This window comes from Oncorhynchus keta, unplaced genomic scaffold (assembly GCF_023373465.1).
Source record: "Oncorhynchus keta strain PuntledgeMale-10-30-2019 unplaced genomic scaffold, Oket_V2 Un_contig_6655_pilon_pilon, whole genome shotgun sequence".
In the NCBI taxonomy this organism is placed as follows: domain Eukaryota; kingdom Metazoa; phylum Chordata; class Actinopteri; order Salmoniformes; family Salmonidae; genus Oncorhynchus; species Oncorhynchus keta.
Genome location: NW_026288982.1, coordinates 5630 through 149808, shown reverse-complemented (window position 1 = coordinate 149808; position 144179 = coordinate 5630). Strand labels below are relative to the sequence as shown.

General features: G+C 45.1%; 3 protein-coding genes across 12 annotated transcripts; 2 read left to right on the top strand and 1 right to left on the bottom strand.

Moving 5' to 3' along the window:
• Nucleotides 1-45405: 45405 nt before the first annotated feature.
• LOC127926053 (tumor protein p53-inducible protein 11-like) lies at nt 45406-97265 on the top strand. Its single transcript, XM_052511326.1, has 6 exons — nt 45406-45514; nt 62529-62587; nt 71198-71246; nt 78164-78254; nt 92520-92621; nt 96982-97265. The coding sequence occupies exons 1-6, from the start codon at nt 45413-45415 to the stop codon at nt 97137-97139; spliced, it is 561 nt and encodes a 186-aa protein (XP_052367286.1). The 5' UTR covers nt 45406-45412; the 3' UTR covers nt 97140-97265.
• A 1763-nt stretch (nt 97266-99028) lies between these two features.
• LOC127926052 (perilipin-4-like) lies at nt 99029-101154 on the bottom strand. Of its 2 annotated transcripts, none has more exons than XM_052511325.1 (2): nt 101046-101154; nt 99029-99986 (listed from the first exon to the last, which is right to left on the bottom strand). In XM_052511325.1, exons 1-2 carry the CDS (start codon nt 101099-101101, stop codon nt 99137-99139), a joined length of 906 nt encoding a protein of 301 aa, XP_052367285.1. In that variant the 5' UTR covers nt 101102-101154; the 3' UTR covers nt 99029-99136. The 2 variants fall into 2 exon arrangements, 1 of the variants encoding a protein (XP_052367285.1); XR_008123177.1 differs by lacking the exon at nt 99029-99986 and adding an exon at nt 100817-100925.
• A 4834-nt stretch (nt 101155-105988) lies between these two features.
• Nucleotides 105989-113554, top strand: LOC127926051 (uncharacterized). 9 transcript variants are annotated; one of them, XR_008123174.1, is made up of 5 exons: nt 105990-106358; nt 106408-107981; nt 111834-111886; nt 113147-113224; nt 113331-113438. XR_008123174.1 is itself a non-coding variant. In XM_052511318.1 (4 exons), exons 1-4 carry the CDS (start codon nt 106341-106343, stop codon nt 112340-112342), a joined length of 1620 nt encoding a protein of 539 aa, XP_052367278.1. In that variant the 5' UTR covers nt 105989-106340; the 3' UTR covers nt 112343-112465. The 9 variants fall into 9 exon arrangements, 7 of the variants coding, with proteins under 7 accessions (XP_052367278.1, XP_052367283.1, XP_052367284.1 ...); XR_008123176.1 differs by adding an exon at nt 113517-113554 and having other exon boundaries at nt 106001-107981; XM_052511318.1 differs by lacking the exons at nt 113147-113224; nt 113331-113438 and adding an exon at nt 112339-112465 and having other exon boundaries at nt 105989-106358; nt 111834-111857.
• Nucleotides 113555-144179: the final 30625 nt, after the last annotated feature.

Sequence of the window (144179 nt, the reverse complement as noted above, 5' to 3'; positions counted from 1 at the left end):
AGGATGTGACCGGGCTGACCAGAACTCAAACAGCATGGTCTCATCATGGTTAAAGAGGATGTGACCGGGCCGACCAGAACTCAAACAGCATGGTCTCATCATGGTTAAAGAGGATGTGACCGGGCTGACCAGAACTCAAACAGCATGGTCTCATCATGGTTAAAGAGGATGTGACCGGGCCGACCAGAACTCAAACAGCATGGTCTCATGGTTAAAGAGGATGTGACCGGGCTGACCAGAACTCAAACAGCATGGTCTCATCATGGTTAAAGAGGATGTGACCGGGCCGAACAGAACTCAAACAGCATGGTCTCATCATGGTTAAAGAGGATGTGACCGGGCTGACCAGAACTCAAACAGCCTGGTCTCATCATGGTTAAAGAGGATGTGACCGGGTTGACCAGAACTCAAACAGCATGGTCTCATCATGGTTAAAGAGGATGTGACCGGGCTGACCAGAACTCAAACAGCATGGTCTCATCATGGTTAAAGAGGATGTGACCGGGCTGACCAGAACTCAAACAGCCTGGTCTCATCATGGTTAAAGAGGATGTGACCGGGCTGACCAGAACTCAAACAGCATGGTCTCATCATGGTTAAAGTGGATGTGACCGGGCCGACCAGAACTCAAACAGCATGGTCTCATCATGGTTAAAGAGGATGTGACCGGTTGACCAGAACTCAAACAGCATGGTCTCATCATGGTTAAAGAGGATGTAACCGGGCTGACCAGAACTCAAACAGCATGGTCTCATCATGGTTAAAGTGGATGTGACCGCCACCAGAATTCAAACAGCATGGTCTCATGGTTAAAGAGGATGTGACCGGGCTGACTGGAACTCAAACAGCATTGTCTCATCATGGTTAAAGAGGATGTGGGACGGGCTGACCAGAACTCAAACAGCATGGTCTCATCATGGTTAAAGAGGATGTGACCGGGTTGACCAGAACTCAAACAGCATGGTCTCATCGTGGTTAAAGAGGATGTGGACCGGGTTGACCAGAACTCAAACAGCCTGGTCTCATCATGGTTAAAGAGGATGTGACCGGGCCGACCAGAACTCAAACAGCATGGTCTCATCATGGTTAAAGAGGATGTGGACCGGGCTGACCAGAACTCAAACAGCCTGGTCTCATCATGGTTAAAGAGGATGTGACCCGGGTTGACTAGAACTCAAAACAGCATGGTCTCATCATGGTTAAAGAGGATGTGACCGGGCCGACCAGAACTCAAACAGCATGGTCTCATCATGGTTAAAGAGGATGTGACCGGGTTGACCAGAACTCAAACAGCCTGGTCTCATCATGGTTAAAGAGGATGTGACCGGGTTGACCAGAACTCAAACAGCATGGTCTCATCATGGTTAAAGAGGATGTGACCGGGCCGACCAGAACTCAAACAGCATGGTCTCATCATGGTTAAAGAGGATGTAACCTGGCTGACCAGAACTCAAACAGCATGGTCTCATCATGGTTAAAGAGGATGTAACCGGGTTGACCAGAAGTCAAACAGCATGGTCTCATCATGGTTAAAGAGGATGTGACCGGGCTGACCAGAACTCAAACAGCATGGTCTCATCATGGTTAAAGAGGATGTGACCGGGCCGACTAGAACTCAAACAGCATGGTCTCATCATGGTTAAAGAGGATGTGACCGGGCTGACCAGAACTCAAACAGAGTGGTCTCATCATGGTTAAAGAGGATGTGACCGGGCTGACCAGAACTCAAACAGCATGGTCTCATCATGGTTAAAGAGGATGTGACCGGGTTGACCAGAACTCAAACAGCATGGTCTCATCATGGTTAAAGTGGATGGTGACCGGGTTGAGAACTCAAACAGCCTGGTCTCATCATGGTTAAAGAGGATGTGACCGGGTTGACCAGAACTTAAACAGCATGGTCTCATCATGGTTAAAGAGGATGTGACCGGGTTGACCAGAACTCAAACAGCATGGTCTCATCATGGTTAAAGAGGATGTGACCGGGCTGACCAGAACTCAAACAGCATGGTCTCATCATGGTTAAAGAGGATGTGACCGGCTGACCAGAACTCAAACAGCATGGTCTCATCATGGTTAAAGAGGATGTGACCGGGCTGACCAGAACTCAAACAGCATGGTCTCATCATGGTTAAAGAGGATGTGACCGGGCTGACCAGAACTCAAACAGCCTGGTCTCATCATGGTTAAAGAGGATGTGACCGGGCTGACCAGAACTCAAACAGCATGGTCTCATCATGGTTAAAGAGGATGTGACCGGGTTGACCAGAACTCAAACAGCATGGTCTCATCATGGTTAAAGAGGATGTGACCGGGTTGACCAGAACTCAAACAGCATGGTCTCATCATGGTTAAAGAGGATGTGACCGGGCTGACCAGAACTCAAACAGCATGGTCTCATCATGGTTAAAGAGGATGTGACCGGGCTGACCAGAACTCAAACAGCATGGTCTCATCATGGTTAAAGAGGATGTGACCGGGCTGACCAGAACTCAAACAGCATGGTCTCATCATGGTTAAAGAGGATGTGACCGGGCCGACCAGAACTCAAACAGCATGGTCTCATCATGGTTAAAGAGGATGTGACCGGGCCGACCAGAACTCCATCCCAGGCTCAAACAGCATGGTCTCATCATGGTTAAAGAGGATGTAACCGGGCCGACCAGAACTCAAACAGCATGTTCTCATCATGGTTAAAGAGGATGTGACCGGGCCGACCAGAACTCAAACAGCATGGTCTCATCATGGTTAAAGAGGATGTGACCGGGCTGACCAGAACTCAAACAGCATGGTCTCATCATGGTTAAAGAGGATGTGACCGGGCCGACCAGAACTCAAACAGCATGTTCTCATCATGGTTAAAGAGGATGTGACCGGGCCGACCAGAACTCCATCAGCATGGTCTCATCGTGGTTAAAGAGGATGTTACCGGGCCGACCAGAACTCCATCCCAGGCTCAAACAGCATGGTCTCATCATGCTTAAAGAGGATGTAACCGGGCCGACCAGAACTCAAACAGCCTGGTCTCATCATGGTTAAAGAGGATGTGACCGGGCCGACCAGAACTCAAACAGCCTGGTCTCATCATGGTTAAAGAGGATGTGACCGGGTTGACCAGAACTCAAACAGCATGGTCTCATCATGGTTAAAGAGGATGTGACCGGGTTGACCAGAACTCAAACAGCATGGTCTCATAATGGTTAAAGAGGTTGTGACCGGGCTGACCAGAACTCCATCCCAGGCTCAAACAGCATGGTCTCATCATGGTTAAAGAGGATGTGACCGGGCCGACCAGAACTCCATCAGCATGGTCTCATCGTGGTTAAAGAGGATGTTACCGGGCCGACCAGAACTCCATCCCAGGCTCAAACAGCATGGTCTCATCATGGTTAAAGAGGATGTGACCGGGCTGACCAGAACTCAAACAGCCTGGTCTCATCATGGTTAAAGAGGATGTGACCGGGTTGACCAGAACTCAAACAGCCTGGTCTCATCATGGTTAAAGAGGATGTGACCGGGCCGACTAGAACTCAAACAGCCTGGTCTCATCATGGTTAAAGAGGATGTGACCGGGCTGACCAGAACTCAAACAGCATGGTCTCATCATGGTTAAAGAGGATGTGACCGGGTTGACCAGAACTCAAGCAGCATGGTCTCATCATGGTTAAAGAGGATGTGACCGGGCTGACCAGAACTCAAACAGCCTGGTCTCATCATGGTTAAAGAGGATGTGACCGGGCTGACCAGAACTCAAACAGCCTGGTCTCATCATGGTTAAAGAGGATGTGACCGGGCTGACCAGAACTCAAACAGCATGGTCTCATCATGGTTAAAGTGGATGTGACCGGGCCGACCAGAACTCAAACAGCATGGTCTCATCATGGTTAAAGAGGATGTGACCGGGTTGACCAGAACTCAAACAGCATGGTCTCATCATGGTTAAAGAGGATGTAACCGGGCTGACCAGAACTCAAACAGCATGGTCTCATCATGGTTAAAGTGGATGTGACCGGGCTGACCAGAACTCAAACAGCCTGGTCTCATCATGGTTAAAGAGGATGTGACCGGGCTGACCAGAACTCAAACAGCATGGTCTCATCATGGTTAAAGTGGATGTGACCGGGCCGACCAGAACTCAAACAGCATGGTCTCATCATGGTTAAAGAGGATGTGACCGGGTTGACCAGAACTCAAACAGCATGGTCTCATCATGGTTAAAGAGGATGTAACCGGGCTGACCAGAACTCAAACAGCATGGTCTCATCATGGTTAAAGTGGATGTGACCGGGCCGACCAGAATTCAAACAGCATGGTCTCATGGTTAAAGAGGATGTGACCGGGCTGACCAGAACTCAAACAGCATTGTCTCATCATGGTTAAAGAGGATGTGACCGGGCTGACCAGAACTCAAACAGCATGGTCTCATCATGGTTAAAGAGGATGTGACCGGGTTGACCAGAACTCAAACAGCATGGTCTCATCGTGGTTAAAGAGGATGTGACCGGGTTGATCAGAACTCAAACAGCCTGGTCTCATCATGGTTAAAGAGGATGTGACCGGGCCGACCAGAACTCAAACAGCATGGTCTCATCATGGTTAAAGAGGATGTGACCGGGCTGACCAGAACTCAAACAGCCTGGTCTCATCATGGTTAAAGAGGATGTGACCGGGTTGACCAGAACTCAAACAGCATGGTCTCATCATGGTTAAAGAGGATGTGACCGGGCCGACCAGAACTCAAACAGCATGGTCTCATCATGGTTAAAGAGGATGTGACCGGATTGACCAGAACTCAAACAGCCTGGTCTCATCATGGTTAAAGAGGATGTGACCGGGCTGACCAGAAATCAAACAGCATGGTTAAAGAGGATGTGACCGGGCTGACCAGAACTCAAACAGCCTGGTCTCATCATGGTTAAAGAGGATGTGACCGGGCTGACCAGAAATCAAACAGCATGGTTAAAGAGGATGTGACCGGGCTGACCAGAACTCAAACTGCCTGGTCTCATCATGGTTAAAGAGGATGTGACCGGGCTGACCAGAAATCAAACAGCATGGTTAAAGAGGATGTGACCGGGCTGACCAGAACTCAAACAGCCTGGTCTCATCATGGTTAAAGAGGATGTGACCGGGCTGACCAGAAATCAAACAGCATGGTTAAAGAGGATGTGACCGGGCCGACCAGAACTCAAACAGCCTGGTCTCATCATGGTTAAAGAGGATGTGACCGGGCCGACTAGAACTCAAACAGCATGGTCTCATCATGGTTAATGAGGATGTGACCGGGCTGACCAGAACTCAAACAGCCTGGTCTCATCATGGTTAAAGAGGATGTAACCTGGCCGACCAGAACTCAAACAGCATGGTCTCATCATGGTTAATGAGGATGTGACCGGGCTGACCAGAACTCAAACAGCCTGGTCTCATCATGGTTAAAGAGGATGTAACCTGGCCGACCAGAACTCAAACAGCATTGTCTCATCATAGTTAAAGAGGATGTGACCGGGCTGACCAGAACTCAAACAGCATTGTCTCATCATGGTTAAAGAGGATGTGACCGGGCTGACCAGAACTCAAACAGCATTGTCTCATCATGGTTAAAGAGGATGTGACCGGGTTGACCAGAACTCAAACAGCATGGTCTCATCATGGTTAAAGAGGATGTGACCGGGTTGACCAGAACTCAAACAGCCTGGTCTCATCATGGTTAAAGAGGATGTGACCGGGTTGACCAGAACTCAAACAGCCTGGTCTCATCATGGTTAAAGAGGATGTGACCGGGCTGACCAGAACTCAAACAGCATTGTCTCATCATGGTTAAAGAGGATGTGACCGGGCTGACCAGAACTCAAACAGCATTGTCTCATCATGGTTAAAGAGGATGTGACCGGGCTGACCAGAACTCAAACAGCCTGGTCTCATCATGGTTAAAGAGGATGTGACCGGGCTGACCAGAACTCAAACAGCATGGTCTCATCATGGTTAAAGAGGATGTGACCGGGCTGACCAGAACTCAAACAGCATTGTCTCATCATGGTTAAAGAGGATGTGACCGGGCTGACCAGAACTCAAACAGCATTGTCTCATCATGGTTAAAGAGGATGTGACCGGGCTGACCAGAACTCAAACAGCCTGGTCTCATCATGGTTAAAGAGGATGTGACCGGGTTGACCAGAACTCAAACAGCCTGGTCTCATCATGGTTAAAGAGGATGTGACCGGGCCGACTAGAACTCAAACAGCCTGGTCTCATCATGGTTAAAGAGGATGTGACCGGGCTGACCAGAACTCAAACAGCATGGTCTCATCATGGTTAAAGAGGATGTGACCGGGCGACCAGAACTCAAGCAGCATGGTCTCATCATGGTTAAAGAGGATGTGACCGGGCTGACCAGAACTCAAACAGCCTGGTCTCATCATGGTTAAAGAGGATGTGACCGGGCTGACCAGAACTCAAACAGCCCTGGTCTCATCATGGTTAAAGAGGATGTGACCGGGCTGACCAGAACTCAAACAGCCTGGTCTCATCATGGTTAAAGGATGTGACCGGGCTGACCAGAACTCAAACAGCATGGTCTCATCATGGTTAAAGAGGATGTGACCGTTGACCAGAACTCAAACAGCATGGTCTCATCATGGTTAAAGAGGATGTAACCGGGCTGACCAGAACTCAAACAGCATGGTCTCATCATGGTTAAAGAGGATGTGACCGGGCTGACCAGAACTCAAACAGCCTGGTCTCATCATGGTTAAAGAGGATGTAACCGGGCCGACCAGAACTCAAACAGCATGGTCTCATCATGGTTAAAGTGGATGTGTGACCGCCACCAGAACTCAAACAGAGCATGGTCTCATCATGGTTAAAGAGGATGTGACCGCTGACGAACTCAAACAGCATGGTCTCTATGAAAGAAAGAGGATGTGACCGGGCTGAGAACTCAAACAGCATGGTCCTGGTTAAAGTCATCAAACAGCATGGTCTCAAAAGAGGATGTGACCGGGCTGGGACCAGAACTCAAACAGCCTGGTCTCATCATGGTTAAAGAGGATGTGACCGGGCTGACCAGAATTCAAACAGCATGGTCTCATCATGGTTAAAGAGGATGTGACGGGCTGACCAGAACTCAAACAGCATTGTCTCATCATGGTTAAAGAGGATGTGACCGGGCTGACCAGAACTCAAACAGCATGGTCTCATCATGGTTAAAGAGGATGTGACCGGGTTGACCAGAACTCAAAAGTCAGCCTAGTCTCATCATGGATTAAAGTGGATGTGACGGGTTGACCAGAACTCAAACAGCCTGGTCTCTCATCATGGTTAAAGAGGATGTGACCGGGTTGACCAGAACTCAAACAGCATGGTCTCATCATGGTTAAAGAGGATGTGACCGGGCCGACAGAACTCAAACAGCCTGGTCTCATCATGGTTAAAGAGGATGTGACCGGGCTGACCAGAACTCAAACAGCCTGGTCTCATCATGGTTAAAGAGGATGTGACCGGTTGACCAGAACTCAAATGATGGTCTCATCATGGTTAAAGAGGATGTGTGACCGACCAGAACTCAAACAGCATGGTCTCATCATGGTTAAGAGGATGTAACCTGGTTGACCAGAACTCAAACAGCATGGTCTCATCATGGTTAAGAGGATGTGACCGGGCTGACCAGAACTCAAACAGCATGGTCTCATCATGGTTAAAGAGGATGTGACCCGGGCCGACTAGAACTCAAACAGCATGGTCTCATCATGGTTAAAGAGGATGTGATCACCAGAACTCAAACAGAGTGGTCTCATCATGGTTAAAGAGGATGTGACCGGGCTGACCAGAACTCAAACAGCATGGTCTCATCATGGTTAAAGAGGATGTGACCGGGTGACCAGAACTTAAACAGCATGGTCTCATCATGGTTAAAGAGGATGTGACCGGGCCGACCAGAACTCAAACAGCATGGTCTCATCATGGTTAAAGAGGATGTGACCGGGCTGACCAGAACTCAAACAGCATGGTCTCATCATGGTTAAAGAGGATGTGACCGGGCTGACCAGAACTCAAACAGCATGGTCTCATCATGGTTAAAGAGGATGTGACCGGGCTGACCAGAACTCAAACAGCATGGTCTCATCATGGTTAAAGAGGATGTGACCGGGCTGACCAGAACTCAAACAGCCTGGTCTCATCATGGTTAAAGAGGATGTGACCGGGCTGACCAGGAACTCAAACAGCATGGTCTCATCATGGTTAAAGAGGATGTGACCGGGTTGACCAGAACTCAAACAGCCTTGTCTCATCATGGTTAAAGAGGATGTGACCAAGGACTAGAACTCAAACAGCATGGTCTCATCATGGTTAAAGAGGATGTGACCGGCTGACCAGAACTCAAACAGCATGAATCTCATCATGGTTAAAGAGGATGTGACCGGGCTGACCAGAAACTCAAACAGCATGGTCTCATCATGGTTAAAGAGGATGTGACCGGGCTGACCAGAACTCAAACAGCATGGTCTCATCATGGTTAAAGAGGATGTGACCGGGTTGACCAGAACCTCAAACAGCATGGTCTCATCATGGTTAAAGAGGATGTGACCGGGTTGACCAGAACTCCATCCCAGGCTCAAACAGCATGGTCTCATCATGGTTAAAGAGGATGTGACCGGGTGACCAGAACTCAAACAGCATGGTCTCATCATGGTTAAAGAGGATGTGACCGGGCCCGACCAGAACTCAAACAGCATGGTCTCATCATGGTTAAAGAGGATGTGACCGGGCTGACAGAACTCAAACAGCATGGTCTCATCATGGTTAAAGAGGATGTGACACCAGAACTCAAACAGCATGTTCTCATCATGGTTAAAGAGGATGTGACCGCCGACCAGAACTCAAACAGCATGGTCTCATCATGGTTAAAGAGGATGTTACCGGGCCGACCAGAACTCCATCCCAGGCTCAAACAGCATGGTCTCATCATGCTTAAAGAGGATGTAACCGGGCCGACCAGAACTCAAACAGCCTGGTCTCATCATGGTTAAAGAGGATGTGACGGCCGACCAGAACTCAAACAGCATGGTCTCATCATGGTTAAAGAGGATGTGACCGGGTTGACCAGAACTCAAACAGCATGGTCTCATCATGGTTAAAGAGGATGTGACCGGGTTGACCAGAACTCAAACAGCATGGTCTCATCATGGTTAAAGAGGTTGTGACCGGGCTGACCAGAACTCCATCCTCAGGCTCAACAGCATGGTCTCATCATGGTTAAAGAGGATGTGACCGGGCCGACCAGAACTCAGCATGGTCTCATCATGGTTAAAGAGGATGTAACCGGGCAAAACTCAAACAGCATGGTCTCATCATGGTTAAAGAGGATGTGACCGGGCTGAGAACTCAAACAGCCTGGTCTCATCATGGTCAAAGAGGATGTGACCGGGCTGACCAGAACTCAAACAGCCTGGTCTCATCATGGTTAAAGAGGATGTGACCGGGCCGACTAGAACTCAAACAGCCTGGTCTCATCATGGAAAGAGGATGTGACCGGCTGACCAGAACTCAAACAGCATGGTCTCATCATGGTTAAAGAGGATGTGACCGGGTTGACCAGAACTCAAACAGCATGGTCTCATCATGGTTAAAGAGGATGTGACCGGGCTGACCAGAACTCAAACAGCCTGGTCTCATCATGGTTAAAGAGGATGTGACCGGGCTGACCAGAACTCAAACAGCATGGTCTCATCATGGTTAAAGAGGATGTGACCGGGCTGACCAGAACTCAAACAGCATGGTCTCATCATGGTTAAAGAGGATGTGACCGGGCTGACCAGAACTCAAACAGCATGGTCTCATCATGGTTAAAGAGGATGTGACCGGGTTGACCAGAACTCAAACAGCATGGTCTCATCATGGTTAAAGAGGATGTAACCGGGTGACCAGAACTCAAACAGCATGGTCTCATCATGGTTAAAGTGGATGTGACCGGGCTGACCAGAACTCAAACAGCCTGGTCTCATCATGGTTAAAGAGGATGGGCTGACGCATGGTCTCATCATGGTTAAAGTGGATGTGTCCGGGCCGACCAGAACTCAAACAGCATGGTCTCATCATGGTTAAAGAGGATGTGACCGGGTTGACCAGAACTCAAACAGCATGGTCTCATCATGGTTAAAGAGGATGTAACCGGCTGACCAGAACTCAAACAGCATGGTCTCATCATGGTTAAAGTGGATGTGACCGCCGACCAGAATTCAAACAGCATGGTCTCATGGTTAAAGAGGATGTGACCGACCAGAACTCAAACAGCATTGTCTCATCATGGTTAAAGAGGATGTGACCGGCTGACCAGAACTCAAACAGCATGGTCTCATCATGGTTAAAGAGGATGTGACCGGGCTTGACCAGAACTCAAACAGCATGGTCTCATCGTGGTTAAAGAGGATGTGACCGGGTTGATCAGAACTCAAACAGCCTGGTCTCATCATGGTTAAAGAGGATGTGACCGGGCCGACCAGAACTCAAACAGCATGGTCTCATCATGGTTAAAGAGGATGTGACCGGGCTGACCAGAACCAAACAGCCTGGTCTCATCATGGCTCAAACAAAAACAGCATGGTCTCATCATGGTTAAAGAGGATGTGACCGGGCCGACCAGAACTCAAACAGCATGGTCTCATCATGGTTAAAGAGGATGTGACCGGATTGACCAGAACTCAGCAGCCTGGTCTCATCATGGTTAAAGAGGATGTGACCGGGCTGACCAGAAATCAAACAGCATGGTTAAAGAGGATCCACCAGAACTCAAACAGCCTGGTCTCATCATGGTTAAAGAGGATGTTACCGGGCTGACCAGAAATCAAACAGCATGGTTAAAGAGGATGTGACCCGCTGACAGAACTCAAAACAGCCTGGTCTCATCATGGTTAAAGAGGATGTGACCGGCTGACCAGAACTCAAACAGCATGGTTAAAGCATGGTGGTCTCATCATGGTTAAAGAGGATGTGACCGGGTGACCAGAACTCAAACAGCATGGTCTCATCATGGTTAAAGAGATGTGACCGGACTAGAACTCAAACAGCATGGTCTCATCATGGTTAAAGAGGATAACCTGGCCGACCAGAACTCAAACAGCATGGTCTCATCATGGTTAAAGAGGATGTGACCGGGCTGACCAGAACTCAAACAGCATGGTCTCATCATGGTTAAAGAGGATGTAACCTGGCCGACCAGAACTCAAACAGCATTGTCTCATCATAGTTAAAGAGGATGACCGGGCTGACAGAACTCAAAACAGCATTGTCTCATCATAGTTAAAGAGGATGTGACCGGGCTGACCAGAACTCAAACAGCATTGTCTCATCATGGTTAAAGAGGATGTGACCGGGCTGACCAGAACTCAAACAGCATGTCTCATCATGGTTAAAAGAGGATGTGACCGGTGACCAGAACTCAAACAGCATGGTCTCATCATGGTTAAAGAGGATGTGACCGGGTTGACCAGAACTCAAACAGCCTGGTCTCATCATGGTTAAAGAGGATGACGGGAAACCAGAACTCAAACAGCCTGGTCTCATCATGGTTAAAGAGGATGTAACCGGCTGGCCAGAACTCAAACAGCATTGTCTCATCATGGTTAAAGAGGATGTGACCGGGCTGACCAGAACTCAAACAGCATTGTCTCACCATGGTTAAAGAGGATGTGACCGGGCGACCAGAACTCAAACAGCCTGGTCTCATCATGGTTAAAGAGGATGTGACCGGTGACTCAGAACTCAAACAGCATGGTCTCATCATGGTTAAAGAGGATGTGACCGGGCTGACCAGAACTCAAACAGCATTGTCTCATCATGGTTAAAGAGGATGTGACCGGGGTGACCAGAACTCAAACAGCATTGTCTCATCATGGTTAAAGAGGATGTGACCGGGCTGACCAGAACTCAAACAGCCTGGTCTCATCATGGTTAAAGAGGATGTGACCGGGTTGACCAGAACTCAAACAGCCTGGTCTCATCATGGTTAAAGAGGATGTGACCCGGCCGACTAGAACTCAAACAGCCTGGTCTCATCATGGTTAAAGAGGATGTGACCGGCTGACCAGAACTCAAACAGCATGGTCTCATCATGGTTAAAGAGGATGTGACCGGGTTGACCAGAACTCAAGCAGCATGGTCTCATCATGGTTAAAGAGGATGTGACCGGGCTGACCAGAACTCAAACAGCCTGGTCTCATCATGGTTAAAGAGGATGTGACCGGGCTGACCAGAACTCAAACAGCCTGGTCTCATCATGGTTAAAGAGGATGACCGGCTGACCAGAACTCAAACAGCATGGTCTCATCATGGTTAAAGAGGATGTGACCGTCGACCAGAACTCAAACAGCATGGTCTCATCATGGTTAAAGAGGATGTGACCGGGTTGACCAGAACTCAAACAGCATGGTCTCATCATGGTTAAAGAGGATGTAACTGGGCTGACCAGAACTCAAACAGCCTGGTCTCATCATGGTTAAAGTGGATGGCCGGGCTGACCAGAACTCAAACAGCCTGGTCTCATCATGGTTAAAGAGGATGTGACCGGGCTGACCAGAACTCAAACAGCATGGTCTCATCATGGTTAAAGTGGATGTGACCGGGCCGACCAGAACTCAAACAGCATGGTCTCATCATGGTTAAAGAGGATGTGACCGGGTTGACCAGAACTCAAACAGCATGGTCTCATCATGGTTAAAGAGGATGTGACCGGCTGACCAGAACTCAAACAGCATGGTCTCATCATGGTTAAAGTGGATGTGGGATCAGCATGGTCTCATGGTTGAGGATGTGACAGAACTCAAACAGCATGGTCTCATCATGGTTAAAGAGGATGTGACCGGGCTGCATGGTCTCAGAGGATGTGACCGGGCATCCAGAACTCAAACAGCATTGTCTCATCATGGTTAAAGAGGATGTGACCGGGCTGACCAGAACTCAAACAGCATGGTCTCATCATGGTTAAAGAGGATGTTACCGGGGTTGACCAGAACTCAAACAGCATGGTCTCCAAAGAGGATGTGACCGGGTTGATCAGAACTCAAACAGCCTGGTCTCATCATGGTTAAAGAGGATGTGACCGGGGCCGACCAGAACTCAAACAGCATGGTCTCATCATGGTTAAAGAGGATGTGACCGGGTTGACCAGAACTCAAACAGCCTGGTCTCATCATGGTTAAGAGGATGTGACCGGGTTGACCAGAACTCAAACAGCCTGGTCTCATCATGGTTAAAGAGGATGTGACCGGCTGACCAGAACTCAAACAGCATGGTCTCATCATGGTTAAAGAGGGGGATGTGACCGGGTCCGACCAGAACTCAAACAGCATGGTCTCATCATGGTTAAAGAGGATGTAACCTGGCTGACCAGAACTCAAACAGCATGGTCTCATCATGGCTAAAGAGGATGTGACCGGGCTGACCAGAACTCAAACAGCATGGTCTCATCATGGTTAAAGAGGATGTGACCGGGTCGACTAGAACTCAAACAGCATGGTCTCATCATGGTTAAAGAGGATGTGACCGGGCTGGACTAGAACTCAAACAGAGTGGTCTCATCATGGTTGGGGATGTGACCGGGCTGACCAGAACTCAAACAGCATGGTCTCATCATGGTTAAAGAGGATGACCGGGGTTGACCAGAACTCAAACAGCATGGTCTCATCATGGTTAAAGTGGATGTGGACCGGGTGACCAGAACTCAAACAGCCTGGTCTCATCATGGTTAAAGAGGATGTACCGGGTTGACCAGAACAAACAACTATTCTCTGTCATGGTTAAAGAGGATGTGACCGGGTTGACCAGAACTCAAACAGCATGGTCTCATCATGGTTAAAGAGGATGTGACCGGGCTGACCAGAACTCAAACAGCATGGTCTCATCATGGTTAAAGAGGATGTGACCGGGCTGACCAGAACTCAAACAGCATGGTCTCATCATGGTTAAAGAGGATGTGACCGGGCTGACCAGAACTCAAACAGCATGGTCTCATCATGGTTAAAGAGGATGTGACCGGGCTGACCAGAACTCAAACAGCCTGGTCTCATCATGGTTAAAGAGGATGTGACCGGGCTGACCAGAACTCAAACAGCATGGTCTCATCATGTATTAAAGAGGATGTGACCGGGGCTGACCAGAACTCAAACAGCATGGTCTCATCATGGTTAAAGAGGATGTGACCGGGCTGACCAGAACTCAAACAGCATGGTCTCATCATGGTTAAAGAGGATGTGACCCAGACTGACAGAACTCAAACAGCATGGTCTCATCATGGTTAAAGAGGATGTGACCGGGCTGACCAGAAACTCAAACAGCATGGTCTCATCATGGTTAAAGAGGATGTGACCGCTGACCAGAACTCAAACAGCATGGTCTCATCATGGTTAAAGAGGATGTGACCGGCTGACCAGAACTCAAACAGCATGGTCTCATCTTGGTTAAAGAGGATGTGATTGGCTGACCAGAACTCAAACAGCATGGTCTCATCATGGTTAAAGAGGATGTGACCGGGCCGGGAACTCCATCCCAGGCTCAAACAGCATGGTCTCATCATGGTTAAAGAGGATGTAACCGGGCCGACCAGAACTCAAACAGCATGGTCTCATCATGGTTAAAGAGGATGTGACCGGCCGACCAGAACTCAAACAGCATGGTCTCATCATGGTTAAAGAGTATGTGACCGGGCTGACCAGAACTCAAACAGCATGGTCTCATCATGGTTAAAGAGGATGTGGACCGGGTCATCAGAACTCAAACAGCATGTTCTCATCATGGTTAAAGAGGATGTGACCGCTCTACCAGAACTCCATCAGCATGGTCTCATCGTGGTTAAAGAGGATGTTACCGGGCCGACCAGAACTCCATCCCAGGCTCAAACAGCATGGTCTCATCATGCTTAAAGAGGATGTAACCGGGCCGACCAGAACTCAAACAGCCTGGTCTCATCATGGTTAAAGAGGATGTGACCGGGTCGACCAGAACTCAAACCTGGTCTCATCATGGTTAAAGAGATGTGGTGGGTTACCAGAACTCAAACAGCATGGTCTCATAATGGTTAAAGAGGTTGTGACCGGGGCTGACCAGAACTCCATCCCAGGCTCAAACAGCATGGTCTCATCATGGTTAAAGAGGATGGCCGATGGCCGTAGAACTCCATCAGCATGGTCTCATCGTGGTTAAAGAGGATGTTACCGGGCCGACCAGAACTCCATCCCAGGCTCAAACAGCATGGTCTCATCATGGTTAAAGAGGATGTGACCGGGCCGACCAGAACTCCATCAGCATGGTCTCATCGTGGTTAAAGGGATGTGACCGGGCCGACCAGAACTCCCATCAGCATGGTCTCATCGTGGTTAAAAGAGGATGTAACCGGCCGACCAGAACTCAAACAGCATGGTCTCATCATGGTTAAAGAGGATGTAACCGGGCCGACCAGAACTCAAAACAGCATGGTCTCATCATGGTTAAAGAGGATGTGACCGGGCCGACCAGAACTCAAACAGCATGGTCTCATCATGGTTAAAGAGGATGTGACCGGGCTGACCAGAACTCAAACAGCATGGTCTCATCATGGTTAAAGAGGATGTGACCGGGCTGGGACTAGAACTCAAACAGCCTGGTCTCATCATGGTTAAAGAGGATGTGACCGGGCCGACCAGAACTCAAACAGCCTGGTCTCATCATGGTTAAAGAGGATGTGACCGGGCTGACCAGAACTCAAACAGCATGGTCTCATCATGGTTAAAGAGGATGTGACCGGGCTGACCAGAACTCAAACAGCATGGTCCCTATCATGGTTAAAGAGGATGTGACCGGGCTGACCAGAACTCAAACAGCATGGTCTCATCATGGCTAAAGAGGATGTGACCGGGCAAAGGACCAGAACTCAAACAGCATGGTCTCATCATGGTTAAAGAGGATGTGACCGGGCTGACCAGAACTCAAACAGAGTGGTCTCATCATGGTTAAAGAGGATGTGACCGGGCTGACCAGAACTCAAACAGCATGGTCTCATCATGGTTAAAGAGGATGTGACCGGGTTGACCAGAACTCAAACAGCATGGTCTCATCATGGTTAAAGAGGATGTGACCGGGCTGACCAGAACTCAAACAGCATGGTCTCATCATGGTTAAAGAGGATGTGAACGGGCTGACCAGAACTCAAACAGCATGGTCTCATCATGGTTAAAGAGGATGTGACCGGCTGACCTGAACTCAAACAGCATGGTCTCATCATGGTTAAAGAGGATGTGACCGGGCTGACCAGAACTCAAACAGCATGGTCTCATCATGGTTAAAGAGGATGTGACCGGGCTGACCAGAACTCAAACAGCATGGTCTCATCATGGTTAAAAGAGGATGTGACCGGGCCACCAGAACTCAAACAGCATGGTCTCATCATGGTTAAAGAGGATGTGACCGGGCCGACCAGAACTCCATCCCAGGCTCAAACAGCATGGTCTCATCATGGTTAAAGAGGATGTAACCGGGCCGACCAGAACTCAAACAGCATGGTCTCATCATGGTTAAAGAGGATGTGACCGGGCCGAAATTAGAACTCAAACAGCATGGTCTCATCTTGGTTAAAGAGTATGTGACCGGGCTGACCAAATCAAACAGCATGGTCTCATCATGGTTAAAGAGGATGTGACCGGCCGACCAGAACTCAAACAGCATGTTCTCATCATGGTTAAAGAGGATGTGACCGGGCCGACCAGAACTCCATCAGCATGGTCTCATCGTGGTTAAAGAGGATGTTACCGCCGACCAGAACTCCATCCCAGGCTCAAACAGCATGGTCTCATCATGCTTAAAGAGGATGTAACCGGGCCGACCAGAACTCAAACAGCCTGGTCTCATCATGGTTAAAGAGGATGTGACCGGGCCGACCAGAACTCAAACAGCCTGGTCTCATCATGGTTAAAGAGGATGTGACCTGGGTTGACCAGAACTCAAACAGCATGGTCTCATAATGGTTAAAGAGGTTGTGGACCGGGGCTGACCAGAACTCCATCCCAGGCTCAAACAGCATGGTCTCATCATGGTTAAAGAGGATGTGACCGGGTCAACCAGAACTCCATCAGCATGGTCTCATCGTGGTTAAAGAGGATGTTACCGGGCCGACCAGAACTCCATCCCAGGCTCAAACAGCATGGTCTCATCATGGTTAAAGAGGATGTGACCCGGCCGACCAGAACTCCATCAGCATGGTCTCATCGTGGCTAAAGAGGATGTGGACCGGCCACCAGAACTCCATCAGCATGGTCTCATCGTGGGTAAAGAGGATGTAACCGGCCGACCAGAACTCAAACAGCATGGTCTCATCATGGTTAAAGAGGATGTGACCGGGGCCGACCAGAACTCAAACAGCATGGTCTCATCATGGTTAAAGAGGATGTGACCGGGCTGACCAGAACTCAAACAGCATGGTCTCATCATGGTTAAAGAGGATGTGACCGGCTGACCAGAACTCAAACAGCCTGGTCTCATCATGGTTAAAGAGGATGTGACCGGCCGACCAGAACTCAAACAGCCTGGTCTCATCATGGAGTTAAAGAGGATGTGGACCGGGCTGACCAGAACTCAAACAGCATGGTCTCATCATGGCTAAAGAGGATGTGACCGGCTGACCAGAACTCAAACAGTAACATGGTCTCATCATGGTTAAAGAGGATGTGACCGGGCCGACCAGAACTCAAACAGCATGGTCTCATCATGGTTAAAGAGGATGTGACCGGGTTGGACCAGAACTCAAACAGCATGGTCTCATCATGGTTAAAGAGGATGGACCGGGTGACCAGAACTCAAACAGCATGGTCTCATCATGGTTAAAGAGGGATGTGACTGGGCCGACCAGAACTCAAACAGCATGGTCTCATCATGGTTAAAGAGGATGACCGGATTGACCAGAAACTCAAACAGCCTGGTCTCATCATGGTTAAAGAGGATGTGGACCGGGCTGACCAGAAATCAAAACAGCATGGTTAAAGAGGATGTGACCGGGGCTGACCAGAACTCAAACAGCCTGGTCTCTATCTCATGGTTAAAGAGGATGTGACCGGGCTGACCAGAAATCAAACAGCATGGCTAAAGAGGATGGACCGGGCTGACCAGAACTCAAACAGCCTGGTCTCATGGTTAAAGAGGATGTTACCGGGCTGACCGTGAACTCTCAACAGCATGGTCTCATCATGGTTAAAGAGGATGTGACCGGGCCACCAGAACTCAAACAGCATGGTCTCATCATGGTTAAAGAGGATGTGACCGGCTGACCAGAACTCAAAACAGCATGGTCTCATCATGGTTAAAGAGGATGTGACCGCCGGCTGACCAGAAATCAAACAGCATGCTATTCAAGAGGATGTGACCGGGCTGACCAGAATCCCAAACAGCCTGGTCTCATCATGGTTAAAGAGGATGTGACCGGGCTGACCAGAAATCAAACAGCATGGTTAAAGAGGATGTGACCGGGCTGACCAGAACTCAAACAGCCTGGTCTCATCATGGTTAAAGAGGATGTGACCGGGCTGACCAGAAATCAAACAGCATGGTTAAAGAGGATGTGACCGGGCTGACCAGAACTCAAACAGCCTGGTCTCATGGTTAAAGAGGATGTTACCGGGCTGACCAGAACTCAAACAGCATTGTCTCATCATGCTTAAAGAGGATGTAACCGGGCCGACCAGAACTCAAACAGCCTGGTCTCATCATGGTTAAAGAGGATGTGACCGGGCCGACCAGAACTCAAACAGCCTGGTCTCATCATGGTTAAAGAGGATGTGACCGGGTTGACCAGAACTCAAACAGCATGGTCTCATCATGGTTAAAGAGGATGTGACCGGGTGACCAGAACTCAAACAGCATGTCCACAATGGTTCAAAGAGGTTGTGACCGGGCTGACCAGAACTCCATCCCAGGCTCAAACAGCATGGTCTCATCATGGTTAAAGAGGATGTGACCGGGCCGACCAGAACTCCATCAGCATGGCTCATCATAAAGAGGATGTTACCGTACGACCAGAACTCCATCCCAGGCTCAAACAGCATGGTCTCATCATGGGCGGTTAAAGAGGATGTGACCGCCGCCCAGAACTCCATCAGCATGGTCTCATCGTGGTTCAAAGAGGATGACCCAGAGGCCGACCAGAACTCATCAGCATGGTCTCATCGTGGTTTAAGAGGATGTAACCGGGCCGGCAGAACTCAAACAGCATGGTCTCATCGTGGTTAAAGAGGATGTGTGACCGGGCCGACCAGAACTCAAACAGCATGGTCTCATCATGGTTAAAGAGGATGTGACCGGGCTGACCAGGAACTCAAACAGCATGGTCTCATTATGGATTGCAAGAGGATGTGACCCGGGCTGACCAGAATCCCAAACAGCCTGGTCTCATCGCGCTAAAGAGGATGTGGACCGGGCCGACCAGAACTCAAACAGCCTGGTCTCATCATGGTTAAAGAGGATGTGACCGGGCTGACCAGAACTCAAACAGCATGGTCTCATCATGGTTAAAGAGGATGTGACCGGGCTGACCAGAACTCCAAACAGCATGGTCTCATCATGGTTAAAGAGATGTGACCGGGCCGACCAGAACTCAAACAGCATGGTCTCATCATGGTTAAAGAGGATGTGACCGGGTTGACCAGAACTCAAACAGCATGGTCTCATCATGGTTAAAGAGGATGTGACCGGCTTGACCAGAACTCAAACAGCATGGTCTCATCATGGTTAAAGAGGATGTTGGCCTGGCCGACCAAACTCAAACAGCATGGTCTCATCATGGTTAAAGAGGATGTGACCGGGATTGACCAGAACTCAAACAGCCTGGTCTCATCATGGTTCAAGATGATGTGCCGGGCTGACCAGAAATCAAACAGCATGGTTAAAGAGGATGTGACCGGCTGACCAGGAACTAAACAGCCTGGTCTCATCATGGTTAAAGAGGATGTGACCGGGCTGGACCAGAAATCAAACAGCATGGTTAAAGAGGATGTGACGCTGACCAGAACTCAAACAGCCTGGTCTCACACCGGCTTAAAAGAGGATGTGACCGGGGCTGACCAGAAATCAAACAGCATGGTTAAAGAGGGATGTGACCGGGCTGACCAGAACTCAAACAGCCTGGTCTCATGGTTAAAGAGGATGTGACCGGGCTGACCAGAACCTCAAACAGCCTGGTCTCACTCATGGTTAAAGAGGATGCTGACCGGGTTGACCAGAAATCAAACAGAGCATGGTTAAAGAGGATGTGACCGGGCTGACCAGAACTCAAACAGCCTGGTCTCATGGTTAAAGAGGATGTTACCGGGCTGACCAGAACTCAAACAGCATGGTCTCATCATGTGGTTAAAGAGGATGTGACCGGGCCGACCAGAACTCAAACAGCATGGTCTCATCATGGTTAAAGAGGATGGGACTGGGTTGACCAGGAACCTCAAAAACAGCATGGTCTCATCATGGTTAAAGAGTATGTGACCGGGCTGACCAGAACTCAAACAGCATGGTCTCATCATGGTTAAAGAGATGTGACCGGGCCGACCAGAACTCAAACAGCATGTTCTCATCATGGTTAAAGAGGATGTGACCGGGCCGACCAGAACTCCATCAGCATGGTCTCGCCGTGGTTAAAGAGGATGTTACCGGGCCGGCCAGAACTCCATCCCAGGCTCAAACAGCATGGTCTCATCATGCTTAAAGAGGATGTAACCGGGCCGACCAGAACTCAAACAGCCTGGTCTCCCCATGGTTAAAGAGATGTGACCCGGGCCGCCAGAACTCAAAACAGCCTGGTCTCATCATGGTTAAAGAGATGTGACCGGGGTTGGACCAGAACTCAAACAGCATGGTCTCATAATGGTTCAAAGAGGTTGTGACCCGGGCTGACCAGAACTCCATCCCAGGCTCAAAACAGCATGGTCTCATCATGGTTAAAGAGGATGTGACGGGCCGACAGAACTCCATCAGCATGGTCTCATCGTGGTTAAAGAGGATGTTACCGTCGACCAGAACTCCATCCCAGGCTCAAACAGCATGGTCTCATCATGGTTAAGAGGAGATGACCGGCCGACCAGAACTCCATCAGCATGGTCTCGCCGTGGTTAAAGAGGATGTGACCGGGGCCGACCTGAACTCCATCAGCATGGTCTCATCGTGGTTAAAGAGGATGTAACCGGGCCGACCAGAACTCAAACAGCATGGTCTCATCATGGTTAAAGAGGATGTAACCGGGCCGACCAGAACTCAAACAGCATGGTCTGTCATGGTTAAAGAGGATGTGACCGGGGCCGACAGAACTCAAACAGCATGGTCTCATCATGTGGTTAAAGAGGATGTGACCGGGCTGACCAGAACTCAAACAGCATGGTCTCATCATGGTTAAAGAGGATGTGACCCGGGCTGGACTAGAACTCAAACAGCCTGGTCTCATCATGGTTAAAGAGATGTGACCGGGCCGACCAGAACCTCAAACAGCCTGGTCTCATCATGGTTAAAGAGGATGTGACCGGGCTGACCAGAACTCAAACAGCATGGTCTCATCATGGTTAAAGAGGATGTGACCGGGGCTGACCAGAACTCAAACAGCATGGTCTCATCATGGCTAAAGAGGATGTGACCGGGCTGGGACCAGAACCTCAAACAGCATGGTCTCATCATGGTTAAAGAGGATGTGACCCGGCTGACCAGAACTCAAACAGCATGGTCTCATCATGGTTAAAGAGGATGTGACCGGGCTGGACCAGAACTCAAACAGCCTGGTCTCATCATGGTTAAAAGAGGATGTGACCGGGCTGACCAGAACTCAAACAGCATGGTCTCATCATGGACTAAAGAGATGTGACCGGGTTGACCAGAACTCAAACAGCATGGTCTCATCATGGTTAAAGAGGATGTGACCGGGCTGACCAGAACTCAAACAGCATGGTCTCATCATGGCTAAAGAGGATGTGACCGGGCTGACCAGAACTCAAACAGCATGGTCTCATCCTGGTTAAGAGGATGTGACCGGGCTGACCAGAACTCAAACAGCATGGTCTCATCATGGGTTAAAGAGGATGTGACCGCTGACCAGAACTCAAACAGCATGGTCTCATCATGGTTAAAGAGGATGTGACCGGCTGACAGAACTCAAACAGCATGGTCTCATCATGGCTAAAGAGGATGTGACCGGGCCGACTCCAGAACTCAAACAGCATGGTCTCATCATGGTTAAAGAGGATGTGACCCGGGCCGACCAGAACTCCATCCCAGGCTCAAACAGCATGGTCTCATCATGGTTAAAGAGGTAGTAACCGGGTGACCAGAACTCAAACAGCATGGTCTCATCATAGTTTAAAGAGGATGTGACCGGGCCGACCAGAACTCAAACAGCATGGTCTCATCATGGTTAAAGAGCAGACCGGGCTGACCAGAACTCAAACAGCATGGTCTCATCATGGTTAAAGAGGATATGACCGGGCTGACCAGAACTCCTCAAAACAGCATGTTCTCATCATGGTTAAAGAGGATGTGACCGGGCCGACCAGAACTCCATCAGCATGGTCTCATCGTGGTTAAAGAGGATGTTACCGGGGCCGACCAGAACTCCATCCCAGGCTCAAACAGCATGGTCTCATCATGCTTAAAGAGGATGTAACCGGGCCGACCAGAACTCAAACAGCCTGGTCTCATCATGGTTAAAGAGGATGTGACCGCCGACCAGAACCTCAAACAGCCTGGTCTCATCATGGTTTCAAAGAGGATGTGACCGGGTTGACCAGAACTCAACAGCATGGTCTCATAATGGTTAAGAGGTTGTGACCGGCTGACCAGAACTCCATCCCAGGCTCAAACAGCATGGTCTCATCATGGTTAAAGAGGATGTGACCGGGCCGACCAGAACTCCATCAGCATGGTCTCATCGTGGTTAAAGAGGATGTTACCGGGCCGACCAGAACTCCATCCCAGGCTCAAACAGCATGGTCTCATCATGGTTAAAGAGGATGTGACCCGCCGACCAGAACTCCACTCAGCATGGTCTCATCGTGGTTAAAGAGGATGTGACCCGGGCCGACCAGAACTCCATCAGCATGGTCTCATCGTGGTTAAAGAGGATGTAACCGCCGACAGAACTCAAAACAGCATGGTCTCATCATGGTTAAAGAGGATGTGACCGCCCGACCAGAACTCAAACAGCATGGTCTCATCATGGTTAAAGAGGATGTGACCGGGCTGACCAGAACTCAAACAGCATGGTCTCATCATGGTTAAAGAGGATGCACCGGGCTGACCAGAACTCAAACAGCCTGGTCTCATCATGGTTAAAGAGGATGTGACCCGGGCGACCAGAACTCAAACAGCCTGGTCTCCCCATGGCGTTAAAGAGGATGTGACCGGGCTGACCAGAACTCAAACAGCATGGTCTCATCATGGTTAAAGAGGATGTGACCGGGCTGACCAGAACTCAAACAGCATGGTCTCATCATGGTTAAAGAGGATGTGACCGGGCGACTCAGAACTCAAACAGTATGGTCTCATCATGGTTAAAGAGGATGTGGACCGGGTTGACCAGAACTCAAACAGCATGGTCTCATCATGGTTAAAGAGGATGACTCAAGTTGACTAGAACTCAAACAGCATGGTCTCATCATGGTTAAAGAGGATGTGACTGGGCTGACCAGAACTCAACAGCATGGTCTCATCATGGTTAAAGAGGATGTGTGACCGGATTGACCAGAACTCAACAGCCTGGTCTCATCATGGTTAAAGAGGATGTGACCGGGCTGACCAGAAATCAAACAGCATGGTTAAAGAGGATGTGACCGGAGCTGACCAGAACTCAAACAGCCTGGTCTCATCATGGTTAAAGAGGATGTGACCGGGCTGACCAGAAATCAAACAGCATGGTTAAAGAGGATGTGAACGGGCTGACCAGAACTCAAACAGCCTACTCTCATGGTTAAAGAGGATGTTACCGGGCTGACCAGAACTCAAAAACAGCATGGTCTCATCATGGTTAAAGAGGATGTGACCGGGCCGACCAGAACTCAAACAGCATGGTCTCATCATGGTTAAAGAGGATGTGACCGCTGACCAGAACTCAAACAGCATGGTCTCATCATGGTTAAAGAGGATGTGACCGGGCTGGACCAGAAAATCAAACAGCATGGTTAAAGAGGATGTGACCCGGGCTGACCAGAACTCAAACAGCCTGGTCTCATCATGGTTAAAGAGGATGTGACCGGCTGACCAGAAATCAAAACAGCATGGTTAAAGAGGATGTGACCGGGCTGACCAGAACTCAAACAGCCTGGTCTCATCATGGTTAAAGAGGGATGTGACCGGGCTGACCAGAAATCAAACAGCATGGTTAAAGAGGATGTGACCGGGCCGGGACTGGAACTCAAAACAGCCTGGTCTCATGGTTAAAGAGGATGTTACGGGCTGACCAGAACTCAAACAGCATTGTCTCATCATGCTTAAAGAGGATGTAACCGGGCCGATCAGAAAACTCCAAACAGCCTGGTCTCATCATGGTTAAAGAGGATGACCGGGCCGACCAGAACTCAAACAGCCTGGTCTCATCATGGTTAAAGGATGTGACCGGGTTGACCAGAACTCAAACAGCATGGTCTCATCATGGTTAAAGAGGATGTGACCGGGTTGACCAGAACTCAAACAGCATGGTCTCATAATGGTTAAAGAGGTTGTGACCGGGCTGACCAGAACTCCATCCCAGGCTCAAACAGCATGGTCTCATCATGGTTAAAGAGGATGTGACCGGGCCGACCAGAACTCCATCAGCATGGTCTCATCGTGGTTAAAGAGGATGTTACCGGGCCGACCAGAACTCCATCCCAGGCTCAAACAGCATGGTCTCATCATGGTTAAAGAGGATGTGACCGGGCCGACCAGAACTCCATCAGCATGGTCTCATCGTGGTTAAAGAGGATGTGACCGGGCCGACCAGAACTCCATCAGCATGGTCTCATCGTGGTTAAAGAGGATGTAACCGGGCCGACCAGAACTCAAACAGCATGGTCTCATCGTGGTTAAAGAGGATGTGACCGGGCCGACCAGAACTCAAACAGCATGGTCTCATCATGGTTAAAGAGGATGTGACCGGGCTGACCAGAACTCAAACAGCATGGTCTCATCATGGTTAAAGAGGATGTGACCGGGCTGACCAGAACTCAAACAGCCTGGTCTCATCATGGTTAAAGAGGATGTGACCGGGCCGACCAGAACTCAAACAGCCTGGTCTCATCATGGTTAAAGAGGATGTGACCGGGCTGACCAGAACTCAAACAGCATGGTCTCATCATGGTTAAAGAGGATGTGACCGGGCTGACCAGAACTCAAACAGCATGGTCTCATCATGGTTAAAGAGGATGTGACCGGGCCGACCAGAACTCAAACAGCATGGTCTCATCATGGTTAAAGAGGATGTGACCGGGTTGACCAGAACTCAAACAGCATGGTCTCATCATGGTTAAAGAGGATGTGACCGGGTTGACCAGAACTCAAACAGCATGGTCTCATCATGGTTAAAGAGGATGTGACCGGGCCGACCAGAACTCAAACAGCATGGTCTCATCATGGTTAAAGAGGATGTGACCGGATTGACCAGAACTCAAACAGCCTGGTCTCATCATGGTTAAAGAGGATGTGACCGGGCTGACCAGAAATCAAACAGCATGGTTAAAGAGGATGTGACCGGGCTGACCAGAACTCAAACAGCCTGGTCTCATCATGGTTAAAGAGGATGTGACCGGGCTGACCAGAAATCAAACAGCATGGTTAAAGAGGATGTGACCGGGCTGACCAGAACTCAAACAGCCTGGTCTCATCATGGTTAAAGAGGATGTGACCGGGCTGACCAGAAATCAAACAGCATGGTTAAAGAGGATGTGACCGGGCTGACCAGAACTCAAACAGCCTGGTCTCATGGTTAAAGAGGATGTGACCGGGCTGACCAGAACTCAAACAGCCTGGTCTCATCATGGTTAAAGAGGATGTGACCGGGCTGACCAGAAATCAAACAGCATGGTTAAAGAGGATGTGACCGGGCTGACCAGAACTCAAACAGCCTGGTCTCATGGTTAAAGAGGATGTTACCGGGCTGACCAGAACTCAAACAGCATGGTCTCATCATGGTTAAAGAGGATGTGACCGGGCCGACCAGAACTCAAACAGCATGGTCTCATCATGGTTAAAGAGGATGTGACCGGGCTGACCAGAACTCAAACAGCATGGTCTCATCATGGTTAAAGAGGATGTGACCGGGCTGACCAGAAATCAAACAGCATGGTTAAAGAGGATGTGACCGGGCTGACCAGAACTCAAACAGCCTGGTCTCATCATGGTTAAAGAGGCTGTGACCGGGCTGACCAGAAATCAAACAGCATGGTTAAAGAGGATGTGACCGGGCTGACCAGAACTCAAACAGCCTGGTCTCATCATGGTTAAAGAGGATGTGACCGGGCTGACCAGAAATCAAACAGCATGGTTAAAGAGGATGTGACCGGGCTGACCAGAACTCAAACAGCCTGGTCTCATGGTTAAAGAGGATGTTACCGGGCTGACCAGAACTCAAACAGCATTGTCTCATCATGGTTAAAGAGGATGTGACCGGGTTGACCAGAACTCAAACAGCATGGTCTCATCATGGTTAAAGAGGATGTGACCGGGCCGACCAGAACTCAAACAGCATGGTCTCATCATGGTTAAAGAGGATGTGACCGGGCTGACCAGAACTCAAACAGCATGGTCTCATCATGGTTAAAGAGGATGTGACCGGGCTGAACTCAAACAGCATTGTCTCATCATGGTTAAAGAGGATGTGACCGGGCTGACCAGAACTCAAACAGCATGGTCTCATCATGGTTAAAGAGGATGTGACCGGGTTGACCAGAACTCAAACAGCCTGGTCTCATCATGGTTAAAGAGGATGTGACCGGGCTGACCAGAACTCAAACAGCCTGGTCTCATCATGGTTAAAGAGGATGTGACCGGGTTGACCAGAACTCAAACAGCATGGTCTCATCATGGTTAAAGAGGATGATGTCAAACAGCCTGGTCTCATCATGGTTAAAGAGGATGTGACCGGGTGACCAGAACTCAAACAGCCTGGTCTCATCATGGTTAAAGAGGATGTGACCGGGCTGACCAGAACTCAAACAGCATGGTCTCATCATGGTTAAAGAGGATGTGACCGGGATGACCAGAACTCAAACAGCATGGTCTCATCATGGTTAAAGAGGATGTGACCGGGCTGACCAGAAATCAAACACCAGAACTCAAACAGCCTGGTCTCATCATGGTTAAAGAGGATGTGACCGGGCTGACCAAACAGCATGGTTAAAGAGGATGTGACCGGGCTGAAACTCAAACAGCCTGGTCTCATCATGGTTAAAGAGGATGTTACCGGCTGACCAGAACTCAAACAGCATTGTCTCATCATGGTTAAAGAGGATGTGACCGGGCTGACCAGAACTCAAACAGCATGGTCTCATCATGGTTAAAGAGGATGTGACCGGGCCGACCAGAACTCAAACAGCATGGTCTCATCATGGTTAAAGAGGATGTGACCGGGCTGACCAGAACTCAAACAGCATGGTCTCATCATGGTTAAAGAGGATGTGACCGGGCCGACCAGAACTCAAACAGCATGGTCTCATCATGGTTAAAGAGGATGTGACCGGGCTGACCAGAACTCAAACAGCCTGGTCTCATCATGGTTAAAGAGGATGTGACCGGGTTGACCAGAACTCAAACAGCATGGTCTCATCATGGTTAAAGAGGATGTGACCGGGTTGACCAGAACTCAAACAGCCTGGTCTCATCATGGTTAAAGAGGATGTGACCGGGCCGACCAGAACTCAAACAGCCTGGTCTCATCATGGTTAAAGAGGATGTGACCGGGTTGACCAGAACTCAAACAGCATGGTCTCATCATGGTTAAAGAGGATGTGACCGGGCTGACCAGAACTCAAACAGCATGGTCTCATCATGGTTAAAGAGGATGTGACCGGGCTGACCAGAACTCAAACAGCATGGTCTCATCATGGTTAAAGAGGATGTGACCGGGTTGATCAAACAGCCTGGTCTCATCATGGTTAAAGAGGATGTGACCGGGCCGACCAGAACTCAAACAGCATGGTCTCATCATGGTTAAAGAGGATGTGACCGGGCCGACCAGAACTCAAACAGCCTGGTCTCATCATGGTTAAAGAGGATGTGACCGGGCTGACCAGAACTCAAACAGCATGGTCTCATCATGGTTAAAGAGGATGTGACCGGGCCGACCAGAACTCAAACAGCCTGGTCTCATCATGGTTAAAGAGGATGTGACCGGGCTGACCAGAACTCAAACAGCATGGTCTCATCATGGTTAAAGAGGATGTAACCTGGCTTACCAGAAGTCAAACAGCATGGTCTCATCATGGTTAAAGAGGATGTGACCGGGCCGACCAGAACTCAAACAGCATGGTCTCATCATGGTTAAAGAGGATGTGACCGGGCTGACCAGAACTCAAACAGCCTGGTCTCATCATGGTTAAAGAGGATGTGACCGGGTTGACCAGAACTCAAACAGCATGGTCTCATCATGGTTAAAGAGGATGTGACCGGGCCGACCAGAACTCAAACAGCCTGGTCTCATCATGGTTAAAGAGGATGTGACCGGGTTGACCAGAACTCAAACAGCATGGTCTCATCATGGTTAAAGAGGATGTGACCGGGCTGACCAGAACTCAAACAGCCTGGTCTCATCATGGTTAAAGAGGATGTGACCGGGCTGACCAGAACTCAAACAGCATGGTCTCATCATGGTTAAAGAGGATGTGACCGGGCCGACCAGAACTCAAACAGCCTGGTCTCATCATGGTTAAAGAGGATGTGACCGGGCTGACCAGAACTCAAACAGCATGGTCTCATCATGGTTAAAGAGGATGTAACCTGGCTTACCAGAAGTCAAACAGAATGGTCTCAAACAGCATGGTCTCATCATGGTTAAAGAGGATGTGACCGGGCCGACCAGAACTCAAACAGCATGGTCTCATCATGGTTAAAGAGGATGTGACCGGGCCGACCAGAACTCAAACAGCATGGTCTCATCATGGTTAAAGAGGATGTGACCGGGCCGACCAGAACTCAAACAGCATGGTCTCATCATGGTTAAAGAGGATGTAACCGGGCTGACCAGAACTCAAACAGCATGGTCTCATCATGGTTAAAGAGGATGTGACCGGGCTGACCAGAACTCAAACAGCATGGTCTCATCATGGTTAAAGAGGATGTGACCGGGCCGACCAGAACTCCATCCCAGACTCAAACAGCACTTAAACTAAAAGGGCATTTTCATCATTTTTATAATTCACGATATTATTCCAACCTTATAGTGTGGACATCAACACTGAGCGTACGAAACATTAGGAACACCTTCCTCCCTTTTGCCCTCAGAACAGCCTCACTTTGTCGGGGTAGGGACTCTACAAAGTGTCAAGCGTTCCACAGGGACTCTGGCCCATGTTGACTCCAATGCTTCCCACAGTTGTGTCAAGTTGACTGTTGTCCTTTTGGGTGGTTGACCTTTCTTAATACACACAGGAAACTGTTGAGCGTGAAAAACCCAGCAGCGTTGCAGTTCTTGACACAAACCAGTGCACCTGGCACCTACTACCGTACACCGATGTTGGCCAGGTTTGTAAATGAGAACTTGTTCTCAGCCTACCTGTTAAATGAGAAAATAAAGGTGTTCTTAGTTCTCAACTAGCCTACCTGGTTAAATAAAGGTGAAATAAAAAGGCACTTAAATATTTTTGTCTTGTCCGTTCACCCTCTGAATAACACACATACAACAATCCACGTCTCAATTGTCTCAAGACTTACAAATCCTTCTTTAACCCGACTCCTCTCCTTCATCTTTAACCTGACTCCTCTCCTTCATCTACACTGATTTGAAGTGGATTTAACAAGAGACATCAATAAGGGATCATAGCCTGGTCAGTCTATGTCATGGAAAGAGCAGGTGTTCCTAATATTTTGTCCACTCTGTGTACATTACTACCATTTAGAGACCTATCAGTAGTGAATGTACGTATGGGTGGTCCCGGGAATCGAACCCACTATCCTGGCGTTACAAGCGCCATGCTCTACCAACTGAGCTACAGAAGGACCAGTATGAATGTGGGTTCGAATTGGACCAACTAAAACACTTCTGATCTCTGCTGAGGCCTAGTCGTTGTGTCGTCACTGCCCTTTACAAAGGTCTTTATCATTCACAGACAGTAGGACTTATCAAGTGCTGCTAGTTCTGCCACTTGACAACCCTATTGAGAGTAATTTAGTGACTGTGTAGTGCTGTGGCACCTCTCTCCGTTGCTCTCTCTTTCACTTTCTGTCTCTCTCTCTCTCTCTCTCTCTCTTGATCTTGTTCTCTCTCTCCTCTCTCTCTCGCTCTCTTTATTACTCTTTTTTTCATGTCTCTCTTCTTATCTCTCTCTCTCTCTGGTAAAGTCTCTCTTTGACACCCTCTCTCTCTCTGTCTCTGTTTCTGTCTCCTTCTCTCTGTTTCTGTCTCCTTCTCCCTCTCTCTGTCTCTGTCTCCTCCCTCTCTCTGCTTCTCTTTGACACCCTCTGTCTCTGTCTCCCTCTCTCTGTCTCTGTCTGTCTCCTTCTCTCTGTTTCTGTCTCCCTCTCCCTCTCTCTGTCTCTCTCTGTCTCCCTCTCCCTCTCTCTGTCTCTGTTTCTGTCTCCTTCTCCCTCTCCCTCTCTCTGTCTCTGTTTCTGTCTCCTTCTCCCTCTCCCTCTCTCTGTCTCTGTTTCTGTCTCCTTCTCCCTCTCCCTCTCTCTGTCTCTGTTTCTGTCTCCTCCCTCTCCCTCTCTCTGTCTCTGTCTCCTTCTCCCTCTCTCTGTCTCTGTTTCTGTCTCCTTCTCCCTCTCTCTGTCTCTGTTTCTGTCTCCTTCTCCCTCGCTCTGTCTCTGTCTCCTTCTCCCTCTCCCTCTCTCTGTCTCTGTTTCTGTCTCCTTCTCCCTCTCCCTCTCTCTGTCTCCTTCTCTCTGTCTCCTTCTCCCTCTCCCTCTCTCTGTCTCCCTCTCTCTGTCTCTGTCTCCTTCTCCCTTTCTCTGTCTCTATTTCTCTGAGGTGTTGGTAATGTTGTCAGGTGAATCACAAGGTGTCTGCCAGGATAGTGGTGCTTGGCAGACCTGTTATTCTGACCGGTTTTGAAGGCTCTCTGAGGAGAGTGAAGTGTGACGGTGTTAGTGAGAAAGAAAATGTGCTGATACTGTGTGTGGATTAACCCTGTCCACTGGTGTGAGACAGAGAATAGGTAACTGAATGCCCAGCAGAGCGGACTGACCGATTGGCCAGCAGAGCGGACTGACCGATTGGCCAGCAGAACGGACGGACCGATTGGTCAAATGATTCTACTTCTTGCATCAGTTACCTGATGTGGAATAAGGTTCCATGTAGTAATATAATAATAATAATAATAATATAATAATATATGCCATTTAGCAGATGCTTTTATCCAAAGCGACTTACAGTCATGTGTGCATACATTCTACGTATGGGTGGTCCCGGGGATCGAACCCACTACCCTGGCGTTACAAGCGCCATGCTCTACCAACTGAGCTACAGGACCACATGTAGTCATGGCGATGTAGTACTGTGCCAATTGTAATTTTCCGAGGTCCCTCTTTGAAGCAGCTGACTGAACAGCAGTCCAGGTGTGACAAAACTAGAGCCTGTAGGACCTGCCTTGTTGATAGTGTTGTTAAGAAGGTAGAAACTAGGGCCTGTAGGACCTGCCTTGTTGATAGTGTTGTTAAGAAGGTAGAAACTAGGGCCTGTAGGACCTGCCTTGTTGATAGTGTTGTTAAGAAGGTAGAAACTAGGGCCTGTAGGACCTGCCTTGTTGATAGTGTTGTTAAGAAGGTAGAAACTAGAGCCTGTAGGACCTGCCTTGTTGATAGTGTTGTTAAGAAGGTAGAAACTAGAGCCTGTAGGACCTGCCTTGTTGATAGTGTTGTTAAGAAGGTAGAAACTAGAGCCTGTAGGACCTGCCTTGTTGATAGTAGTGTTAAGAAGGTAGAAACTAGAGCCTGTAGGACCTGCCTTGTTGATAGTGTTGTTAAGAAGGTAGAAACTAGAGCCTGTAGGACCTGCCTTGTTGATAGTAGTGTTAAGAAGGTAGAAACTAGAGCCTGTAGGACCTGCCTTGTTGATAGTGTTGTTAAGAAGGTAGAAACTAGAGCCTGTACGACCTGCCTTGTTGATAGTGTTGTTAAGAAGGTAGAAACTAGAGCCTGTAGGACCTGCCTTGTTGATAGTGTTGTTAAGAAGGTAGAAACTAGAGCCTGTAGGACCTGCCTTGTTGATAGTGTTGTTAAGAAGGTAGAAACTAGAGCCTGTAGGACCTGCCTTGTTGATAGTAGTGTTAAGAAGGTAGAAACTAGAGCCTGTAGGACCTGCCTTATTGATAGTGTTGTTAAGAAGGTAGAAACTAGAGCCCGTAGGACCTGCCTTGTTGATAGTGTTTTTAAGAAGGTAGAAACTAGGGCCTGTAGGACCTGCCTTGTTGATAGTAATATATAATAATATAATAATATATAATAATATAATATAAATAATAATATATGCCATTTAGCAGACCTGCCTTGTCATGATGTGTTTTCTAAGAAGGTAGAAACTAGGCCTGTAGGACCATGCCTTGAGCCACAGAAGGACCATAGAGCCTGTAGTAGTGTTAAGAAGGTAGAAACTAGAGTCTGTAGGACCTGCCTTGTTGATAGTGTTGTTAAGAAGGTAGAAACTAGGGCCTGTAGGACCTGCCTTGTTGATAGTAGTGTTAAGAAGGTAGAAACTAGAGCCTGTAGGACCTGCCTTGTTGATAGTGTTGTTAAGAAGGTAGAAACTAGAGCCTGTAGGACCTGCCTTGTTGATAGTGTTTTTAAGAAGGTAGAAACTAGGGCCTGTAGGACCTGCCTTGTTGATAGTGTTTTTAAGAAGGTAGAAACTAGGGCCTGTAGGACCTGCCTTGTTGATAGTGTTTTTAAGAAGGTAGAAACTAGGGCCTGTAGGACCTGCCTTGTTGATAGTGTTTTTAAGAAGGTAGAAACTAGGGCCTGTAGGACCTGCCTTGTTGATAGTGTTGTTAAGAAGGTAGAAACTAGAGCCGTAGGACCTGCCTTGTTGATAGTGTTTTTAAGAAGGTAGAAACTAGGGCCTGTAGGACCTGCCTTGTTGATAGTAGTGTTAAGAAGGTAGAAACTAGAGCCTGTAGGACCTGCCTTGTTGATAGTGTTGTTAAGAAGGTAGAAACTAGGGCCTGTAGGACCTGCCTTGTTGATAGTAGTGTTAAGAAGGTAGAAACTAGAGCCTGTAGGACCTGCCTTGTTGATAGTGTTGTTAAGAAGGTAGAAACTAGGGCCTGTAGGACCTGCCTTGTTGATAGTAGTGTTAAGAAGGTAGAAACTAGAGCCTGTAGGACCTGCCTTGTTGATAGTAGTGTTAAGAAGGTAGAAACTAGAGCCTGTAGGACCTGCCTTGTTGATAGTGTTTTTAAGAAGGTAGAAACTAGGGCCTGTAGACCTGCCTTGTTGATAGTGTTTTTAAGAAGGTAGAAACTAGGGCCTGTAGGACCTGCCTTGTTGATAGTGTTGTTTAAAAAGGCAGAGCAGCGCTTTATTATGGACAGACTTCACCCCATTTTAGTTACTGTTGTGTCAGTATGTTTTGACCAAGACTGTTTACAATCCAGGGTTACTCCAAGCAGTTTATAGTCACCCCAACTTGCTCAATTTCCACATGATTTATTACAAGAGTTAGTTGAGGTTTAGGGTTTAGTGAAATATTTGTCCCAAATACAATGCTTTTAGCTTTTGAAATATTTAGGACTAACTTATTCCTTGCCACCAATTCGCATGCATAGACACACTGGCTTTACCTAAGGCCAGCGGAATGTCATTAGTAAAGATTTTAAAAACTAAGGGGCCTAGACAGCTGCCCTGGGGAATTCCTGATTCTAACTGGATTATATTGGATAGGCTTCCATTAACGAACACCCTCTGTGTTCTGTTAGACCGGTAACTCTTTATCCACAATATAGCCGGGGGTGTAAAGCCGTGACACTTACGTTTTTCCATCAGAAGACTATGATCGATAATGCCATAAGCCACACTAAAATGTCTAACAAGACAGCCCCCACAATCTTCTTATCATCAATTTCTCTCAGCCAATCAGTGATTTGTGTAAGTGCTGTGCTTGTTGAATGTCCTTCCCTTTAAGCTGAAAGTCTGTGGTCAATTTGTTTACAGTAAAATAGCATTGTATCTGGTCAAGCACCATGTTTTTTTCCCTAATGTTTACTACGGGTTGGTAACTGGCTGATTTGTTGGCTATTTGAGCCAGTAAAAGGACTTTACTATTCTTAGGTAGGGGAATAAGTTTAGCTTCCCTCCAGGCCTGAGGGCACACACTTTGAAGAAGCTATATGGCAAATAGGACTGGCGACATCGTCATGCAGCATACAGGAGACCTACTGAGATGAAAAATGACATGCTGAGATGTGATACAAGGTGGTATATCTGGAGCCCTGGCTAGCCTCTCCATCTAAAAACCGATTGATTTTAAGTTAGGTTGAGGGTGCAGGAGACTTTCTAAGCAAGACATTCAGAGTGAAAATGCATTAGTTTTGTTAAAAAATAAATTCACAGTGAAAATGCATTGTTAATGGACCCTATTAATGGACCAAATATTCATATGCCAAACCCATTAGGCCGAAGTGTGGAACTGTGTGGCAACTCTTCTATCACACTCACTGTAGTCAATCCCTGGATTCAGTAGTGCTCCTGTGTAGCTTTGTTGGTAAGCGTGAGGCGTCAGCCAGGTCAGGGTCGTGGGTTTGATTCCGTCTGGGGTCACGTGGACTAAATGGATAAAGGCGTCTGCTACAATGACACGTTCACTTCAGCCAGAAAGATGCCTCTTCAGTCAGTCATACGTTTATGGTCCCAGATTTCACTCTGTTTCAAGAGGAGATTCACCTGCATGCCTCTTCAGTACCTCTTTCCCTCCTCTTCCTCACCCCCCCTCCCCTCCCTTTCTGCCTCCCTCCCCTCCCTTTCTGCCTCCCTCCCCTCCTTGCCTCCCTCCTCTCCCTCTCTGCCTCCCTCCTCTCCCTCTCTGCCTCCTACCCATCCCTCTGCCTCCCTCCCCTCTGCCTCCCTCCTCCCCTCCCTACCCCTCCTTCCCCCCTCCCTACCTCCTTCCCCTCCCTCTCTGCCTCCCTTCCCTCCTTCCCTTCTCTCCCTACCTCCCTTCCTCTCTGCCTTCCAACCTCCCTACCTGCAGCTAGTGTTTATTATCAGGTGTGGGTGTGTGGGGTGGTATCCAGATGTTCCTGCTCTCATACCCGAAAATAAAAACACAACGACAATTGGGCGTCTATTAGCAGAATGCTAACAACATTAGCATAAGTAATATAGTATTTCAATGGAGGCTGCTAACTAAATATGCTAATGAGCAGAAACAAAAATAAACACATGACAAAGACAGGCAATATAGCTCAACAGGTTTTACATAGACTATATATACAAAAGTATGTGGACACCCCTTCAAATTAGTGGATTCGACTATTTCAGTCACACCCGTTTTGCTGACGGGTGTATAACATCGAGCACACAGCCATGCAATCTCCACAGACAAACATTGGCAGTAGAATGGGCCTTACTGAAGAGCTCGGTGACCTTTTTACGTGGCACCGTCATAGGATGCCACCTTTCCAACAAGTCAGTTCATCAAATATCTGCCCTGTTGGAGCTGCCCCCAGTCAACTGTAGGTGCTGTTATTGTGAAGTGGAAACATCTAGGAGCAACAACGGCTCAGCCGTTTAGTGGTAGGCCACATACGCTCACAGAACGGGGCTGACAAGTGCTGAACCGCGTAGCGAGTAAAAATTGTCTGCTCTCAGTCGCAATACTCATTACCGGGTACCAAACTGCCTCTGGAAGCAACGTGAGCACAAGAACTGTTTGTCGGGAGCGTCGTAAAATGGGTTTCCGTGGCCGAGCAGCAGCACACAAGCCTAAGATCACCATGCACAATGCCAAGTGTCGGCCGGAGTGGTGTAAAGTTCGCCGCCATTGGACCCTGGAGCAGTGGAAACACGTTCTCTGAAGTGATGACTCACGCTTCACCATCTGGCAGTCCGATGGACAAATCTGGATTTGTCTGTCGGAACGCTACCTGCCCGAATGCATAGTGCCAACTGTAAAGTTTGGTGGAGGAGGAATAATGGTCTGGGACTGTTTTTCATGGTTCGGGCCCCTTAGTTCCAGTGAAGTGAAATCTTAACGCTACAGCATACAATGATATTCTAGACGATTCTGTGCTTCCAACTTTGTGGCAACAGTTTGGGGAAGGCCCTTTCCTGTTTCAGCATGACAATGCCCTCCCCGTGCACAAAGCGAGGTCCATACGGAAATGATTTGTCGAGATCGTTGTGGAAGAACTTGACTGGCCTACACAAAGCCCTGACCTCAACCCCATGGAACACCTTGGACTTTTGTTCATGTAGTGTTTGATGGTGATGATTCTAAACAAGGGGAAGAACATTAACAGAAGCATCAATGTGATTAATCTCCAACCAACATGCATTTACCTTCCCTCTGAGCCCAATTCACATCCCAGGTAGAGACAGACACACACACACACACACACCCAGGCACAATGTGTGTGGACTACATGTCTATAATTGTCATTCTGATTCTAGCTTTAGATAGATTGAAATACATTGTGGTTCAACGATAATAATTAGGACTTTCTCAATATTTTTTAAATTTATTCAAACCTTTATTGAACTAGGCAACAAAGTAAACAAATTCTTATTTACAATGACGGCCTACACCGACCAAACCATAACCCGGATGACACTGGGCCAATTGTGCGCCGCCTTATGGGACTCCCAATCGTGGCCAGATGTGATACAGCCTGGATTCGAACCAGGGACTGTAGTGACGCCTCTTGCACTGAGATGCAGTGCCTTAGCCCGCTGCGCCACTCAGGAGGCCAAGGTGCGTTGGCCTCCCGAACACTCTAACATGCGTTTAGATAGGCATTATTAATTTGCTTGTGTACTAAACCAGAGGCTGTGTTCTAAACCAGTGGCTTGTGTACTAAACCAGTGGCTTGTGTACTAAACCAGAGGCTTGTGTACTAAACCAGAGGCTTGTGTACTAAACCAGAGGCTTGTGTACTAAACCAGAGGCTTGTGTACTAAACCAGAGGCTTGTGTACTAAACCAGAGGCTTGTGTACTAAACCAGAGGCTTGTGTACTAAACCAGTGGCTTGTGTACTAAACCAGAGGCTTGTGTACTAAACCAGAGGCTTGTGTACTAAACCAGAGGCTTGTGTACTAAACCAGAGGCTTGTGTACTAAACCAGTGGTTGTGTTCCAAATAGCACCCGTTTCTCTTTATAGTGCACTGCATTGGATAATGGCAGTTTAGCTTTATAGGTGATAGATATGGTGCTATTTGGGATACAAGCTATGACAGCCTTCTATTCTCCATACAGTATGGCTGGGTGGTAGTGGCTATATGTCACGCTGCTGAACCAACTAATGGCAGTCTGTTTAGAGTGTGTCCATCGTACGTCCCAATTGGGCCCCTATCCCCTATATAGTGCACTACTTCTGACCTGAGTCCTATTAGGCCCTGGTCAAAAGTAGTGCACTATATAGGGAATAGGGCTCCATATGGGACTCCCTCAGTCATTTGGTCAATATATTGTCCCATTCTGAGAGTCCACATGGATCCTCTTTAGGTGTTAATGATCCACGGACTAACAGCCATTTCCCTGATGGATCAATCCTTTCACTAAAGACCCCAGTGTTAGTAGTTACTACAGCAAAGGGGGGTCAGAGGGTACAAGTGGGTCATGGTGTACGGGGGGGAGGAGGGGTACAGGGGGGACGGGAGGAAAGGGTAGGGGGGACTGGGAGGAGGATGGAGAGGTGCGGGGGGACAGGGAGGAAAGAGGGTACGGGGGGGAACAGGGAGGAAAGAGGGTACAAGGGGTTGCGGAGGAAAGAGGGTACGGGGTTAGGGAGGAAAGAGGGTACCGGGGGGACAGGGAGAAAGAATAGAGGGTACGGAGGGGACAGGGAGGATAAAAAGAGTACGGGGGACAGGGAGGATAGAGGGGACAGGGAGGATAGAGGGTAACAGGGAGGATAAAGAGTACGGGGGGACAGGGAGGATAAAGAGGGAGGGGACAGGGAGGATAGAGGGTACGGGGGGGGAGAATAGAGGGTGTAGGAGGGGACAGGGAGGATAAAGAGTACACAGGGGGGACAGGGAGGATAAAGAGGGTACGGGGGGACAGGGAGGATAAAGAGAAGGGGGACAGGGAGGGGGGACAGGGGATAGAGGGTACGGGGGGACAGGGAGGATAAAGAGTAATGGGGGGACAGGGAGGATAAAGGGGGGGGACAGGGAGGATAAAGAGTACGGGGGACAGGGAGGATAAAGAGTACGGGGGGGACAGGGAGGATAGGGAGGGGGATAGGGAGGACAGGGTACGGGGGGACAGGGAGGACAGAGAGGGTAACAGGGAGAATAGAGGGTACGGGGGACAGGGAGGATAAAGGGTACGGGGGGACAGGGAGGATAAAGAGTACGGGGGACAGGGAGGATAGAGGTACGGGGGGACAGGGAGGATAAAGACAGGGAGAATAGAGGGTACGGGGGGACAGGGAGGATAAAGAGTACGGGAGGGGACAGGGAGGATAAAGAGTAGGGACAGGGAGAATAGAGGGGGGGGGACGGGGGGACAGGGAGGATAAAGAGGGTACGGAGGGGACAGGGAGGATAAAGAGAGGAACGGGGGGACAGGGAGGACAGGGGGAGGGAGTACAGAGGGGGACAGGGAGGATAAAGGGGGACAGGGAGAAAGAGGGCACAGGGGGACAGGGAGAATAGAGGGTACGGAGGGGACAGGGAGGATAAAGAGTACGGGGGGACAGGGAGGATAAAGAGTACGGGGGGACAGGGAGGATAGAGGGTACGGGGGGACAGGGAGGATAAAGAGTACGGGGGGACAGGGAGGATAGAGGGTACGGAGGGGACAGGGAGGATAAAGGGTAGGAGGGGACAGGGAGGAAAGATAAAGGGAGGATAAAGAGGGTACGGAGGGGACAGGGAGGATAAAGAGTACGGGGGGACAGGGAGGATAAAGAGTAGGGGGACAGGGAGAATAGAGGGTACGGAGGGGACAGGGAGGATAAAGAGTACGGGGGGACAGGGGAATAGAGGGTACAGGGACAGGGAGGATAAAGAGTACGGAGGGGGACAGGGAGGATAAAGAGTATAAGGGGACAGGGGGACAGGGAGGATAAAGAGTACGGGGGGACAGGGAGGATAAAGAGGGTACGGAGGGGACAGGGAGGAGGATAAAGAGTACGGGGGGACAGGGGACAGGGAGGGAGGATAAAGAGTACGGGGGGACAGGGAGAATAGAGGGTACGGAGGGGACAGGGAGGAAAAGAGTAGAGGGGACAGGGAGGGGGGGGTTGCAGGGAGAATAGAGGGAGGATACGGAGGGGACAGGGAGGATAAAGAGTACGGAGGGGACAGGGAGGATAAAGAGTAGAGGGGACAGGGAGGATAAAGGGGGGGACAGGGAGAATAGAGGGTACGGAGGGGAGGATAAAGAGTACAGGAGGGGACAGGGAGGATAAAGAGTACGGGGGGGACAGGGAGAATAGAGGGCACGGAGGGGACAGGGAGGATAAAGAGTACGGAGGGACAGGGAGGATAAAGGGCACGGAGGGGACAGGGAGGATAGAGGGTACAGGGGACAGGGAGGATAAAGAGTACGGAGGGGACAGGGAGGATAAAGAGTACGGAGGGGACAGGGAGGATAAAGAGTAAGGGGGGACAGGGAGAATAGAGGGTACGGAGGGGACAGGGAGGATAAAGAGTACGGGGGGACAGGGAGAATAGAGGGTACGGAGGGGACAGGGAGGATAAAGAGTACGGGGGGACAGGGAGAATAGAGGGTACGGAGGGGACAGGGAGGATAAAGAGTACGGGGGGACAGGGAGAATAGAGGGACGGAGGGGACAGGGAGGATAAAGAGTACGGAGGGGACAGGGAGGATAAAGGGGACAGGGGGATAGAGGGTAGGATAAAGACAGGGAGGATAAAGAGGGGGGACGGAGGGACAGGGGGAGGATAAAGAGGGGATACGGGGGGACAGGGAGGATAAAGAGTACGGGGGGACAGGGAGGATAAAGAGTACCGGGGGACAGGGAGGATAAAGAGTATTGCTGCATCCCCTTTTTTTCCCTTGGTTGTGGTTGCTTGGTAACAGGCAGTCCCAGTGCCATTGGTACCTTGACCCGGAGTAAACAGGTTGGCAGTAATCTGGTCATTAACCTCCTGCTGCTGTTTAAACACGGCTGCCGACACAGGAAGTCTGACTGAAGTCGGTCAGATGAACTTCTGGAAAACATCAGGACCATAACGATGTCTTCCTGTATGAAAAAACGAATACTAAAACAACAGCTATACTAAATTATACTAAGAAGAGAAAAACATTGGGATTTTTTTTTTTAGGCCTTAATCTTTAATGTGTCAAATTCTCTGTTCCCAATCCCAAGCCACACACACACATACCGCCCTCGACACCATGGCAACTACTGTTTCCGCTCAGCTGAAAGGTCAACGTTGATCTGGGTGGATTCAGGGACATGCATATTGCATGGGCCCTCTCTCTCTCTCTCTGTGTGTGTGTGTGTGTGTGTGTGTGTGTGTGTGTGTGTGTGTGTGTGTGTGTGTGTGTGTGTGTGTGTGTGTGTGTGTGTGTGTGTGTGTGTGTGTGTGTGTGTGTGTTCTAAATGAAACCAGGCGGGGGAACCAGTATTTGGAGCGTGGCCTGAGGCTTGTTCTCGTATGTGTTCAGGGTTGAAAAGACACAGAGCCTAAAGGGCCGGTTTACTCTGAGTAATCTAGAAACGTCTCCTACATTTCAACGACCGGGGCAGAAGAAACACTCCTTTCATCATCATTCACAGTACAATGTAATTACATTTTTGAATTACAATAGTTTACAATGTAATTACATTTTGAATTACAATAGTTTACAATGTAATTACATTTTTGAATTACAATAGTTTACAATGTAATTACACTTTTGAATTACAATTGTTTACAATGTAATTACATTTTGAATTACAATAGTTTACAATGTAATTACATTTTTGAATTACAATAGTTTACAATGTAATTACATTTTGAATTACAATAGTTTACAATGTAATTACATTTTGAATTACAATAGTTTACAATGTAATTACATTTTTGAATTACAATAGTTTACAATGTAATTACATTTGGAATTACAATAGTTTACAGTGTAATTACATTTTGAATTACAATGGTTTACAGTGTAATTACATTTTGAATTACAATAGTTTACAATGTAATTATATTTTGAATTACAATGGTTTACAATGTCATTACATTTGGAATTACAATAGTTTCCATAACCATTCAAGCAACTCCATGCACTTGAAACCTTTTTTAAAAATCAAAACTTTATGAAAAGGTGTAGATGGCTGAATGGGGGAAAAAGAAATGGTTTCTAAGAAGAAAATAAACTGTCCCTAGAAATGGAAGTAGTTTCCTTCCTTCGTCTCGTTGAGAAGCAGTTCAAGGTTGGTTACAATCCATTTACCTCAGGCCCACTCTCATAAACATTCACCAGACTCCAAAAATACTTTCCCCATCGGTAATAGTACTGAATATTTACCTCAGGCCCACTCTCATAAACATCCCCCAGTCTCCAAAAATACTTTCCCCATTGGTAATAGTACTGAACATTTACCTCAGGCCCACTCTCATAAACATCCACCAGTCTCCAAAAATACTTTCCCCATCGGTAATAGTACTGAACATTTACCTCAGGCCCACTCTCATAAACATCCACCAGTCTCCAAAAATACTTTCCCCATCGGAAATAGTACTGAACATTTACCTCAGGCCCACTTCATTGAAAAAAACTTTCCCCATTGAGTAAACATTTACCTCAGGCCCACTTTGCATCCCCAGTCTCCAAAAAACTTTCCCCATTGGTAATAGTACTGAACATTTACCTCAGGCCCACTCTCATAAACATCCCCAGTCTCCAAAAATACTTTCCCCATTGGTACTAGTAATGTACATTTAAGGCCCACTCTCATAAACATCCCCAGTAATCTCCAAAAATCAAAAATACTTTCCCCATCGAATAGTACTGAACATTTACCTCAGGTACAAAACATCCCCCCACTAGTCTCCAAAAATACTTTCCCCTTCGGTAATAGTAATGTACATTTACCTCAGGCCCACTCTCATAAACATTCACCAGTCTCCAAAAATACTTTCCCCATCGGAAAACATGGATTTATTGAAATGAGAACTTTACTTTAGTAAATACGAGCTTTGCTTTCCCTAATAACTCCATGGTAGTGATGTCAGCTGCTACCTGTTGTCCTGATGTAAACATGGTGTTTTTTGGCTTTCCAGAGGGAATCTGATGACACATGCGATGACTCCAGCTGTAGATATGTGTTGTAGGTCCTCTGTTATTCTAGGAGTGGAAACAGGCTGCTACTTGCTTTGTATGGAGACAGTTTGATGAGAGAGAGAGATCAGACTGAAGCGTGAAACTCCTCTCTCTGGCTCTGTTTTACAGAAAGCACTGACACACACACAGCCTTATGTGGAGTTGGGTTGGGCTCTATTTGGGATTACACAGACAAAACACTCCAGATTGATCCATTTCTCTCTGCACGTAAATCCATGCTAGTACTATTTAGAGGTCGGTCGATTTATGATTTTTCAACGCCGATACCCATTTATTGGAGGACCCCAAAAAAAGCCGATACCGATTAATCGGCCGGTTTTTAGTTATTAATTTGTAATAATGACAATTACAACAATACTGAATGAACACCTATCTTTTACCTTCATATAATACATCAATACAATCAATTTAGCCTCAAATAAATAATGAAACATGTTCAATTTGGTTTAAATAATGCAAAAACAAAGTGTTGGAGAAGAAAGTAAAAGTGCAATATGTGCCATGTAAAAAAGCTGACCTTTCAGTTCCTTGCTCAGAACATGAGAACATATGAAAGCTGGTGGTTCCTTTTAACATGAGACTTCAATATTCCCAGGTAATAAGTTGTAGGTTGTAGTTATTATAGGACTATCTCTCTATTATTATACCATTTGTATTTCATATACCTTTTGACATTTTCTGATGTTCTTATAGGCACTTTACTATTGCCAGTGTAAAAGTATAGCTTCCGTCCGTCTCCTCGGCCCTACCTGGGCTCGAACCAGGAACACATCGACAACAGCCACCCTTGAAGCATCATTACCCATCGCCCCACAAAAGCCGCGGCCCTTGCAGAGCTAGGGGAACAACTACTCCGTCTCAGAGCGAGTGATGTCACTGATTGAAACACTATTAGCGCGCACCCCGCTAACTAGCTAGCCATTTCACATCGGTTACACCAGCCTAATCTTGGGAGTTGATAGGCTTGAAGTCATAAACAGCTCAATGCTTGAAGCACAGCGAAGAGCTGCTGGCAAACGCACAAAAGTGCTGTTTGAATGAATGTTTACAAGCCTGCTGCTGCCTACCACCGCTCAGTCAGACTGCTCTATCAAATATCAAATCATAGACTTAATTATAACATAATAACACACAGTAATACGAGCCTTTGGTCATTGATTCTTTCAGTGAAATACGGAACCGTTCCGTATTTAATCTAACGGGTGGCATCCCGATGTCTAAATATTGCTGTTACATTGTACAACCTTCAATGTTATGTCATAATTATGTACAATTATGGCAAATTAATTACGGTCTTTGTTAGGAAGAAAAGGTCTTCACACAGTTCACAACGAGCCAGGCGGCCCAAACTGCTGCATATACCCTGACTCTGCTTGCACAGAACGCAAGAGAAGTGGCACAATTTCCCTAGTTAAAAAATTTCCCTAGAAAGGCCAAAACCTAGGAAGAAACCTAGAGAGGAACCAGGCTATGAGGGGTGCCAGTCCTCTTCTGGCTGTGCCGGGTGGAGATTACAACAGAACATGGCAAAGATGTTAAAATGTTCATAAATGACCAGCATGGTCAAATAATAATAAGGCAGAACAGTTGAAACTGGAGCAGAAGCATGGCCAGGTGGACTGGGGACAGCAAGGAGTCATCATGCCAGGTCGTCCTGAGACATGAAAGAAAGAGAGAATTAGAGAGAGCATACTTAAATTCACACAGGACACCGGATAAGACAGGAGAACTACTCCAGATATAACAAACTGACCCTAGCCCCCAGACACATAAACTACTGCAGCATAAATACTGGAGGCTGAGACAGGAGGGGTCAGGAGACACTGTGGCCCCATCCGATGATACCCCCGGACAGGGCCAAACAGGAAGGATATAACCCCACCCACTTTGCCAAAGCACAGCCCCCACACCACTAGAGGGATATCTTCAACGACCAACTTACCATCCTGAGACGAGGCCGAGTATAGCTCACAAAGATCTCCGCCACGGCACAACCCAAGGGGAGGGGGGAGGGAGGGAGGGGGGGGGGGCACCCACCTAGACAGGAAGATCACATCAGTGACTCAACCCACTCAAGTGACGCACCTCTCCTAGGGATGGCATGAAAGAGCACCAGTAAGCCAGTGACTCAGCCCCTGTAATAGGGTTAGAGGCAGAGAATCCCAGAGGGGAACCGGCCAGGCAGAGACAGCAAGGGCGGTTCGTTGCTTCAGAGCCTTTCCGTTCACCTTCACACTCCTGGGCCAGACTACACTCAATCATATGACCCACTGAAGAGATGAGTCTTCAGTAGACTTAAAGGTTGAGACCGAGTTTGCATCTCTCACATGGGTATGCAGACCATTCCATAACAAATGGAGCTCTATAGGAGAAAGCCCTGCTTCCAGCCTGCGTCTTGTGACCGTGCGTAGTGTATGTACGGCAGGACCAAATCAGAAAGATAGGTAAGAGCAAGCCCATGTAATGCTTTGTAGGTTAGCAGTAAAACCTTGAAATCAGCCCTTGCCTTAACAGGAAGCCAGTGTCGGGAGGCTAGCACTGGAATAATATGATCACATTTTTGGTTCTAGTCAGGATTCTAGCAGCCGTATTTAGCACTAACTGAAGTTCATTTAGTGCTTTATCCGGGTAGCCGGAAAGTAGAGCATTGACCTAGAAGTAACAAAAGCATGGATTAATTTTTCTGCATCATTTTGGGACAAAGTTTCTGATTTTTGTGTTTTTTAGGAGTCATAGGTCATAACCTCCCCCTATCAGCCATGAGCAGCAAACCCCAACCCCTCTGATGAAGAAGCACAGCCAGACAGATCTGGTGAGCCGGCTGAAGACCAGGAAGATACTGGGCGTCGGAGGAGAGGACGATGACGGAGAGATACACAGGTCGAAGGTCAGTAGTATGCAGATTCTACAGGGCCTTCAGAAAATATTCACACACCATTTTCTTTCCCCACATTTTGTTGTGTTACATCCTGAATTTAAAAGGGATCAAATTTAGATTTGTTTTTTTGGGGGGGGGGGGGGTCACTGGCCTACACACAATACCCCAGAATGTAAAAGTGTAATTATGTTTAAAATGTACGAATTAATAGAAAAATGAAAAGCTGAAATGCCTAAATAACTTCAGGAGTAAAAATATGCTTAACAAGTCACATAATAATGGACTCTATGTGATAATAGTGTTTTTAACATGACTTCCTCATCTCTGTACCCCACACACAGTTCTCTCGTCTCTCAGTCGAGCGTTTCAAACACTGTTTTAACCACAAAGACCAGGGAGGTTTTCAAAAAAAAAAGCAGACATTGAATATCCCATTGAACATGGTGAAGTTATTAATTACACTTTGGATTTGCACCCAGTCACTACAGAGATACAGGCGTCCTTCTTAACTCAGTGTATAAATACACCCCAGTCACTACAGAGATACAGGCGTCCTTCTTAACTCAGTGTATAAATACACCCCAGTCACTACAGAGATACAGGCGTCCTTCTTAACTCAGTGTATAAATACACCCCAGTCACTACAGAGATACAGGCGTCCTTCTTAACTCAGTGTATAAATACACCCCAGTCACTACAGAGATACAGGCGTCCTTCTTAACTCATAAATACACCCCAGTCACTACAGAGATACAGGCGTCCTTCTTAACTCAGTGTATAAATACACCCCAGTCACTACAGAGATACAGGCGTCCTTCTTAACTCAGTGTATAAATACACCCCAGTCACTACAGAGATACAGGCGTCCTTCTTAACTCAGTGTATAAATACACCCCAGTCACTACAGAGATACAGGCGTCCTTCTTAACTCAGTGTATAAATACACCCCAGTCACTACAGAGATACAGGCGTCCTTCTTAACTCAGTGTATAAATACACCCCAGTCACTACAGAGATACAGGCGTCCTTCTTAACTCAGTGTATAAATACACCCCAGTCACTACAGAGATACAGGCGTCCTTCTTAACTCAGTGTATAAATACACCCCAGTCACTACAGAGATACAGGCGTCCTTCTTAACTCAGTGTATAAATACACCCCAGTCACTACAGAGATACAGGCGTCCTTCTTAACTCAGTGTATCAATACACCCCAGTCACTACAGAGATACAGGCGTATCAATACACCCCAGTCACTACAGAGATACAGGCGTCCTTCTTAACTCAGTGTATAAATACACCCCAGTCACTACAGAGATACAGGCGTCCTTCTTAACTCAGTGTATAAATACACCCCAGTCACTACAGAGATACAGGCGTCCTTCTTAACTCAGTGTATCAATACACCCCAGTCACTACAGAGATACAGGCGTCCTTCTTAACTCAGTGTATAAATACACCCCAGTCACTACAGAGATACAGGCGTCCTTCTTAACTCAGTGTATAAATACACCCCAGTCACTACAGAGATACAGGCGTCCTTCTTAACTCAGTGTATAAATACACCCCAGTCACTACAGAGATACAGGCGTCCTTCTTAACTCAGTGTATCAATACACCCCAGTCACTACAGAGATACAGGCGTCCTTCTTAACTCAGTGTATAAATACACCCCAGTCACTACAGAGATACAGGCGTCCTTCTTAACTCAGTGTATAAATACACCCCAGTCACTACAGAGATACAGGCGTCCTTCTTAACTCAGTGTATAAATACACCCCAGTCACTACAGAGATACAGGCGTCCTTCTTAACTCAGTGTATCAATACACCCCAGTCACTACAGAGATACAGGCGTCCTTCTTAACTCAGTGTATAAATACACCCCAGTCACTACAGAGATACAGGCGTCCTTCTTAACTCAGTGTATAAATACACCCCAGTCACTACAGAGATACAGGCGTCCTTCTTAACTCAGTGTATAAATACACCCCAGTCACTACAGAGATACAGGCGTCCTTCTTAACTCAGTGTATAAATACACCCCAGTCACTACAGAGATACAGGCGTCCTTCTTAACTCAGTGTATAAATACACCCCAGTCACTACAGAGATACAGGCGTCCTTCTTAACTCAGTGTATAAATACACCCCAGTCACTACAGAGATACAGGCGTCCTTCTTAACTCAGTGTATAAATACACCCCAGTCACTACAGAGATACAGGCGTAACTCAGTGTATACACCCCAGTCACTACAGAGATACAGGCGTCCTTCTTAACTCAGTGTATAAATACACCCCAGTCACTACAGAGATACAGGCGTCCTTCTTAACTCAGTGTATAAATACACCCCAGTCACTACAGAGATACAGGCGTCCTTCTTAACTCAGTGTATAAATACACCCCAGTCACTACAGAGATACAGGCGTCCTTCTTAACTCAGTGTATAAATACACCCCAGTCACTACAGAGATACAGGCGTCCTTCTTAACTCAGTGTATAAATACACCCCAGTCACTACAGAGATACAGGCGTCCTTCTTAACTCAGTGTATAAATACACCCCAGTCACTACAGAGATACAGGCGTCCTTCTTAACTCAGTGTATAAATACACCCCAGTCACTACAGAGATACAGGCGTCCTTCTTAACTCAGTGTATAAATACACCCCAGTCACTACAGAGATACAGGCGTCCTTCTTAACTCAGTGTATAAATACACCCCAGTCACTACAGAGATACAGGCGTCCTTCTTAACTCAGTGTATAAATACACCCCAGTCACTACAGAGATACAGGCGTATCAATACACCCCAGTCACTACAGAGATACAGGCGTCCTTCTTAACTCAGTGTATAAATACACCCCAGTCACTACAGAGATACAGGCGTAACTCAGTGTATAATACACCCCAGTCACTACAGAGATACAGGCGTCCTTCTTAACTCAGTGTATAAATACACCCCAGTCACTACAGAGATACAGGCGTCCTTCTTAACTCAGTGTATCAATACACCCCAGTCACTACAGAGATACAGGCGTCCTTCTTAACTCAGTGTATAAATACACCCCTTAGTCACTCACTACAGAGATACAGGCGTCCTTCTTAACTCAGTGTATAAATACACCCCAGTCACTACAGAGATACAGGCGTCCTTCTTAACTCAGTGTATAAATACACCCCAGTCACTACAGAGATACAGGCGTCCTTCTTAACTCAGTGTATAAATACACCCCAGTCACTACAGAGATACAGGCGTCCTTCTTAACTCAGTGTATAAATACACCCCAGTCACTACAGAGATACAGGCGTCCTTCTTAACTCAGTGTATAAATACACCCCAGTCACTACAGAGATACAGGCGTATCAATACACCCCAGTCACTACAGAGATACAGGCGTCCTTCTTAACTCAGTGTATAAATACACCCCAGTCACTACAGAGATACAGGCGTCCTTCTTAACTCAGTGTATAAATACACCCCAGTCACTACAGAGATACAGGCGTCCTTCTTAACTCAGTGTATAAATACACCCCAGTCACTACAGAGATACAGGCGTCCTTCTTAACTCAGTGTATAAATACACCCCAGTCACTACAGAGATACAGGCGTCCCTTAACTCAGTGTATAAATACACCCCAGTCACTACAGAGATACAGGCGTCCTTCTTAACTCAGTGTATAAATACACCCCAGTCACTACAGAGATACAGGCGTCCTTCTTAACTCAGTGTATAAATACACCCCAGTCACTACAGAGATACAGGCGTCCTTCTTAACTCAGTGTATAAATACACCCCAGTCACTACAGAGATACAGGCGTCCTTCTTAACTCAGTGTATAAATACACCCCAGTCACTACAGAGATACAGGCGTCCTTCTTAACTCAGTTGCCGGAGAGGAAGGAAACTGCTCAGGTATTTCAACATGAAGCCAATGGTGACTTTAAAACAGTTAGAGTTGAATGGCTGTGATAGGAGAAAACTGAGGATGGATCAACAACATTGTAGTTACTCCACAATACTAACCAAATTGAGTGAAAAGAAGGAAGTCTGTACATAATAAACATATTCCAAAACATGCATCCCGGCACTAAAGTAATACTGTAAAAAAAATGTAGCAAAAAAATTAACTTTCTGAATAAAAAGTCTTAATGTTTGGGGCAAATCCAATATAACACATTACTGAGTACCACTCTCCATATTTTCAAGCATAGTGGTGGCTGCATCATGTTATGGGCACGCTTTTTGTTAAGCACTGGGGAGTTTTTCAGGATAAAAAAAAAAGAGTTGCTTACCAAGAAGACAGTGAATGTTTCCTGAGTAAACCAAGTTTTACAGTTTTCACTTAAATCTACTTGAAAATCTACAATAAGATCTGAAAATGGAAATGGTTGTCTAGCGATTGTCTAGCGATGATCAACACCCAATTTGACAGAGCTTGAAGAATAAAATAAAAAAGAATGATGGGCAAATGTTGCACAACCCAGGAGACTAAAAGGCTCACAGCTTTAATCGCTGCCAAAGGTGTTTCTAAAATAAATGTATAAAAACGTGTTCACTTTGTTATTACGGGGTCTTCTGTGTGTAGATTAGTATAAACAAATATTTTTTTAAGTATTATATTTTGAATTCAGGCTGTAACAAAATGTGAAATAAGTCAAGGTGTGTGAATACATTCTGAAGGCACTGTAGGCTTTTTATTTTCTTCAAAAACAAAACGTGTTTTGTCGTCTCATATACAAAAGTTGTTATGTTTTATAGGTGCAGTGAAATGTTGTTTCACGGGGTCAGCCATGGTAGCACGGCACCCTTGGCGCAAATAAGGGTTAAGTGCCTTGCTCAAGGGCACGTCGACAGATTTTTTTTCACTTTGTCAGCTTGAGTATTCAAACCAGAGACTTTTCAGTTACTGGCGCAACGCACTAACCACTAGGCTACCTGCCTCCTTACATGCTGACCAAACCGCACGTGCGTCCGCAAGTTGATTTTGTTCATCCAGAAGAACCAGAAGCGATCAGGACACGCAGGTTGAAATATCAAAACAAACTCTGAACCAATTATTAATTTGGAGGCAGGTCAAAAAGCAGTAAACATTTATGGCAATTTCTCATTTTTTTAGCTTGGTGTCGCTAGCTAATTTGCCCTGGGATATAAATATCGGGTTGTTATTTTACCTGAAATGTATAAGGTACTACTCTGACAATTAATCCACAGATAACACGGTAAACCAAATTAGTTTCTCGTCATCTCTCCTCCTTCAGGATTCTTTTTCTTCTTTGGACTTTATATGGCGTTTGGCAACCAACTTTACGTTGCATTACTACAACCGACCCGGAGTGTGAACCTCAGTTCATCTTTCAATCACCCACGTGGATATATGCTCCTCTCCAATGAGGAGATGGGAGAGGCCGGACTTGCAGCGCGTTGAGCGTCACAAATAGAACCTATTACTATTTTATGGCCAGATGCTCGTGAGGTGCAATGATTTGAATAATGTGTACATGTATTTTGCGACGCGAGCGGTGTGGTCTGCATGTTAGAGTCATAGCAGACATGGAGACTTGGTATGGATTTCAACCCAGGGGCCTTGGTTGTAGAGACAGCCTTTGAAAGTGAATTTGATAGCATGGACACATGTTCATAGTGTCAACAGCAGACACAGCAGATGGCTCTCTGTGGACAGAGATGGCCTTTGATCAGGCATCAAACACCTGACTCCATGTCACCTCACCTCTATCGCTGCACGTACATACACTCTCTGTTTCTCTCCATTTCTCTCTGTTTCTCTCTCTCTGTTTTTCTCTCTCTCTGTTTATCTCTCTCTGTGTTTCTCTCTCTCTGTTTCTCCATCTCTCTCTCTCTCTCTCTCTCTCTCTCTCTCTCATCTCTCTCTGTTTCTCTCTGTTTTCTCTGTTTATCTCTGTTTATCTCCATCTCTCTCTGTGTTTCTCTATCTGTTTTCTGGATCATTAGCATTTGTGGGTTCGATTACAGGCTCAAAATGGCCAGAAACTAAAAACTTTCTTCTGAAACTCATCAGTCTATTCTTGTTCTGAGAAATGAAGGCTATTCCATGCCAGAAATTGTCAAGGAACTGAAGATCTCGTACAACGCTGTGTACTACTCCCTTCACAGAACAGTGGGGAGGCCTTAGAGGGTGTTATTTAACAAAGCTTTCAGTTGAGGCCTTACAAGTGGATTCAGCACCACATCTCCAGAAATATTTCAAAACCTCTCTTGTTTCCTTCTATTTTGTGAGAGATGGGGTCCTTTTCAACACACACCATTTCATTTCCCTTCCAAGTCACAAGGCTGTATCACAACCGGCCGTGATTGGGAGTCGCATAGGGGGCGGGCACACAATTGTCCCAGCGTCGTCCGTGTTTGGCCGGGTGTAGGCCGTCGTTCTAAATAAGAATTTGTTTCTTTAACTGACTTGCCTAGTTAAATAAACGTTTAAATTAAATAAAACAAATGTGGTATTATACTTTGCTGCAAACCTCATTGTAAATAAATATCTAACGGGTGTGTGACCATGTCCACAAAGCCAAACAGCTCTGAGTTTTAGATTTTTTTTTTTTACTGTTTGTGCCACTTCCTGTTCACTATTTTCTCTCTCAGCCTCACAACCTATTGTGAGTCTATCGCGTCAATCCTGGATCCCTCCGTCTACTGTGTCTGAATCTCCTCGCGTGGCTCTTGAGAAATACTCTGAACCCTGATATCAGAGTTAAATCAGGCACCAAATCTGGAAGTAAACATTATGGAGGAAATGGGAGGAGAAGATTGACGAAAGTAGTGATTTTAGCCCAGTCAGACAGAGATGCATGCTGGGGGTTTTGGACCTGACTTTCAACAGTGTTGCTACATCCATTGCGAACGTATACATTAATGACATGTACCCGTTGTTAATGTCATGTACCCGTTGTTAATGTCATGTACCCGTTGTTAATGTCATGTACCCGTTGTTAATGTCATGTACCCGTTGTTAATGACATGTACCCATTGTTAATGACATGTACCCGTTGTTAATGACATGTACCCGTTGTTAATGACATGTACCCGTTGTTAATGACATGTACCCGTTGTTAATGACATGTACCCGTTGTTAATGACATGTACCCGTTGTTAATGACATGTACCCGTTGTTAATGACATGTACCCGTTGTTAATGACATGTACCCGTTGTTAATGACATGTACCCGTTGTTAATGACATGTACCCGCTGTTAATGACATGTACCCGCTGTTAATGACATGTACCCGTTGTTAATGACATGTACCCGTTGTTAATGACATGTACCCGTTGTTAATGTCATGTACCCGTTGTTAATGATATGTACCCGTTGTTAATTACATGTACCCGTTGTTAATTACATGTACCTGTTGTTAATCACATGTACCCGTTGTTAATCACATGTACCCGTTGTTAATGACATGTACCCGTTGTTAATGACATGTACCCATTGTTAATGACATGTACCCGTTGTTAATGACATGTGACATATACCCGTTGTTAATGTCATGTACCCGTTGTTAATGACATGTACCCGTTGTTAATGACATGTACCCGTTGTTAATGTCATGTACCCGTTGTTAATGTCATGTACCCGTTGTTAATGTCATGTACCCGTTGTTAATGACATGTACCCATTGTTAATGACATGTACCCGTTGTTAATGTAATGTACCCGTTGTTAATGACATGTACCCGTTGTTAATGACATGTACCCATTGTTAATGACATGTACCCGTTGTTAATGACATGTACCCGTTGTTAATGACATGTGACATATACCCGTTGTTAATGTCATGTACCCGTTGTTAATGACATGTACCCGTTGTTAATGACATGTACCCGTTGTTAATGTCATGTACCCGTTGTTAATGTCATGTACCCATTGTTAATGTCATGTACCCGTTGTTAATTACATGTACCCGTTGTTAATGACATGTACCCGTTGTTAATGACATGTACCCGTTGTTAATGACATGTACCCGTTGTTAATGTCATGTACCCATTGTTAATGTCATGTACCCGTTGTTAATGACATGTACCCGTTGTTAATGACATGTGACATGTACCCGTTGTTAATGTCATGTACCCGTTGTTAATGTCATGTACCTGTTGTTAATGACATGTACCCGTTGTTAATGACATGTACCCGTTGTTAATGACATGTACCCGTTGTTAATGACATGTACCCATTGTTAATGACATGTACCCGTTGTTAATGTCATGTACCCGTTGTTAATGACATGTACCCGTTGTTAATGACATGTACCCGTTGTTAATGACATGTACCCGTTGTTAATGACATGTACCCATTGTTAATGACATGTACCCATTGTTAATGTCATGTACCCGTTGTTAATGACATGTACCCGTTGTTAATGTCATGTACCCGTTGTTAATGACATGTACCCGTTGTTAATTACATGTACCCGTTGTTAATGACATGTACCCGTTGTTAATGACATGTACCCGTTGTTAATATCATCTACCCATTGTTAATGTCATGTACCCGTTGTTAATGACATGTACCCGTTGTTAATGACATGTACCTGTTGTTAATGTCATGTACCCGTTGTTAATGACATGTACCCGTTGTTAATGACATGTGACATGTACCCGTTGTTAATGTCATGTACCCGTTGTTAATGTCATGTACCCGTTGTTAATGACATGTACCCGTTGTTAATGACATGTACCTGTTGTTAATGACATGTACCCGTTGTTAATGACATGTACCCATTGTTAATGACATGTACCCGTTGTTAATGTCATGTACCCGTTGTTAATGACATGTGACATGTACCCGTTGTTAATGACATGTACCTGTTGTTAATGACATGTACCCGTTGTTAATGACATGTACCCATTGTTAATGACATGTACCCATTGTTAATGTCATGTACCCGTTGTTAATGACATGTACCCGTTGTTAATGTCATGTACCCGTTGTTAATGTCATGTACCCGTTGTTAATGACATGTACCCGTTGTTAATTACATGTACCCGTTGTTAATGACATGTACCCGTTGTTAATGTCATGTACCCATTGTTAATGTCATGTACCCGTTGTTAATGGCATGTACCCGTTGTTAATGGCATGTACCCGTTGTTAATGACATGTACCCGTTGTTAATGTCATGTACCTGTTGTTAATGACATGTACCCATTGTTAATGTCATGTACCCGTTGTTAATGACATGTACCCGTTGTTAATGGCATGTACCCGTTGTTAATGGCATGTACCCGTTGTTAATGACATGTACCCGTTGTTAATGTCATGTACCCGTTGTTAATCACATGTACCCGTTGTTAATGGCATGTACCCGTTGTTAATGGCATGTACCCGTTGTTAATGACATGTACCCGTTGTTAATGTCATGTACCCGTTGTTAATGTCATGTACCCGTTGTTAATGACATGTGACATGTACCCGTTGTTAATGACATGTACCCGTTGTTAATGACATGTACCCGTTGTTAATGACATGTACCCGTTGTTAATGTAATGTACCCGTTGTTAATGACATGTACCCGTTGTTAATGACATGTACCCGTTGTTAATGACATGTACCCATTGTTAATGACATGTACCCGTTGTTAATGTCATGTACCCATTGTTAATGACATGTACCCGTTGTTAATGACATGTACCCATTGTTAATGACATGTACCCATTGTTAATGTCATGTACCCGTTGTTAATGACATGTACCCATTGTTAATGACATGTACCCGTTGTTAATGACATGTACCCGTTGTTAATGTCATGTACCCATTGTTAATGACATGTACCCGTTGTTAATGACATGTACCCGTTGTTAATGTCATGTACCCGTTGTTAATGTCATGTACCCGTTGTTAATGACATGTACCCATTGTTAATGACATGTACCCGTTGTTAATGTCATGTACCCGTTGTTAATGACATGTACCCGTTGTTAATGACATGTACCCGTTGTTAATGTCATGTACCCGTTGTTAATGTCATGTACCCGTTGTTAATGACATGTACCCATTGTTAATGACATGTACCCGTTGTTAATGTGTACCCATTGTTAATGACATGTACCCGTTGTTAATGTTATGTACCCATTGTTAATGACATGTACCCATTGTTAATGTAATGTACCCATTGTTAATGTCATGTACCCGTTGTTAATGACATGTACCCATTGTTAATGACATGTACCCGTTGTTAATGTCATGTACCCATTGTTAATGACATGTACCCGTTGTTAATGTAATGTACCCATTGTTAATGACATGTACCCGTTGTTAATGTCATGTACCCATTGTTAATGACATGTGACATGTACCCGTTGTTAATGACATGTACCCGTTGTTAATGTCATGTACCCGTTGTTAATGTCATGTACCCGTTGTTAATGTCATGTACCTGTTGTTAATGTCATGTACCCGTTGTTAATGACATGTACCCATTGTTAATGACATGTACCCGTTGTTAATGTCATGTACCCATTGTTAATGACATGTACCCGTTGTTAATGTAATGTACCCATTGTTAATGACATGTACCCATTGTTAATGACATGTACCCATTGTTAATGACATGTACCCATTGTTAATGACATGTACCCGTTGTTAATGTAATGTACCCATTGTTAATGACATGTACCCGTTGTTAATGTAATGTACCCATTGTTAATGACATGTACCCGTTGTTAATGTCATGTACCCATTGTTACCCGTTGTTAATGACATGTACCTGTTGTTAATGTCATGTACCCGTTGTTAATGTAATGTACCCGTTGTTAATGTCATGTACCCATTGTTAATGACATGTGACATGTACCCGTTGTTAATGACATGTACCCGCTGTTAATGTCATGTACCCGTTGTTAATGTCATGTACCCGTTGTTAATGACATGTACCCATTGTTAATGACATGTACCCGTTGTTAATGTCATGTACCCGTTGTTACCCGTTGTTAATGACATGTACCCGTTGTTAATGACATGTACCCGTTGTTAATGTCATGTACCCGTTGTTAATGTCATGTACCCGTTGTTAATGACATGTACCCATTGTTAATGACATGTACCCGTTGTTAATGTCATGTACCCATTGTTAATGACATGTACCCGTTGTTAATGTTATGTACCCATTGTTAATGACATGTACCCATTGTTAATGACATGTACCCATTGTTAATGTCATGTACCCGTTGTTAATGACATGTACCCATTGTTAATGACATGTACCCGTTGTTAATGTAATGTACCCATTGTTAATGACATGTACCCGTTGTTAATGTAATGTACCCATTGTTAATGACATGTACCCGTTGTTAATGTCATGTACCCATTGTTAATGACATGTGACATGTACCCGTTGTTAATGACATGTACCCGTTGTTAATGTCATGTACCCGTTGTTAATGTCATGTACCCGTTGTTAATGTCATGTACCTGTTGTTAATGTCATGTACCTGTTGTTAATGACATGTACCCATTGTTAATGACATGTACCCATTGTTAATGACATGTACCCGTTGTTAATGTCATGTACCCATTGTTAATGACATGTACCCGTTGTTAATGTAATGTACCCATTGTTAATGACATGTACCCATTGTTAATGACATGTACCCATTGTTAATGACATGTACCCGTTGTTAATGTAATGTACCCATTGTTAATGACATGTACCCGTTGTTAATGTAATGTACCCATTGTTAATGTCATGTACCCATTGTTACCCGTTGTTAATGACATGTACCTGTTGTTAATGTCATGTACCCGTTGTTAATGTAATGTACCCGTTGTTAATGTCATGTACCCGTTGTTAATGTCATGTACCCGTTGTTAATGTCATGTACCCGTTGTTAATGACATGTACCCGTTGTTAATGACATGTACCCGTTGTTAATGACATGTACCCGTTGTTAATGACATGTACCCGTTGTTAATGACATGTACCCGTTGTTAATGACATGTACCCATTGTTAATGTCATGTACCCTTTGTTAATGTCATGTACCCTTTGTTAATGTCATGTACCCTTTGTTAATGTCATGTACCCATTGTTAATGTAATGTACCCGTTGTTAATGACATGTACCCGTTGTTAATGACATGTACCCGTTGTTACCCGTTGTTAATGACATGTACCCGTTGTTAATGACATGTACCCGTTGTTACCCGTTGTTAATGACATGTACCCGTTGTTAATGACATGTACCCGTTGTTAATGTAATGTACCCGTTGTTAATGTCATGTACCCATTGTTAATGTCATGTACCCATTGTTAATGTCATGTACCCATTGTTAATGTCATGTACCCGTTGTTAATGACATGTGCCCATTGTTAATCACATGTACCCGTTGTTACCCATTGTATTGTTAATGTCATGTACCCATTGTTAATGACATGTACCCGTTGTTAATGACATGTACCCATTGTTACCCATTGTTAATGTAATGTACCCATTGTTAATGACATGTACCCATTGTTAATCACATGTACCCATTGTTACCCATTGTTAATGTAATGTACCCATTGTTAATGACATGTACCCATTGTTAATCACATGTACCCATTGTTAATGACATGTACCCATTGTTAATGTAATGTACCCATTGTTAATGACATGTACCCATTGTTAATCACATGTACCCATTGTTAATGACATGTACCCGTTGTTAATGACATGTACCCATTGTTAATGACATGTACCCATTGTTAATGTAATGTACCCATTGTTAATCACATGTACCCATTGTTAATCACATGTACCCATTGTTAATGACTTTTATAAATGCCTCATCAGCCCAAAGTTCAACCCAAAATACAAGCTTGTTTTACTCCAATGTTGGTAGACAAAGTTAATGTAAACAAACGCTGTATAGACTCAAAACATGGTTAAAACGATCATTGTTTTAAAGGGTAGAGCAGACCAGTACCTGTACCAGGTCTATTGTTTTAAAGGGTAGAGCAGACCAGGGGACGAAGACAGCAGGAACCAGTTGTATTAGATTGTATCATGGTTGGAGGTGACCTGTATCAGGTCTATTAGATTGTACCAGGGGACGAAGACAGCAGGAACCAGTTGTATTCGATTGTACCATGGGTGGAAGGGACCTGTATCAGGTCTATTAGATTGTACCAGGGGTTGGAGGGGACCTGTACCAGGTCTATTAGATTGTACCAGGGGTTGGAGGGGACCTGTACCAGGTCTATTAGATTGTACCATGGTTTGAGGTGACCTGAACCAGGTCTATTAGATTGTACCAGGGGTGGAGGTAACCTGTATCAGGTCTATTAGATTGTACCATGGTTGGAGGTGACCTGAACCAGGTCTATTAGATTGTACCAGGGGTTGGAGGGGACCTGTACCAGGTCTATTAGATTGTACCAGGGGTTGGAGGGGACCTGTACCAGGTCTATTAGATTGTACCATGGTTTGAGGTGACCTGAACCAGGTCTATTAGATTGTACCAGGGGACGAAGACAGCAGGAACCAGTTGTATTCGATTGTACCATGGGTGGAAGGGACCTGTATCAGGTCTATTAGATTGTACCAGGGGTTGGAGGGGACCTGTACCAGGTCTATTAGATTGTACCAGGGGTTGGAGGGGACCTGTACCAGGTCTATTAGATTGTACCATGGTTTGAGGTGACCTGAACCAGGTCTATTAGATTGTACCAGGGGTGGAGGTAACCTGTATCAGGTCTATTAGATTGTACCATGGTTGGAGGTGACCTGAACCAGGTCTATTAGATTGTACCAGGGGTTGGAGGGGACCTGTACCAGGTCTATTAGATTGTACCAGGGGTTGGAGGGGACCTGTACCAGGTCTATTAGATTGTACCATGGTTTGAGGTGACCTGAACCAGGTCTATTAGATTGTACCAGGGGTGGAGGTAACCTGTATCAGGTCTATTAGATTGTACCATGGTTGGAGGTGACCTGAACCAGGTCTATTAGATTGTACCAGGGGTTGGAGGGGACCTGTACCAGGTCTATTAGATTGTACCAGGGGTTGGAGGGGACCTGTATCAGGTCTATTAGATTGTACCAGGGGTTGGAGGGGACCTGTACCAGGTCTATTAGATTGTACCAGGGGTTGGAGGGGACCTGTATCAGGTCTATTAGATTGTACCAGGGGTTGGAGGTGACCTGTATCAGGTCTATTAGATTGTACCAGGGGTTGGAGGGGACCTGTATCAGGTCTATTAGATTGTACCAGGGTTGGAGGTGACCTGTACCAGGTCTATTAGATTGTACCAGGGGTTGGAGGGGACCTGTACCAGGTCTATTAGATTGTACCAGGGGTTGGAGGGGACCTGTATCAGGTCTATTAGATTGTACCAGGGTTGGAGGGGACCTGTATCAGGTCTATTAGATTGTACCATGGTTGGAGGTGACCTGTATCAGGTCTATTAGATTGTACCATGGTTGGAGGTGACCTGTACCAGGTCTATTAGATTGTACCAGGGGTGGAGGGGACCTGTATCAGGTCTATTAGATTGTACCATGGTTGGAGGTGACCTGTATCAGGTCTATTAGATTGTATCATGGTTGGAGGTGACCTGTATCAGGTCTATTAGATTGTACCAGGGGTTGGAGGGGACCTGTATCCAGGTCTATTAGATTGTACCATGGGTGGAGGGGACCTGTACCAGGTCTATTAGATTGTACCAGGGGTTGGAGGGGACCTGTATCAGGTCTTTAGATTGTACCATGGTTGTGGGGACCTGTTTCTCTATTAGATTGTACCAGGGGTGGAGGGGACCTGTTACCTGCCTGTGATTGTACCAGGGGTGGAGGGGACCTGCCTGGTCTATTGTTGTACCAGGGGTTGAGTTGACCTGTTACTCTGCCTGTGTTTCTCTGTTACTCTGCCTGTGTTTCTCTGTTTCTCTGCCTGTGTTTCTCTGTTACTCTGCCTGTGTTTCTCTGTTACTCTGCCTGTGTTTCTCTCTTTACTCTGCCTGTGTTTCTCTCTCTGTTTCTCTGCCTGTGTTTCTCTGTTACTCTGCCTGTGTTTCTCTGTTACTCTGCCTGTGTTTCTCTGTTTCTCTGCCTGTGTTTCTCTGTTACTCTGCCTGTGTTTCTCTGTTTCTCTGCCTGTGTTTCTCTGTTACTCTGCCTGTGTTTCTCTGTTACTCTGCCTGTGTTTCTCTGTTACTCTGCCTGTGTTTCTCTGTTACTCTGCCTGTGTTTCTCTGTTTCTCTGCCTGTGTTTCTCTGTTACTCTGCCTGTGTTTCTCTGTTTCTCTGCCTGTGTTTCTCTGTTTCTCTGCCTGTGTTTCTCTGTTACTCTGCCTGTGTTTCTCTGCCTGTGTTTCTCTGCCTGTGTTTCTCTGTTTCTCTGCCTGTGTTTCTCTGTTTCTCTGCCTGTGTTTCTCTGCCTGTGTTTCTCTGCCTGTGTTTCTCTGTTACTCTGCCTGTGTTTCTCTGTTACTCTGCCTGTGTTTCTCTGTTTCTCTGCCTGTGTTTCTCTGTTTCTCTGCCTGTGTTTCTCTGTTACTCTGCCTGTGTTTCTCTGTTACTCTGCCTGTGTTTCTCTGTTTCTCTGCCTGTGTTTCTCTGCCTGTGTTTCTCTGTTACTCTGCCTGTGTTTCTCTGTTACTCTGCCTGTGTTTCTCTGTTACTCTGCCTGTGTTTCTCTGTTACTCTGCCTGTGTTACTCTGCCTGTGTTTCTCTGTTACTCTGCCTGTGTTTCTCTGTTACTCTGCCTGTGTTTCTCTGTTACTCTGCCTGTGTTTCTCTGTTACTCTGCCTGTGTTTCTCTGTTACTCTGCCTGTGTTTCTCTGTTACTCTGCCTGTGTTTCTCTGTTACTCTGCCTGTGTTTCTCTGTTACTCTGCCTGTGTTTCTCTGTTACTCTGCCTGTGTTACTCTGCCTGTGTTACTCTGCCTGTGTTTCTCTGTTACTCTGCCTGTGTTTCTCTGTTACTCTGCCTGTGTTTCTCTGCCTGTGTTTCTCTGTTTCTCTGCCTGTGTTTCTCTGTTACTCTGCCTGTGTTTCTCTGTTTCTCTGCCTGTGTTTCTCTGCCTGTGTTTCTCTGTTTCTCTGCCTGTGTTTCTCTGTTACTCTGCCTGTGTTTCTCTGTTTCTCTGCCTGTGTTTCTCTGTTTCTCTGCCTGTGTTTCTCTGTTTCTCTGCCTGTGTTTCTCTGCCTGTGTTTCTCTGCCTGTGTTTCTCTGCCTGTGTTTCTCTGTTTCTCTGCCTGTGTTTCTCTGCCTGTGTTTCTCTGTTTCTCTGCCTGTGTTTCTCTGTTTCTCTGCCTGTGTTTCTCTGCCTGTGTTTCTCTGCCTGTGTTTCTGTTTCTCTGCCTGTGTTTCTCTGCCTGTGTTTCTCTGTTACTCTGCCTGTGTTTCTCTGTTACTCTGCCTGTGTTTCTCTGTTACTCTGCCTGTGTTTCTCTGTTACTCTGCCTGTGTTTCTCTGTTACTCTGCCTGTGTTTCTCTCTCTGTTACTCTGTCTGTGTTACTCTCTCTGTTACTCTCTCTGTTACTCTGTCTGTGTTACTCTCTCTGTTACTCTGTCTGTGTTACTCTCTCTGTTACTCTCTCTGTTACTCTCTCTGTTACTCTCTCTGTTACTCTCTGTGTTACTTTCTGTGTTACTCTCTCTGTTACTCTGTCTGTGTTACTCTCTCTGTAACTCTGTCTGTGTTACTCTGTCTGTGTTACTCTCTCTGTTACTCTGTCTGTGTTACTCTCTCTGTTACTCTCTCTGTGTTACTCTGTCTCTGTTACTGTCTCTGTCTCTCCAGCTGAACCCTGACTCTTACTAGCTGGGGTTCCACCCTGTTGATGTGAGCTGAAAGGGATATTGAATAGTGAAGAGATAACAGTGGTATTACTGTTTGTTGCCGATGTTAAAGGCAAGTCCATCAATCAGTGTATATTTGTATAGCACTTCCAACTGATACGGTTGTCACCAAGTGCTTGACGTTGGGCTTATGAGTCCCTTTGCTTGTAGAATGTTTAAATGGTTTATTAAATCTAGATGTATTGTGTTTTCTACTCATCTTACAGATCAGTCAGATGCTCGGAAATCAGATGAGGTTTGGCGTACGAGAGCCAATAGGCCTCAGGTAAGACCGGAGATTGTACATAACAAACATCTCAGAGTAAGATTCCTGATCTACTGTAGTCATTGGTCCTCAGGTCAGAACAGAGATTGTATGTATCAAACATCTCAGAGTAAGATTCCTGATCTAGGATCACCCCCCGAAGTGTATTGATCATAGTGTTATGGTCTAAGGTAATGAAGTGGTATAGTGGTATAGTCTAAGGTAATGAAGCGGTATAGTCTAAGGTAATGAAGTGGTATAGTGGTATAGTCTAAGGTAATGAAGTGGAATAGTGGTATAGTCTAAGGTAATATAGTGGTATAGTGGTATAGTCTAAGGTAATGAAGTGGTATAGTCTAAGGTAATGATAGTCTAAGGTATATAGTGGTATAGTCTAAGGTAATGAAGTGGAATAGTGGTATAGTCTAAGGTAATATAGTGGTATAGTGGTATAGTCTAAGGTAATGAAGTGTATAGTCTAAGGTAATGAAGTGGTATAGTCTAAGGTAATATAGTGGTATAGTCTAAGGTAATGAAGTGGTATAGTCTAAGGTAATGAAGTGGTATAGTGGTATAGTCTAAGGTAATGAAGTGGTATAGTCTAAGGTAATAAGTGGTATAGTCTAAGGTAATGAAGTGGTATAAGTGGTATAGTGGTATAGTCTAAGGTAATGAAGCGGTATAGTGGTATAGTCTAAGGTAATGAAGTGTATAGTCTAAGGTAATGAAGTGGTAATAGTCTAAGGTAATAAGGTAATATAGTGGTATAGTCTAAGGTAATGAAGTCTAAGGTAATAGTGGTATAGTCTAAGGTAATGAAGTGGTATAGTCTAAGGTAATGAAGTGGTATAGTCTAAGGTAATGAAGTGGTATAGTGGTATAGTCTAAGGTAATGATGTGGTATAGTCTAAGGTAATGATGTGGTATAGTCTAAGGTAATGAAGTGGTATAGTCTAAGGTAATGAAGTGGTATATTCTAAGGTAATGAAGTGGTATAGTGGTATAGTCTAAAGTAATGAAGTGGTATAGTGGTTTAGTCTAAGGTAATGAAGTGGCTTAGTCTAAGGTAATGAAGTGGTATAGTGGTTTAGTCTAAGGTAATGAAGTGTATAGTGGTATGGTCTAATGAAGTGGTATAGTCTAAGGTAATGAAGTGGTATAGTGGTATAGTCTAAGGTAATGAAGTGGTATAGTGGTATAGTCTAAGGTAATGAAGTGGTATAGTCTAAGGTAATGAAGTGGTATAGTGGTATAGTCTAAGGTAATGAAGTGGTATAGTGGTTTAGTCTAAGGTAATGAAGTGTATAGTGGTATGGTCTAAGGTAATGAAGTGGTATAGTCTAAGGTAATGAAGTGGTATAGTGGTATAGTCTAAGGTAATGAAGTGGTATAGTCTAAGGTAATGAAGTGGTATAGTGGTATAGTCTAAGGTAATGAAGTGGTATAGTGGTATAGTCTAAGGTAATGAAGTGGTATAGTCTAAGGTAATGAAGTGTATAGTGGTATAGTCTAAGGTAATGAAGTGTATAGTCTAAGGTAATGAAGTGGTATAGTCTAAGGTAATATAGTGGTATAGTCTAAGGTAATGAAGTGGTATAGTCTAAGGTAATGAAGTGGTATAGTCTAAGGTAATATAGTGGTATAGTGGTATAGTCTAATGAAGGTAAAAGTGGAATAGTGGTATAGTCTAAGGTAATATAGTGGTATAGTGGTATAGTCTAAGGTAATGAAGTGGTATAGTCTAAGGTATAGTCTATAGGTAATGAAGTGGTATAGTGGTATAGTCTAAGGTAATGAAGTGGTATAGTGGTATAGTCTAAGGTAATGAAGTGGTATAGTGGTATAGTCTAAGGTAATGATGTGGTATAGTCTAAGGTAATGAAGTGGTATAGTCTAAGGTAATGAAGTGGTATATTCTAAGGTAATGATGTGTATAGTGGTATATTCTAAGGTAATGAAGTGGTATAGTGGTATAGTCTAAAGTAATGAAGTGGTATAGTGGTTTAGTCTAAGGTAATGAAGTGGCTTAGTCTAAGGTAATGAAGTGGTATAGTGGTTTAGTCTAAGGTAATGAAGTGTATAGTGGTATGGTCTAATGAAGTGGTATAGTCTAAGGTAATGAAGTGGTATAGTGGTATAGTCTAAGGTAATGAAGTGGTATAGTCTAAGGTAATGATGTGGTATAGTCTAAGGTAATGAAGTGGTATAGTGGTATAGTCTAAGGTAATGAAGTGGTATAGTCTAAGGTAATGAAGTGGTATAGTGGTATAGTCTAAGGTAATGAAGTGGTATAGTGGTTTAGTCTAAGGTAATGAAGTGTATAGTGGTATGGTCTAAGGTAATGAAGTGGTATAGTCTAAGGTAATGAAGTGGTATAGTGGTATAGTCTAAGGTAATGAAGTGGTATAGTCTAAGGTAATGAAGTGGTATAGTGGTATAGTCTAAGGTAATGAAGTGGTATAGTCTAAGGTAATGATGTGGTATAGTGGTATAGTCTAAGGTAATGAAGTGGTATAGTGGTATAGTCTAAGGTAATGAAGTGGTATAGTGGTATAGTCTAAGGTAATGAAGTGGTATAGTCTAAGGTAATGATGTGTATAGTGGTATATTCTAAGGTAATGAAGTGGTATAGTCTAAGGTAATGAAGTGGTATAGTCTAAGGTAATGAAGTGGTATAGTCTAAGGTAATGAAGTGGTATAGTGGTATAGTCTAAGGTAATGAAGTGGTATAGTCTAAGGTAATGTTGTGGTATAGTGGTATAGTCTAAGGTAATGAAGTGGTATAGTGGTATAGTCTAAGGTATTGAAGTGGTATAGTGGTATAGTCTAAGGTAATGAAGTGGTATAGTCTAAGGTAATGAAGTGGTATAGTGGTTTAGTCTAAGGTAATGAAGTGGTATAGTCTAAGGTAATGAAGTGGTATAGTGGTTTAGTCTAAGGTAATGAAGTGGTATAGTCTAAGGTAATGAAGTGGTATAGTGGTATAGTCTAAGGTAATGACGTGGTATAGTCTAAGGTAATGAAGTGGTATAGTGGTATAGTCTAAGGTAATGAAGTGGTATAGTCTAAGGTAATGAAGTGGTTTGGTCTAAGGTAATGAAGTGGTATGGTCTAAGGTAATGAAGTGGTATAGTCTAAGGTAATGAAGTGGTATAGTCTAAGGTAATGAAGTGGTATAGTGGTTTAGTCTAAGGTAATGAAGTGGTATAGTGGTTTAGTCTAAGGTAATGAAGTGGTATAGTGGTATAGTCTAAGGGGCGGCAGGGTAGCCTAGTGGTTAGAGCGTTGGACTAGTAACCGGAAGGTTGCAAGTTCAAACCCCCGAGCTGACAAGGTGCAAATCTGTCGTTCTGCCCCTGAAAAGGCAGTTAACCCACTGTTCCCAGGCCGTCATTGAAAATAAGAATTTGTTCTTAACTGACTTGCCTGGTTAAATAAAGGTAAAAATAATATAAAAAAATTCAGAGTTCAATTTTCGCAGCACTTATTTTTCACATGAAAAGTCGTCAAGCAATGAAGTGGCCACGATGAATCTGACTGTAGGCTGAAATACAGTGCACGTTTCCAGGCTACAGCGCCATCTATTGGAGGATGTTTGTATATCATGGAATGAGTCATTTTAGGCCAAAATCTTAACTCAAATATAATCATATTTAATACATTTTACATAATGTCTCGCCGGCCGTACCCCCCACTAAGGTAATGGAAAGTGTACACATCAAAGCGTGAGTGATGGAGAAGCAGGACATGAAAAGAAAATGAATGTCCATTGACTCCAGGCCCAATGCCACCCTATTCCATATATAGTGCACTACTTCAGACCTGGACCCAAAGGGACTATGTAGGGTATAGGATTCCATTTGGGACGCGGCCAGTGTTTACTGTTCTCAGCTGCCAGACATAAAAAGGTGTCGTGATCTTTACAGAAGATTCATTATACAGACAGGTTGCAGACATTAGATTTACTCTCTCATTTAGTTCCTTCTCACCATCTGTGTCCCAAATCATTCTCTACTACCAGTAGGCCCTTTCATATGGTTGTTGTAGTGTGAAGAGAATAGGATCTTTATAAAACCATCAACAGAATATAGGATCCTCATACAACCATCAATAGAATATAGGATCTTTATAGAACCACCAACAGAATATAGGATCCTTATAGAACCATCAACAGAATATAGGATCCTCATACAACCATCAATAGAATATAGGATCTTTATAGAACCATCAACAGAATATAGAATCCTTATAGAACCATCAACAGAATATGGAATCCTTATAGAACCATCAACAGAATATAGAATCCTTATAGAACCATCAACAGAATATAGAATCCTTATAGAACCATCAACAGAATATAGAATCCTTATAGAACCATCAATATAATATAGGATCCTTATAAAACCATCAACAGAATATAGAATCTGTATAAAACCATCAACAGAATATAGAATCCTTATAGAACCATCAAATCAAATGTATTTATATAGCCCTTCGTACATCAGCTGATATCTCAAAGTGCTGTACAGAAACCCAGCCTAAAACCCCAAATAGCAAGCAATGCAGGTGTTGAAGCACGGTGGCTAGGAAAAACTCCCTAGAAAGGCCAAAACCTAGGACGAAACCTAGAGAGGAACCAGGCTATGAGGGGTGGCAAGGCCTCTTCTGGCTGTGCCGGGTGGAGATTATAACAGAACATGGCCAAGATGTTCAAATGTTCATAAATGACCAGCATGGTCCAATAATAATAAGGCAGAACAGTTGAAACTGGAGCAGCAGCACGGCCAGGTGGACTGGGGACAGCAAGGAGTCATCATGCCAGGTAGACCTGAGGCATGCTCTGGATAAGAGCGTCTAGACTTAAATGTAAATGTAATGGTCTAGGGCTCAGGTCCTCCGAGAGAGAGAAAGAAAGAGAGAATTAGAGAGCATACTTAAATTCACACAGCACACCGGATAAGACAGGAGAAGTACTCCAGATATAACAAACTATCCCTAGCCCCCGACACATAAACTACTGCAGCATAAATACTGGAGGCTGAGACATGAGGGGTCAGGAGACACTGGGCCCCATCCGATGATACCCCGGACAGGACCAAACAGGAAGGATATAACCCCACCCACTTTGCCAAAGCACAGCCCCCACACCACTAGAGGGATATCTCCAACCACCAATTAACCACCCTAAGACAAGGCCGAGTATAGCCCACAAAGATCTCCGCCACGGCACAACCCAGAATATAGGCTCACCCAGACAGGATGACCACAACAGTGAATCAACCCACTCAGGTGACGCACCCCCTGCAGGGACGGCATGAGAGAGCCCCAGTAAGCCAGTGACTCAGCCCCTGTAATAGGGTTAGAGGCAGAGAATCCCAGTGGAAAGAGGGGAACCGGCCAGGCAGAGACAGCAAGGGCTGTTCGTTGCTCCAGAGCCTTTCCATTCACCTTCCCACTCCTGGGCCAGACTACACTCAATCATATGACCCACTGATAAGATGAGTCTTCAGTAAAGACTTAAAGGTTGAGACCGAGTTTGCGTCTCTGACATGGGTAGGCAGACCGTTCCATAAAAATGGAGCTCTATAGGAGAAAGCCCTGCCTCCAGCTGTTTGCTTAGAAATTCTAGGGACAATTAGGAGGCCTGCGTCTTGTGACCGTAGCGTACGTGTAGGTATGTACGGCAGGACCAAATCAGAGAGATAGGTAGGAGCAAGCCCATGTAATGCTTTGTAGGTTAGCAGTAAAACCTTGAAATCAGCCCTTGCTTTGACAGGAAGCCAGTGTAGAGAGGCTAGCACTGGAGTAATATGATCAAATTTTTTGGTTCTAGTCAGGATTCTAGCAGCCGTATTTAGCACTAACTGAAGTTTATTTAGTGCTTTATCCGGGTAGCCGGAAAGTAGAGCATTGCAGTAGTCTAACCTAGAAGTGACAAAAGCATGGATTAATTTTTCTGAGTGCAGTGCAGTGGGCAGCTGGGAGGAGGTGCTCTTGTTCTCCATGGACTTCAGTGTCCCAGAACTTTTTGGAGTTGGAGCTACAGGATGCAAACTTCTGCCTGAAGAAGCTGGCCTTAGCTTTCCTGACTGACTGCGTGTATTGGTTCCTGACTTCCCTGAACAGTTGCATATCGTGGGGACTATTCGATGCTATTGCAGTCCGCCACAGGATGTTTTTGTGCTGGTTGAGGGCAGTCAGGTCTGGAGTGAACCAAGGGCTATATCTGTTCTTAGTTCTACATTTTTGAACGGAGCATGCTTATCTAAAATGGTTTACTTTTAAAGAATGACCAGGCATCCTCAACTGACGGGATGGGGTCAATGTCCTTCCAGGATACCCGGGCCAGGTCGATTAGAAAGGCCTGCTCACAGAAGTGTTTTAGGGAGCGTTTGACAGTGATGAGGGGTGGTCGTTTGACTGCGGCTCCGTAGCGGATACCAGGATCTCAGTGATCGCTGAGATCCTGGTTGAAGCATGCTCTGGTGTATTTGGAGGGCCAGTTGGTCAGGATGACGTCTATGAGGGTGCCCTTGTTTACAGATTTAGGGCTGTACCTGGTGGGTTCCTTGATGATTTGTGTGAGATTGAGGGCATCTAGCTTAGATTGTAGGACTGCCGGGGTGTTAAGCATATCCCAGTTTAGGTCACCTAACAGAACAAACTCTGAAGCTAGATGGGGGCGATAATTCACAAATGGTGTCAGGGCACAGCTGGGAGCTGAGGGGGTCGGTAAGGCGGCAACAGTGAGAGACTTATTTCTAGAGAGTAATTTTCGAGATTAGTAGTTCCCTGTTTGGGTATGGACCTGGAAAGTATGACATTACTTTGCAGGCTATCTCTGCAGTAGACTGCAACTCCTCCCCTTTGGCAGTTCTATCTTGACGGAAGATGTTATAGTTGGGTATGGAAATCTCTGAATTTTGGTGGCCTTCCTGAGCCAGGATTCAGACACGGCAATGACATCAGGGTTAGCAGAGTGTGCTAAAGCAGTGAGTAAAACAAACTTAGGGAGGAGGCTTCTGATGTTGACATGCATGAAACCAAGGCTTTTCAATCACAGAAGTCAACAAATGAGGGTGCCTGGGGACATGCAGGGCCTGGGTTTACCTCCACATCACCCGCGGAACAGAGAAGGAGTAGTATGAGGGTGCGGCTAAAGGCTATCAAAACTGGTCGCCTAGAGCGTTGGGGACAGAGAATAAGAGGAGCAGGTTTCTGGGCATGGTAGAATATATTCAGGGCATAATGCGCAGACAGGGGGTATGGTGGGGTGCGGGTACAGCGGAGGTAAGCCCAGGCACTGGGTGATGATGAGAGAGCTTGTATCTCTGGACATGCTGGTTGTAATGGGTGAGGTCACCGCATGTGTGGGAGGTGGGACAAAGGAGGTATCAGGGGTATGAAGAGTGGAACTAGGGGCTCCATTGTAAACTAAAACAATGATAACTAACCTGAACAACAGTATACAAGGCATATTGACATTTGAGAGAGACATACAGTAATCACAGGTGTTGAATTGGGAGAGCTAGCTAAAACAGTAGCTAAAACAGTAGGTGAGACAACAACAGCTAATCAGCTAGCACAACAACAGCAGATAAAATGACGTTGGCTAGGCAGGGAGGGTCGGATTAACTACACACAGAGCCTGAGTGCGGCTGGGGCCGACAGATAAAACATAAACAAGCAGAATGGAGTACCGTGATTAATGGACAGTCTAGCATGCATCAGCTATGTAGCCAAGTGATCAGTATAGAATCCTTATAGAACCATCAACAGAATATAGAATCCGTATAGAACCATCAGACAGAATATAGAATCCTTATAGAACCATCAACAGAATATAGAATCCGTATAGAACCATCAGACAGAATATAGAATCCGTATAGAACCATCAACAGAATATAGAATCCGTATAGAACCATCAACAGAATATAGAATCCGTATAGAACCATCAGACAGAATATAGAATCCTTATAGAACCATCAACAGAATATAGAATCTGTATAGAACCATCAGACAGAATATAGAATCCATATAGAACCATCAGACAGAATATAGAATCCTTATAGAACCATCAACAGAATATAGAATCCGTATAGAACCATCAGACAGAATATAGAATCCTTATAGAACCATCAACAGAATATAGAATCCTTATAGAACCATCAACAGAATATAGAATCCGTATAGAACCATCAACGGAATATAGAATCCGTATAGAACCATCAACAGAATATAGAATCCGTATAGAACCATCAACAGAATATAGAATCCTTATTGAACCATCAACAGAATATAGAATCCTTATAGAACCATCAACAGAATATAGGATCCTCATAAAACCATCAACAGAATATAGAATCCGTATAGAACCATCAACAGACAGAATATTCAGCAGTTACTTCATGTTACCTATTTGATATGATAGTTGTACTGTAGGAGAATACAGGAGGAAATACAGGCTGCTGGATCAGTCTCTCTGTCTGCGTCCTGAATGGCCCAACGGATCCCATTGTTCTCTGAGCTCTGTCTAGTGTGTTTCTGATGATAAATATCTGTGTTTATTCCTCTCCTGTGTTTCTGATCAATACAATGTATTTATTTATTTCTTCTGTGTTTTCTTTCTAGGATATGGATTCTCATGTCTGCTGTTCTGTTCACAACCATAGCCTTAATAGTAAGTAGTGTACATTAGTCAACTGGACTAAACCATAGCCTTAATAGTAAGTAGTGTACATTAGTCAACTGGACTAAACCATAGCCTTAATAGTAAGTAGTGTACATTAGTCAACTGGACTAAACCATAGCCTTAATAGTAAGTAGTGTACATTAGTCAACTGGACTAAACCATAGCCTTAATAGTAAGTAGTGTACATTAGTCAACTGGACTAAACCATAGCCTAAGTAGTGTACATTAGTCAACTGGACTAAACCATAGCCTTAATAGTAAGTAGTGCACATTAGTCAACTGGACTAAACCATAGCCTAAGTAGTGTACATTAGTCAACTGGACTAAACCATAGCCTTAATAGTAAGTAGTGTACATTAGTCAACTGGACTAAACCATAGCCTTACTGGTAAGTAGTGTACACTAGTCAACTGGACTAAACCATAGCCTTAGTAGTAAGTAGTGTACATTAGTCAACTGGACTAAACCATAGCCTTAGTAGTAAGTAGTGTACACTAGTCAACTGGACTAAACCATAGCCTTAATAGTAAGTAGTGTACACTAGTCAACTGGACTAAACCATAGCCTTAATAGTAAGTAGTGTACATTAGTCAACTGGACTAAACCATAGCCTTAATAGTGTACATTAGTCAACTGGACTAAACCATAGCCTTAATAGTAAGTAGTGTACACTAGTCAACTGGACTAAACCATAGCCTTAATAGTAAGTAGTGTACATTAGTTAACTGGACTAAACCATAGCCTTAGTAGTGTACATTAGTTAACTGGACTAAACCATAGCCTTAATAGTAAGTAGTGTACATTAGTTAACTGGACTAAACCATAGCCTTAATAGTAAGTAGTGTACATTAGTTAACTGGACTAAACCATAGCCTTAGTAGTGTACACTAGTCAACTGGACTAAACCATAGCCTTAGTAGTAAGTAGTGTACACTGGTCAACTGGACTAAACCATAGCCTAAGTAGTGTACATTAGTCAACTGGACTAAACCATAGCCTAAGTAGTGTACATTAGTCAACTGGACTAAACCATAGCCTTAATAGTAAGTAGTGTACACTAGTCAACAGGACTAAACCATAGCCTTAATAGTAAGTAGTGTACACTAGTCAACTGGACTAAACCATAGCCTTAGTAGTGTACACTAGTCAACTGGACTAAACCATAGCCTTAATAGTAAGTAGTGTACATTAGTTAACTGGACTAAACCATAGCCTTAGTAGTGTACACTAGTCAACTGGACTAAACCATAGCCTTAATAGTAAGTAGTGTACATTAGTCAACTGGACTAAACCATAGCCTTAATAGTAAGTAGTGTACATTAGTCAACTGGACTAAACCATAGCCTTAGTCGTGTACATTAGTCAACTGGACTAAACCATAGCCTTAGTAGTGTACACTAGTCAACTGGACTAAACCATAGCCTTAGTAGTGCACATTAGTCAACTGGACTAAACCATAGCCTTAATAGTAAGTAGTGTACACTAGTCACCTGGACTAAACCATAGCCTTAATAGTAAGTAGTGTACATTAGTCAACTGGTCTAAACCATAGCCTTAGTAGTGTACATTAGTCAACTGGACTAAACCATAGCCTTAATAGTAAGTAGTGTACACTAGTCAACTGGACTAAACCATAGCCTTAATAGTAAGTAGTGTACACTAGTCAACTGGACTAAACCATAGCCTTAATAGTAAGTAGTGTACATTAGTCAACTGGACTAAACCAAAGCCTTAGTAGTGTACACTAGTCAACTGGACTAAACCATAGCCTTAATAGTAAGTAGTGAGATTTAGATGCACTATTGTAAAGTGGCTGTTCCACTGGATGTCATAAGGTGAATGCACCAATTTGTAAGTCGCTCTGGATAAGAGCTTCTGCTAAATGACTTAAATGTAAATGTAGTGTACACTAGTCAACTGGACTAAACCATAGCCTTAATAGTAAGTAGTGTACATTAGTTAACTGGACTAAACCATAGCCTTAATAGTAAGTAGTGTACATTAGTCAACTGGACTAAACCATAGCCTTACTGGTAAGTAGTGTACACTAGTCAACTGGACTAAACCATAGCCTTAATAGTAGTAAGTGTACATTAGTCAACTGGACTAAACCATAGCCTTAGTAGTAAGTAGTGTACACTAGTCAACTGGACTAAACCATAGCCTTAATAGTAAGTAGTGTACACTAGTCAACTGGACTAAACCATAGCCTTAATAGTAAGTAGTGTACACTAGTCAACTGGACTAAACCATAGCCTTAGTAGTGTACATTAGTCAACTGGACTAAACCATAGCCTTAATAGTGTACATTAGTCAACTGGACTAAACCATAGCCTTAATAGTAAGTAGTGTACACTAGTCAACTGGACTAAACCATAGCCTTAATAGTAAGTAGTGTACATTAGTCAACTGGACTAAACCATAGCCTTAGTAGTGTACATTAGTCAACTGGACTAAACCATAGCCTTAATAGTAAGTAGTGTACACTAGTCAACTGGACTAAACCATAGCCTTAGTAGTGTACATTAGTTAACTGGACTAAACCATAGCCTTAATAGTAAGTAGTGTACACTAGTCACCTGGACTAAACCATAGCCTTAATAGTAAGTAGTGTACATTAGTCAACTGGTCTAAACCATAGCCTTAGTAGTGTACATTAGTCAACAGGACTAAACCATAGCCTTAATAGTAAGTAGTGTACACTAGTCAACTGGACTAAACCATAGCCTTAATAGTAAGTAGTGTACACTAGTCAACTGGACTAAACCATAGCCTTAATAGTAAGTAGTGTACATTAGTCAACTGGACTAAACCAAAGCCTTAGTAGTGTACACTAGTCAACTGGACTAAACCATAGCCTTAATAGTAAGTAGTGAGATTTAGATGCACTATTGTAAAGTGGCTGTTCCACTGGATGTCATAAGGTGAATGCACCAATTTGTAAGTCGCTCTGGATAAGAGCGTCTGCTAAATGACTTAAATGTAAATGTAGTGTACACTAGTCAACTGGACTAAACCATAGCCTTAATAGTAAGTAGTGTACATTAGTTAACTGGACTAAACCATAGCCTTAATAGTAAGTAGTGTACATTAGTCAACTGGACTAAACCATAGCCTTACTGGTAAGTAGTGTACACTAGTCAACTGGACTAAACCATAGCCTTAGTAGTAAGTAGTGTACATTAGTCAACTGGACTAAACCATAGCCTTAGTAGTAAGTAGTGTACACTAGTCAACTGGACTAAACCATAGCCTTAATAGTAAGTAGTGTACACTAGTCAACTGGACTAAACCATAGCCTTAGTAGTGTACATTAGTCAACTGGACTAAACCATAGCCTTAATAGTGTACATTAGTCAACTGGACTAAACCATAGCCTTAATAGTAAGTAGTGTACACTAGTCAACTGGACTAAACCATAGCCTTAATAGTAAGTAGTGTACATTAGTCAACTGGACTAAACCATAGCCTTAGTAGTGTACATTAGTCAACTGGACTAAACCATAGCCTTAATAGTAAGTAGTGTACACTAGTCAACTGGACTAAACCATAGCCTTAGTAGTGTACATTAGTTAACTGGACTAAACCATAGCCTTAATAGTAAGTAGTGTACATTAGTTAACTGGACTAAACCATAGCCTTAATAGTAAGTAGTGTACATTAGTTAACTGGACTAAACCATAGCCTTAGTAGTGTACACTAGTCAACTGGACTAAACCATAGCCTTAGTAGTAAGTAGTGTACACTGTCAACTGGACTAAACCATAGCCTAAGTAGTGTACATTAGTCAACTGGACTAAACCATAGCCTTAAGTAGTGTACATTAGTCAACTGGACTAAACCATAGCCTTAATAGTAAGTAGTGTACACTAGTCAACTGGACTAAACCATAGCCTTAATAGTAAGTAGTGTACACTAGTCAACTGGACTAAACCATAGCCTTAGTAGTGTACACTAGTCAACTGGACTAAACCATAGCCTTAATAGTAAGTAGTGTACATTAGTTAACTGGACTAAACCATAGCCTTAGTAGTGTACACCAGTCAACTGGACTAAACCATAGCCTTAATAGTAAGTAGTGTACATTAGTCAACTGGACTAAACCATAGCCTTAATAGTAAGTAGTGTACATTAGTCAACTGGACTAAACCATAGCCTTAGTCGTGTACATTAGTCAACTGGACTAAACCATAGCCTTAGTAGTGTACACTAGTCAACTGGACTAAACCATAGCCTTAATAGTAAGTAGTGTACACTAGTCACCTGGACTAAACCATAGCCTTAATAGTAAGTAGTGTACATTAGTCAACTGGTCTAAACCATAGCCTTAGTAGTGTACATTAGTCAACTGGACTAAACCATAGCCTTAATAGTAAGTAGTGTACACTAGTCAACTGGACTAAACCATAGCCTTAATAGTAAGTAGTGTACACTAGTCAACTGGACTAAACCATAGCCTTAATAGTAAGTAGTGTACATTAGTCAACTGGACTAAACCAAAGCCTTAGTAGTTTACACTAGTCAACTGGACTAAACCATAGCCTTAATAGTAAATAGTGTACATTAGTAAAGTGGCTGTTCCACTGGATGTCTGAAACCAATTTGTAAACCCTCTGGATAAGAGCGTCTGCTAAATGACTTAAATGTAAATGTAGTGTACACTAGTCAACTGGACTAAACCATAGCCTTAATAGTAAGTAGTGTACATTAGTTAACTGGACTAAACCATAGCCATAGTAGTGTACACTAGTCAACTGGACTAAACCATAGCCTTAGTAGTGTACATTAGTCAACTGGACTAAACCATAGCCTTAATAGTAAGTAGTGTACACTAGTCAACTGGACTAAACCATAGCCTTAATAGTAAGTAGTGTACACTAGTCAACTGGACTAAACCATAGCCTTAATAGTAAGTAGTGTACACTAGTCAACTGGACTAAACCATAGCCTTAATAGTAAGTAGTGTACACTAGTCAACTGGACTAAACCATAGCCTTAATAGTAAGTAGTGTACACTAGTCAACTGGACTAAACCATAGCCTTAATAGTAAGTAGTGTACATTAGTCAACTGGACTAAACCATAGCCTTAGTAGTGTACACTAGTCAACTGGACTAAACCATAGCCTTAATAGTAAGTAGTGTACATTAGTCAACTGGACTAAACCATAGCCTTAATAGTAAGTAGTGTACACTAGTCAACTGGACTAAACCATAGCCTTAATAGTAAGTAGTGTACACTAGTCAACTGGACTAAACCATAGCCTTAATAGTAAGTAGTGTACATTAGTCAACTGGACTAAACCATAGCCTTAATAGTAAGTACACTAGTCAACTGGACTAAACCATAGCCTTAATAGTAAGTAGTGTACACTAGTCAACTGGACTAAACCATAGCCTTAATAGTAAGTAGTGTACATTAGTCAACTGGACTAAACCATAGCCTTAATAGTAAGTAGTGTACACTAGTCAACTGGACTAAACCATAGCCTTAATAGTAAGTAGTGTACACTAGTCAACTGGACTAAACCATAGCCTTAATAGTAAGTAGTGTACACTAGTCAACTGGACTAAACCATAGCCTTAATAGTAAGTAGTGTACACTAGTCAACTGGACTAAACCATAGCCTTAATAGTAAGTAGTGTACATTAGTCAACTGGACTAAACCATAGCCTTAATAGTAAGTAGTGTACACTAGTCAACTGGACTAAACCATAGCCTTAATAGTAAGTAGTGTACACTAGTCAACTGGACTAAACCATAGCCTTAATAGTAAGTAGTGTACACTAGTCAACTGGACTAAACCATAGCCTTAATAGTAAGTAGTGTACACTAGTCAACTGGACTAAACCATAGCCTTAATAGTAAGTAGTGTACACTAGTCAACTGGACTAAACCATAGCCTTAATAGTAAGTAGTGTACACTTAGTCAACTGGACTAAACCATAGCCTTAATAGTAAGTAGTGTACACTAGTCAACTGGACTAAACCATAGCCTTAATAGTAAGTAGTGTACACTAGTCAACTGGACTAAACCATAGCCTTAATAGTAAGTAGTGTACACTAGTCAACTGGACTAAACCATAGCCTTAATAGTAAGTAGTGTACACTAGTCAACTGGACTAAACCATAGTCTTAATAGTAAGTAGTGTACATTAGTCAACTGGACTAAACCATAGCCTTAATAGTAAGTAGTGTACACTAGTCAACTGGACTAAACCATAGCCTTAATAGTAAGTAGTGTACACTAGTCAACTGGACTAAACCATAGCCTTAATAGTAAGTAGTGTACACTAGTCAACTGGACTAAACCTCTGCTGTACTGTATAGAAATCTCCCAGTCCTATTCCTTTGACCTCATGGTTCCATCTTGGTCCCAGGGAATGGACAGGGTGTGCAGGCTTGTTCTCCTGCCCCACACTAACAACAACAACATCTGATTTAACGTATCAAGGGCGTGTTGATTAGTTGAATCAGGAGTGTTATTACCTGGTTGGGGGGGGGAAGCCTCTAACCCCGGTGAACCCAGAACCAGGACAGAAGACACTACTGCTGGATGGGTTGTCAAGTGTCTCTGGGTCTATCAAAAGCCTTATTATACCATGTTGTTATTATTATTTTACAGCATATGTAACACTGAGCTCTTCTTCTCTCTCCCACCTCTCTCTCTCTCTCCTACCTCTCTCTCTCACTCTCCTACGCTCTCTTTCTTCCTCTCTCTCCCACTCCCACCCCTCGCTCCCCTCCCCCTCTCTCTCTCCCTCTCTCTCCCACCTCTCTCTCCCCTCGCTCCCCTCCCCCCCACTCTCTTGTGCTCTCTCTCTCCCGCCTCTCTTTCCCCTCTTCCTCTCTCTCCCACCTCTCTTTCCCCTTTCTCTCTCTCTTCCTCCCTGTCTGTCTCTACAGGCTCTAGTGTTCCCCAGTCAGCTCTATGAGTTTGTGTTTGAGCTCAGGACCACCAGGATCTCCATCAGACTCTATGGAGGAGCACTACTCAGTAAGGGCTGTCTACTGTGACAGTATCAGACTCTATGGAGGAGCACTACTCAGTAAGGGCTGTCTACTGTGACAGTATCAGACTCTATGGAGGAGGAGCACTACTCAGTAAGGGCTGTCTACTGTGACAGTATCAGACTCCAGGGAGGAGGAGCACTACTCAGTAAGGGCTGTCTACTGTGACAGTATCAGACTCCAGGGAGGAGGAGCACTACTCAGTAAGGGCTGTCTACTGTGACAGTATCAGACTCTATGGAGGAGCACTACTCAGTAAGGGCTGTCTACTGTGACAGTATCAGACTCTATGGAGGAGAAGCACTACTCAGTAAGGGCTGTCTACTGTGACAGTATCAGACTATGGAGGAGCACTACTCAGTAAGGGCTGTCTACTGTGACAGTATCAGACTCTATGGAGGAGCACTACTCAGTAAGGGCTGTCTACTGTGACAGTATCAGACTCTATGGAGGAGGAGCACTACTCAGTAAGGGCTGTCTACTGTGACAGTATCAGACTCTAGGGAGGAGCCCTACTCAGTAAGGGCTGTCTACTGTGACAGTATCAGACTCTAGGGAGGAGCCCTACTCAGTAAGGGCTGTCTACTGTGACAGTATCAGACTCTATGGAGGAGGAGCCTACTCAGTAAGGGCTGTCTACTGTGACAGTATCAGACTCTATGGAGGAGCACTACTCAGTAAGGGCTGTCTACTGTGACAGTATCAGACTCTAGGGAGGAGGAGCACTACTCAGTAAGGGCTGTCTACTGTGACAGTATCAGACTCTATGGAGGAGCACTACTCAGTAGGGGCTGTCTACTGTGACAGTATCAGACTCTAGGGAGGAGCACTACTCAGTAAGGGCTGTCTACTGTGACAGTATCAGACTCTAGGGAGGAGCACTACTCAGTAAGGGCTGTCTACTGTGACAGTATCAGACTCTATGGAGGAGCACTACTCAGTAAGGGCTGTCTACTGTGACAGTATCAGACTCTATGGAGGAGCACTACTCAGTAAGGGCTGTCTACTGTGACAGTATCAGACTCTATGGAGGAGGAGCACTACTCAGTAAGGGCTGTCTACTGTGACAGTATCAGACTCCAGGGAGGAGGAGCACTACTCAGTAAGGGCTGTCTACTGTGACAGTATCAGACTCCAGGGAGGAGGAGCACTACTCAGTAAGGGCTGTCTACTGTGACAGTATCAGACTCTATGGAGGAGCACTACTCAGTAAGGGCTGTCTACTGTGACAGTATCAGACTCTATGGAGGAGAAGCACTACTCAGTAAGGGCTGTCTACTGTGACAGTATCAGACTATGGAGGAGCACTACTCAGTAAGGGCTGTCTACTGTGACAGTATCAGACTCTATGGAGGAGCACTACTCAGTAAGGGCTGTCTACTGTGACAGTATCAGACTCTATGGAGGAGGAGCACTACTCAGTAAGGGCTGTCTACTGTGACAGTATCAGACTCTAGGGAGGAGCCCTACTCAGTAAGGGCTGTCTACTGTGACAGTATCAGACTCTAGGGAGGAGGAGCACTACTCAGTAAGGGCTGTCTACTGTGACAGTATCAGACTCTATGGAGGAGCCCTACTCAGTAAGGGCTGTCTACTGTGACAGTATCAGACTCTATGGAGGAGCACTACTCAGTAAGGGCTGTCTACTGTGACAGTATCAGACTCTAGGGAGGAGGAGCACTACTCAGTAAGGGCTGTCTACTGTGACAGTATCAGACTATGGAGGAGCACTACTCAGTAGGGGCTGTCTACTGTGACAGTATCAGACTCTAGGGAGGAGCACTACTCAGTAAGGGCTGTCTACTGTGACAGTATCAGACTCTAGGGAGGAGCACTACTCAGTAAGGGCTGTCTACTGTGACAGTATCAGACTATGGAGGAGCCCTACTCAGTAAGGGCTGTCTACTGTGACAGTATCAGACTCTATGGAGGAGAAGCACTACTCAGTAAGGGCTGTCTACTGTGACAGTATCAGACTCTAGGGAGGAGCACTACTCAGTAAGGGCTGTCTACTGTGACAGTATAAGACTCTATGGAGGAGCCCTACTCAGTAAGGGCTGTCTACTGTGACAGTATCAGACTCTATGGAGGAGGAGCACTACTCAGTAAGGGCTGTCTACTGTGACAGTATCAGACTATGGAGGAGCACTACTCAGTAGGGGCTGTCTACTGTGACAGTATCAGACTCTATGGAGGAGAAGCACTACTCAGTAAGGGCTGTCTACTGTGACAGTATCAGACTCTATGGAGGAGAGGCACTACTCAGTAAGGGCTGTCTACTGTGACAGTATCAGACTCTATGGAGGAGAGGCACTACTCAGTAAGGGCTGTCTACTGTGACAGTATCAGACTCTATGGAGGAGGAGCACTACTCAGTAAGGGCTGTCTACTGTGACAGTATCAGACTCTAGGGAGGAGGAGCACTACTCAGTAAGGGCTGTCTACTGTGACAGTATCAGACTCTATGGAGGAGAGGCACTACTCAGTAAGGGCTGTCTACTGTGACAGTATCAGACTCTAGGGAGGAGGAGCACTACTCAGTAAGGGCTGTCTACTGTGACAGTATCAGACTCTATGGAGGAGAAGCACTACTCAGTAAGGGCTGTCTACTGTGACAGTATCAGACTCTAGGGAGGAGGAGCACTACTCAGTAAGGGCTGTCTACTGTGACAGTATCAGACTCTATGGAGGAGAGCACTACTCAGTAAGGGCTGTCTACTGTGACAGTATCAGACTCTAGGGAGGAGGAGCACTACTCAGTAAGGGCTGTCTACTGTGACAGTATCAGACTCTATGGAGGAGAAGCACTACTCAGTAAGGGCTGTCTACTGTGACAGTATCAGACTCTATTGAGGAGGAGCACTACTCAGTAAGGGCTGTCTACTGTGACAGTATCAGACTCTATGGAGGAGAAGCACTACTCAGTAAGGGCTGTCTACTGTGACAGTATCAGACTCTAGGGAGGAGGAGCACTACTCAGTAAGGGCTGTCTACTGTGACAGTATCAGACTCTATGGAGGAGCACTACTCAGTAAGGGCTGTCTACTGTGACAGTATCAGACTCTAGGGAGGAGGAGCACTACTCAGTAAGGGCTGTCTACTGTGACAGTATCAGACTCTATGGAGGAGGAGCACTACTCAGTAAGGGCTGTCTACTGTGACAGTATCAGACTCTATGGAGGAGGAGCACTACTCAGTAAGGGCTGTCTACTGTGACAGTATCAGACTCTAGGGAGGAGGAGCACTACTCAGTAAGGGCTGTCTACTGTGACAGTATCAGACTCTAGGGAGGAGGAGCACTACTCAGTAAGGGCTGTCTACTGTGACAGTATCAGACTCTATGGAGGAGCACTACTCAGTAAGGGCTGTCTACTGTGACAGTATCAGACTCTAGGGAGGAGCACTACTCAGTAAGGGCTGTCTACTGTGACAGTATCAGACTCTATGGAGGAGCACTACTCAGTAAGGGCTGTCTACTGTGACAGTATCAGACTCTAGGGAGGAGGAGCACTACTCAGTAAGGGCTGTCTACTGTGACAGTATAAGACTCTATGGAGGAGGAGCACTACTCAGTAAGGGCTGTCTACTGTGACAGTATCAGACTCTAGGGAGGAGGAGCACTACTCAGTAAGGGCTGTCTACTGTGACAGTATCAGACTATGGAGGAGCACTACTCAGTAAGGGCTGTCTACTGTGACAGTATCAGACTCTAGGGAGGAGCACTACTCAGTAAGGGCTGTCTACTGTGACAGTATCAGACTATGGAGGAGCACTACTCAGTAAGGGCTGTCTACTGTGACAGTATCAGACTCCAGGAAGGAGGAGCACTACTCAGTAAAGGCTGTCTACTGTGACAGTATCAGACTATGGAGGAGCACTACTCAGTAAGGGCTGTCTACTGTGACAGTATCAGACTATGGAGGAGCACTACTCAGTAGGGGCTGTCTACTGTGACAGTATCAGACTCCAGGGAGGAGGAGCACTACTCAGTAGGGCTGTCTACTGTGACAGTATCAGACTATGGAGGAGCACTACTCAGTAGGGGCTGTCTACTGTGACAGTATCAGACTCTAGGGAGGAGGAGCACTACTCAGTAAGGGCTGTCTACTGTGACAGTATCAGACTATGGAGGAGCACTACTCAGTAGGGGCTGTCTACTGTGACAGTATCAGACTCTAGGGAGGAGGAGCTACTCAGTAAGGGCTGTCTACTGTGACAGTATCTGACTCTAGGGAGGAGGAGCACTACTCAGTAAAGGCTGTCTACTGTGACAGTATCAGAGGAGGAGCACTACTCAGTAAGGGCTGTCTACTGTGGTATCTGGAGGAGCACTCTGTCTACTGTGACAGTGACTGACACTACTCAGTAAGGGCTGTCTAGTGACAGTATCAGACTGTGGAGGAGCACTACTCAGTAGGGGCTGTCTACTGTGACAGTATCAGACTCTAGGGAGGAGGAGCACTACTCAGTAAGGGCTGTCTACTGTGACAGTATCAGACTATGGAGGAGCACTACTCAGTAGGGGCTGTCTACTGTGACAGTATCAGACTCCAGGGAGGAGGAGCACTACTCAGTAAGGGCTGTCTACTGTGACAGTATCAGACTATGGAGGAGCACTACTCAGTAGGGGCTGTCTACTGTGACAGTATCAGACTCTAGGGAGGAGGAGCACTACTCAGTAAGGGCTGTCTACTGTGACAGTATCAGACTATGGAGGAGCCCTACTCAGTAGGGGCTGTCTACTGTGACAGTATCAGACTCTAGGGAGGAGGAGCACTACTCAGTAAGGGCTGTCTACTGTGACAGTATCAGACTATGGAGGAGCCCTCTAGGGGCTGTCTACTGTGACAGTATCAGACTCTAGGGAGGAGGAGCACTACTCAGTAAGGGCTGTCTACTGTGACAGTATCAGACTATGGAGGAGCACTACTCAGTAGGGGCTGTCTACTGTGACAGTATCAGACTCTAGGGAGGAGGAGCACTACTCAGTAAGGGCTGTCTACTGTGACAGTATCAGACTATGGAGGAGCACTACTCAGTAGGGGCTGTCTACTGTGACAGTATCAGACTCCAGGAGGAGGAGCACTACTCAGTAAGGGCTGTCTACTGTGACAGTATCAGACTATGGAGGAGCACTACTCAGTAGGGGCTGTCTACTGTGACAGTATCAGACTCTAGGGAGGAGGAGCACTACTCAGTAAGGGCTGTCTACTGTGACAGTATCAGACTATGGAGGAGCCCTATCAGTAGGGGCTGTCTACTGTGACAGTATCAGACTCTAGGGAGGAGGAGCACTACTCAGTAAGGGCTGTCTACTGTGACAGTATCTGACTCTAGGGAGGAGGAGCACTACTCAGTAAGGGCTGTCTACTGTGACAGTATAAGACTCTATGGAGGAGGAGCACTACTCAGTAAGGGCTGTCTACTGTGACAGTATCAGACTCTAGGGAGGAGGAGCACTACTCAGTAAGGGCTGTCTACTGTGACAGTATCAGACTATGGAGGAGCACTACTCAGTAAGGGCTGTCTACTGTGACAGTATCAGACTCTAGGGAGGAGCACTACTCAGTAAGGGCTGTCTACTGTGACAGTATCAGACTATGGAGGAGCACTACTCAGTAAGGGCTGTCTACTGTGACAGTATCAGACTCCAGGGAGGAGGAGCACTACTCAGTAAAGGCTGTCTACTGTGACAGTATCAGACTATGGAGGAGCACTACTCAGTAAGGGCTGTCTACTGTGACAGTATCAGACTCCAGGGAGGAGGAGCACTACTCAGTAAGGGCTGTCTACTGTGACAGTATCAGACTATGGAGGAGCACTACTCAGTAAGGGCTGTCTACAGACTATGGAGGAGCACTACTCAGTAGGGGCTGTCTACTGTGACAGTATCAGACTCTAGGGAGGAGCACTACTCAGTAAGGGCTGTCTACTGTGACAGTATCAGACTCTATGGAGGAGCACTACTCAGTAAGGGCTGTCTACTGTGACAGTATCAGACTCTATGGAGGAGAGGCACTACTCAGTAAGGGCTGTCTACTGTGACAGTATCAGACTCTAGGGAGGAGGAGCACTACTCAGTAAGGGCTGTCTACTGTGACAGTATCAGACTCTATGGAGGAGAAGCACTACTCAGTAAGGGCTGTCTACTGTGACAGTATCAGACTCTATTGAGGAGGAGCACTACTCAGTAAGGGCTGTCTACTGTGACAGTATCAGACTCTATGGAGGAGAAGCACTACTCAGTAAGGGCTGTCTACTGTGACAGTATCAGACTCTAGGGAGGAGGAGCACTACTCAGTAAGGGCTGTCTACTGTAACAGTATCAGACTCTATGGAGGAGCACTACTCAGTAAGGGCTGTCTACTGTGACAGTATCAGACTCTAGGGAGGAGGAGCACTACTCAGTAAGGGCTGTCTACTGTGACAGTATCAGACTCTATGGAGGAGGAGCACTACTCAGTAAGGGCTGTCTACTGTGACAGTATCAGACTCTATGGAGGAGGAGCACTACTCAGTAAGGGCTGTCTACTGTGACAGTATCAGACTCTAGGGAGGAGGAGCACTACTCAGTAAGGGCTGTCTACTGTGACAGTATCAGACTCTAGGGAGGAGGAGCACTACTCAGTAAGGGCTGTCTACTGTGACAGTATCAGACTCTATGGAGGAGCACTACTCAGTAAGGGCTGTCTACTGTGACAGTATCAGACTCTAGGGAGGAGCACTACTCAGTAAGGGCTGTCTACTGTGACAGTATCAGACTCTATGGAGGAGCACTACTCAGTAAGGGCTGTCTACTGTGACAGTATCAGACTCTAGGGAGGAGGAGCACTACTCAGTAAGGGCTGTCTACTGTGACAGTATAAGACTCTATGGAGGAGGAGCACTACTCAGTAAGGGCTGTCTACTGTGACAGTATCAGACTCTAGGGAGGAGGAGCACTACTCAGTAAGGGCTGTCTACTGTGACAGTATCAGACTATGGAGGAGCACTACTGGTAAGGGCTGTCTACTGTGACAGTATCAGACTCTAGGGAGGAGCACTACTCAGTAAGGGCTGTCTACTGTGACAGTATCAGACTATGGAGGAGCACTACTCAGTAAGGGCTGTCTACTGTGACAGTATCAGACTCCAGGAAGGAGGAGCACTACTCAGTAAAGGCTGTCTACTGTGACAGTATCAGACTATGGAGGAGCACTACTCAGTAAGGGCTGTCTACTGTGACAGTATCAGACTATGGAGGAGCACTACTCAGTAGGGGCTGTCTACTGTGACAGTATCAGACTCCAGGGAGGAGGAGCACTACTCAGTAAGGGCTGTCTACTGTGACAGTATCAGACTATGGAGGAGCACTACTCAGTAGGGGCTGTCTACTGTGACAGTATCAGACTCTAGGGAGGAGGAGCACTACTCAGTAAGGGCTGTCTACTGTGACAGTATCAGACTATGGAGGAGCACTACTCAGTAGGGGCTGTCTACTGTGACAGTATCAGACTCTAGGGAGGAGGAGCACTACTCAGTAAGGGCTGTCTACTGTGACAGTATCTGACTCTAGGGAGGAGGAGCACTACTCAGTAAAGGCTGTCTACTGTGACAGTATCAGACTATGGAGGAGCACTACTCAGTAAGGGCTGTCTACTGTGACAGTATCAGACTATGGAGGAGCACTACTCAGTAGGGGCTGTCTACTGTGACAGTATCAGACTCCAGGGAGGAGGAGCACTACTCAGTAAGGGCTGTCTACTGTGACAGTATCAGACTGTGGAGGAGCACTACTCAGTAGGGGCTGTCTACTGTGACAGTATCAGACTCTAGGGAGGAGGAGCACTACTCAGTAAGGGCTGTCTACTGTGACAGTATCAGACTATGGAGGAGCACTACTCAGTAGGGGCTGTCTACTGTGACAGTATCAGACTCCAGGGAGGAGGAGCACTACTCAGTAAGGGCTGTCTACTGTGACAGTATCAGACTATGGAGGAGCACTACTCAGTAGGGGCTGTCTACTGTGACAGTATCAGACTCTAGGGAGGAGGAGCACTACTCAGTAAGGGCTGTCTACTGTGACAGTATCAGACTATGGAGGAGCCCTACTCAGTAGGGGCTGTCTACTGTGACAGTATCAGACTCTAGGGAGGAGGAGCACTACTCAGTAAGGGCTGTCTACTGTGACAGTATCAGACTATGGAGGAGCCCTACTCAGTAGGGGCTGTCTACTGTGACAGTATCAGACTCTAGGGAGGAGGAGCACTACTCAGTAAGGGCTGTCTACTGTGACAGTATCAGACTATGGAGGAGCACTACTCAGTAGGGGCTGTCTACTGTGACAGTATCAGACTCTAGGGAGGAGGAGCACTACTCAGTAAGGGCTGTCTACTGTGACAGTATCAGACTATGGAGGAGCACTACTCAGTAGGGGCTGTCTACTGTGACAGTATCAGACTCCAGGGAGGAGGAGCACTACTCAGTAAGGGCTGTCTACTGTGACAGTATCAGACTATGGAGGAGCACTACTCAGTAGGGGCTGTCTACTGTGACAGTATCAGACTCTAGGGAGGAGGAGCACTACTCAGTAAGGGCTGTCTACTGTGACAGTATCAGACTATGGAGGAGCCCTACTCAGTAGGGGCTGTCTACTGTGACAGTATCAGACTCTAGGGAGGAGGAGCACTACTCAGTAAGGGCTGTCTACTGTGACAGTATCTGACTCTAGGGAGGAGGAGCACTACTCAGTAAGGGCTGTCTACTGTGACAGTATAAGACTCTATGGAGGAGGAGCACTACTCAGTAAGGGCTGTCTACTGTGACAGTATCAGACTCTAGGGAGGAGGAGCACTACTCAGTAAGGGCTGTCTACTGTGACAGTATCAGACTATGGAGGAGCACTACTCAGTAAGGGCTGTCTACTGTGACAGTATCAGACTCTAGGGAGGAGCACTACTCAGTAGGGCTGTCTACTGTGACAGTATCAGACTATGGAGGAGCACTACTCAGTAAGGGCTGTCTACTGTGACAGTATCAGACTCCAGGGAGGAGGAGCACTACTCAGTAAAGGCTGTCTACTGTGACAGTATCAGACTATGGAGGAGCACTACTCAGTAAGGGCTGTCTACTGTGACAGTATCAGACTCCAGGGAGGAGGAGCACTACTCAGTAAGGGCTGTCTACTGTGACAGTATCAGACTATGGAGGAGCACTACTCAGTAAGGGCTGTCTACTGTGACAGTATCAGACTATGGAGGAGCACTACTCAGTAGGGGCTGTCTACTGTGACAGTATCAGACTCTAGGGAGGAGCACTACTCAGTAAGGGCTGTCTACTGTGACAGTATCAGACTCTATGGAGGAGCACTACTCAGTAAGGGCTGTCTACTGTGACAGTATCAGACTCTATGGAGGAGCACTACTCAGTAAGGGCCATCTACTGTGACAGTATCAGACTCCAGGGAGGAGGAGCACTACTCAGTAGGGGCTGTCTACTGTCACTTCTCTGCCAAGGAAACCGCTCAGTCTCACTAGCTATTAATGATTTAACATCTGTACTTCTTAATATTTAATGGTCCCGTCGAGTTCCTGACTAACTCCTCTAGGGTAGATAACACTTGTTGTTGATGAACAGTGTTAAAGTGAGGACTTGAAGCAATGCATTCTGGATCCTGTAGTTCGTGGTGAGTGACTTGTTGGTCCAGAAAGAGGCCCCAGGTATGATAAGAGGACAACATTCAGATGTCTAGAGGGGGTTTTCCTGCCGGTAAATTAACGCATCTATTTAACTGGGTTGAAAAGACCGCCTGCTATATAAACCTTATTCAATTATACATCAAACATGTTCATCTCCAGATCACAATGAGAATACATTATGTCATGGAATCTCACTTTGAATCTCCTTTTAGATAGAACAGGTAGAACCAGAACCAGCTGAGGGCTTACCTAGCTAAATAACAGGTAGAACCAGAACCAGCTGAGAGGGCTTACCTAGCTAAATAACAGGTAGAACCAGAACCAGTTTAGGGCTTACCTAGCTAAATAACAGGTAGAACCAGCTGAGGGCTTACCTAGCTAAATAACAGGTAGAACCAGCTGAGGGCTTACCTAGCTAAATAACAGGTAGGACCAGAACCAGCTGAGGGCTTACCTAGCTAAATAACAGGTAGAACCAGAACCAGTTTAGGGCTTACCTAGCTAAATAACAGGTAGAACCAGAACCAGTTTAGGGCTTACCTAGCTAAATAACAGGTAGAACCAGAACCAGTTTAGGGCTTACCTGGCTAAATAACAGGTAGAACCAGAACCAGCTGAGGACTTACCTAGCTAAATAACAGGTAGGACCAGAACCAGCTGAGGGCTTACCTAGCTAAATAACAGATATAACCAGAACCAGCTGAGTGTTTACCTAGCTAAATAACAGGTAGGACCAGCTGAGGACTTACCTAGCTAAATAACAGGTAGGACCAGCTGAGGGCTTACCTAGCTAAATAACAGGTAGAACCAGAACCAGCTGAGGGCTTACCTAGCTAAATAACAGGTAGAACCAGAACCAGCTGAGGGCTTACCTAGCTAAATAACAGGTAGAACCAGAACCAACTGAGGACTTACCTAGCTAAATAACAGGTAGAACCAGCTGAGGGCTTACCTAGCTAAATAACAGGTAGGACCAGCTGAGGGCTTACCTAGCTAAATAACAGGTAGAACCAGAACCAGCTGAGGGCTTACCTAGCTAAATAACAGGTAGAACCAGAACCAGCTGAGGGCTTACCTAGCTAAATAACAGGTAGAACCAGCTGAGGGCTTACCTAGCTCAATAACAGGTAGGACCAGCTGAGGGCTTACCTAGCTAAATAACAGGTAGAACCAGAACCGGCTGAGGGCTTACCTAGCTAAATAACAGGTAGAACCAGCTGAGGGCTTACCTAGCTAAATAACAGGTAGAACCAGCTGAGGGCTTACCTAGCTAAATAACAGGTAGTACCAGCTGAGGGCTTACCTAGCTAAATAACAGGTAGGACAAGCTGAGGGCTTACCTAGCTAAATAACAGGTAGAACCAGAACCAGCTGAGGACTTACCTAGCTAAAGAACAGGTAAGACCAGAACCAGTTTAGGGTGTACCTAGCTAAAGAACAGGTAAGACCAGAACCAGCTGAGGGCTTACCTAGCTAAATAACAGGTAGGACCAGCTGAGGGTTTACCTAGCTAAATAACAGGTAGGACCAGCTGAGGGCTTACCTAGCTAAATAACAGGTAGAACCAGCTTTAGGGCTTACCTAGCTAAATAACAGGTAAGACCAGAACCAGCTGAGGGCTTACCTAGCTAAATAACAGGTAGAACCAGAACCAGTTTAGGGTTTACCTAGCTAAATAACAGGTAGGACCAGAACCAGCTGAGGGCTTACCTAGCTAAATAACAGGTAGAACCAGCTGAGGGTTTACCTAGCTAAATAACAGATAGGACCAGAACCATCTGAGGGCTTACCTAGCTAAATAACAGGTAGAACCAGCTGAGGGTTTACCTAGCTAAATAACATGTAGGACCAGAACCAGTTTAGGGTTTACCTAGCTAAATAACAGGTAGGACCAGAACCAGCTGAGGGCTTACCTAGCTAAATAACAGATAGGACCAGAACCAGTTGAGGGTTTACCTAGCTAAATAACAGGTAGGACCAGAACCAGCTGAGGGCTTACCTAGCTAAATAACAGGTAGGACCAGAACCAGCTGAGGGTTTACCTAGCTAAATAACAGGTAGGACCAGAACCAGTTTAGGGCTTACCTAGCTAAATAACAGGTAGGACCAGAACCAGCTGAGGGTTTACCTAGCTAAATAACAGGTAGGACCAGAACCAGCTGAGGGCTTACCTAGCTAAATAACAGGTAGAACCAGCTGAGGGCTTACCAAGCTAAATAACAGGTAGGACCAGAACCAGCTGAGGGCTTACCTAGCTAAATAACAGGTAGGACCAGCTGAGGGTTTACCTAGCTAAATAACAGGTAGGACCAGCTGAGGGTTTACCTAGCTAAATAACAGGTAGGACCAGAACCAGCTGAGGGTTTACCTAGCTAAATAACAGGTAGGACCAGCTGAGGGTTTACCTAGCTAAATAACAGGTAGGACCAGAACCAGCTGAGGGCTTACCTAGCTAAATAACAGATAGGACCAGCTGAGGGCTTACCTAGCTAAATAACAGGTAGGACCAGCTGAGGGCTTACCTAGCTAAATAACAGATAGGACCAGCTGAGGGCTTACCTAGCTAAATAACAGGTAGGACCAGCTGAGGGCTTACCTAGCTAAATAACAGGTAGGACCAGCTGAGGGCTTACCTAGCTAAATAACAGATAGGACCAGCTGAGGGCTTACCTAGCTAAATAACAGGTAGGACCAGCTGAGGGTTTACCTAGCTAAATAACAGGTAGGACCAGCTGAGGGTTTACCTAGCTAAATAACAGATAGGACCAGCTGAGGGCTTACCTAGCTAAATAACAGGTAGGACCAGCTGAGGGCTTACCTAGCTAAATAACAGGTAGGACCAGCTGAGGGCTTACCTAGCTAAATAACAGGTAGGACCAGCTGAGGGCTTACCTAGCTAAATAACAGGTAGAACCAGCTTTAGGGCTTACCTAGCTAAATAACAGGTAGGACCAGCTGAGGGCTTACCTAGCTAAATAACAGGTAGGACCAGCTGAGGGCTTACCTAGCTAAATAACAGATAGGACCAGCTGAGGGCTTACCTAGCTAAATAACAGGTAGGACCAGCTGAGGGTTTACCTAGCTAAATAACAGGTAGGACCAGCTGAGGGTTTACCTAGCTAAATAACAGATAGGACCAGCTGAGGGCTTACCTAGCTAAATAACAGGTAGGACCAGCTGAGGGCTTACCTAGCTAAATAACAGGTAGGACCAGCTGAGGGCTTACCTAGCTAAATAACAGGTAGGACCAGCTGAGGGCTTACCTAGCTAAATAACAGGTAGGACCAGCTGAGGGCTTACCTAGCTAAATAACAGGTAGAACCAGCTTTAGGGCTTACCTAGCTAAATAACAGGTAGAACCAGCTTTAGGGCTTACCTAGCTAAATAACAGATAGGACCAGCTGAGGGCTTACCTAGCTAAATAACAGGTAGGACCAGCTGAGGGCTTACCTAGCTAAATAACAGGTAGGACCAGCTGAGGGCTTACCTAGCTAAATAACAGGTAGGACCAGCTGAGGGCTTACCTAGCTAAATAACAGGTAGGACCAGCTGAGGGCTTACCTAGCTAAATAACAGGTAGGACCAGCTGAGGGCTTACCTAGCTAAATAACAGGTAGGACCAGCTGAGGGCTTACCTAGCTAAATAACAGGTAGGACCAGCTGAGGGCGTAATAAGATGTTAATAATCGTGAATGCTTTAATCGTTTTTGTCACAGGGTATTAAGAGGTTCGTATTCAGTCCGCCATGTTTTACAGTATTACATGATGAGTGAGTGCATTTGAGTACAGCAAGGCGTGACTGTACAGTCCCCCTCTGATGGAGGGGGAGAGAGAGAGAGGGAGGGAGGGATGGAAGGCAGAACCCGACTGAGAAAGACAGGAAGGAAGAGAGGATAATCCCTTAACAGCGGAAGGCTGTAGGAAACAAGGGGTGAAGATACAGGGTTCGTCAAAAATGGCACCCTATTCCATGTTTTATAGTGCACTACTTTTGTCCAGGTTCCATAGAGCTCTGGTTGAAAGTAGTGCGCACTAATAGGGAATTAGGGTGCCTTTTGGATCACAGACACAGTTCCTCTACTGTCTGTTTAGTAACAGCCTTGGTTGGAGCAGAGCCACAGATGTACTATATAGTTCTAAATATAGTATTATACTGTATCTATCCAAGGCTCTGTGTAGGCTGGGGTCATCAGAAGGGCTCACTACTTCCTGATGGACAGGATGTCCACCCTACTCTAGTACAGTGTTAAAATCCAGCCACTTCCAGGAAGGAATGAATTAGTATCTGAGAGTTCTGGTTGTCTGGATCCGTTCTGATGTGAACCAATGTGGACCTGACCTCGGATTGAGACAACAGTACTTCCGATAGTGGAGTGATCGAGACATCGGGGTTTTAGAAGGCTGGCTACACACTAGACGACTGTAGTCCTCACCCTAATGCTAAACATCTCTCTCTCTCTGTCTCCTCTATTTCTCTCTCCTCTCTCTTCTCTCTGTCTCTCTCCTTTCTCTGTCTCTCTCCTCTCTCTCTGTCTCTCTCTCTCTCTCTCTCTCTCTCTCTCTTCCCCCACCAGGTGTCTCATTGATCATGTGGAAAGGTCTGTACACAGCAGAGAAGGCCATTATCCAGTGGACCCTGCTGACGGAGGCCTGCCTCTTGTCTGTCCAGTTCCTGGGTGAGGGATCCGTTGTTCTGTCCTAATATCCATTTACTAACAACACAAACTAATGACTGTGCAGTAAGGATGCATTGGGCTTCACCTATTGGTTTATGATTGGAACATCGGGAGTTGTTCTTTACAAACGATCTGTAGGATACAGGATTGTCTATGATCAGTAACAGGTTTCTATTGTAACTTGTCTATGATCAGTAATAGTAGTGTCTAGATCAGTAACAGGCTATGATCAGTAATAGTATTGTCTATGATCAGTAATAGTAGTGTCTATGATCAGTAACAGTAGTGTCTATGATCAGTAACAGTAGTGGCTATGATCAGTAACAGTAGTGGCTATGATCAGTAACAGTAGTGGCTATGATCAGTGATAGTAGTGTCTATGATCAGTAATAGTAGTGTCTATGATCAGTAACAGTAGTGTGTGTCTATGATCAGTAACAGAATTGTCTATGATCAGTAACAGTAGTGTCTATGATCAGTAGGTTACAGTAACAGTAGTATCTATGATCAGTAACAGTAGTGTCTATGATCAGTAACAGTAGTATCTATGATCAGTAACAGGATTGTCTATGATCAGTAACAGTAGTGTCTATGATCAGTAATAGTAGTGTCTATGATCAGTAACAGTAGTGTCTATGATCAGTAACAGCTGCATCCCAGATGTCCCCTATGATCAGTCCCAGTATATGTCCCCTATATATCCCCTCTGTATCAGTATAACACATTACATTTGTATAGGCTGTATCCCAGATGTCCCCTATATATGTCCCCTATATATGTCCCCTATATATCCCCTCTGTATCAGTATAACACATTACATTTGTATAGGCTGTATCCCAGATGTCCCCTATATATGTCCCCTATATATCCCCTCTGTATCAGTATAACACATTACATTTGTATAGGCTGTATCCCAGATGTCCCCTATATATGTCCCCTATATATGTCCCCTATATATCCCCTCTGTATCAGTATAACACATTACATTTGTATAGGCTGTATCCCAGATGTCCCCTATATATGTCCCCTATATATCCCCTCTGTATCAGTATAACACATTACATTTGTATAGGCTGCATCCCAGATGTCCCCTATATATGTCCCCTATATATGTCCCCTATATATCCTCTCTGTATCAGTATAACACATTACATTTGTATAGACTGTATCCCAGATGTCCCCTATATATGTCCCCTATATATCCCCTCTGTATCAGTATAACACATTACATTTGTATAGGCTGTATCCCAGATGTCTCCTATATATGTCCCCTATATATGTCCCCTATATATCCCCTCTGTATCAGTATAACACATTACATTTGTATAGGCTGTATCCCAGATGTCCCCTATATATGTCCCCTATATATCCCCTCTGTATCAGTATAACACATTACATTTGTATAGGCTGCATCCCAGATGTCCCCTATATATGTCCCCTATATATCCCCTCTGTATCAGTATAACACATTACATTTGTATAGGCTGCATCCCAGATGTCCCCTATATATGTCCCCTATATATGTCCCCTATATATCCTCTCTGTATCAGTATAACACATTACATTTGTATAGACTGTATCCCAGATGTCCCCTATATATGTCCCCTATATATCCCCTCTGTATCAGTATAACACATTACATTTGTATAGACTGTATCCCAGATGTCTCCTATAGATGTCCCCTATATATGTCCCCTATATATCCTCTCTGTATCAGTATAACACATTACATTTGTATAGACTGTATCCCAGATGTCCCCTATATATGTCCCCTATATATCCCCTCTGTATCAGTATAACACATTACATTTGTATAGGCTGTATCCCAGATGTCCCCTATATATGTCCCCTATATATCCCCTCTGTATCAGTATAATACATTACATTTGTATAGGCTGTATCCCAGGTGTCCCCTATATATGTCCCCTATATATCCCCTCTGTATCAGTATAACACATTACATTTGATAGGCTGTATCCCAGATGTCCCCTATATATGTCCCCTATATATCCTCTCTGTATCAGTATAACACATTACATTTGTATAGACTGTATCCCAGATGTCCCCTATATATGTCCCCTATATATCCTCTCTGTATCAGTATAACACATTACATTTGTATAGACTGTATCCCAGATGTCCCCTATATATGTCCCCTATATATCCCCTCTGTATCAGTATAACACATTACATTTGTATAGACTGTATCCCAGATGTCCCCTATATATGTCCCCTATATATCCCCTCTGTATCAGTATAACACATTACATTTGTATAGGCTGTATCCCAGATGTCCCCTATATATGTCCCCTATATATCCCCTCTGTATCAGTATGAGACATTACATTTGTATAGGCTGTATCCCAGATGTCCCCTATATATGTCCCCTATATATGTCCCCTATATATCCCCTCTGTATCAGTATAACACATTACATTTGTATAGGCTGTATCCCAGATGTCCCCTATATATGTCCCCTATATATCCCCTCTGTATCAGTATAACACATTACATTTGTATAGACTGTATCCCAGATGTCCCCTATATATGTCCCCTATATATCCCCTCTGTATCAGTATAACACATTACATTTGTATAGGCTGTATCCCAGATGTCCCCTATATATGTCCCCTATATATGTCCCCTATATATCAGTATAACACATTACATTTGTATAGACTGTATCCCAGATGTCCCCTATATATGTCCCCTATATATCCCCTCTGTATCAGTATAACACATTACATTTGTATAGGCTGCATCCCAGATGTCTCCTATATATCCCCTCTGTATCAGTATAACACATTACATTTGTATAGACTGTATCCCAGATGTCCCCTATATATGTCCCCTATAGATGTCCCCTATATATCCCCTCTGTATCAGTATAACACATTACATTTGTATAGGCTGTATCCCAGATGTCCCCTATATATGTCCCCTATAGATGTCCCCTATATATCCCCTCTGTATCAGTATAACACATTACATTTGTATAGGCTGTATCCCAGATGTCCCCTATATATGTCCCCTATATATCCCCTGTGTATCATTATAACACATTACATTTGTATAGGCTGTATCCCAGATGTCCCCTATATATCCCCTCTGTATCAGTATAACACATTACATTTGTATAGGCTGTATCCCAGATGTCCCCTATATATGTCCCCTATATATGTCCCCTATATATCCTCTCTGTATCAGTATAACACATTACATTTGTATAGACTGTATCCCAGATGTCCCCTATATATGTCCCCTATATATCCCCTCTGTATCAGTATAACACATTACATTTGTATAGACTGTATCCCAGATGTCCCCTATATATGTCCCCTATATATCCCCTCTGTATCAGTATAACACATTACATTTGTATAGGCTGCATCCCAGATGTCTCCTATATATGTCCCCTATATATGCCCTCTGTATCAGTATAACACATTACATTTGTATAGACTGTATCCCAGATGTCCCCTATATATGTCCCCTATATATCCCCTCTGTATCAGTATAACACATTACATTTGTATAGACTGTATACCAGATGTCCCCTATATATGTCCCCTATATATGTCCCCTATATATCCCCTCTGTATCGGTATAATACATTACATTTGTATAGACTGTATCCCAGATGTCCCCTATATATGTCCCCTATATATCCCCTCTGTATCAGTATAACACATTACATTTGTATAGGCTGTATCCCAGATGTCCCCTATATATGTCCCCTATATATGTCCCCTATATATCCTCTCTGTATCAGTATAACACATTACATTTGTATAGGCTGTATCCCAGATGTCCCCTATATATGTCCCCTATATATGTCCCCTATATATCCTCTCTGTATCAGTATAACACATTACATTTGTATAGACTGTATACCAGATGTCCCCTATATATGTCCCCTATATATCCTCTCTGTATCAGTATAACACATTAATTTGTATAGGCTGCATCCCTGTTAGACCCAGATGTCCCCTATATGTCTCCTATATATCCCCTCTGTATCAGTATAACACATTACATTTGTATAGACTGTATCCCAGATGTCCCCTATATATGTCCCCTATATATCTCCTCTGTATAATTATAACACATTACATCCCAGATGTCCCCTATATATCCACCATAATTTGCAAATAAATTCATTAAAAATCCTACAATGTGATTTTCTGGATTTTTTTCCCCTCATTTTGTCTGTCATAGTTGAAGTGTACCCAGGATGAAAATTACAGGCCTCTCTCATCTTTTTAAGTGGGAGAACTTGCACAATTGGCGGCTGACTAAATACTTTTTTGCCCCACTGTACTTAACCCTCGTTGTAAAAGGTGTCTCTCTCTCGTTGCAGTGACCAGCATCACCCTGGTGGAGCTGGGTCTGATGTCAAACTCTGCCATCCTCCTCCTCCTCAGTGAAGTCCTCTTCCTCATCATCACACTCCTCTACTACTACCACCTGGGTCGCAGGACCAAGAAGACCCAGAACCATACACATAGCTCTGATTAGACCCAGAACCATACACATAGTTCTGATTAGACCCAGAACCATAGATACAGCAGCTCTGATTAGACCCAGAACCATAGATCTACTTCTGATTCGACCCAGAACCATAGATCTAGTTCTGAATCGACCCAGAACCATAGATACAGCAGTTCTGATTCGACCCAGAACCATAGATCTACTTCTGATTCGACCCAGAACCATAGATATAGCTCTGCTTCGACCCAGAACCATAGATATAGCAGCTCTGATTAGACCCAGAACCATAGATATAGCAGCTCTTATTAGACCCAGAACCATAGATCTCGTTCTGATTCGACCCAGAACCATATATATAGCAGCTCTGATTAGACCCAGAACCATAGATTTAGCAGCTCTGATTAGACCCAGAACCATAGATATAGCAGCTCTGATTAGACCCAGAACCATAGATATAGCAGCTCTGATTAGACACAGAACCATAGATATAGCAGCTCTGATTAGACCCAGAACCATAGGTCTAGTTCTGATTAGACCCAGAACCGTAGATGTAGCAGCTCTTATTAGACTCAGAACCATAGATCTAGCTCTGATTAGACTCAGAACCATATATATAGCTCTGATTAGACCCAGAACCATAGATCTAGTTCTGATTAGACCCAGAACCATATATATAACAGCTCTGATTAGACCCAGAACCATATATATAGCTCTGCTTAGACCCAGAACCATAGATTTAGCAGCTCTGATTAGACCCAGAACCATAGATATAGCAGCTCTGATTAGACCCAGAACCATAGATATAGCAGCTCTGATTAGACACAGAACCATAGATATAGCAGCTCTGATTAGACCCAGAACCATAGATCTAGTTCTGATTAGACCCAGAACCATAGATATAGCAGCTCTGATTAGACTCGGAACCATAGATCTAGCTCTGATTAGACTCAGAACCATAGATCTAGCTCTGATTAGACCCAGAACCATACACATAGCTCTGATTAGACCCAGAACCATAGATCTAGCTCTGATTAGACCCAGAACCATACACATAGCTCTGATTAGACCCAGAACCATAGATCTAGTTCTGAATCGACCCAGAACCATAGATACAGCAGTTCTGATTCGACCCAGAACCATAGATCTACTTCTGATTCGACCCAGAACCATAGATATAGCTCTGCTTCGACCCAGAACCATAGATATAGCAGCTCTGATTAGACCCAGAACCATAGATATAGCAGCTCTGATTAGACCCAGAACCATAGATCTCGTTCTGATTCGACCCAGAACCATATATATAGCAGCTCTGATTAGACCCAGAACCATAGATTTAGCAGCTCTGATTAGACCCAGAACCATAGATATAGCAGCTCTGATTAGACCCAGAACCATAGATATAGCAGCTCTGATTAGACACAGAACCATAGATATAGCAGCTCTGATTAGACCCAGAACCATAGGTCTAGTTCTGATTAGACCCAGAACCGTAGATGTAGCAGCTCTTATTAGACTCAGAACCATAGATCTAGCTCTGATTAGACTCAGAACCATATATATAGCTCTGATTAGACCCAGAACCATAGATCTAGTTCTGATTAGACCCAGAACCATAGATATAGCAGTTCTGATTATACCCAGAACCATATACATAGCTCTGATTAGACCCAGAACCATAGATTTAGCAGCTCTGATTAGACCCAGAACCATAGATATAGCAGCTCTGATTAGACTCAGAACCATAGATATAGCAGCTCTGATTAGACACAGAACCATAGATATAGCAGCTCTAATTAGACACAGAACCATAGATCTAGCTCTGATTAGACTCAGAACCATAGATCTAGCTCTGATTAGACCCATAACCATAGATTTAGCAGCTCTGATTATACCCAGAACCATAGATCAGCTCTGATTAGACCCAGAACCATACACATAGCTCTGATTAGACCCAGAACCATAGATCTAGCTCTGATTAGACTCAGAACCATATATATAGCTCTGGTTAGACCCATAACCATAGATCAAGTTCTGATTAGACCCAGAACCATAGATCTAGCAGCTCTGATTAGACCCAGAACCATAGATACAGCAGTTATGATTAGACCCAGAACCATATATCTAGCAGCTCTGATTAGACCCAGAACCATAGATATAGCAGTTCTGATTATACCCAGAACCATAGATATAGCAGCTCTGATTAGACCCAGAACCATAGATATAGCAGTTCTGATTATACCCAGAACCATATATATAGCAGCTCTGATTAGACCCAGAACCATAGATATAGCAGTTCTGATTAGACACAGAACCATAGATATAGCAGCTCTGATTAGACCCAGAACCATAGATATAGCAGCTCTGATTAGACCCAGAACCATAGATATAGCAGCTCTGATTAGACCCAGAACCATACACATAGCTCTGATTAGACCCAGAACCATAGATATAGCAGCTCTGATTAGACCCAGAACCATAGATCTAGCAGCTCTGATTAGACCCAGAACCATAGATTTAGCAGCTCTGATTAGACCCAGAACCATAGATATAGCAGCTCTGATTAGACCCAGAACCATAGATCTAGCAGCTCTGATTAGACCCAGAACCATAGATATAGCAGCTCTGCTTAGACCCAGAACCATAGATTTAGCAGCTCTGATTAGACCCAGAACCATAGATATAGCAGCTCTGATTAGACCCAGAACCATAGATATAGCAGCTCTGATTAGACCCAGAACCATAGATATAGCAGCTCTGATTAGACACAGAACCATAGATATAGCAGCTCTGATTAGACCCAGAACCATAGATCTAGTTCTGATTAGACCCAGAACCGTAGATCTAGCAGCTCTTATTAGACTCAGAACCATAGATCTAGCTCTGATTAGACTCAGAACCATAGATCTAGCTCTGATTAGACTCAGAACCATATATATAGCTCTGGTTAGACCCATAACCATAGATCAAGTTCTGATTAGACCCAGAACCATAGATCTAGCAGCTCTGATTAGACCCAGAACCATAGATACAGCAGTTATGATTAGACCCAGAACCATATATCTAGCAGCTCTGATTAGACCCAGAACCATAGATATAGCAGTTCTGATTATACCCAGAACCATATATATAGCAGCTCTGATTAGACCCAGAACCATAGATATAGCAGTTCTGATTATACCCAGAACCATATATATAGCAGCTCTGATTAGACCCAGAACCATAGATATAGCAGTTCTGATTAGACACAGAACCATAGATATAGCAGCTCTGATTAGACCCAGAACCATAGATATAGCAGCTCTGATTAGACCCAGAACCATAGATATAGCAGCTCTGATTAGACCCAGAACCATACACATAGCTCTGATTAGACCCAGAACCATAGATATAGCAGCTCTGATTAGACCCAGAACCATAGATCTAGCAGCTCTGATTAGACCCAGAACCATAGATTTAGCAGCTCTGATTAGACCCAGAACCATAGATATAGCAGCTCTGATTAGACCCAGAACCATAGATCTAGCAGCTCTGATTAGACCCAGAACCATAGATATAGCAGCTCTGCTTAGACCCAGAACCATAGATTTAGCAGCTCTGATTAGACCCAGAACCATAGATATAGCAGCTCTGATTAGACCCAGAACCATAGATATAGCAGCTCTGATTAGACCCAGAACCATAGATATAGCAGCTCTGATTAGACACAGAACCATAGATATAGCAGCTCTGATTAGACCCAGAACCATAGATCTAGTTCTGATTAGACCCAGAACCGTAGATCTAGCAGCTCTTATTAGACTCAGAACCATAGATCTAGCTCTGATTAGACTCAGAACCATAGATCTAGCTCTGATTAGACCCATAACCTTAGATCTAGCTCTGATTAGACTCAGAACCATAGATCTAGCTCTGATTAGACCCAGAACCATACACATAGCTCTGATTAGACCCAGAACCATATATATAGCTCTGGTTAGACCCATAACCATAGATCAAGTTCTGATTAGACCCAGAACCATAGATCTAGCAGCTCTGATTAGACCCAGAACCATAGATCTAGTTCTGATTAGACCCAGAACCATATATATAACAGCTCTGATTAGACCCAGAACCATATATATAGCTCTGCTTAGACCCAGAACCATAGATTTAGCAGCTCTGATTAGACCCAGAACCATAGATATAGAATCTCTGATTAGACACAGAACCATAGATATAGCAGCTCTGCTTAGACCCAGAACCATAGATACAGCTCTCATTAGACCCAGAACCATAGATATAGCAGCTCTGATTATACCCAGAACCATATATATAGCTCTGATTAGACCCAGAACCATAGATATAGCAGTTCTGATTATACCCAGAACCATATATATAGCTCTGATTAGACCCAGAACCATAGATACAGCTCTGATTATACCCAGAACCATACACATAGCTTTGATTAGACCCAGAACCATAGATATAGCAGCTCTGATTAGACCCAGAACCATAGATATAGCAGCTCTGATTAGACCCAGAACCATAGATACAGCTCTGATTATACCCAGAACCATACACATAGCTTTGATTAGACCCAGAACCATAGATATAGCAGCTCTGATTAGACCCAGAACCATAGATATAGCAGCTCTGATTAGACCCAGAACCATAGATATAGCAGCTCTGATTAGACCCAGAACCATAGATATAGCAGCTCTGATTAGACCCAGAACCATAGATATAGCAGCTCTGATTAGACCCAGAACCATAGATATAGCAGCTCTGATTAGACCCAGAACCATAGATATAGCAGCTCTGATTAGACCCAGAACCATAGATATAGCAGCTCTGACTAGACCCAGAACCATAGATCTAGCAGCTCTGATTAGACCCAGAATCATAGATATAGCAGTTCTGATTATACCCAGAACCATATATATAGCTCTGATTAGACCCAGAACCATAGATACAGCTCTGATTATACCCAGAACCGTAGATATAGCAGCTCTGATTAGACCCAGAACCATAGATATAGCAGCTCTGATTAGACCCAGAACCATAGATATAGCAGCTCTGATTAGACCCAGAACCATAGATATAGCAGCTCTGATTAGACCCAGAACCATAGATATAGCAGCTCTGATTAGACTGATATAGCAGCTCTGATTATACCCAGAACCATATATATAGCTCTGATTAGACCCAGAACCATAGATACAGCTCTGATTATACCCAGAACCGTAGATATAGCAGCTCTGATTAGACCCAGAACCATAGATATAGAAGCTCTGATTAGACACAGAACCATAGATATAGCAGCTCTGCTTAGACCCAGAACCATAGATACAGCTCTGATTAGACCCAGAACCATAGATATAGCAGCTCTGATTATACCCAGAACCATATATATAGCTCTGATTAGACCCAGAACCATAGATATAGCAGTTCTGATTATACCCAGAACCATATATATAGCTCTGATTAGACCCAGAACCATAGATACAGCTCTGATTATACCCAGAACCATAGATACAGCTCTGATTATACCCAGAACCATACACATAGCTTTGATTAGACCCAGAACCATAGATATAGCAGCTCTGATTAGACCCAGAACCATAGATATAGCAGCTCTGATTAGACCCAGAACCATACATATAGCAGCTCTGATTAGACCCAGAACCATAGATATAGCAGCTCTGATTAGACCCAGAACCATAGATATAGCAGCTCTGATTAGACCCAGAACCATAGATATAGCAGCTCTGATTAGACCCAGAACCATAGATATAGCAGCTCTGATTAGACCCAGAACCATAGATCTAGCAGCTCTGATTAGACCCAGAACCATAGATATAGCAGTTCTGATTATACCCAGAACCATATTTATAGCTCTGATTAGACCCAGAACCATAGATACAGCTCTGATTATACCCAGAACCGTAGATATAGCAGCTCTGATTAGACCCAGAACCATAGATATAGCAGCTCTGATTAGACCCAGAAACATAGATATAGCAGCTCTGATTAGACCCAGAACCATAGATATAGCAGCTCTGATTAGACCCAGAACCATAGATATAGCAGCTCTGATTAGACCCAGAACCATAGATATAGCAGCTCTGATTAGACCCAGAACCATAGATATAGCAGCTCTGATTAGACCCAGAACCATAGATATAGCAGCTCTGATTAGACCCAGAACCATAGATATAGCAGTTCTGATTAGACCCAGAACCATAGATATAGCAGCTCTGATTAGACCCAGAACCATAGATATAGCAGTTCTGATTATACCCAGAACCATATATATAGCTCTGATTAGACCCAGAACCATAGATATAGCAGCTCTGATTAGACCCAGAACCATAGATATAGCAGCTCTGATTAGACCCAGAACCATAGATATAGCAGTTCTGCTTAGACCCAGAACCATAGATATAGCAGCTCTGATTAGACCCAGAACCATAGATATAGCAGCTCAGATTAGACCCAGAACCATAGATATAGCAGCTCTGATTAGACCCAGAACCATAGATATAGCAGCTCTGATTAGACCCAGAACCATAGATATAGCAGCTCTGATTAGACCCAGAACCATAGATATAGCAGTTTTGATTATACCCAGAACCATATATATAGCTCTGATTAGACCCAGAACCATAGATATAGCAGCTCTGATTAGACCCAGAACCATAGTTATAGCTCTGATTAGACCCAGAACCATAGATACAGCTCTGATTAGACACAGAACCATAGATATAGCAGCTCTGATTAGACCCAGAACCATAGCACTCCAGTCAACGTGACTGTATGGGGAATAGGTGCTTAGACTGCTTGGTGCTTATGCTGCACAAATGGCCCCTATACTTACCCCACATAGGACTCTGTTCAGAAGTAGTGCACTATATAGGGAATAGGACTCTGTTTGGGAGTAGTGCACTATATAGGGAATAGGACTCTGTTCAGAAGTAGTGCACTATATAGGGAATAGGACTCTGTTCAGAAGTAGTGCACTATATAGGGAATAGGACTCTGTTCAGAAGTAGTGCACTATATAGGGAATAGGACTCTGTTCAGAAGTAGTGCACTATATAGGGAATAGGGCTCTGGTCTATAGTAGTACCACTATATAGGGAATAGGGCTCTGGTCTATAGTAGTACCACTATATAGGGAATAGGGCTCTGGTCTATAGTAGTACCACTATATAGGGAATAGGGCTCTGGTCTATAGTAGTACCACTATATAGGGAATAGGGCTCTGGTCTATAGTAGTACCACTATACATGTACTAGTTACTGAACATGTACTAGTTACTGAACATGTACTAGTTACTGAACATGTGCTAGTTACTGAACATGTGCTAGTTACTGAACAATCTGCTAGTTACTGAACATGTACTAGTTACTGAACATGTACTAGTTACTGAACATGTACTAGTTACTGAACATGTGCTAGTTACTGAACATGTACTAGTTACTGAACATGTGCTAGTTACTGAACATGTACTAGTTACTGAACATGTGCTAGTTACTGAACATGTACTAGTTACTGAACATGTGCTAGTTACTGAACATGTACTAGTTACTGAACATGTGCTAGTTACTGAACAATCTGCTAGTTACTGAACATGTACTAGTTACTGAACATGTACTAGTTACTGAACATGTGCTAGTTACTGAACATGTGCTAGTTACTGAACATGTACTAGTTACTGAACATGTGCTAGTTACTGAACATGTGCTAGTTACTGAACATGTGCTATTTACTGAACATGTACTAGTTACTGAACATGTACTAGTTACTGAACATGTGCTAGTTACTGAACATGTACTAGTTACTGAACATGTGCTAGTTACTGAACATGTGCTAGTTACTGAACATGTGCTAGTTACTGAACATGTGCTAGTTACTGAACATGTGCTAGTTACTGAACATGTGCTAGTTACTGAACATGTGCTAGTTACTGAACATGTGCTAGTTACTGAACATGTGCTAGTTACTGAACATGTACTAGTTACTGAACATGTGCTAGTTACTGAACATGTGCTGGTTACTGAACATGTGCTGGTTACTGAACATGTGCTAGTTACTGAACATGTGCTAGTTACTGGACATGTACTAGTTACTGAACATGTGCTAGTTACTGAACATGTACTAGTTACTGAACATGTGCTGGTTACTGGACATGTACTAGTTACTGAACATGTGCTAGTTACTGAACATGTACTAGTTACTGAACATGTGCTAGTTACTGGACATGTACTAGTTACTGAACATGTGCTAGTTACTGAACATGTACTAGTTACTGAACATGTGCTAGTTACTGAACATGTACTAGTTACTGAACATGGACTAGTTACTGAACATGTGCTAGTTACTGAACATGTGCTAGTTACTGAACATGTGCTAGTTACTGAACATGTGCTAGTTACTGAACATGTGCTAGTTACTGAACATGTGCTAGTTACTGAACATGTGCTAGTTACTGAACATGTGCTAGTTACTGAACATGTGCTGGTTACTGAACATGTGCTAGTTACTGAACATGTGCTAGTTACTGAACATGTGCTAGTTACTGAACATGTACTAGTTACTGAACATGTACTAGTTACTGAACATGTACTAGTTACTGAACATGTGCTAGTTACTGAACATGTGCTAGTTACTGAACATGTGCTAGTTACTGAACATGTACTAGTTACTGAACATGGACTAGTTACTGAACATGTGCTAGTTACTGAACATGTACTAGTTACTGAACATGTGCTAGTTACTGAACATGTACTAGTTACTGAACATGGCCCGCAGACAGAGAACAGTGTTGTTTTCAGACGGTCTCTTCTGTAGATGCCAAGTCCCGTGAGTCATGTAGAACTTGTCTAAGCCTGTTTGGGGAACCCCGGGTTAGGGGCAGAACTTGTATAAGCCTGTTTGGGGAACCCCGGGTTAGGGGCAGAACTTGTCTAAGCCTGTTTGGGGAACCCCGGGTTAGGGGCAGAACTTGTCTAAGCCTGTTTGGGGAACCCCGGGTTAGGGGCAGAACTTGTCTAAGCCTGTTTGGGGAACCCTGGGTTGGGGGCAGAACTTGTGTGTAGAGAATGAACACACTTTAATTGCCAGTATATGATATATATTTTAAGACACACAGCTTTGTCTGTTCATGTTGGTCTGGCTCAGAGAACGACTACTGTTGTCTAATGTCCTTCATGTTGGTCTGGCTCAGAGAACGACTACTGTTGTCTAATGTCCTCCTTCATGTTGGTCTGGCTCAGAGAACGACTACTGTTGTCTAATGTCCTCCTTCATGTAGGTCTGGCTCAGAGAACGACTACTGTTGTCTAATGTCCTCCTCCATGCTGGTCTGGCTCAGAGAGTGTTGTCTAATGTCCTCCTTCATGTTGGTCTGGCTCAGAGAGTGTTGTCTAATGTCCTCCTTCATGTTGGTCTGGCTCAGAGAGTGTTGTCTAATGTCCTTCATGTTGGTCTGGCTCAGAGAGTGTTGTCTAATGTCCTCCTCCATGCTGGTCTGGCTCAGAGAGTGTTGTCTAATGTCCTCCTCCATGTTGGTCTGGCTCAGAGAGTGTTGTCTAATGTCCTCCTTCATGTTGGTCTGGCTCAGAGAGTGTTGTCTAATGTCCTTCATGTTGGTCTGGCTCAGAGAGTGTTGTCTAATGTCCTCCTCCATGTTGGTCTGGCTCAGAGAGTGTTGTCTAATGTCCTCCTTCATGTTGGTCTGGCTCAGAGAGTGTTGTCTAATGTCCTCCTCCATGCTGGTCTGGCTCAGAGAGTGTTGTCTAATGTCCTCCTCCATGTTGGTCTGGCTCAGAGAGTGTTGTCTAATGTCCTTCATGTTGGTCTGGCTCAAAGAGTGTTGTCTAATGTCCTCCTCCATGTTGGTCTGGCTCAGAGAGTGTTGTCTAATGTCCTCCTCCATGTTGGTCTGGCTCAGAGAGTGTTGTCTAATGTCCTTCATGTTGGTCTGGCTCAAAGAGTGTTGTCTAATGTCCTCCTCCATGTTGGTCTGGCTCAGAGAGTGTTGTCTAATGTCCTCCTTCATGTTGGTCTGGCTCAGAGAGTGTTGTCTAATGTCCTCCTCCATGTTGGTCTGGCTCAGAGAGTCTTGTCTAATGTCCTCCTCCATGCTGGTCTGGCTCAGAGAGTGTTGTCTAATGTCCTCCTTCATGTTGGTCTGGCTCAGAGAGTGTTGTCTAATGTCCTCCTTCATGTTGGTCTGGCTCAGAGAGTGTTGTCTAATGTCCTCCTTCATGTTGGTCTGGCTCAGAGAGTGTTGTCTAATGTCCTCCTTCATGTTGGTCTGGCTCAGAGAGTGTTGTCTAATGTCCTCCTTCATGTTGGTCTGGGTCAGAGAGTGTTGTCTAATGTCCTCCTTCATGTTGGTCTGGCTCAGAGAGTGTTGTCTAATGTCCTCCTCCATGCTGGTCTGGCTCAGAGAGTGTTGTCTAATGTCCTCCTCCATGCTGGTCTGGCTCAGAGAGTGTTGTCTAATGTCCTCCTTCATGTTGGTCTGGGTCAGAGAGTGTTGTCTAATGTCCTCCTTCATGTTGGTCTGGGTCAGAGAGTGTTGTCTAATGTCCTCCTTCATGTTGGTCTGGGTCAGAGAGTGTTGTCTAATGTCCTCCTTCATGTTGGTCTGGGTCAGAGAGTGTTGTCTAATGTCCTCCTTCATGTTGGTCTGGGTCAGAGAGTGTTGTCTAATGTCCTCCTCCATGCTGGTCTGGCTCAGAGAGTGTTGTCTAATGTCCTCCTCCATGCTGGTCTGGCTCAGAGAGTGTTGTCTAATGTCCTCCTTCATGTTGGTCTGGGTCATGTTCATATTGGTGCAAAACAGAAGAAAAACCCCCAGAGTGAAACAGTGAGTCCAGGGTCTAATGTCCTCCTCCATGTTGGTCTGGCTCAGGAGTGTTGTCAGTAATGACTCCTCCAGGTTGGTCTGGCTCCTCCAGGGTTGTCAGTAATGACTCCTCCTCCATGTTGGTCTGGCTCAGAGAGTGTTGTCTAATGACTCCCTCCATGTTGGTCTGGCTCAGAGAGTGTTGTCAGTAATGACCTCCTCCATGTTGGTCTGGCTCAGAGGGTGTTGTCTAATGTCCTCCTCCAGGGTCTGGCTCAGAGAGTTGTCTAATGTCCTCCTTCATGTTGGTCTGGCTAATAGAGTTGTCTAATGACTCCTCCATGTTGGTCTGGCTCAGAGAGTGTTGTCTAATGTCCTCCTCCATGTTGGTCTGGCTAGAGAACAGTCTAATGTCCTCCTCCATGTTGGTCTGGCTCAGGAGTGTTGTCTAATGTCCTCCTTCATGTTGGTCTGGCTCAGAGAGTGTTGTCTAATGTCCTCCTTCATGTTGGTCTGGCTCAGAGAGTGTTGTCTAATGTCCTCCTTCATGTTGGTCTGGCTCAGAGAGTGTTGTCTAATGTCCTCCTCCATGTTGGTCTGGCTCAGAGAGTGTTGTCTAATGTCCTCCTTCATGTTGGTCTTTGTTGTCTAATGTCCTCCTTCATGTTGGTCTGGCTCAGAGAGTGTTGTCTTGTCCTCCTATGGACTCAGAGAGTGTTGTCTAATGTCATGTTGGTCTGGCTTTTGTTCCTCCTCCATGTTGGTCTGGCTAATAATGTCCTCCTTCATGTTGGTCTGGCTAAAGGAATGTCCTCCTTCATGTTGGTCTGGCTCATGTTGTCTAATGTCCTCCTCCATGTTGGTCTGGCTTGTTGTCTAATGTCCTCCTTCATGTTGGTCTGGCTCAGAGAAGGACTGTTGTCTAATGTCCTCCTCCATGTTGGTCTGGCTCAGAGAGTGTTGTCTAATGTCCTCCTTCATGTTGGTCTGGCTCAGAGAGTAATATGTTGGTCTGGCTCATTAATGTCCTCCTTCATGTTGGTCTGGCTCAGAGAGTGTTGTCTAATGTCCTCTGGTCTTTGTTCTAATGTCCTCCTTCATGTTGGTCTGGCTCAATAATGTCCTCCTTCATGTTGGTCTGGCTAAGAGGTTGTCTAATGTCATGTTGGTCTGGCTCAACACTGGTTTGTGTTGGTCTGGCTACTAATATATGTTGGTATTAAAAAACAGGACAATAACACTGTTCAATAGGTTTTGTTCTGTACTAATATATGTTGTATTAAAGGACAATAACACTGGTTTTGTTCTGTAGTAATATATGTTGTATTAAAGGACAATAACACTGGTTTTGTTCTGTACTAATATATGTTGTATTAAAGGACAATAACACTGGTTTTGTTCTGTACTAATATATGTTGTATTAAAGGACAATAACACTGGTTTTGTTCTGTACTAATATATGTTGTATTAAAGGACAATAACACTGGTTTTGTTCTGTACTAATATATGTTGTATTAAAGGACAATAACACTGGTTTTGTTCTGTACTAATATATGTTGTATTAAAGGACAATAACACTGGTTTTGTTCTGTACTAATATATGTTGTATTAAAGGACAATAACACTGGTTTTGTTCTGTACTAATATATGTTGTATTAAAGGACAATAACACTGGTTTTGTTCTGTACTAATATATGTTGTATTAAAGGACAATAACACTGGTTTTGTTCTGTACTAATATATGTTGTATTAAAGGACAATAACACTGGTTTTGTTCTGTACTAATATATGTTGTATTAAAGGACAATAACACTGGTTTTGTTCTGTGAGACTCAAACATTCTTCCATGTGTTTACGTTTTTGCTGGACTGACTGAAGGATTTGTTCAGTCTGGGATAATGTGACACAAGGAAAACTAATCAGTCAGGACAATGTTTCAGTTTAATCCTCCCACTCAACAGGTATTTTATGTTTCAGCAGTGCATCAAAAAGGTACATGTTTTTTTTTTAATCGTGATGTACTTCAGCTTTTAAAGGTGGAAACACTGGCCGTTGCTTCTGCATCGAGGTAGAGAGAACATACTAGAAGCGTTCTTCAGAAAACCATAGAAGGTTTAGGACACTTTGTGTCAAACGTTGTATCTGACGTGCTTTAAATAAATACATTAAAAGGTTGTTTTGGCACAATACAGCGATGTCGTTTTTTGGGGGGGGGGGGGTAGTATGGTATCACGTCTGATTTGAACTTTCTCTGAACACCAAGCCATGTGAATATATCTTATTAGAAAGGACATAGAGGAAGTCTACTGTCTCTGCATCCAGGCACGTCTTTATCTGTCAGTGCGTTTGGGACAATAACGCGGTGGATTAGTCATCACGAACGGCATCAATGCTTTAGTACTAAATGTGATTACGTGTTGTTACGTCATATGACATGTACATTGTGCCATTTAGATAGATATGCTGTTTTGTATATGTATAGACAGATCAATAAATACATCAATTTTCTTTTGTGGCTGTTTTCTTTGTGTGGATTAATTATCAGGAGAATGCTTTCACCTTTCAAGACTCAACAGTTCTTATCTCAAAGCTATTTTTGTCTGTTATTCCTGTGTGCATTAAAAACGTCATCAATTTTTTATCTGAACACTCCACGTTGTTGGTGCCCTGCTGAACACAGCCCTGTTTGCAGTTTCGCCTCCAGAGGTGATGTTGTTATGTTTAGAGTTAATGTTTTGTTCTGGATGGGACTCACGGTGTTAAAGTCAATCACTGGTTTGTTGTGTAAAACAATCAACAATGCTTTCAGTGCTAATACCCGGGTTAATAAACGGTTTTGACTGCCTTCAGGGTAATGGGACAGGGTAATTAGTCAAGCAATGACTCAATCCAGGGGGGAATAACGGTAATGATTCCCTCACTAATATATGGTAATGTTTGATTGCCTCCAGGGGTACACGGTAATTAGTCATCAGGAATATTTAATGACTTTCCAGGGTAATAACCGTAATGATTCTCATCATGAACAGTCAATGATTCCCTCAGGGTAATACCAGTGGATTAGTCATCAGGGTAATACAGTAATGACTTTAGGAAATGTGATTACGTGTTGTTCCAGGGTCTAATACATGTACATTGTGCCTCCATATAATACATATGACTGTATTTGTATATGTATAGACAGAACAACAATAAATACATCTATTTTATTTTCCCAGGCTGTTTTTCTTTTTGTGGTCTCGTTATGCCCAGGAGATGCTCTACCTTCTCAAGACTAATACAGTTCTTATCTCCAGGGACAGCTATTCCCATTGTCTGTTACTCCTGTGTTGTTTAAACAGTCATCCATTTCTATCTGAACACTCCACGTTGTAATGCCCTAATGAACACAGCCCTGTTGTGCAGTAGTTCGACCTCCAGAGGGTGATGTTGTTATGTTTACAGTTAATGTCTGGATGGGTCTCTCTCGACTCTTCTTCTCTGTGTAATGGTCAACACACTGACTCCCTCCAGGGGCAATACAGGGGTAAAACAGCAATGACTCCCCAGGGGTAATACAGGGGTAATAAAGAATGACTCCCTCCAGGGGTAATACAGTAATGACTCCCTCCAGGGTAATAAAGTAATGACTCCCTCCAGGGGTAATACAGTAATGACTCCTCCAGGGGTAATACAGTAATGACTCCCTCCAGGGTAATACAGTAATGACTCCCTCCAGGGGTAATACAGTAATGACCCCCTCCAGGTAATACAGCAATGACTCCAGAGGTAATACAGTAATGACTCCCTCCAGGGGTAATAAAGTAATGACTCCCTCCAGGGGTAATACAGTAATGACTCCCTCCAGGGCAGTCAATACAGTAATGACTCCCTCCAGGGTCCAGATACAGTAATGACTCCCTCCAGGGGTAATACAGTAATGACTCCCTCCAGGGGTAATACAGTAATGACTCCTCCAGGGTAATACAGTAATGACTCCCTCCAGGGTAATACAGTAATGACTCCTCCAGGGGTAATACAGTAATGACTCCCTCCAGGGTAATACAGTAATGACTCCCTCCAGGGGTAATACAGTAATGACTCCTCCAGGGGTAATACAGTAATGACTCCCTCCAGGGGTAATACAGTAATGACTCCCTCCAGGGGTAATACAGTAATGACTCCCTCCAGGGGTAATACAGTAATGACTCCCTCCAGGGTAATACAGTAATGACTCCCTCCAGGGGTAATACAGTAATGACTCCCTCCAGGGGTAATACAGTAATGACTCCCTCCAGGGTAATACAGTAATGACTCCTCCAGGGTAATACAGTAATGACTCCTCCAGGGGTAATACAGTAATGACTCCTCCAGGGGTAATACAGTAATGACTCCTTCCAGGGTTCAGAGGTAATACAGTAATGACTCCCTCCAGGGGTAATACAGTAATGACTCCCTCCAGGGGTAATACAGTAATGACTCCCTCCAGGGGTAATACAGTAATGACTCCCTCCAGGGGTAATACAGTAATGACTCCTCCAGGGGTAATACAGTAATGACTCCTCCAGGGTAATACAGTAATGACTCCCTCCAGGGGTAATACAGTAATGACTCCTCCAGGGGTAATACAGTAATGACTCCCTCCAGGGGTGATACAGTAATGACTCCCTCCAGGGTGATACAGTAATGACTCCCTCCAGGGGTAATACAGTAATGACTCCCTCCAGGGGTAATACAGTAATGACTCCCTCCAGGGGTAATACAGTAATGACTCCCTCCAGGGGTAATACAGTAATGACTCCCTCCAGGGGTAATACAGTAATGACTCCTCCAGCAGGGTGAGAGGGGTAATACAGTAATGACTCCCTCCAGGGGTAATACAGTAATGACTCCTCCAGGGTGTTACAGTAATGACTCCCTCCAGGGGTAATACAGTAATGACTCCCTCCAGGGGTAATACAGTAATGACTCCCTCCAGGGGTAATACAGTAATGACTCCCTCCAGGGGTAATACAGTAATGACTCCTCCAGGGTAATACAGTAATGACTCCTCCAGGGGTAATACAGTAATGACTCCCTCCAGGGGTAATACAGTAATGACTCCTCAGGGGTAATACAGTAATGACTCCCTCCAGGGGTGATACAGTAATGACTCCCTCCAGGGTGATACAGTAATGACTCCCTCCAGGGGTTATACAGTAATGACTCCTCCAGGGGTGATACAGTAATGACTCCCTCCAGGGGTAATACAGTAATGACTCCCTCCAGGGGTGATACAGTAATGACTCCCTCCAGGGTAATACAGTAATGACTCCCTCCAGGGGTGATACAGTAATGACTCCCTCCAGGGGTGATAGAGTAATGACTCCCTCCAGGGGTAATACAGTAATGACTCCCTCCAGGGTAATACAGTAATGACTCCCTCCAGGGGTAATACAGTAATGACTCCCTCCAGGGGTGATACAGTAATGACTCCCTCCAGGGGTAATACAGTAATGACTCCCTCCAGGGTAATACAGTAATGACTCCCTCCAGGGGTGATAGAGTAATGACTCCTCCAGGGGTAATACAGTAATGACTCCCTCCAGGGTAATACAGTAATGACTCCCTCCAGGGGTAATACAGTAATGACTCCTCCAGGGGTAATACAGTAATGACTCCTCCAGGGGTAATACAGTAATGACTCCCTCCAGGGGTGATACAGTATGCCCAGCCCGCCACTAGGAGTTGCTAGAGGGCGATAAGCCAAGTAAAGCTCCACCCCCTTGGCCAAACCCTTCCCTTATCCCAGACGACGCTGGGCCAACTGTGTGCTGCCCATTGGGACACTCGATCACGGTCGGTTGTGATACAGCCCGGGATCAAACTCGGGTCTATAGTGACGCCTCTAGCGCAGTGCCTTAGACTGCTGCTCCACTCGGGAGGCTCAGGACAATGTTTTTATTTATTCCCGGCATCATAACACTACACTGTGTGGTTGTATGGGAGTGTTTCTGTTCATTAAGTCTCAACAGAAGTTCCCTAGTGGGAGAGCAGGGAGAGAAAGGCTGCGTCCTGATTCTCTCTTCACCCAACTCCTTCCAGCCAAGTATTCCACCAATGCAATATTTTTAAATCAATGGCAGGAAGTTTAACAATCTGGAGTAGTGGGATTGAACACACCACTCTCTGCCAGTACGATGCCATCCACTGTCACTGGAGGAGTAAGACATGGACTGTTAGTAAACTCTGTTCTATGGTAACACATGGAAGTAGAATGTTAGTAGAACTCTGTTTCTATGAGTAAGACATGGAATTGTAGAATGTTAGTAGAGTAGTTTCTATGAGGATTGGAACAGAATGTTAGTAGAACTCTTTTCTGCCATGGGCCAATAATGTTAGTAGAACTCTGTTTCTACGGTAAGGTTGTAGAATGTGTCACTAGTTTCTGAGCAAGACATGGAATTGTAGAATGTTAGTAGAACTCTGTTTCTATGAGTAACACATGGAATTCTAGAATGTTTGCAGATCTCTGTTTCTGTGAGTAAGATATGGAATTGTAGAATGTTAGTAGAACTCTGTTTCTATGAGTAAGACATGGAATTCTAGAATGTTAATAGAACTCTGTATCTATGAGTAAGACAATTGAGAATTATTCCATAGAAGTTTCTATTAACACATGGAATTTAGAATGTTAGTAGAATCTGTTTCTGTGAGTAACACAAATTGTAGAATGTTAGTAGAACTCTGTTCTATTAACTGGAATTGTAGAATTTAGTAGAACTCTGTTTCTATGAGTAACACATGGAATTGTAGAATGTTAGTAGAACTCTGTTTCTAGGGTAACACAGAATTGTAGAATGTTAGTAGAACTCTGTTTCTATGAGTAACAAAATTGTAGAATGTTAAGAACTATCTATGAGTAAGACAGAGAGGGCATAGAAGTCTATGGGGAATAATGACTAAATTTGTCATCCAAATGGGAACACTATTCCTATTTATTGCAGAACCAGGGCCCATAGTGCTCTGGTCAAAAGTAGGCTATACACTATAGGGAATAGGGCTCTTACACTACCTAGAAGTAGTCTCTCATACAGGCTCTAAGTTCTCCTCTCCTAGAAGTAGTCTCTCATACCAGGCTCCTAAGTTCTCCTCTTCCTAGAATTAGTCTCTCATACCAGGCTCCTAAGTTCTCCTCTCCTAGAAGTAGTCTCTCATACCAGGCTCCTAAGTTCTCCTCTCCTAGAAGTAGTCTCTCATACCAGGCTCCTAAGCTCTCCTCTCCTAGAAGTAGTCTCTCATACCAGGCTCCTAAGTTCTCCTCTCCTAGAAGTAGTCTCTCATACCAGGCTCCTAAGTTCTCCTCTCCTAGAAGTAGTCTCTCATACCAGGCTTCTAAGTTCTCCTCTCCTAGAAGTAGTCTCTCATACCAGGCTCCTAAGTTCTCCTCTCCTAGAAGTAGTCTCTCATACCAGGCTCCTAAGTTCTCCTCTCTCCTAGAAGTAGTCTCTCATACCAGGCTCCTAAGTTCTCCTCTCCTAGAAGTAGTCTCTCATACCAGGCTCCTAAGTTCTCCTCTCCTAGAAGTAGTCTCTCATATCAGGCTCCTAAGTTCTCCTCTCCTCTCCTAGAAGTAGTCTCTCATACCAGGCTCCTAAGTTATCCTCTCCTAGAATTAGTCTCTCATACCAGGCTCCTAAGTTCTCCTCTCCTCGAAGTAGTCTCTCATATCAGGCTCCTAAGTTCTCCTCTCCTAGAAGTAGTCTCTCATACCAGGCTTCTAAGCTCTCCTCTCCTAGAAGTAGTCTCTCATATCAGGCGTCTAAGTTCTCCTCTCCTCTCCTAGAAGTAGTCTCTCATACCAGGCTCCTAAGCTCTCCTCTCCTAGAAGTAGTCTCTCATATCAGGCTCCTAAATTCTCCTCTCCTAGAAGTAGTCTCTCATATCAGGCTCCTAAGTTCTCCTCTCCCTCCCCCACTCCTCTCCTCTCCTAGAAGTAGTCTCTCATACCAGGCTCCTAAGTTCTCCTCTCCTAGAAGTAGTCTCTCATATCAGGCTCCTAAGTTCTCCTCTCCCTCCCCCACTCCTCTCCTCTCCTAGACGTAGTCTCTCATACCAGGCTCCTAAGTTCTCCTCTCTCCTAGAAGTAGTCTCTCATATCAGGCGTCTAAGTTCTCCTCTCCTCTCCTAGAAGTAGTCTCTTATACCAGGCTCCTACGTTCTCCTCTCCTCGAAGTAGTCTCTCATATCAGGCTCCTACGTTCTTCTCTCCTAGAAGTAGTCTCTCATACCAGGCTTCTATGTTCTCCTCTCCTAGAAGTAGTCTCTCATACCAGGCTTCTATGTTCTCCTCTCCTAGAAGTAGTCTCTCATACCAGGCTTCTAAGTTCTCCTCTCCTGGAAGTAGTCTCTCATACCAGGCTTCTATGTTCTCCTCTCCTCTCCTAGAAGTAGTCTCTCATACCAGGCTTCTAAGTTCTCCTCTCCTCTCCTAGAAGTAGTCTCTCATACCAGGCTTCTATGTTCTCCTCTCCTCTCCTGGAAGTAGTCTCTCATATCAGGCTTCTAAGTTCTCCTCTCCTAGAAGTAGTCTCTCATATCAGGCTTCTAAGTTCTCCTCTCCTATAAGTAGTCTCTCATATCAGGCTCCTAAGTTCTCCTCTCCTAGAAGTAGTCTCTCATATCAGGCTCCTAAGTTCTCCTCTCCTCTCCTAGAAGTAGTCTCTCATACCAGGCTCCTAAGTTCTCTTCTCCTAGAAGTAGCCTCTCCTCTCCTCTCCTCTCCTCTCCTCTCCTCTCCTCTCCTCTCCTCTCCTCTCCTCTCCTAGAAGTAGTCTTTCATATCAGGCTCCTAAGTTCTCTTCTCCTAGAAGTAGCCTCTCCTCTCCTCTCCTCTCCTAGAAGTAGTCTTTCATATCAGGCTCCTAAGTTCTCTTCTCCTAGAAGTAGCCTCTCCTCTCCTCTCCTCTCCTCTCCTCTCCACTCCTCTCCTCTCCTAGAAGTAGTCTCTCATATCAGGCTTCTAAGTTCTCCTCTCCTAGAAGTAGTCTCTCATACCAGGCTCCTAAGCTCTCCTCTCCTAGAAGTAGTCTCTCATACCAGGCTCCTAAGCTCTCCTCTCCTAGAAGTAGCCTCTCCTCTCCTCTCCTCTCCTCTCCCTCCTCCTCTCCTCTCCTCCTCTCCTCTCCACTCCCCTCCCCTCCTCCCCTCCCCTCCACTCCTCCTCCTCTCCTCTCCACTCCTCTCCTCTCCCTCCTCCACTCCCTCTCCCTCCCTCCCCTCCTCTCCTAGTGTTGTCTTCAGACACGTGGCTCATGGGGAAACAACACTACTTTAGAAGTACATGAATCTACAGAACCCGGGGGACACCAGGGCTCGTATCCACAAAGCGTCTCTGAGTAAAGAGTGCTGATCTAAGATCAGTTTTGCCTTTTAGATTATAATGAAAACCATTTATATGAACAGATCCTAGATCAACGCTCCTACTCTGAGATTCTTTGTGTATACGGACCCCTGAGCTCTGGTATGACGTTGTCTTAGGTCAGTAGCACTAGAAGAAGAGGAGCGAGAGAGGGAGAAGAGGAGCGAGAGAGGGAGAAGAGGAGCGAGAGAGAGAGAAGAGGAGCAAGAGAGGGAGGAGAAGAGGAGCGAGAGAGAGGGAGAAGAGGAGCGAGAGAGGAGGGAGAAGAGGAGCGAGAGAGGGAGAAGAGGAGCGAGAGAGGGAGGGAGAAGAGGAGCGAGAGAGGAGAAGAGGAGTGAGAGGAAGGGAAAGAGGAGCGAGAGAGGGAGAAGAGGAGCGAGAGAGGGAGAAGAGGAGCGAGAGAGGAAGAAGAGGAGCGAGAGAGGAAGGGAGAAGAGGAGCGAGAGGGAGAAGAGGAGCGAGAGAGGGAGAAGAGGAGCGAGAAAGGGAGAAGAGGAGCGACAGAGGAAGGAGAAGAGGAGCGACAGAGGAAGGGAGAAGAGGAGCGAGAGAGGGAGAAGAGGAGCGAGAGAGAAGAGGAGCGAGAAAGGGAGAAGAGGAGCGAGAGAGGGAGAAGAGGAGCGAGAGAGGAAGGGAGAAGAGGAGCGACAGAGGAAGGGAGAAGGGGAGCGAGAGAGGGAGAAGAGGAGCGAGAGAGGGAGAAGAGGAGCGAGAGAGAGAGAAGAGGAGCGAGAGAGAAGAGGAGCAAGAAAGGGAGAAGAGGAGCGAGAGAGGGAGAAGAGGAGCGTGAGAGGGAGAAGAGGAACGAGAGAGAGGGGAGAAGAGGAGCGAGAGAGGGAGAAGAGGAGCGAGAGAGGGAGAAGAGGAGCGAGAGAGGGAGAAGAGGAGAGAGAGAAGAGGAGCGAGAAAGGGAGAAGAGGAGCGAGAGAGGGAGAAGAGGAGCAACAGAGGAAGGGAGAAGAGGAGCGACAGAGGAAGGGAGAAGAGGAGCGAGAGAGGGAGAAGAGGAGCGAGAGAGGGAGAAGAGGAGCGAGAGAGGGAGAAGAGGAGCGAGAGAGAAGAGGAGCAAGAAAGGGAGAAGAGGAGCGAGAGAGGGAGAAGAGGAGCGTGAGAGGGAGAAGAGGAACGAGAGAGAGAGGGAGAAGAGGAGCGAGAGAGGGAGAAGAGGAGCGAGAGAGGGGTAAGAGGAGCGAGAGATGGAGGGAGAGAGGGAGAAGACGAACGAGAGAGGGAGAAGAGGAGCGAGAGAGAGAGAAGAGGAGCGAGAGAGGGAGGGAGAAGAGGAGTGAGAGAGGGAGAAGAGGAGCGAGAGAGAGAGAAGAGATCACTGATGAGATGAGGAACTCATTACAAATACCCTCGTGGCTGTTAGGCTCTCTGACAGGGTGGTAAGACACATAGCTGATGAACAACTCTGCTCTAGAGGAACCTGAGGCCTGTTCAGTAGTGTGTATAGACAGACGGACGGACGGACGGACGGAGAGAGAGAGAAGAGATCACTGATGAGATGAGGAACTCGTTACAAATACCCTCGTGGCTGTTAGGCTCTCTGACAGGGGTGGTAAGACACATAGCTGATGAACAACTCTGCTCTAGAGGAACCTGAGCCTATGTAACAGACAGACAGACAGACAGACAGACAGACAGACAGACAGACAGACAGACAGACAGACAGACAGACAGACAGACAGACAGACAGACAGACAGACAGACAGACAGACAGAGACAGACAGACAGACAGGAGCCTATGTAACAGACAGACAGACAGACAGACAGACAGACAGACAGACAGACAGACAGACAGACAGACAGAGACAGACAGACAGACAGGAGCCTATGTAACAGACAGACAGACAGACAGACAGACAGACAGACAGACAGACAGACAGACAGAGACAGACAGACAGACAGGAGCCTATGTAACAGACAGACAGACAGACAGACAGACAGACAGACAGACAGACAGACAGACAGACAGACAGACAGAGACAGACAGACAGACAGGAGCCTATGTAACAGACAGACAGACAGACAGACAGACAGACAGACAGACAGACAGACAGACAGACAGACAGACAGAGAGACAGACAGACAGACAGACAGACAGACAGACAGACAGACAGACAGACAGACAGACAGACAGACAGACAGGAGCCTATGTAACAGACAGACAGACAGACAGACAGACAGACAGACAGACAGACAGACAGACAGACAGACAGAGACAGACAGACAGACAGACAGACAGACAGACAGACAGACAGACAGACAGACAGACAGACAGACAGACAGACAGACAGACAGACAGACAGACAGACAGACAGACAGACAGACAGACAGACACAGTTGTCCATTGTAGGGACCAGAGAGCCCTGTCCTGGACCATTTCCTACAATCCTACATTACCGTGATAGAACACAGCAGCCCATTGAACCACAAGTATAGCGCCATGCTGTATGTACCATCTGTGTACGTTGGAGGTGAATGGACGATTGTATTGTGTTATTTAATGCCCTGCCTGACATCACTACTCTGCCCCCCCCCCGGGCAGGTCAATCAATAGTGGAGGGTGTTGGCTAGCTGCCTGGCCTGGCCCTGGTCTGAGCCTGACCTCACTACTCTACCCAGGCAGGTCAATCAACAGTGGATGGTGTCAGCTAGCCGCCTGGCCTGGTGCATGGTAGCATGTAAGCCTGAGTACAGTGGCCTCTCCTGTGTAGCTTCTCTCTGTTGTCACTAAGTGCTACTATGTGTCACTGCCTAGCGCAAGGTGCTACTGCCTAGCGCACTGTACATTACAACGATCATGATGATGACCAATAGAATCATTCTGTTTCCATGGGGCTTCTCTTGGTTTCCAACATTCCAACCTCTCTGACCGACAGAATGATGTATTTTAATAGGATGTCTGTGTCTGCCTTCGTTAACCAAGTGGGAAAGTGGTAATTACCAGTTGTGAAGTGGTAATTACCAGTTGTGAAGTGGTAATTACCAGTTGTGAAGTGTTAAATACCAGTTGTGAAGTGGTAAATACCAGTTGTGAAGTGTTAAATACCAGTTGTGAAGTGTTAATTACCAGTTGTGAAGTGTTAAATACCAGTTGTGAAGTGGTAATTACCAGTTGTGAAGTGGTAAATACCAGTTGTGAAGTGGTAAATACCAGTTGGATTGGATGCATTCATGTGTTTTGAACTCGTTGAGAAACGCTGATTGGCTGACAAACCGCGTCCACCGTAATCTAACAGGACAGCCATCATGCTCATAAACAAATTATATAACGTTCAAAACCACATTAGTAGATTGCTTTTTTATAAATAATGTTTTGTTGTTACATTTAAATGCCCCCCTAAAAAATGCTGCTATAGAGGTAATTTCCTTAGTATGTGACATCAGAGGTCAGCATCAGAGGTCAGCATGTGGGAGGAGTCAGGAGTTCAGAGATGATGAGTTTCCCCACTAGTAATCGCCAGTTGGAGGGGATTCAAAGTGGATTTTCCCCCAGTCGTATGCTGGTAAATACGCTTTGTTATGAACACACCTATCAGACCGAGTCCTTTGTGTTATTGTGTGAGAGGAACACATGAAGCTGAACCATCAGTAGTACTTGTGACATTGAGGAAGGTCAAACACCAGACTCTGAGAGAGAACGTCTGCTACATCTCTTCACTGTACGTGTTAACTCTGTTAGGTCAAACACCAGACTCTGAGAGAGAACGTCTGCTACATCTCTTCACTGTACGTGTTAACTCTGTTAGGTCAAACACCAGACTCTGAGAGAACGTCTGCTACATCTCTTCACTGTACGTGTTAACTCTGTTAGGTCAAACACCAGGCTCTGAGAGAGAACGCCTGCTACATCTCTTCACTGTACGTGTTAACTCTGTTAGGTCAAACACCAGGCTCTGAGAGAGAACGTCTGCTACATCTCTTCACTGTACGTGTTAACTCTGTTAGGTCAAACACCAGACTCTGAGAGAACGTCTGCTCCATCTCTTCACTGTACGTGTTAACTCTGTTAGGTCAAACACCAGGCTCTGAGAGAACGTCTGCTACATCTCTTCACTGTACGTGTTAACTCTGTTAGGTCAAACACCAGGCTCTGAGAGAACGTCTGCTACATCTCTACACTGTACGTGTTAACTCTGTTAGGTCAAACACCAGGCTCTGAGAGAGAACGCCTGCTACATCTCTTCACTGTACGTGTTAACTCTGTTATAGGTCAAACACCAGACTCTGAGAGAACGTCTGCTACATCTCTTCACTGTACGTGTTAACTCTGTTAGGTCAAACACCAGGCTCTGAGAGAACGCCTGCTACATCTCTTCACTGTACGTGTTAACTCTGTTAGGTCAAACACCAGGCTCTGAAAGAACGTCTGCTACATCTCCTCACTGTACGTGTTAACTCTGTTAGGTCAAACACCAGGCTCTGAGAGAGAACGCCTGCTACATCTCTACACTGTACGTGTTAACTCTGTTAGGTCAAACACCAGGCTCTGAGAGAGAACGTCTGCTACATCTCTTCACTGTACGTGTTAACTCTGTTAGGTCAAACACCAGGCTCTGAGAGAACGCCTGCTACATCTCTTCACTGTACGTGTTAACTCTGTTAGGTCAAACACCAGGCTCTGAGAGAACGTCTGCTACATCTCTCTTCACTGTACGTGTTAACTCTGTTAGGTCAAACACCAGACTCTGAGAGAACGTCTGCTACATCTCTTCACTGTACGTGTTAACTCTGTTAGGTCAAACACCAGGCTCTGAGAGAGAACGTCTGCTACATCTCTTCACTGTACGTGTTAACTCTGTTCGGTCAAACACCAGGCTCTGAGAGAGAACGCTCTGCTACATCTCTTCACTGTACGTGTTAACTCTGTTAGGTCAAACACCAGACTCTGAGAGAACGCCTGCTACATCTCTTCACTGTACGTGTTAACTCTGTTAGGTCAAACACCAGACTCTGAGAGAGAACGTCTGCTACATCTCTACACTGTACGTGTTAACTCTGTTAGGTCAAACACCAGACTCTGAGAGAACGTCTGCTACATCTCTTCACTGTACGTGTTAACTCTGTTAGGTCAAACACCAGGCTCTGAGAGAGAACGCCTGCTACATCTTCACTGTACGTGTTAACTCTGTTAGGTCAAACACCAGACTCTGAGAGAGAACGTCTGCTACATCTCTTCACTGTACGTGTTAACTCTGTTAGGTCAAACACCAGACTCTGAGAGAGAACGCCTGCTACATCTCTTCACTGTACGTGTTAACTCTGTTAGGTCAAACACCAGACTCTGAGAGAGAACGCCTGCTACATCTCTACACTGTACGTGTTAACTCTGTTAGGTCAAACACCAGGCTCTGAGAGAGAACGTCTGCTACATCTCTTCACTGTACGTGTTAACTCTGTTAGTCAAACACCAGACTCTGAGAGAGAACGCTCTGCTACATCTCTACACTGTACGTGTTAACTCTGTTAGGTCAAACACCAGACTCTGAGAGAACGTCTGCTACATCTCTTCACTGTACGTGTGCTCTGTTAGGTCAAACACCAGACTCTGAGAGAGAACGTCTGCTACATCTCTTCACTGTACGTGTTAACTCTGTTAGGTCAAACACCAGACTCTGAGAGAGAACGCTGCTACATCTCTTCACTGTACGCGCATAACTCTGTTAGGTCAAACACCAGGCTCTGAGAGAGAACGTCTGCTACATCTCTTCACTGTACGTGTTAACTCTGTTAGGTCAAACACCAGGCTCTGAGAGAACGTCTGCTTCTCTTCACTGTACGTGTTAACTCTGTTAGGTCAAACACCAGACTCTGAGAGAACGCCTGCTACATCTCTTCACTGTACGTGTTAACTCTGTTAGGTCAAACACCAGACTATATCTGCTACATTACTTATGTTAACTCTGTTAGGTCAAACACCAGACTCTGAAGAACGTCTGCTTTCTTCACTGTACGTGTTAACTCTGTTAGGTCAAACACAGACTTGAGAATGCCATCTCTTCACTGCAAAAAAACAAGGCTCTGAGAGAACGTCTGCTACATCTCTTCACTGTACGTGTTAACTCTGTTAGGTCAAACACAGACTCTGAGAGAACGCTGTATCTCTTCACTGTACGTGTTAACTCTGTTAGGTCAACACCAGGCTCTGAGAGAGAACGTCAGCTACATCTCTTCACTGTACGTGTCTCTGTTAGGTCAAACACCAGACTCTGAGAGAGTCTGCTACATCTCTTCACTGTACGTGTTAACTCTGTTAGGTCAAACACCAGACTCTGAGAGAGAACGTCTGCTACATCTCTTCACTGTACGTGTTTAACTCTGTTAGGTCAAACACCAGACTCTGAGTAATCTCTTCACTGTAAGTGTTAACTCTGAGGGACTCTGAGAGAACGTCTGCTACATCTCTTCACTGCAATGCGTGTAACTTTTAGGGTCAAACACCAGACTCTGAGAGAACGTCTGCTAACACTGTACGTGTTAACTCTGTTAGGTCAAACACAGGCTCTGAGAGGTAGGAACGTCTGCTACATCTCTTCACTGTACGTGTTAACTCTGTTAGGTCAAACACCAGGCTCTGAGAGAACGTCTGCTACATCTCTACACTGTACGTGTTAACTCTGTTAGGTCAAACACCAGGCTCTGAGAGAACGCCTGCTACATCTCTACACTGTACGTGTTAACTCTGTTAGGTCAAACACCAGGCTCTGAGAGAGAGAACGTCTGCTACATTGAGGAACTCTGTTAGGTCAAACACCAGGCTCTGAGAGAACGCTCTGCTACATCTCTACACTGTACGTGTTAACTCTGTTAGGTCAAACACCAGGCTCTGAGAGAGAACGTCTGCTACATCTCTACACTGTACGTGTTAACTCTGTTAGGTCAAACACCAGACTCTGAGAGAACGTCTGCTACATCTCTTCACTGTACGTGTTAACTCTGTTAGGTCAAACACCAGACTCTGAGAGAGAACGTCTGCTACATCTCTTCACTGTCACTCTGTACGTGTTAACTCTGTTAGGTCAAACACCAGGCTCTGAGAGAACGCCTGCTACATCTCTTCACTGTATGTGTTAACTCTGTTAGGTCAAACACCAGGCTCTGAGAGAACGTCTGCTACATCTCTTCACTGTACGTGTTAACTCTGTTAGGAGAGAACGCCTCAAACACCAGACAAATCTGAGAGAGAACGTCTGCTACATCTCTTCACTGTACGTGTTAACTCTGTTAGGTCAAACACCAGGCTCTGAGAGAACGTCTGCTACATCTCTTCACTGTACGTGTTAACTCTGTTAGGTCAAACACCAGGCTCTGAGAGAGAACGTCTGCTACATCTCTTCACTGTACGTGTTAACTCTGTTAGGTCAAACACCAGGCTCTGAGAGAGAACGTCTGTACATCTCTCACTGTACGTGTTAACTCTGTTAGGTCAAACACCAGGCTCTGAGAGAGAACGTCTGCTACATCTCTTCACTGTACGTGTTAACTCTGTTAGGTCAAACACCAGGCTCTGAGAGAGAAACGTCCTAACTCTGCTCACATCTCTTCACTGTACGTGTTAACTCTGTTAGGTCAAACACCAGGCTCTGAGAGAGAACGTCTGCTACATCTCTTCACTGTACGTGTTAACTCTGTTAGCACATTAACCCTAGCCTGGGTACTCATTCATTACACTCCTTAGAGAACATTAACTCTAGCCTGGGTACGTTCATTACACTCTTAGAGAACCATTAGCACATTAACCCTAGCCTGGGTACCCGCTGTTTAACTGTCATTACACACCTTAGAGAACCATTAGCACATTAACCTAGCCTGGGTACTTAACTGTCATTACACTCCTTAGAGAACCATTAGCACATTAACCCTAGCCTGGGTACCCGTCTGTTTAACTGTCATTACACTCCTTAGAGAACCATTAGCACATTAACCCTAGCCTGGGTACCCGCCTGTTTAACTGTCATTACACTCCTTAGAGAACCATTAGCACATTAACCCTAGCCTGGGTACCCGTCTGTTCACTGTCATTACACTCCTTAGAGAACCATTAGCACATTAACCCTAGCCTGGGTACCGTCTGTTTAACTGTCATTACACTCCTTAGAGAACCATTAGCACATTAACCCTAGCCTGGGTACCCGTCTGTTTCACTGTCATTACACTCCTTAGAGAACCATTAGCACAAACCCTAGCCTGGGTACCCGTTTTTAACTGTCATTACACACCTTAGAGAACCATTAGCACATTAACCCTAGTCAGCACCCGTTTGTTTCACTGTCATTACACTCCTTAGAGAACCATTAGCACATTAACCCTAGCCTGGGTACCCGTCTGTTTCACTGTCATTACAATTCTTAGAGAACACACATTAACCCTAGCCTGGCATGCTATGTTTGGCATGCTGGAATGTTACCACAAACAGACTGGATATTGGAGAGTTGAAAGGCCATGCTTTCTGGGAGATGATACCATGGCGTGTGGATCATCATGGGGTTCGGCCTTTATCTGTCCAATAGATGATACATCGTGTGGATCATCATGGGGGTTCGGCCTTTATCTGTCCAATGAGATGATGTCACCATGTGTGGATCATCATGGGGGTTCGGCCTTTATCTGTCCAATGAGATGATACCATATGTGTGGATCCATCGCGGAGGTTCGGCCTTTATCTGTCAATGAGATGATACCGTATGTGTGGATCATCATGGGGGTTCGTCCTTATCTGTCCAATGAGATGATACCATATGTGTGGCTCATCTGTCTTGATCTGTCCAATGAGATGATACCATATGTGTGGATCATGGGGGTTCAGCCTTTATCTGTCAAATGAGATGTTACCATATGTGTGGATGTCATGGGAGGTTGACCTTTATCTGTCCAATGAGATGATACCATATGTGATCATCATGGAGGTTCGACCTTTATCTGTCCAATGAGATGATACCGTATGTGTGGATCATCATGGCTTCGGCCTTTATCTGTCCAATGAGATGTTACCATATGTGTGGCCTTTATCTTGATCTGTCTCAATGAGATGATACCATATGTGTAGATCACCTGTCTTTATCTGTCCAATGAGATGTTACCATATGTGTGGATCATCATGGAGGTTCGGCCTTATCTGTCAAATGAGATGATACCATATGTGTGGATCATCATGGGGTTCTTTATCTGTCAATGAGATGATACTAAACACATGGGGGTTCAGCCTATCTGTCCAATGAGATGATACCATGCGTGTGGATCCTTTTTATCTGTCCAATGAGATGATACCATATGTGTGGATCATCTGTCTTTATCTTTCCCAATGAGATGATACCATATGTGTAGATCATCATGTCTTATCTGTCCAATGAGATGCTTACTTTGTGGATCATCATCTGTCCATCGATGATTATGGTAGATCATCTGTCCAATATGATACCAATAGATCATCTGTCCAATGAGATGATACCATATGTGTGGATCACCTGTCTTTATCTGTCCAATGAGATGATCATGGGGGTTCACCTGTCTTTATCTGTCCAATGAGATGATACCATATAGATCATCTGTGAGATCATCCATATGTGTGGATCACCTGTCTTATCTGTCCAATGAAATGATACCATATGTGTAGATCATCTGTCCATGAGATGATACCATATGTGGCTCATCTGTCTTGATCTGTCCAATGAGATGATACCATATGTTTAGATCATCTGTCTTAATCTGTCCAAATGAGATGATACCATATGTGCAAGTCATCTTCAGAACAAATCACCTGTCTTTTTTCAATGGCGGATACCTAGGAACCTGTCTTTATCTTTGTCCAATGAGATGATACCATATGTGTGGACCTTGTTCAGGTCTTAATCTGCAGAGATGATACCATATTGTAGATCATCTGTCATCTCTCCAATGAGATGATACCATATGTAGATCATCTGTCCAATGAGATGATACCACATGTGTAGATCACCTGTCTTTATAATAATAATAATCAATATGCTAGCAGACGCTTATCCAAAGCACCAGTCATGTGGGCTCTACATTTATCTGTATGGGTGGTCCCGGGATCGAACCCACTACTCCTGGCGTTACAAGCGCCATGCTCTACCAACTGCTACAGATGATAATGAGCTGATACCAGCTTTGGGGCCTTTGAAAACATGTGGTTTCTGTCCAATGAGATGATACCATGTGTAGATCACCCTTTATCTGTCCAATGAGATGATACCTGTGTAGATCATCTTCTTAAACCCAATGAGATGATACCAAACCATCTATATTCTGTCCAATGAGATGATACCATATGTGTGGATCACCTGTCTTTATCTGTCCAATGAGATGATACCATATGTGTGGATCACCTGTCTTTATCTGTCCAATGAGATGATACCATATGTGTGGATCATCATGGGGGTTCGGTCTTAATCTGTCCAATGAGATGATACCATATGTGTAGATCATCTGTCCAATGAGATGATACCATATGTGTAGATCACCTGTCTTTATCTGTCCAATGAGATGATACCATATGTGTGGATCATCATGGGGGTTCGGTCTTAATCTGTCCAATGAGATGATACCATATGTGTGGATCACCTGTCTTTATCTGTCCAATGAGATGATACCATATGTGTAGATCACCTGTCTTTATCTGTCCAATGAGATGATACCATATGTGTGGATCATCATGGGGGTTCGGTCTTAATCTGTCCAATGAGATGATACCATATGTGTGGATCACCTGTCTTTATCTGTCCAATGAGATGATACCATATGTGTGGATTTTTTATTTTTCTAGGCAAGTCAGTTCAGAACAAATTGTTATTTTCAATGACGGCCTAGGAACAGTGGGTTAACTGCCTTGTTCAGGGGCAGAACGAAAGATGTTTACCTTGTCAGCTCTGGGGATTCGATCTTGCAACCTTCAGGTTACTAGTCCAAAGCTCATGGGGGCTCTGCCTTTATCTGTCCAATGAGAATGGTCGGAATAGACTCTGCGCCACGGGGTATTGTTGCTATTAGTAGCTGCAGCTTTGGGGCCACAGCTTAATGGTTTCATGACAGTATAGCCCCTACCTACAACATCAACCTCCTTTCAACCTGCAATAAAACCCATCTATCTATAAAGTCAAACGTCTCTTCACTACATCATCCGGTTGACTTATACCTCAATGTAGGTCAACGTGCAATGGTATATGAAAGAAATACAATTTCAGTCTGTAGGCCTACCCAATCAATACATCTGATGTTTGTTCTATACAGACATGATAATTACGCTCGAGCGTCACGGGGATTTAGGGGTTAAAGAAGGGCATTGCGCGCAGGCTCGCTAAAATGGTGGGAGACGACAGAGGATTCCCTCGCTCTGTTCCGAGCTGTTACACTAACATGCTTGTTGCTGACGCTGAGCCTTTCTAAAAGTTAACAGCTGGTTACGTAACGCCCGGCACTAGAGCTCGGATCTCCACTCGGTCCCGTCCGCGCTCCGCTCCGCGTCGTGTTGTTCACTCTTGGCTTTGTTATTACCAGTCCAAAGTCCAACAGACAGACAGCTCACACACAACAGGACAAGGAGACCGACCGCTCCGTTGCACCAACTTTTATTCCCCCTACAAACTTTACGCCAAACCGTAAGTAATTATACCAGACAAACTTTGCGCATTGGTATTACACAATATGATTTGTAGGTTTTTTCTCTCCAAATGGTGAGCCTACGTTTTTCCTCGGATTGAAGCGCAATTGTTTTGGGGGTGACACGCTTGACATTTTAATGAGCCATTTGGAAGATTAAAAAGTGGAATGGGAGGTATGTGCTAGAATGATGAATTTGAACATAATTCGGGGGATATAAACGTTGGGATGGTAAAAACAATGGTCCTGTGTTTTCATGTAGTTCTGCTGATGATGGCGTGTGTGTGAACTGTTGGTTGAACACCAGACTCAAACACTAACGTCTGTAATTGAGACCAGTCGTATCCCAGGCATTGGAACTTTCTAACCGTAACGTCTGTTCTCCTGATGATGTGGATACATTTGTAGTGAAGTTTGCATATGCGGAATCATTGATGCTTCATGATCAAAATATACACACTTTGTTGTCAACATTGCAACGTTTCTTGTAGTGTTTATATATATTTATTTATATATTATTTGAGAGGTGTTTTAAAAAAAATCTGAAATTGAATATGGACGTCTGAAACATGCCTTTTCCGTCTCTGACAGACTTTAGGTTTATCTTATTGTTATGGAAAAAAATAATGCATCTGTTCTGGTTTGTCTTCTTCCATTAGCTGGTCTAGAATATTCTCCCGTTGGGTATGAGTTCCATTCCTTCGGGTTGTATTTGATATTGTGTCCGAACGTTCAAACTAAAACGGAAGTTGAATAGTGTGGAATCCTTCCATCCACTGACCTCCACACGTTCTATAGTGTAGATGATACCTGACACGTGGAACATACTGCCAAGTACTTCTTCACGCAGCATTCACCGTTTTTTTGCCAGGGACCATGTATATTATATCTCAAGGCTGATCTCACATCTGTTTTGTCTTATCTGTTGTAATGGATAATATTACATGGACAGAGAGAGAGCTCCTGATCCTAGATCAGCGCGCTCTGTTTTGAACACGGGCCCCCAGAACAGAGGTTGTTTGGGGAACTTGTTTCTAGCAGACCAATGATGGCTAAAGCAGAGCTGTGTGTTCAAAACCGTCTCCCTGCTGGAGAGAGTTTTGGGTTGTGTCCCATATGGCATCCTATTCCCTACATAGTACACTACTGTTGACCAGTCCTCATAGGGTGCTATATAAAGGATAGTTTGCCATTCTGGGACTCAACCTGTGGTAGCAGGTCAGGGAAGCAGGGGAGACCTTCAGGGCAGAACACTAACAGACTAGTGTGTGTGTTTACAGTAGCCAGTTCTAACAGATACAGACACAGAACTCAACCTACATACTGGTAGCACTGTATGTGAATTAGCAACATTAACAGACTATGTCTTGTTTCATATCTCCTTCTATACAGACTATCAGTCTGGTTTCATATCTCCTTCTCTATAACAGACTATCAGTCTGGTTTCATATCTCCTTCTCTATAACAGACTATCAGTCTGGTTTCATATCTCTTCCTCTATAACAGACTATCAGTCTGGTTTCATATCTCCTCCTTCTATAAATAGTAATTACCAGTCTGGTTTCATATCTCCTCCTTTCTATAACAGACTATCAGTCTGGTTTCATATCTCCTCCTCTCAACAGACTATCAGTCTGGTTTCATGTGTCCTCTCTATAACAGACTATCAGTCTGGTTTCATATCTCCTCCTCTCTATAACAAGACTATCAGTCTGGTTTCATATCTCCTCTCTGTGTATTTAAATGCAGTTATACAGGACAATGTCGACATGGGTCATTTTAAATGTGATCTTGGTTAAACTCAATAGTGTATGTTTGTTTTATTACAGTTGTTGTATGTAACTCTGTGGCAGAGCTAGCTGTGTGTGTGTGACTGCTGGGCAGAGCTAGCTGTGTGTGTGACTGCTGGGCAGAGCTAGCTGTGTGTGTGTGACTGCTGGGCAGAGCTAGCTGTGTGTGTGTGACTGGTGGGCAGAGCTAGCTGTGTGTGTGTGACTGGTGGGCAGAGCTAGCTGTGTGTGTGTGACTGGTGGGCAGAGCTAGCTGTGTGTGTGTGACTGGTGGGCAGAGCTAGCTGTGTGTGTGTGACTGGTGGGCAGAGCAAGCTGTGTGTGTGTGACTGGTGGGCAGAGCAAGTTGTGTGTGTGTGACTGGTGGGCAGAGCAAGCTGTGTGTGTGACTGGTGGGCAGAGCAAGCTGTGTGTGTGACTGGTGGGCAGAGCAAGCTGTGTGTGTGACTGGTGGGCAGAGCTAGCTGTGTGTGTGACTGGTGGGCAGAGCTAGCTGTGTGTGTGACTGGTGGGCAGAGCTAGCTGTGTGTGGGACTGGTGGGCAGAGCTAGCTGTGTGTGGGACTGGTGGGCAGAGCTAGCTGTGTGTGGGACTGGTGGGCAGAGCTAGCTGTGTGTGGGACTGGTGGGCAGAGCTAGCTGTGTGTGGGACTGGTGGGCAGAGCTAGCTGTGTGTGGGACTGGTGGGCAGAGCTAGCTGTGTGTGGGACTGGTGGGCAGAGCAAGCTGTGTGTGTGATTGGTGGGCAGAGCAAGCTGTGTGTGTGATTGGTGGGCACCCTAATGGTATCACATTAGTGGGTGGGTGGTGAGTACACCGATGACATCAGTTGGCCAGTCTCCCAGTGTGGACGTGCCTTGCCCTCCTGCCCCCAGTGTGGATACATGCCTTGCCCCCCCTCTCCTCTGCCCCCCAGTGTGTAGGGGACATGCCTGCCCCCTCCCCTGCCCCCCAGTGTGAACATGCCTTCTCATCAAATGCCAGAGATGACTGGCTGAGAGACTTTCTTCACTTTTACTTCAGAGTTGTGATCTGATCACCTCGCTGGACTTAGTGGGGTTTTTCCCCTCTGTGTTTTAGAGACGGAGGAAAGATGTGGCCAACACAGATGTTACTGGCCCTTAAGATCTGTTCATACCCAGAATAAATAAATTAATGGTATTTTTTTTTAGTTAGCTGTTAAGATTGTGAATTGAATGGATCGTTGTACTACGAGTAAGCAATTCCACGCTAACCAAATTACGCTTGACTTTTTTAAAAACTTTAAAATATATGCTAAACATTAAACTTTTATCAAACGTTTATCAAACCATACAAGTCTCGCACAAGGACCACGTTGAACAAGTTGTTGCTGGTAAATGTAGCAAAAACTAACTTAGTGGAAGAACTGTGCAGATGTAGACTTTGATAACAGAATTACAGTAAAATCTCCATCTGGGTTTCATGATCACGTTCCCTCAAACACCCTGTTTTTAAATATCTGCTCTGAATTAAGATTCAAAGATGTCTGAATATAGAACAGTCTGTCAGCTATGACATGGCGCCTGAGTTTGAAAAATATCTATATTGTTTTGGGGGTTATTGAAGTACAGTACATGAAGTACAGTACATGAAGTACAGTACATGAAGTACAGTACATGAAGTACAGAAAATGAAGTACAGCACATTAACAGGAATCAATAAAACAAAATGACATAATTTGTCCCTGATCTGTAATAAACAGAAAATGCATAATTTATGGATTTGAATGTCTAATTTTTCTGTATATCTAAGCACACCTCTTGAGCTAATCTATACGATCCTGTCTGCGGTTATTTATCTATATTAAAGAAGATGAATATACTTTGTGCACCTCTGCTCAAATCTGGATAAAAGACCGAAAGGAATGTGAGTTATTCACTACATTTTAGTTATCACTTTTCTCTGAAGTCTACCAGGGCCAGCAGGCATCCCAGCTAAGATAGTTGGACAAGATAACTACCTTATCTGATTTGCATCGCAATTTTATGAAGCTGGCTTCAGCTGAAGCCAACTATACAATCTTAGGGGGGGACGTGCCCTCTGTGTATAAGTCCTCTGGGTGCCATGGGTCCTTCTGATGGAAGCCATACAGACAGCTATGTTGTTTGTGACTCTCACACAGTAAATAATTTCTAACAGTTTATAGAATGAATGTGCCGTCCGTATTCCGTGTGTGTGTGTCACACTGACAAGTCAGTGTCAGACTTTGCTCATAGAACCTGTAATATCTGCTGAGATGTATTCTAGGTTCCAGTCTGGGACTGAGGTTACTTGCTTTCAGGCTTGTTAGTGGTAGACTGCATGAACTGTTGATGAATCAAGCCCACCAATCACTGGCTGTTCTACCAGTGGGGGCGGGCCCACCAATCACTGGCTGTTCTACCAGTGGGGGCGGGCCCACCAATCACCGGCTGTTCTACCTGTGGGGGTGGGCCCACATATCAACAGCTGCTCTACCAGTGCATCGGTTCTACCAGTGGGGCGGGACCACCAATCACCAGCTGCTCTACCAGTGGGGCGACGTCTGTAGTGGTTCCACCCAACCGGTTGCTTCTTTATTCAAAAGGACATCATTGAATCAGATTAACTCCTCAAATTCAACCGATGAGCCCTCAAACGTTGACCCCAAAACTCTAAATAGTCCCTAATCCTTGCGGCCTCGGTAGAGAACATTGCACCCCTGTAACTACTAGACTCTATAGTCTGAACCATGTGTTTCTCCTCTGTTTACATGTTCCTGGTAGTTGGGGGTGACTATGTGAGAAGATGAGGGGGCCAAGCGTGAGACTTCTTTCTCAGCAGGAGCCTCCCTCAATCAGACAAACACCCCTCCCCATCATCCTACCCCCCGTTCCCCAGGTCGGTTGTCATGGGAACGCCACAGAAGGAGTCTTTTTAATGAAGTTCAAACTGGTTCAGTTAACATCAGTGGAGTTCAGGGGTGTTACCTACACTATTCCCTTTATAGTACACTACTTTTAACCAGAGCCCTATGGCCAGGGTGCCATTATATATTACACTACTTTTAACCAGAGCCCTATGGCCAGGGTGCCATTATATATTACACTACTTTTAACCAGAGCCCTATGGCCAGGGTGCCATTATATATTACACTACTTTTAACCAGAGCCCTATGGTCAGGGTGCCATTATATATTACACTACTTTTAACCAGAGCCCTATGGTCAGGGTGCCATTATATAGTACACTACTTTTAACCAGAGCCCTATGGCCAGGGTGCCATTATATAGTACACTACTTTTAACCAGAGCCCTATGGCCAGGGTGCCATTATATATTACACTACTTTTAACCAGAGCCCTATGGCCAGGGTGCCATTATATAGTACACTACTTTTAACCAGAGCCCTATGGCCAGGGTGCCATTATATAGTACACTACTTTTAACCAGAGCCCTATGGCCAGGGTGCCATTATATATTACACTACTTTTAACCAGAGCCCTATGGCCAGGGTGCCATTATATATTACACTACTTTTAACCAGAGCCCTATGGCCAGGGTGCCATTATATATTACACTACTTTTAACCAGAGCCCTATGGCCAGGGTGCCATTATATATTACACTACTTTTAACCAGAGCCCTGTGGCCAGGGTGCCACATGGGACTCAGCTCATGACTGTTGGGGCTCACGCTGCTGACGAGTCCAGGCAGCACCCCTCACTGTTGACACCTCTAACCCCCCCCCTCTCTCACCCCCTTTCTGATCCCCACCCTACACTCACCTTGTTTCTCTGGTCCTCCCAGCTCAGTTACCTCAACCCCCTTGTTTCTCTGGTCCTCCCAGCTCAGTTACCTCAACCCCCTTGTTTCTCTGGTCCTCCCAGCTCAGTTACCTCAACCCCCTTGTTTCTCTGGTCCTCCCAGCTCAGTTACCTCGACCCCCTTGTTTCTCTGGTCCTCCCAGCTCAGTTACCTCAACCCCCTCGTTTCTCTGGTCCTCCCAGGCCAGATACCTCAACCCCCTTGTTTCTCTGGTCCTCCCAGCTCAGTTACCTCGACCCCCTTGTTTCTCTGACCCTCCCAGCTCAGTTACCTCGACCCCCTTGTTTCCCTGACCCTCCCAGCTCAGTTACCTCAACCCCCTTGTTTCTCTGACCCTCCCAGGACAGATACCTCGACCCCCTTGTTTCTCTGACCCTCCCAGCTCAGTTACCTCGACCCCCTTGTTTCTCTGGTCCTCCCAGGACAGATACCTCGACCCCCTTGTTTCTCTGGTCCTCCCAGGACAGATACCTCAACCCCCTTGTTTCTCTACTCCTCCCAGGCCAGATACCTCAACCCCCTTGTTTCTCTACTCCTCCCAGGCCAGATACCTCAACCAGGCAGGGATAGTTTTACACCTGTTAAACCCCTTTAAAAACAGCCTCCGGTCACTTGGTCATAACTAACCATTGTTCTGGTGAGAAAGGGACATCTTTCATATCGGTCTGCTGTTGTAGTGAAGAGGCCTGTGTCCCAACTGACGCCATATTCCCTATGTAGTGCACTACTTTTGAACAGAGCCCTATGCGCCCGGTCCATAGTAGCGCGGTACATAGGGAATAGGGTGTTATCTGGGGGACGCAGTTTGAATGTACGGCTGGAGTGGAGTGGTCCTCTCTCCTCTTCTCCGTGTTGAGTTTCTCCTTTTGTTCAGGGATCAGAGTGGCTGAAAGCTGCCTTTGTTTTGGTGGCCAACTCAAAGCGGGGCCCTGTCCTGTCTGTCTGTCTCTCTGTCTAGAGGATGGTTGCTGGAGGATGTTGGCTATGGTGTGTGTGTGTGTGAGATGTAGAAGAGGGGGGCCAGTGAGTGCACGGTTTTGTTAAGGAGGGCAGGTGTTAAGGGACGTGTTGTGTGGTTGAGAAAGTTTTGTGTGTAGCTGCATGTGTGTAGTCCAACCAGAGACTGGCGAGACCAGCTGAATGCTGATGAAACTTAGCCTTGCCTGCTTGGAGAACAGGCTTGTTCAAGTGGACGACCGCTCCATTAAAACTGTGTGTGTGATTTGTCCTCTAACAGGGAAGCCTGTATTCTAGCTTCATTATCAAGCCATTAGGATGATGTGTGATGACAGCCTGTAGGATGGGAGTGACTAATGAGACTGGTGTTAAAAACTGCACGTCCACACTCAGCCTCTTTGACTTAACACATGAGAAGAAGGTTTGTCACAATCCCTGTATGACTGTGCTACCGCGGACAGAGTGTGACTGTGCTGCAGGACCAGAGTGTGACTGTGCTACCGCGGACAGGGAGTGTGACTGTGCTACCGCGGACAGAGTGTGACTGTGCTGCAGCGGACCAGATTGTGACTGTGCTACCGGACCAGATTGTGACTGTGCTACCGGACCAGACTTTCTTTTGGCCAACAAAAGAAAACGTAAAGCAGATTAAACACTCTAGGTCCTTAAATTTTTTTAAAAACGACTATGTAAAATATTGTGACTCTGTAAAAACATTAGGAGTGTTTATCGTCCAAGCTAGGAGTGTTTTATGGTCCAACGCTAGAGTGTTTATCGTCCAACGCTAGGGAGTGTTTATCCATTCAACGCTAGGAGTGTTTATCGTCCAACGCTAGGAGTGTTTACCGTCAACGCTAGGAGTGTTTATCGTCCAACGCTAGGAGTGTTTGCCGTTCAACGCTAGAGTCAAATCAAATCAAATCAAATTTTATTTGTCACGCTACACATGGTTAGCAGATGTTAAATGCGAGTGTAGCGAAATGTGCTTCTAGTTCCGACAATGCAGTGATAACCAACAAGTAATCTAACTAACAATTCCAAAACTACTGTCTTATACACAGTGTAAGGGGATAAGGAACATGTACATAAGGATATATGAATGAGTGATGGTACAGAGCAGCATACAGTAGATTGTATCGAGTACAGTATATACATATGAGATGAGTGTGTAGACAAAGTAAACAAAGTGGCATAGTTAAAGTGGCTAGTGATACATGTGTTACATAAGGATGCAGTCGATGATGTAGAGTACAGTATATACATATGCATATGAGATGAATAATGTAGGGTAAGTAACATTATATAAGGTAGCATTGTTTAAAGTGGCTAGTGATATATTTACATCAATTCCCATTATTAAAATGGCTGGGTGGGTCAGTGTCAATGACAGTGTGTTGGCAGCAGCCACTAATGTTAGTGGTGGCTGTTTAACAGTCTGATGGCCTTGAGATAGAAGCTGTTTTTCAGTCTCTGGTCCCAGCTTTGATGCACCTGTGCGGATCTCGCCTTCTGGATGATAGCGGGTGCAACAGGCAGTGGTTCGGGTGGTTGATGTCCTGATGATCTTTATGGCCTTCCTGTAACAACTGGTGTAGGTGTCCTGGAGGGCAGGTAGTTTGCCCCGGTGATGCGTTGTGCAGTCCTCACTACCCTCTGGAGAGCCTTACGGTTGAGGGCGGAGCAGTTGCCGTACCCAGGCGGTGATACAGCCCGCCAGGATGCTCTCGATTGTGCATCTGTAGAAGTTGTGAGTGCTTTTGGTGACAAGCCGAATTTCTTCAGCCTCCTGAGGTTGGACCAGGCGCTGCTGCGCTTCTCACGACGCTGTCAGTGTGAGTGGACCAATTCAGTTTGTCTGTGATGTGTATGCCGAAGAACTTGTAACCAGCTGCCTCTCCACTGTTTCCATCGATGGATAGGGTGTTCCCTCTGCTGTTTTCCTGAAGTCCACAATCATCTCCTTAGTTTTGTTGACGTTGAGTGTGAGGTTATTTTCCTGACACCACACCTGAGGGGCCCTCACCTCCTCCCTGTAGGCCACGTCTCGTCGTTGTTGGTAATCAAGCCTACTACTGTTGTGTCAGATCCGCAAACTTGATGATTGAGTTGAGGCGCGTGGCCACGCAGTCGTGAACAGGGAGCAGGAGAGGGCTCAGAACGCACCCTTGGGGGCCCCCTTGTTGAGGATCAGCGGGGAGGAGATGTTGTTGCCTACCCTCACCACCTGGGGGCGGCCCGTCAGGAAGTCCAGTACCCAGTTGCACAGGGCGGGTTCGAGACCCAGGGTCTCGAGCTTGATGGACGAGCTTGGAGGGTACTATGGTGTTGAATGCCGTCCAACGCTAGGAGGTGTTGCAGATCAACGCTAGGAGTGTTTACCGTCCAACGCTAGGAGTGTTTACCGTCAACGCTAGGGAGTGTTTACCGTCCAACGCTAGGAGTGTTTACCGTCCAACGCTAGGAGTTTCCTTACTTTTTACTTCCTGGTATCAAGATACTGGAAGAGTGACAACTCCTACAGCACTGATTTGTCAAATTTAAACATTTGTTTTGCCTACTTATTTGCTACTAATAAACACAACATTTTATATACGTTTGGCTTTCTTGTTGGCTACTAATAAACACAACATTAAATACAGTTGAAGTCGGAAGATTTCATACACTTACACATTTAACTCGTTTTCAACCACTCCACACATTTCTTGTTAACAAACTATAGTTTGGCAAGTCCCGGTTGGGACATCTACTTGGTGCATGACACGAGTAATATTTCCAACAATTGTTTACAGATTATTTCACCTTTATAATTCACTGTATCACATTTCTAGTGGGTCAGAAGTTTACATTCACTAAGTTGACTGTTTTTAAAAGGCTTGGAAGATTCCAGAAAATGATGTCATGACTTTAGAAGCTTCTGATAGGCTAATTGACATAATTTGAGTCAATTGGAGGTGTACCTGTGGATGTGTTTCAAGGCCAACTTTCTAACTCCGTGCCTCTTTGCTTGACATCAGGGGAAAATCAAAAGAAATCAGCCAAGACCTCAGAAAGAAAATTGTGACCTCCACAAGTCTGGTTCGTCCTTGGGAGCAATTTTAAAATGCCTGAAGGTACCACGCCCATCTGTACAAACAACAGTACGCAAGTATAAACACCATGGGACCATGCAGCCGTCATACCGTTCCAGGAAGGAGACTCATTCTGTCTCCTAGAGATGAACGATGCTTTTATGCAAAATCAATTCCAGAGCAACAGCAAGTGAAGATGTGAAGATGCTGGAGCAACCGGTACAAAAGTATCTATAGCCACAGTAAACGAGTCCTATATCGACACAACCTGAAAGGCCACTCAGCAAGGAAGAAGCCACTGCTCCAACTGCCTTTTGGAGAAATGTACTCTGCTGAAACAAAAAATAGAACTGTTTTGGCCATAATGACCATCGTTATGTTTGGAGGAAAAAGGGGATGCTTGCAAGCCGAAGAACACCTTCCCAATCATGAAGCACGGGGGTGGCAGCATCATGTTGTGGGGGTGCTTTGCTGCAGGAGGGACTGGTGCACTTCACAAAATAGATGGCATCATGAGGCGGGAAAATTACGTGGATATATTGAAACAACTTATCTCAAGACATCAGTCAGGAAGTTAAAGCTTGGTCACAAATGGGTCTTACAAATGGACAATGACCCCAAGCATACTTCCAAAGCTGTGGCAAAATGGCTTAAGGACAACAAAGTCAAGGTATTGGAGTGACCATCAGAAAGCCCTGACCTCAATCCCATAGAAAATTAGTGGGCAGAACTGAAAAGCGTGTGCGAGCAAGGAGGTCTACAAACCTGACTCAGTTACACCAGCTCTGTCAGGAGGAACGGGCCAAAATTCACCCAACTTATTGTGGGAAGCTTGTGGAAGGCTACCTGAAACGTTTGACCCAAGTTAAACAATTTAAAGGCAATGCTGTCAAATACTAATTGACTTTATGTAAACTTCTGACCCACTGGGAATGTGATGAAATAAATAAATGCTGAAGTAATGAATTCTCTCTACTATTATTCTGACATTTCACATTCTTAAAATAAAGTGAGTGATCCTAGCTGATCTAAGACAGGGAATATTTACTAGGATTAAATGTCAGGAATTGTGAAAAAAACTGGGTTTAAAATATATTTGGCTAAGTTGTATGTGAACTTCGACTTCAACTGTATACACACATCTAACAAGTAGGCCAAACATGACAGAGTGACTCCAGGCCGAGTGACTCCAGGCCGAGTGACTCCAGGCCGAGTGAGGCCGAGTGACTCCAGGCCGAGTGACTCCAGGCCGAAAGTGACTCCAGGCCGAAAGTGACTCCAGGCCGAGTGACTCCAGGCCGAGTGACTCCAAATGTAAATGACTTCGATTGTATATAGCCATTCCAGAGAGGGCATGTTTTCCCAGAAACCCCTAGACTAAATTGTCTTGTCCTACACTGCTCTAACCAGCTCAGTGGTGTGAAAGGAGTCTGTGTCTAAGTTGTGCACGGGATCTTGTGTGTGTGTGTCAGAATGAGCGCTAATGTCACCCTGCAGACAGAACAACAAATGTCAGAAGTTATCTTATCTTTGTACATTTCACCTTTTTAACACACAAACAGAAGCACATTCTTTCATTATCTCTCTGTAGGCGCTCCAGATACAGCATCTCACAGAATGTCCTTACTGCCTCCTAGTTTTAGTTACTATGTTACCGGGAGAGAGAGAGAGAGAGAGACTAACATCTCATAGAATGTCCTTATTTCCTCCTAGTTTTAGTTACTATGTTACCGGGAGAGAGAGAGAGACTAACATCTCATAGAATGTCCTTATTTCCTCCTAGTTTTAGTTACTATGTTACCAGGAGAGAGAGACTAACATCTCACAGAATGTCCTTACTTCCTCCTAGTTTTAGTTACTATGTTACCAGGAGAGAGAGACTAACATCTCACAGAATGTCCTTACTTCCTCCTAGTTTTAGTTACTATGTTACCAGGAGAGAGAGACTAACATCTCACAGAATGTCCTTACTTCCTCCTAGTTTTAGTTACTATGTTACCAGGGGAGAGAGACTAACATCTCATAGAATGTCCTTACTTCCTCCTAGTTTTAGTTACTATGTTACCAGGGGAGAGAGACTAACATCTCATAGAATGTCCTTACTTCCTCGTTTTAGTTACTATGTTACCGGGAGAGAGAGAGACTAACATCTCATAGAATGTCCTTATTTCCTCCTAGTTTTAGTTACTATGTTACCAGGAGAGAGAGACTAACATCTCACAGAATGTCCTTACTTCCTCCTAGTTTTAGTTACTATGTTACCAGGAGAGAGAGACTAACATCTCACAGAATGTCCTTACTTCCTCCTAGTTTTAGTTACTATGTTACCAGGGGGAGAGGGAGACTAACATCTCATAGAATGTCCTTACTTCCTCCTAGTTTTAGTTACTATGTTACCAGGAGAGAGAGACTAGCATTTTGAGGGAAGAGTCCAGTGACACAGCAGTAATGGAAGTATCGTGTCTTGACACACACACACACATACTGAAAACAAAAGCAGATTCTTATTAAACACACTGTCTAAATCAGGGATGGGCAACTGTAGGCCCGCGGAGGTGAACTCAGTCGGGGTTCGGGGTCTCAACTTACTGTTGACAGTTAGAGTAATAGAATACACAAGGTGACATTTTAGATGATTGCTTTTGCATCAGCTGTCAGCCATTTTTTTTTTTTGTCTAGGGGCTATCTAAACTGTAGTAAGCTTAGTCTAAACGTGTAGTGAGCATTAGTCTAAACGTCTAAACTAAACGTGTAGTGAGCATTAGCATGTAGTGAGCATTAAACGTGTAGTGAGCATTAGTCTAAACGTGTAGTGAGTGTAGTGAGCATTAGTCTAAATGTGTAGTGAGCATTAGTCTAAATGTGTAGTGAGCATTAGTCTAAATGTGTAGTGAGCATTAGTCTAAATGTGTAGTGAGCATTAGTCTAAATGTGTAGTGAGCATTAGTCTAAATGTGTAGTGAGCATTAGTCTAAACGTGTAGTGAGCATTAGTCTAAACGTGTAGTGAGCATTAGAGTGTAAGCATTAGTCTAGTAGTGAGCATGAGTCTAAACGTGTAGTGAGCATGAGTCTAAACGTGTAGTGAGCATGAGTCTAAACGTGTAGTGAGCATGAGTCTAAACGTGTAGTGAGCATGAGTCTAAACGTGTAGTGAGCATGAGTCTAAACGTGTAGTGAGCATGAGTCTAAGCGTGTAGTGAGCATGAGTCTAAACGTGTAGTGAGCATGGTTGAATTACAGACCGGGTTGGAGTCCATTGATCATCAGTTATCATATTTAAAAACTGCTAAACTTTTGCCTCCAGCCTGTGACAAAATGTGAAGAATTGTAGGGAATGAGCTGTAAAACTGTTAATTATTCTCTCTGTTCCATGGCAAAATGTTAGTAGAATTAGGGCTGGAGTGATATGTCCTAGATATCATATCTCAATGTTTTTGATTTGATTTATTGACAATAATCTAATAGGGGCTTGGTGTGAGGGAGGGGCTTGGTGTGAGGGGAGGGGCTTGGTGTGAGGGGAGGGGCTTGGTGTGAGGGGAGGTGAGGGGAGGGGCTTGGTGTGTGTGTGTAAATCATAGAGGAAGGCGAAGCAAGAGGTTTTACTCAAAATCTGTCCACAGTCAGCCCAATGCATTTCTATAGGCTTGTTTTGGACCTAAGCTTGTCGCTTGCCTTTCTGCCTTTGGGACAACAATTCCCATTTTGTTAGGGGCTGAGACATGAGCATCTCGTCATTTATATCCAGATCTCTGGTGTAAATGGGAAGATGCACAGAGGAGCCAAGGAGACGAGACCAAAAAGACAACATGAGAACAAGCACCTAAACGCTCAGAAACATGAAAAACACAACTAGATTATTTGCCTGGTTGTAAACAACCTCATGATTTAGGCCTGGTTGTAGCAACCTCATGATGGGTGTAGGGTTTAGGCCTGGTTGTAGCAACCTCATGATGGGTGTAGGGTTTAGGCCTGGTTGTAGCAACCTCATGATGGGTGTAGGGTTTAGGCCTGGTTGTAGCAACCTCATGATGGGTGTAGGGTTTAGGCCTGGTTGTAGCAACCTCATGATGGGTGTAGGGTTTTTGGCCTCATGGTTGTAGCAACCTCATGATGGATGTAGGGTTTAGGCCTGGTTGTAGCAACCTCATGATGGGTGTAGGGTTTAGGCCTGGTTGTAGCAACCTCATGATGGGTGTAGGGTTTAGGCCTGATTGTAGCAACCTCATGATGGGTGTAGGGTTTAGGCCTGGTTGTAGCAACCTCATGATGGGTGTAGGGTTTAGGCCTGGTTGTAGCAACCTCATGATGGGTGTAGGTTTTTAGGCCTGGTTGTAGCAACCTCATGATGGGTGTAGGGTTTAGGCCTGGTTGTAGCAACCTCATGATGGGTGTAGGGTTTAGGCCTGGTTGTAGCAACCTCATGATGGTTGTAGGGTTTAGGCCTGGTTGTAGCAACCTCATGATGGGTGTAGGGTTTAGGCCTGGTTGCAGCAACCACATGATGGGTGTAGGGTTTAGGCCTGGTTGCAGCAACCACATGATGGGTGTAGGGTTTAGGCCTGGTTGCAGAAACCACATGATGGGTGTAGGGTTTAGGCCTGGTTGTAGCAACCTCATGATGGGTGTAGGGTTTAGGCCTGGTTGTAGCAACCTCATGATGGGTGTAGGGTTTAGGCCTGGTTGTAGCAACCTCATGATGGGTTTAGGGTTTAGGCCTGGTTGCAGCAACCTCATGATGGGTGTAGGGTTTAGGCCTGGTTGCAGCAACCTCATGATGGGTGTTTAGGGTTTAGGCCTGGGGTTGCAGAAACCACATGATGGGTGTAGGGTTTAGGCCTGGTTGTAGCAACCACATGATGGGTGTAGGGTTTAGGCCTGGTTGTAGCAACCTCATGATGGGTGTAGGGTTTAGGCCTGGTTGTAGCAACCTCATGATGGGTGTAGGGTTTAGGTCTGGTTGTAGCAACCTCATGATGGGTGTAGGGTTTAGGCCTGGTTGTAGCAACCTCATGATGGGTGTAGGGTTTAGGCCTGGTTGCAGCAACCTCATGATGGGTGTAGGGTTTAGGCCTGGTTGCAGCAACCTCATGATGGGTGTAGGGTTTAGGCCTGGTTGCAGAAACCACATGATGGGTGTAGGGTTTAGGCCTGGTTGTAGCAACCTCGTGATGGGTATAGGGTTTAGGCCTGGTTGTAGCAACCTCGTAATGGGTATAGGGTTTAGGCCTGGTTGTAGCAACCTCATGATGGGTATAAGGACAGAGTATCATGTAGTAGCCTAAACCCTATCAATGTTATATTGAACTGGGTGAATGGAGTACGAAGTACGAATGACAGTCATCCAATATGCTGTAGTGCTCATAAAAGAGTTTAATCCTCCCTCTTCATAAACGGCACCAACCGCCTCTGATGCAAACACATGTAGACAGAAAGTGGAAGCAAAGTGACCTGCAAGCTCTCACTCTGACTTCAAACTCTGATCTTGACCCAGTGCTTTCACTCTCTCCCCGCTCCTCTCTCCTCCCTCCCCCTTCTCCTCTCCCCGCTCCCCCCCCTCTCTCCTCCCTGCTCCCCTCCCCTCTCCCTCCCCCTCTCTCCCTCCCCGCTCC

What these genes read in the sequence shown, in the direction of transcription:
- LOC127926053 (XM_052511326.1), top strand. Translation starts at nt 45,413, where the DNA reads ATGAAGAAGCACAGCCAGACAGATCTGGTGAGCCGGCTGAAGACCAGG. An exon ending in CGAGAGCCAATAGGCCTCAG is followed by an intron (nt 62,588 to 71,197) that starts GTAAGACCGGAG and finishes TTTTCTTTCTAG; the next exon opens with GATATGGATTCTCATGTCTG. An exon ending in CTTGTCTGTCCAGTTCCTGG is followed by an intron (nt 92,622 to 96,981) that starts GTGAGGGATCCG and finishes CTCTCGTTGCAG; the next exon opens with TGACCAGCATCACCCTGGTG.
- LOC127926052 (XM_052511325.1), bottom strand. Translation starts at nt 101,101, where the DNA reads ATGGTTATGGGTCTAACCAGAGCTATATATATGGTTCTGGGTCTAATC. An exon ending in CTGGGTCTAATCAGAGCTAT is followed by an intron (nt 99,987 to 101,045) that starts GTGTATGGTTCT and finishes AATCAGAGCTAG; the next exon opens with ATCTATGGTTCTGAGTCTAA.
- LOC127926051 (XM_052511322.1), top strand. An exon ending in AGTGAAACAGTGAGTCCAGG is followed by an intron (nt 107,982 to 111,833) that starts GTCTAATGTCCT and finishes TCCAGGGTCCAG; the next exon opens with ATACAGTAATGACTCCCTCC.